Genomic DNA, 143852 nt, shown 5'->3' on the forward strand with positions numbered 1-143852 from the left:
GTCCCAGATCCATATCGGGGCAGCACCAGACACATACTGGGGCACTGTGATAGGAACAGGTCCTAAATGGCAGCTTTATTGCCCACTGCCCAATTCCAGGTGATGGATCCAAAGTGGATTGAGGAGATGTATCTGTGTATGGGGTTGGTGTTTCCAAATAGGGAGGTTTGGGGAGATATACAAAAAACAAAAAACAAAACAAAAAGACAAAGCTCACAAGCCAGCAACAACAGTGGAATGGCTCATACCTCCCTCCACCCCTTTCCCCCCGAAACCCCAGGGCATAGAACAGAGTCTCATTTCTAGAATCTAGCCCAGTCTTCAGAGAAATAACCAGGGCAGAAATCTCAGACCAAGGCAAGCCCACAATTCTGCAACTCTGAACCAATGAAGCTTTCCAGCTAATGGATAGGGGCATAGTCTAGGAGTAGGCTTTTATTACTCAGGCCCAAACCCAGGTCAGAAATTTTCAGAGCTCAGAGAGGAGTACAGCCATCAGACTTTGTCCTGACCACTTTCGGAGCACTGAAAGTCCCCCAGTTTGTCCCTAAGATTCTAGAATAACACAGTATTTGATACCCAAAGGAAACAGCAATAGGAGTAGGCCAGACCTTCCCTCAGAAATGCCTCAGAGGCCAACATTCACATCAGATCCAAAAGCAGGAAGTAGGCTGGAAGAATGAGCAAATAAAAAAGAATCCTACCACAAAGATCTATTACGGTAGCAGCAAAGCACAAGCTATAAACCCAGAAGAAAAGAATGATTCCAAAATATCTATAAGCAATGCCTTAGAGAAAAACTTGGGTACAGATTCAGCTAGAATTCTTGGAAGAGATGAAGCAAGAGTTGAGTTGTTTTTTTTTTTCAAAGAGTTTAAAAATGTCTTTATAAATTAAATGAGAGCACTTTATTAAAAAATGAAAAAGAAATGAGAGTTATGGAAGAAACAATTGGAAGGTGAATTAAGGGCTTGGTGCAATAGGTACAAAACCTTACAACAAGCTCCCTGAAAATTCAAATTGTTGAAATAGAAGCCAATGACTCCATAAGGTAACATGTGACAAGCCAGCCAGGAGTTGATTAACCTAGTGAATTTCTGGTGTCATGTTAGTCCTGTACCTGTTTTAACTTAAATTAAACTTGGCTTTTTCACTCAGTCTGGTGGCATGGTCAGAATCCATTCACCTGAGGCCTAGCACAATTACTGGATGTCTACTGAACCACAAGATGTGGTATGGTAACCTTCCCATAATATTTTCAGGTGTTATCACAGACACATTACCAAATTGGCCTTGATCCAGACATATGGTGGTAAAAAGTGTTATTGGTGTCATAAATGCCTCAACTCTGTATTGCATATGGGTATAAGTATCCTTCAAAGGAGGGACTCTAATATGTTGTATGTATCAAGTTTGAATTTGTTTTGTATATTTTGAAGAACTTTCACTGTTTTTTGAAGAACTTTCATTATTTAATTTGAACATTTTGGACAATGCTATGCTAAAGATTAGTGAAAATTCAGCAGTTCAACAGTTCCAGCAATTCAACAGCTAAAGAGACAACCAGTATCCAGAGACAACCAGAAACCAGAGTCCAGACCAGAATCCGGATCCCCTGATGACATCTCAACCCTCCTTTGAAGACAAGATTTCAAGGACTCTAAATGAACATTTTTGGTTTTTGTTGTTCCTTCTATTACTATATACATCATCTGTAATGTGTATTTTCCCTTTCCTATATTGTTATTAGTATATTGTTTGTTAGCATAGGTTATGATACTCTGTTATTTTTTTTATTTATTGCTTATTAATTGTTCCATCAAGGAAACACCCCATGTTTCTTGACAAAACAAAGGGGGGAATGTAAAGAATTAATTGTTATTTGAGGTTTTTATGACCCCATCTTTTGGCTAGAATTTTTAAGAAACCTGGCACACACACTGGCCTGGGGCTCAAGTGCAGCACCTCCACAATGACCGGTGCTCCACCCACTGGTTGTAGCCGTCGCCATAGCATTGGCACCTCACATCATCACCACTCTCCGACCCCTACATGGGCCTGGCAAAATTATAACGACTGGAAGCCCAGTGAGGGCAGTTATGTGCCTGTCAGTCAGGGCTGCCAGTCAATTGGCTTGGGGCCGTGTGTGGTTAGACTGAGGTCTGCTGAGAAGGAGAAGGGAGGAGTTTCCCCATTCTAGATTGAAGCTGGAAAGCGACAGGATACAGCCGCGTGTTCTCAGCTGATCCCTGGGTGGTAGTGTTATTCAGGTCATATTGTTTCCCTTCTCCCATTTTTTTTCCTTTCCCTTAATTCTACTGATCTTGCTTGTGTTTTTAAGTTCGTTCTTGTTAATAAACCCTGTTCTGTTTTTTAGGGAGGCTGTTGGTCTCCTTCCTTGCCCCAGTATTGCAGTGAGCCACCTAGCTAACACTCCTCAATTAAAATTTGGCCCCTACAAATGGAATATTAAAACAATGTCAAAAGACTTTTAAAAAATAGAAGATGGGGCAGCTAGGTGGTGCAGTGGATAGAGCACTGGCCCTGGAGTCAGGAGGACCTGAGTTCAAATCTGGCCTCAGACACTTAACACTTACTAGCTGTGTGACCCTGGGCAAGTCACTTAACCCTAAATGCCTCACCAAAATAAAATAAATAAAAACAAATGTTGAATACTATCTCTACATGTAACTGGAAAATAATAAAATTTTTTTAAAAATAGAAGAAAGTACAAGGTATATTATAACAAAAACAATTGACCTGAAAAATAGATCATGGAGAAAAAATTCAAAAATTATTAAACTATATGAATATCATGACTAAAATATATATATATATATATATATCCTATTTCAAGAAATCTTTAAAGAAAATTGCCCAGAACTCTTAGAATCAGAGGGCAAAATGGAAATGGAAAGAGTCCACTAGTCACATCCTGAAAGAAACACCAAAATGGAGGGCAGCTAGGTGGCTCAGTGGATAAAGCACCAGTCTTGGATTCAGGAGGAACTGAGTTCAAATCTGGCCTCAGACACTTGACACTTACTAGCTGTGTGACCCTGGGCAAGTCACTTAACCCTCATTGCCCCACAAAAACAAAAAAACCAAAATGCCAAAATGAAACCTCCCAGGAACATCATAGCCAAAATCTATGGTTTCCAGCTCAAAGAAAAAAAATATTGCAAGCAGCCAGAAAGAAAGAATTCAAGTACCGAAGAGTCATAGTCAGGAACACACTCAATTTAGCAGCTACCACTTGAAAGGAGCAGAAAACTTATAACACAATATTCCAGAAGGCACAGGATATGCCAAGAATAATTTACCCACCAAAATTGAGTACAATGCTACAGAGAGAAAAATGAATTTTTAAAGAAATAGAGCACTTTCAAGCATTTCTAATGAAAAGATCAGCACTGCAGAGAAACTTTAAGGTTCAAACACAACAATGAAGAGAAAAACAGATAAATATGAATGAACAATGATAGGGGATTAAACAAGAATAAACTGCTTACATTCAAATATGGAGAGATGATAAATATATCTCCTCTGAATCCTATAATCATTGAGATTCATTCATATTAGGAGTCCAATTAGAAAAAGCCTGAGAATAGTTCTGTTATGTCTTGATGACCTTAAGAAAAGAATGAGGGGCAGCTAGGTGGTGCAGTGGATAGAGCACCAGCCCTGGAGTCAGGAGTACCTGAGTTCAAATCCAGCCTCAGACACTTGACACTTACTAGCTGTGTGACCCTGGGCAAGTCACTTAACCCCAATTGCCAAACTAAAAAACAAAAAAAGGAAAGAATGGAAAGAGAGGAGAAGAATACCTGCAGAGGTGGGGGAAAGTTTGGTTGGGGGGAAGGAAGAAAAGTTAGGAAAAATTATCTTACATAATCAGTAGACATCTGTACAAACAAGGAGGTGAGAGTGGGGGGAATGGCTGACACTTGAACCAAATTCTTATCCACACTGGTCAAAAGAAGGAGGAATACATATTCTTCACAGAATTGGGAATTCTGTGTGTACATTTTAATCTACCAGGAAATAGGAGAGGAAGAAAAAAAAAGAGGAGGGGGAATTAGAGGGTAGATTAAGGGAAGGATTAGTCCTAAACAAAATAAACTTTAAGGATGTCCAAAAAAAAATGTATAGCTCATTCTGAGGCATCTAAGAATGGGAATCTGAGAGTAAGCCCATAATTTAGGAAATAGCTGAACAAGTTACGGTATATAAATGTGACAGAGTACTATTGTGAACTCTTATCAGCATAATGACCAACCAGAATTCCAGAGGACTAATGGTGAAACATGCTTCCATTTTCTGATACAGAGATGAAAGATTCAGTATGCAGAATGAGACAAAAGTTTTTCTAGGACATTACCACTGTGGAAATTTGTTTTGATTGGCGTTACATGTAAGGTAATGGCTGTAGGCGTGTGGGTGTTCTAAATTGGGTGTGTGTGGGAGGTAGATTTTGACTGAGTAAAACAAATAATATTTGTTTAAACACTATAAACTCTGTTTAGTTTTTGAAACTCTTCCCAATTTAGCCCCATCCTACCTTTCCAACCTTGTTATACACTATTTTCCTTCCTGTACAGGTCTTCTTGCTATTTTTCAGATATCAAATCATCACCCATCTCTTTGCCTTTGCACTTGCCTAGTATCTGCTCTTTCCTCATTTCAGCCTCTTATAGTCCCTTGTTACCTTCAAAACTCAGCTAAAACCTCACCTTTTACAAGAAGTCTTTATTTATCTCCTCAGATATTCTTCCTCCAAATTACATTGTATTTATTTTGCACATATCTTATGTTTAATGTGATTGTACATATGTAACCTATATTAGATTGATTTCTGTCCTGGGGAGGAGGGAGGCAAGGAAGGGTAGGAGAAAAATTTGGAACTGAAAATCCTATGAAAACAAATGTTTGAAAACTATTTTGCACATATCTGAGTTTGACCACCAGGAATCTCACTTCTGGTAAAGGGCCTGATCCTCATTGAAGATGATGGCCAAGACCTATTATTTTATTTTTCTATTATTTTATTTTAGGTCTTTATCAGTAAGTGGGAAGGAACATTTTGCTTTTTGTTGAATAAACTTCTGGGATGTGCCATTAAATAGGTGAAACCAACCTGGAACAGGGCATTAAACAGTCTGAGGTCCTGGTTGGCTATAGATCATCAAGAATCTCAAGGCCAAATCTGCTCTGAAAAAAGCAGAGCCATCTCTGGTACTCTGAAACGCCAAGCAGAGTCCTTCAGCCCAAACAATTGGCAACCAAATGAGTTAATTCTTTGCCATCCAAAGAGCTCATTATGAATTTTACAGCAATTGTTAGGGGGGCCAAGATCTTTTAGATGTGCCGGCAGCATTCCTCTCTCAGTCTCCTTGCTGTGTTGGGGTTAGGGTCACTCCTAGTGTTTTTAGTTCTGTTTGCCCAGTTTTTGCTCCTCTCCCCAGCATGATTTCTGGTATCCTGTAGGGAGAATGGATCTGAACATCCAAGTTAATGTTATTTTTAGAAATAAGGATCATGCAAACCCAGCTTGCTGCATGGCCTGTTCAGGGAATGAAATCAGGGGGAAAACGACCACATTTTTCTTGAGTCCAAACTGGGGTAATATTGAGTGAAAGTACAATTCCTGAATCATTTCCCGACCTCTTCTGTCCATGTTGCCAAGATTGACCTTGGCTTGAATATAGGGATGGTAATTCCCTAATACATCTTCCCTTTGTCTGATGCTTCCCTACTTGTGCAATGATTAACTTGATTTCTGAATTTGCCTCATCCTCTGTTCTCTAGATCATCAAACAACGGAGATTGTATTTCTATAATTCATGCTGAGCTTACAGACCAGCTAGCAACAGGGTCATTTTTTAAAATGTGAACATTGGAAATAGACTATATGCAGGGTATATTTAAAATGTCACCTTGTAGCCGGTTGTACTAAATTTACTTCTGCAAAGGGAACTATCACAGCAGCAGGATCTACCCCATGCAAGGTGAGGCTAGTTTTTGGTTTTTTCCCCTTTGGCAACTTGGTCTAGAGAGTTGGACCTGGTATCCAGAAGATCTTATTTGAATCTTACCTCTGAGACTTACTGACTGTGTAACCCTGGGTAAGCAATTGAACATCTCTCAAATTCAATTTCCTCAAATGGATGGACAGCTAACCCTAACCCTAACCCTGGTTAGATATCTGGACCTGGACTCAGGAAGATCTGAGTTTAAGTCTCTCCTCAAATATTTCTAGCTATGTGAACTGAGCAAATAATTTAACCTCTTGGCTTCAGTTTTCTTATCCAAAAATTGTGAAAGTTGGGCTCAATGCCTTCTACAGCCCTTGCCAGCTCTATTCTTCTATGATCCTTAAAATAATATAACAATAATAGCTGTAATTTACTTGTTTTCAGTCCTGTCAGACTCTTCATGACCTCTTCCGGGAGAGGTTTCTTGGCAGAGATGTTGGAATGGTTTGCCATTTCATTCTCCAGGTCATTTAACAGATGAGGAAACTGAAGCAAATAGGGTTAAATGACTTGCCCAAGGTCACATAGCTATTAAGTGTCTGAGGCCAGATTTGAACTCATGAAGATGAGACTGATTTCTCTTTCCAAGCCTGGTGCTCTATCCTCTGTGCCACCTAACTATCTTTTGCTATGTGCCAGGAATTGTGCTAAGTGCTTTACAATTATTATCTTATTTGATCTTCATAACCTCTCAGGAGGTAAGTGCTATTATTATTCCCATTTTATACATGGGGAAACTGAAGCAAATTGAGGGGGGGGGGAGTTGTTTTGTTTTGTTTAAGTGATTTGCTCGCAGTTACACAGACAGCAAGTGTTTGGGTCTAAATTGGAACACAATTCTTCCAGACTCTAAGACCAGTGTACAATGGCACCACCTAGCTGTCCCAGAAGTACTGAAACCATCCCTGAGACTTCACTGGTAAAAAGGGCTAAGACTCGTAACTGATTGACATAGCTTCCTGGCAGCCACATTAGAGAGTCACTGGCTTCCCAGACCTGATCCTTGCCTCTGACTAATGCTACACCCAAGGCCAGTTCAGAGACAGAAAAGTTGCACTTGGCCAAATAAAGAGAGGTATTGTCACAAATATCCTTTCCATGCTATCTATCATTAAGTAAACCTCCTTTTGTTGACAGTTAATAGTGTACAAATGTCTTATTTTGTTCTATTCTCATGCCTGAATCCCTGGACTGGCCTGAATTAGGCCTGGCCCATAACAGAAATCAACATACCCGGATCCTTGAGCGTAAGCAAAATGTCTTATGATGTGAAATCAGGAAAGACTAGAGTGAATTAAGAGAAGTCAAAACTCACCAAAGCAAAAGTAGATTCTCTATGTAGGAGGTGGGGGCAACTCAGTGGCGCTACAGTGTATAGAGAGCCAGGCCTAGAATCAGGAAGACTCACCTTTATGAGTTCAAATCAAACCTCAGACAACTTATTAGTTGTATGACCCTGGGAAAGTCACTTAGCCCTGTTTGCCTCAGTTTCCTCATATGACACAGTTGAAACAACTAAACAACAATGTAGGAAGTGAGTCTTTGCATCTATTGATTAGGGTTGGATCAAATCACTGATGATCAAAGCTATTTCTTTGGGCTGACCTACATGTAAAACAATCTGGTTAATAAACCTAATCCTTACATATTAAATAAAGGAGGTCAATTGCAAAGGTAGCCTTTTCCTTTTTCTGAGGACAGACCCCAGAGCTGCGGAGCTCAGAATAAAACTAGGTCCCTCAGCGGACGGGATAGGATGTGGGTCCATAGACTCCCCCACACCAATTAGGAAGAGCTGCCAAGATTACCTTGTGGGTTGTATGCACTCTCATCCTCATGACCCAAGAGGACAGTTCCTGAACTCCAAATTTTGGAATCCATTGTTGTAGGATGAAGAGAGGGACCGACTTGAATAATCCCTCTTATCGACTCCAAGTTTAAGAGTTTATGGATAAAAAAAAAAAAAAGTAAGAGTTTATGGATCCATCTTTCTAAAGGGGATGGGGGCGGAGGAAGATCTGCTAATAGTATTAACAGTTTAAAAGAAGAGAATCACATATTTGGCCTTGTAACTGGAAGAGCTTCAAGGAACTAAATAATATAGAGAAGCAAAAGACTTGGCCTTCAACTCTTACAGTGAGTTTACTCAGACAACATAGATACAATGGGAAGGGAATGGTAGTGGTGGTGGTAGGACTGTTCTAACCACCCTGAGACTGTCTTCTTTTCAGTGGAGTCCCAGGCCCATGTTCACCCTAGAGTCCTGAGTCCTGTATGCATCCTTAGGGTGATGTTGAGGGCAAGAAGGATTGTTTTTCTAGGAATGTCAAATTGACTTCCCTTCCAAGAGGAGTATAAACCAAAGAATGGTGCTATAAGGTAAAGGTGGGACTTACTGGAGAGGGAGAATTACACTGATTGTTTACAGGTTCCCGTGAATCTTTTTTTTTCCCCACTGTGAATCTTTAATGTGTTTTCTACATTTCCTGTGGAGCCAAAGAAAGACTCTTCTGTACCCAATCACATCATGTGCCCTGTTGTCCTGAGGACTTGTGCAGTACAAGATCTGAGAATCCTTTTACCCACATTTGTAGAAGACCTTGACTGGCACTATATTCACTCAATAGAGATTTCTCAGAAGCTAACAAGCTAAAGAGATATCTGGTTATCCTCAAGATCAGGCCTGGTTGAGGGCAGCTGGGTGATGCCGTGGATAAATCACCAGCTCTGGATTCAGGAGGACCTGAGTTCAAATCTGACCTCAGATACTTGATACTAACTGTGTGACCATGGGCAAGTCACTTAACCCTCATTGCCCCCCCCCAAAAAAACATTAGGCCTAGTCCATGTGGCCCCCAAAACCAAAAGCCACCAGTTACAATGATTTTACAAAGTAAATATTGTACTTACTATTCTTGCTCTTAGACTATTGGAAATTCAAACCAGGAAGCCTTAGCAGACATAGAATTATAAAACCTGTAATATAAGGGAAATATGATAAAGTAGAAAAAGTCCAGACTGGGAATCAAAAGACCTGAATTCAAATTCTACTCTCTGCCAACAACTAGATTTCTCACCTTGAGCAAGTTGTTTTCTTGCCCATGGCTTCCATTGCCTTGGTAGTAAAATGAGGAAGTTGAACTACAAGTTCTCTGAATTCTAACATTTTATTACTGACCAAAACACTATGCCTTTGAGTGAACTTTCCATAGAGGACTTTCTTCTCTACAGTGCTTACCTATAGAAGATATCAATGAGTAATTTAAAAGTACCTAAAGTTAAGTATTTTGGATTTTGTTGAGACAGACAGACAGAGAATAATCATTTGGAATGTTTTCAAGAAATATGTTAAATTATATTTAAATACCATATTTTTATTAGAGTAGGGGGAAGAAAGAAAAAGTTAGAAAAGGGGGGTAAGGAATGGAGAGAGATAGAGGAGAAGAAAGAAAGCAGGTAAAAGAGGAAAAAGAAAGATGAATAAACTAAAAAATAATCACAGAGGAAGACATACATACAGGGCAGTGGAGAGGTAGAAGGAGGGAAGGAAGAAGGAGGGAGGCAGAGAGACCAGAATCTCAGACTAAGAAGAAGATATGGGGGCAGCTAGGTGGCCCAGTGGATAGAGGCTCTGGAGTCAAGAGGACCTGAGTTCAAATTCGGCCTCAGACACTTGACACTTACTAGCTGTGTGAGCCTGGGCAAGTCACTTAACCCCAATTGCCTCACCAAAAAAAAAAAAAAAAAGATATGGCTATTAGTTCTGGCTCTGTCACTTACAAGTCATGATACCTTAGGCAAATCACTTAACCAGCTTTGACTTTATTTTCCCTTTCTGCAAAATGACCATCTTATTTGATCAGCATATTATCTCCTTTCTAACTCTAATATCTAGGATGCTATAACATATGCTATAATATGGAACCCTTGGGAGTGTATACATCAGTAGATTTCACTGTCTCTATTAAGGCATTCTCGATGCCAAACAGAAATGCTGCAGCTAAATTTAACATCTGCTCTGAGGACCTGATTCCTCTTCTGGCTGCATTGAGAAGTAATAGTGCATCTGCAAAGCTTCCCCATCACCTTGCAATGTTCTTTTCTGCACTGCTGCTTGAGTGGAGATGGGGGAGGAGGAGACTTTGAGGGAGATGCTTTGGGGAACAGTGACAATAGTTCCCATTTTTATAACATTTTTAGATTTTAAAAAAGTATTTTTAAAAATTTAGCATTTAACCATATATGTAATCCCTGATGTAGAGTTATAAGTTGACTGGGTTGAATTTGGGGAGCTTTTTATAAGTCATATCCTTGGTTCATGCCTCTACCCCAAATTCCAGAAGCCTCAGAATTTATATCATTCTGTTCCTACCCAGTTTTGCTCTGAAAATATCAAATGCTTGTTAATTGATATTACAATTTAATTCCAGGTGAACTCTTGAATTAACTATACATATCAGATATGGGACAGCCTTTATTTTACCCCTTCATTAAGAAAGCCAAAAAACCTACAAATGACTGACAGGAGCCCAATAAACACATAAAACATCCCTTTCTGAAGGGGATCTACCATTACCCTGTGATCAAAAATCCCCTGGAAGAGAAATGGACTTGGGATTGCCAAAGAAACAACCCTTTCCCATCAGACATGTACCATCTGAATAATTTATAGCTGTTGAAGCCTTAACGCAGTACTTTGCTTTAGCAACTTAACCAAGACAGTCTTTATTACTTATAGCTGCAAGGGAGGAAGCATTTAAAACACAGACTTTTGAAGAGGGAAGTCCTCCTTCAGAGTTAGAGCAGAGCTGAACTTTCATAATCTTTGAGAAGATTTTTAAAAATAAAATTAGAGGGGCAACTAGTTGGCACAGTGGATAAAGCACCAGCCCTGGATTCAGGAGGACCTGAGTTCAAATCCGGCCTCAGACACTTGACACTTACTAGCTGTGTGACCCTGGGCAAGTCACTTAACCCCCACTGCCCTGCAAAAAAAATTAAATAAATAAAATAAAATTAGAGTGGCATAAAGCTAGCTTGAAGACAGAGGTACAAAATTAGGGGATTGATATGATACTAGGTCAGTCAATGAGACTTTGCTGCTAAGTGGGGATGTAACAACCCCTGAAGCTGCTCCCCAAATTTGTACTCACAGTCTCAGGTTGGGTCAGGGTAGTAACTACTCTTGGGTTCTTTAGGTAACCCTATGGGTAGCTACTCCTAATAATACAGCTCCTGAGCCCCCACTGCTGTGTTTACCATTGATAGTCAACCAATGGGGGCAGCTAGGTGGCATAGTGGATAAAACACTGGCCCTGGATTCAGGAGGACCTGAGTTCAAATCTGGCCTCAGACACTTGACACTTACTAGCTGTGTGACTCTGGGCAAATCACTTAACCCCAATTGCCTCACCAAAAAAAAAAAAATAATAATAATAAAATAAAAGATAGTCAACCAATAACTGATATAGTGAAACGAGCAGAATCAGGACAATTTATACAATAATAACAATGTAAAAAGAAAAACAACTTTGAAAGACTTGAGAACTTAAAGACTTCAGAATTCTGATCAATGCAGTGAATGAATTGTGATTCCAGAGTACCAATGAGGTTCTACCAACAACCTCCTGGCATAAAAGGGATGTTCTCAAGTTACAGAATAAGACATACATTTCTGGACATGGTCAATGTGGGAATTTGTTTTGTTTGATAATACATATTTGTCAAAAGTTTTGGTTTTCTTTTTTTCTTTTTCTTTTCCAGTGCAGATGGTAGGTGGTGATAGTGAGAAGAGGGTCTAGGGATATGGTTGGCTAAGAAAGAAGGAGGAGGAGGAAGAAGAGAAGAAGAAAATAGTGTCATTAAAACATTTTTTTAATTACAGAAGATCACACCCCCAAAAGGAACTTTCCATTGTCAGGAAGGCCATAAGGAATCATGGACAAGCAGTACAGCTTTGAAAGTTATGTATTGGGGCAGCTAGGTGGTGTAGTGGATAGAGTAGTGGCCCTGGAGTCAGGCAGACCTGAGTTCAAATCCAGCCTCAGACACTTGACACTTACTAGCTGTGTGACCCTGGGCAAGTCACTTAACCCCAATTGCCTCACCAAAAAAAAAAAAAAAAAAGAAAGAAAGAAAGTTATGTACTGAATTTATTATGTACTTAAAGAGAAAAGCAAATTCTACATGATGGTGAGTCTCAGCTTCATATAAGATCTTCTGTTCTGTTGATCATTTTTCAGTAGTGGCAGACTATAACCCTGTTTGAGGTTTTATTGGCAAAAATACTGGGGTGGTTTGCTATTTCCTTCTCCAGCTCATTTTACACATGAGGAAACTGAGTCAAGCAGGGTTAAATGACTTGCCCAGAGTTACACAGTAAGTGTGTGAGGCCAGATTTGAACTCAAATCTTCCTGATTTCAGGCCTGGGGCTCTATTCATTGTACCCCCTAGCCACCCCTTTTCCTGTTCTATTATATATAAATAAATACTCATTTTATTTGGCATTTGTTTGGTTCAAAAATTTTAAAATAAAAACAAGCAAAAAAACTACTAATCAGCTTCTAGACAACTTTTAGCAAAGATATTTATTAAGATAGTATAGTAAGAACAGTTGGTATTGTCACGGGGTCCTTAGGTATTCCTCTGTAAAGAATTACACTCTCACACACAATGCAATTAGAATAAAATAGTTTTTTATTTGGGTACTGGAGAAAATGACTGAGAGCGAAGTCAAAGACTTCCCTTCAGGGGAAGGACATAGCTTAGAAACATTCTCCTCCTAGAATGGAAGAAAGGACAAAGCTTTTATAGAAGATAGATGTGGTAACCACCTGACAATGGAAAGTTCCTTTTGGGGGTGGGATGGGAAAAACTTCAATGAGGGGTGGGGTAGGAAAGGCTTCTGGAATTATCTCTGTTCCCTGGATCTGCTCCAGGTCTATAGAATATTATCTCCCCTTACTTCTTAGGTGTGTCCCTTCTGCTATCTAGTTGGCCAAGCTAAACTTCAATAGTCCCTTAATTTCTTTATTTATCTTAACCCCCATGTCAGTATGAAACATTCAATTCATGGGAAAAGTGAGTTAAAACTTATAGTATAGAACTTATAGTCTGATAGTGAGACACAGATATAATGAACATGTGTGGTGAGGGGTAACTCACAACTTCTGGTATTGGAAGTACCTTCTCCCTTCATAGAATCATTACACAGCTCTCCTGGGGTGTATCTCTGTGCTAGATGGGCCATTGGATATGCTTCTTTTTTGAGGCTATAGTTAACACTTCTCTCTACCATGAGGGATAACAATCACTAAAGCTCCTCCTTCCTCTAATGATTGTCATTCTGTATCCTGACCTGTCACTCCAGATGCTTCTGATGTAGGAAGTGTGAGGAAATGGGGATTGGTCTCCTCTCAATCCAGACCTGTTTGAGGAAAAAGGTATCCTTCTCCTCCCTGCCCCCCCACCCCCAACAAAATCACATGGTTCAGCGAAACCCTGGGCTGGTTGCAATTAAGTCTGCTCCTGAGCTGTGTCCATATAAGGGAGGAATTGAAGAATTGTTCCCTGTATCACCTCCCCCATTGGCTAAGAAATATTGTGTTCTGATTAGCTAGTTTTTGTGTGTGTATTGTAACCCTTGAATAATCAGACAAATGATGAAAAAACATGTACGGTCTAAAATTCTAGCTGTGATGTCTAAAATATAATGAGTGGTTGCCTTAAATTAGAAGCTTTAGCAAGAGTTTAAGTCTTTTAAGTATTTATTAATGTATATTAGAAGTTAGTGAAGAGAGAGAGAGAGAGAGAGAGAGAGAGAGGTAAAACAACCTTCATCTAGCTAAGAACCAGCATCCATCCTCCCACCAAGTTCCAAGTCCAGAACTGAAAGACCCTCACTTCTCCCCAGCTTCTCCCAGAAGCCTCCTGTGAAACAGAAAACAGGACCATCCACACACACAGCTCCAAGCTAATTGGCTGGTAGTTCTGATTGACATGACCCACAGGCAGCAGACATCACTTCATGATGCCAATCTGACCTTTGAAACCTCCAGAGTTCAACTCACACTTTCTCCTCATGGTGGAGCTTCCCTGCAATATCTTTCTCAGCAGGTTGGTAGTGCTCTGATTCTCACAAAGGGGAGGGTCCATTTGCATTAGGGAGTAGGGGATAAAACAGGCCTGTGAGTCTCCATTTTTGGTCACCCACCAGCTGCACACTGGGTGGCCCATTCTCACGAAAATGACAATAAATGAGACTTTGACACATCACCACCACTGAATTCCAGAAAATTATTGTTGGAGTAATTTGCCTCACAATTTGGAGGCCCCACCAAGATTTACTATGATTTGAAAGGAGCTTCTGGCTTCTGGGTCCTAGCACTCTTTCGACAGGACGTCTCGCTGAACTATTTTCAGTAGTCATATGGACGCGGGAGCTTGGAGGCCAGTAACACAACTCCTGATGAACAGGGGAGGAACTACAGTGGGTGGAGATGTCGCAAACTTATAAGGATTAAGTGAGCTCAAGGGGTAAGAATTTCAGGGAGGAATTTCAAGCCACTTAAGTCTGTGTGCACAGATCCCACAGGAGGAAAGGGCTGTTGAGTACTTCCTGGATGGTTAAGAAAACAGGGGAGCAGGGAGATTGAGGCAAAACCCTGGTGAGGTCAAGCAGTTCACGTCTGTAGGCCTGTAGGCTCTTTGTAATAGCCAAGCAGTTTGAGTCTGTAGACTGGGTGGTTAAGAAAGCCAGGTTTCTAGGTAAAACTCTGGCTGGGGACAGTCAGTTCAAGTCCAAAGCCCAGGTTTATATTATAGGGACCCCCCCCCTCCCAAATTAGAAAAGTCACTAAGGACGGTATTGAAGGAACTGAGTAAGAGTGGCCTCTTAAGAAATCCCTTGGGGCAGTTAGATGGCACAGTGGATAGAGCACTGGCCCTGGAATCAGGAGTACCTGAGTTCAAATCTGGCTTCAGATGCTTGACACTTACTAGCTGTGTGACCCTGGGCAAGTCACTTAACCCCAATTGCTTCACCAAAAAAAAAAGAAATCCCTAAAAAGGACAAGCCCATTTTAGGGAGCAGATCAAGTGAGCAGAAAGAAATTGAACCCTTTTTGTACTGACAGTAAAATGTGTTCTGTGCTTTAAGTGTTTGTCTGCAATTGTCAGGGAAGAACCAGAAAGTGATTGAAATGGGATAAAATATTTTGGGATAAATGAATTTTTAATTTGGGTATAATACTCTGGTGTGGGTGGGGTTGCCTGCGCCTATGGAGGGGCTCTGGAGTGCATTGGGCACTGTCACAAACTGTCGGAGTTGGGAGTGTTTGTGTCTCATGTGTATTTTGATGTGTTCAAGTTTCTGTCAAAAATGTAAGTTTGTACTTGGAATTTAGAAGCCCATGCTGTGGCTAGATTGAGGAAGTGGGAGAGGGGAAGAAAGAAATTTGTTGCTCTAGCATTGTCTTACAAACTAATTAGAAAACTGAATGTAGCATTAGTTATTAACTTAAACCAACAAAAGAAAAGAAATCATTCAAAAACGTCAGTGAATTTGATTTCGCCATCTAGTTAAGAAATTTGGGGATTCCTACAAACTAAAGTCAAGTAAAATCTGTTAAAATATAAAATGCTTGGAATAAATAGTTCTTGAGTGAATTAATACTAAGATGAAATTATCAATTGAGATTCTGTAGGAATTGAATCAATTCTGGTCTCATTTTAAAGTTAAAATTATTATTATGATGCTCTATCAGGAAATTTGAATTTGTAACATGTAAAAGAAAAGTGCCTAACAGTTAATAGTTCATTGTATTAGAGATATTATCAGAACGTAGGTAATAGTGGTTTTCTGTGAAGTGGGCAAGTGCCAAGGGTGGAGAGAGAGGGTGCTGTTGAGAAGGCAGTCCCCAGATGGGTAGAACTGAGCACCACGTGAAGCCACTGAGTGACGCTCATAATGAATTTTGTTCATTAGAGGCAGGATTTGACTTTAGGTATGTGATATTTAAAATCTAAATGTGTGGTTGCCTTAAATTAGAAGCTTTAGCACCAATCTTTGTGCATTGAGCATTTATTAAAGCATACCAGGTATTCATGTGGAGTTCAGAAAGTTAAGAAAAGGCCTATGTATCCCAGAGTTCCAGCCTGGTCGGGTTCTTCCTCAAGTCCTCTGCCACGAGCCTGCTTCAACCATGAACTCTCCTCAAACTGAATGTGGAAGCTTTTTATCGGTCCAGAGCATAGGAGGTCCTTTACACACCGCTTCAGGCTGATTGGTTAACATCATCCAAATCCATTGGTTCACTGGACTTGAAGGTGGTCTCAAGTTAAGTTCAAAGTCTTTAGCTCCTGAGAACAATACCTTCTTAAGGGCTAGCCAGGTGTGCATACAATCTAGTTAACTTGAAGTAGGCTAATCAGCAGTCAATCACTTTCACTTAATTCAATAAGTTTAGATTAATCTCCAGGTGGGCCTTTGAATATCTGCTAAATCCCATTATTTTATCACAGGTATTCCCATGTATCCTGTTCCCTGCCCTATTCCCACTTACAAAGTTGTACCTGGCAAAGTGTTCTATTTATAGGGGAGATTCTGAGTGGGTATCATGGCCCCAGGAACTAAGAGAATTAGGGAAACCTTTGGCCCCTTGGCTCAGGAAATGGACTGGAAAGGTCTCAGCCCCCCATTCAGAAGGACTGAAAGGTTATGGAGAGTGGGGGCACCATTCCCCTGCCCAAAGGCCCTGCTCTTGCTGCCAGGAGCAGACTTGGCAATCTGGGCCATTGGGCTAGAGTTTTGGATGATGAGCTGGAGGCTGAGTAAACCAAATACAATTTTTTTTTAACTTCTTGAGCTCCTTCAAGAGGGTTTCAATGGGGCAGCTAGATGGCGCAGCGGATAGAGCACAGGCCCTGGAGTCAGGAGTACCTGAGTTCAAATCCGGCCTCAGACACTTAACACTTACTAGCTGTGTGACCCTGGGCAAGTCACTTAACCCCAATTGCCTCACTAAAAAAAAAAAAAAAAAAGAGGGCTTCAATATATTCAGCAAAAAAACAAAACAAAAAAAACCCAAATCAATGTATTCAGCAATGACAGCAGCTACAAGTTTTTTTTAATAAAATTACCACTCCAAAATGGGAAAAAGTCTCATAAAAGAATAGAAAATAGTGTCTCATCTCTTTTCCAAGTTAACCTCAAATGAAAAAAAATCAACGTGTAGAACTGGGTCTTTGGTTTTGTTTTGTGACTGTTCAATATAGTAACTGGTGTGGTTTTCTTGATATGTTGTAGAATCTTTAAGGATGTAGAACTTCAGTCAGTCAATCAAACAAGCAAGATGGCATTTATGCATCCATTATTTTCTGGATTGTTGGTAACCTTTCCATATTTTCCCCATATAACTTTGCCTCCTTGTGTCACAAGGCCCACCTCACTCACATTCACTTCAATGACAGTCCCTTTGGTAATAACACCCAAAGTTGTATATAGTGGGGAGGAAGAATTCTTCTTCATACCAAGTATGGGTAGGCAAAAAGTGGCTTTAAGTTCCGGATGAGTTACATGAGCCTTCTTAAAACCCAAACCCATTGGCCTAATAAATCTTTCATATTTTGGTGGTTTTCAAGTAAAGCCATCCCCAACAAAGCAGACTTTAGTAACCATTCTTTTCCAAGCCTTCTTCTTTCTCTTTCCTTTACAGATAACCTTTAACACTTCTGTTTCTCCCTGGGCAGGAACTTTTGGCAGGGGCACTTCCCATTTACCAGCTTTCTCTTTTGGTTTCTGTTTAATCATGTTGGAAAGGACTTTGGCATGGGATTGTCCCTCTCTGTCCAGCAGATATATAGGCACTGCTCCTTGAGGAGTTTTTTCATCATTCTTTTTTTTTTTTTTAGTGAGACAATTGGGGTTAAGTGACTTGCCCAGGGTCACACAGCTAGTAAGTGTTAAGTGCCTGAGGCCGGATTTGAACTCAGGTACTCCTGACTCCAGGGCCGGTGCTTTATCCACTGTGATACCTAGCTGCCCCTGCATGATGCTGCTTATAGTAGAGTTTGGCCTTTAGACCAATCTTTTTTTTTTTTTTTTGCTTTCTTTGAACATTCATGAGCCTCTCATCTTTCCTTCTTTCTCTTTTTCTCAAGGTAATCCAAGTGGTAGCCATACTGTTTTCAGTGTAACTCTATGTATTCATTCTGTGGCATGTTGACGGCTGGGGGCCCATTGAAGAGCCACAGAAAATGTTTTCAAACTTCAGACCTCCTGCCATTACTGACTGACTTCTCACAAGCTGGAAAAGAAAAAGCCAAATGCAATTATTTTTAAAGCGAGTGAAGGAGGCAGCTTCAGAGAAAACAGCCTTCCAGAGGCATGGGCTTTACCAGGGGCAGTTGGTCCCAGCTCTGTTTCCCTCCTGGGTTCCCTGGGAAGATGTATCATGTGATCTCAGTGATCTCCAGAGCAGCTGGTTTCTTTGCCCAACCTCTGCACCATTGTCCTTGGGTTTCTTTTTCCCTTCCAAACTATTCCTCCTCTCCTTGTCTGAAAGATTTGCTCCTGTCTCCCCTTCTGGATGCCAGGCCTTGTTGGAGCCTAGGATAGACTCTCCCCATCTTCTTGCTTTGTGCAAACATGTCTTATTTCTGGTGATTTCAACTCTTCTTTCCTCCTGAGCCATTAGGTCTTTTTCTTTTTTTTAAACATCTAGTATTCTTTTTTGTTTGTTTGTTTGATTGTTTTTTTTTGTTTTTTGTAAGGCAATTGGGGTTAAGTGACTTGCCCAGGGTCACACAGCTAGTAAGTGTCAAGTGTCTAAGGCTGGATTTGAACTCAGGTACTCCTGAATCCAGGGCTGGTGCTTTATCCACTGCACCACCTAGCCGCCCCCATTAGGTCTTTTTCATGGGACAACTTGTTTCCCTTTGAATGGGGTTTTGTCCACCACCAAGTAGTCAGTGTATTCTCAGTTCTCCAGGCAGCAAGAGCTGGGGCTGGGGTGTGGGATTTGGAGCTAGTAAGAACCTTTTACTTTCTTTCTTTCTTTTATTTTTGGGTGAGGCAATTGGGGTTAAGTGACTTGCCCAGGGTCACACAGCTAGTAAGTGTTAAGTGTCTGAGGCTGGATTTGAACTCAGGTACTCCTGACTCCAGGGCCGGTGCTCTATCCACTGCACCATCTAGCTGCCCCTTCACAGTCAATTTTGACCCCTAATTTCAGCCCATATCAATATAAACTCAGGTCCTCCTGAATCCAGGGCTGGTGCTCTATCCACTGTGCCACCTAGCTGCCCTGAACATTTTACTTTCAAACTCTGTCTTTGGTTTCCTTACTTAGGGCTTAAGGGCTTAGCAAGGTTGGAAAATCATCTACTTGGTTGAGTCTGGCCACCTTTTGGGATAGATCTCTGGAGGGACATGAAATCTGGTGTTGTATGGGTGTTGGATATGGTGGAGATTAATTGTTGGTTGAAGTGTCTCCTTGTGCTGTCAGGGTTGAGAGTGAGCCACACCCTCTTGTCCTTCAGTCACATTCTTTGTGGGCCATGAGGGGCCTTGGGATGGAGGGGCTGCTGTGGGGAGGAGAGAAGGCCAGTGACTTGCTATCTGATGGGTGGAATGGGAGGTCCTGCCTCCTTGGAAAAGGGAAGGAGATGGATTTTTGCAGGGGTATTGTGGTGATGATATTTTGCAGAGTGTTACCATTGGTTGTTTTGGGTCCACAGTCAATTTTATTTGAACCAAGATGTGGTCTTGATGTAGGAGGCAAAAAGGGGTTAATAGAAAAACCTAAGATCCAAGCTCTAATTCAGATATTAGCTCCAAAAGGAAGTTAGATCCCAGTTAATGGATAACTTATGCTAGGTTCTCATATCCACATAATTCAGTGCCCATAATGGGAACAGAGCGAGAGAGGCCATGATGACCTTAGACTAAATGACAAGGGCATAAAAATTCTAATGAAAAATGGAGACATTTTGAAACTAGTCATAGGACCCAGAAAGAGACATGCGCAGAAAAGGCCAACTTTGTCCCCAGATTCACCTTATGACATGTAAACCCCCAAAACACACCTCCACTGACAAAGATACCCACCTAGGGGGTTGGCTTAGGACCCCAGGAACTCCAAATTAGGATAAGACCTCCCTTGTAACACCCCTAGGTGGAGAATATTATAATGAGAAGGACAGGCCCTCCCCTGTACCTCCCCAAAATGGAGATTATTATAATGAGACTGATAATCAATTTATCCATACTATAAATATGTCTTTCCTTTCCTTATTTGAGAGATACCTTTCCACTATTCTGGTTCTCTCTCTGTGGTCACCCACAGCATTGCAATAAAACTGGGAAACTGAGTCACTGAGTCTTGTAATTCTTTTGGGACAACTCACAATCAATCTGACCCCAAATTCTATTCTATCCGGATTATTGTGGTGGATTGGAACTTGACATCGGAGGGATTTGGCTTTGAGAGACCTGCTGGTTGTGTGACCTCAGGACGGTTCTATATGTTTCAGTTTACTTTTCTGTAATAAAGCTTACCTCCCAGGGTTGTGAGGATCACAGTGTAGACTGCTTAGCCAGGGCAAGTGATATATAAATGAAAGTATATGATATAGTGGGAAATGGGGTACGGGTTGGGGTTGGGGTTCTTGGGAATTCCTCTTTAAAGAATTACACCCTCTTGCACACAAAACATAGTTAGAACAAGGTGATAGTTTATTTAGGAGCAAGGGAAGGGAAGGGTGGGGGGAGGGAAACCATGAAAGAAATCCTTAGACTTTCCATGGGGAGATTTGGCATAAAGCACATGGCTCAGAGGTACCAAATCTCCTCGAACAGGAGACCGGAAGGTACTTTTATAGAGGACTGATGGGGGTGGACCATCTGCCCATGAAAAGTTCCTTTAGTGAGAGAGGACCATCCCCCACTGGTGGTAGCTGGGGGAATTGGGTGAGCAGTGGAGGACCATTCCCCACTGGTAGTGACTAAAGGAATTGGGTGAGGGGTGGCTACGGATCCCTCTTCAGGACACAAAGGCCGAAGCCACACCCAAACTTATCTCCCCAGGATAAGGGAGACCGGAATGAAGGGTAGGAATCCCAAGCTAGCTCAGTCCGATTTGGTTCCTCTAGGCCTTATCCGTCCTCTGGTTTAGTTTCTCAAGGAGAAGATTCCTCGGTGTGCCCCAGAGAAATTCTGGGGTGCTCTGCGCCCCATGACATTCCCCACTTCTCTATATATAAGGAAAGGGGACGAAGATTCTTCTGAAACTGCTTCATGCTGACCGGGGGTCGAAGAAATCACGGCGCAAGGGAGGGGGAGGGGAGAGAAGTGGAGAAGGCCTGGAGTGCGTGGAGTTGTGTGGGGCCCAGAGAGTCCAGAGGCAACACATAGGCACAGTGTCACGAATCCTTGAGCCTAGACGGAACAGACTTAAACAAAAAATTAAAACTGACCAGAGCAAAAGGAAAAGGAACTTTATCAGATCAGGAGTCAAGTGGGACCTTTTTGCAGGACAGGGTGTGGCCTGCTTTACAGGAGGGAGTTCAAGCCTAATTCTGTGATAGGCAGTGTCTGTCTACATTAAGGGTCCTTTTATCCCATCCCCACTTTGTGCCTTGATTGTATGCTAGGACCTGAACCAGAGAGTAAGACAGAGGTCGCCCCAAAACCATTCCTAGGCTTGCCTCCTATATCCAGCTTGGCCATAGGCCTGACACGATGCTGGTCAGGAGAGCAAGCTGCAGAGCCCTGGATTTTTGCTAAGCCGATCTCTCGGGTGCTGCCCTGGGGACAAAGAGGTAGGAGAGCTGACCTCACCTTCGTGCGGCGTCCCCCACTTCTGTGTTCCGGTTTACTGCAGCTGCCAGAATCTCGGCCAGCCAGAGTTCTGCTGGTAGCAGATGTGGTGATGGCTGCTGCTATTATATGAGCTTGGTCTATGGAGCAGGCACGAGCCATCTTTTCTCTCTCTTTGGCTACTGCAAGGTCCCTGTTATTAAAAATCTTAAAAGCAATGTCAAGGAGTTGTGAGGATGGGATCTGGGGACCCCAGTCTAACTTCTGGAGCTCTCTCCTAATGTCAGGAGCAGACTGGCTGATAAAATGAATATTGAGGACAGTAATTCCTACATCTCTTTGGGGGTCTAGGTTAGTATATTTCTTCAGAGAGTCTGCTAAGCGGCTCATGAAGACAGCAGGATTTTCATCAGACCCCTGTGTTATCTCCCTCACCTTTCCATAATTGACTTGTTTCTTAACCCCCCTTCTCATTCCCTCAACTAGGCAGGTGATCATGTGATTTCTACGAGCTCTGTCTTCCCTGTTATCATAGTTCCATCTCGGTTCTATGACCGGGACAGCTGTAAAACCAGGGACCCCAACCCAATTTCCAACCTGCGAGTGTTCATCCCCAACTTGTACCGCCAGGTCCCAAATCTGTTTTTTTTCGTCAGGGGTACAACAGCTGGCAAGAATAATTTGCAAATCGGTCCAGGAAAGGTCAAACTCCAGTGTCACAGACTTAAAGCCATCTATGAACTTTGTGGGGTTCTCTGAGTAACTCCCCAATTTCTCTTTAATCTGAGATAACCTGCTTATAGAAAAAGGGGCACGCCTTAATGTTGTGCCCTTCCCAATGGGAAATTCCCTTAATGGAAGCAGGGAAGCAGTGGGAGACACTGGTAAAGACCTGGGTTGGGGAGATAGCTCAGGTGGAGACAGAGGATTGGGCGCAGGGCCCAGTGGGGGAGGGGTGACAGCCTTTGGCTGTGGAGTAGGTGGGGGAGGGGAAACAATCTTTGGCTGCAGCATGGGTGGAGATGGGGAAAGGGAGATAGCCGTAGGTGACTGCAGATTAAGTAAAGCAGATGGGGTCGGCTGAATGGAAAAAACAGGAGAAATGGGAACATATTGGAGTTCCCCCCGATTGTAAATGGGGTAGAGCAGGATAGAGGGAGACTGATATCCACTCCCCGTGTGGCACAGGGAATTGGTTCTGAGATCAGCCGATGGGCAAGGAGAGGTCTCAGTCATAGAGTGATATGACTGTGGTTGACCCATAGGTACGGAAGCAGGCGGAGAAGGAGTGGAATGAGAAACAGGTAGGGAATGAGTTTGAGGAGGAGGGGAGGCTGAGGTCTCAGAGTAGGTGCCTGAAGGGTTAGCTAATTGCTTGGGCTTTTGGTGATTCTCAACCGGCAAGGAGACCTCATCCTTCCCCTTTGACTTCTGGCTCAAACTCATAAAAGCCGATACGTATGGAATCTCTGTCCATCTCCCTTCACGCTTGCAAAACTTGTCCAATTGCAAGATGGTATTATAATTAAGGGTGCCGTGTACAGGCCAATTTCCTTCACTTCCTAGAGGATAATGTGGCCATAAATTGTTACAAAAATGTATCATACATCTCTTTCTTAGGTTTTTAAGTTCCAGTCTAGTCCAATCTCTTAGGATGCACCCCAGAGGTGAATTTTTCGGAACACTCCCTTTCTGTCCCATAACTACTGTCTAAGGAGAATAGTCTGAACCAAGAGCAGAGAGCTGGTAAGGGATAGACACATAAGCATAAATGTTCTTACCCAGAAACGTGTAGTCTGAGAGTCCGAGCGTGGTTTGGACATCTAGGAGTCCCAGGCTGCTCTCTGCTATCCTGCAGACACCGACCGTCTCTACCTCTCTGTGACTCAAACGGGAGGTTGAGTCCGGTGGGAGAGGGAGAAGAGAAACCCAGAAGGTAGGGCCTTACCTCCAGGTTCTGTGCCAAGTGTGGTCCAGACGTCTGTTTGAGCTTTCAGCGAGGGAGGGAGACTCAGGCTGCCCTCCACTGTCGCGTGCGAAAGCTGACCCTCTCTCTACCTCTCTGTGACTCAAACGGGAAGTTGAGTCAGGCGGGAGAGGGAGAAAGGAAACCCAGAAGGGAGGTTCCCACCCCCCAGTTTTATGTGCTAAGAGGAAAGAGGAAAATCCCACGTCCCTACAACGTTCGGGCGCCAGATGATATAGTGGGAAATGGGGTACGGGTTGGGGTTGGGGTTCTTGGGAATTCCTCTTTAAAGAATTACACCCTCTTGCACACAAAACATAGTTAGAACAAGGTGATAGTTTATTTAGGAGCAAGGGAAGGGAAGGGTGGGGGGAGGGAAACCATGAAAGAAATCCTTAGACTTTCCATGGGGAGATTTGGCATAAAGCACATGGCTCAGAGGTACCAAATCTCCTCGAACAGGAGACCGGAAGGTACTTTTATAGAGGACTGATGGGGGTGGACCATCTGCCCATGAAAAGTTCCTTTAGTGAGAGAGGACCATCCCCCACTGGTGGTAGCTGGGGGAATTGGGTGAGCAGTGGAGGACCATCCCCCACTGGTAGTGACTAAAGGAATTGGGTGAGGGGTGGCTACGGATCCCTCTTCAGGACACAAAGGCCGAAGCCACACCCAAACTTATCTCCCCAGGATAAGGGAGACCGGAATGAAGGGTAGGAATCCCAAGCTAGCTCAGTCCGATTTGGTTCCTCTAGGCCTTATCCGTCCTCTGGTTTAGTTTCTCAAGGAGAAGATTCCTCGGTGTGCCCCAGAGAAATTCTGGGGTGCTCTGCGCCCCATGACATATAGAACAAAATGTTATGGGGAAGATTGATGGGAAAATTGGTATAGAAGTTCTTAGGAATCCCTCTTTGAAGAATTGCACCCTCTTGCATACAAATCCAATTGGAGTGAAATAATGGTTTATTGGGGGGGGGGGGAGCCAGGAGAGGTCCCTGATCTTCTCCTCATGAGGAGAGAGCATGGTGAGGAGGCATGGCTCTCTGGGATGCCTTTCTCTCTGAGTGGAAGATGAGCAGGTAATTTTTTTTGTAGATGGTGGTGGTCTAGTGGGGTCATCATCTGACTGTGAAGGGTTCGCTTGTTGGGGGAGGACGATCCCCCACTGGTGGTGGCTGAGGGAGGTTGGGTGAGGGGCAGCTCCAGATCTCTCAAGCCACCTCTCTCCCCCTCACACCACAAAGACTGCAGCCACATCTAATCTTATTTCCAGGTGGAGCGGGGGAGAGTGGAGTGAAGAGTGTTGGTCTTGGAATTAACTCAGTCAGGATCTGGTGCAGCTTATTTCTTTGGGTGTGTCTGTCCTTTGGTTTGGTTTCTCGGGGAGAGAAACTTTTGATTTGCCCCAGGGAACTTCTGGAGTACACTAGATCCATTCAAAACAAAACAAAACAAAAAAACATGCAACTGAATTGAAAATTGATGGGTTTTGTTTCTTATAAGGTATACATTGGTAAACAATGGTATGTAAATGAACCTTTTACAAAAGAAACAATAGAAACTTCTCAAGAGTTAAGTATAGATGCTACTTAACTCTAAATAGAAACTACTTAATGTAGGTAGACCTTTTTACATAATAACATAAAGTCCAGGGAGTAAGGTGGGGAAACATTGGGAGGGGATAGTTTGCTTGGGGGATGGTAGGGGAGATCCATAAGTCTATCAAGAGTCTAGAATTAAAATAAATAAACAAACAAACAAATAAATAAGGGGAAGCTGTGGATAAAGCACCGTCCCTGGAGTCCAGAGGACCTGAGTTCAGATACTTGATACTTACTAGTTGTGTGACCCTGGGCAAGTCACCCTCATTGCCCCACAGAAAAAAACAAACAAGAGTCTGGGATTGACAAAGATCATCAGTCCCAGGCAATTCACCTCTCTGGGTAGGAGGACTGGGTAGGGAATCAGTAAGTTCTCAGTAAATTTGTAGTTATCAGAAGATATGAGCAGAATGCAAGTGTGTAAGATTTTGCTGTTTTTAATCTAATGGTGTTGATATGGGGGGAAATGGGGTATGGGTTTGGGTTAGGGGTTGGGGTTCTTAGGAATTCCTCTTTAAAGAATTACACCCTCTTGCACACAAAAGCAGTTAGAATAAGATGGTAGTTTATTTAGGGACAAGGGAAAGGAAGGGTGGGGGGAGGGAAACCATGAAAGAAATCCTTGGACTTCTCATGAGGAGATAGGCACAAAGCACATGGCTCAGAGGTACCAGTCTCCTTGAGCAGGAGACCGGCAGGTACTTTTATAGGGGGCTGATGGGGGTGGACCATCTGCCTGTGGAAAGTTCCTTTAGTGAGGGAGGACCATCCCCCACTGGTGGTGGCTAGAGGAGTTGGGTGAGGGGTGGCTATGGATCTCTCAAACCATCTCTCTCTTCAGGACACAAAGGCCGCAGCCACACCCAAACTTATCTCCCCAGGGGTAAAGGAGACCAGAATGAAGGGTGGAGATCTGAAGCTAGCTCAGTCTGATTTGGTTCCCCTTATCTCTCTAGGTGTATCTGTCCTCTGGTTTAATTTCTCAAGGAGAGGATTCTTCAATGTGCCCCAGAAAACTTCTGGGGGACTTTGGGCCCACAACAGTGTGATTATGTTTTAGGAAAAAGGAGAGAGAGATTTAGCATGTTAAGAGCATTTTATCTCATGAAGGTTTGGTGAATATTCCTTTTTTTTTCCATATCTTGTTTTGGTTTTTTTGGGGGGGCAGGGCAGTGAGGGTTAAGTGACTTGCCCAGGGTCACACAGCTGGTAAGTGTCAAGTGTCTGAGGCCAGATTTGAACTCAGGGCCTTCTGAATCCAAGGCTGGTGCTTTATCCACTGCACCACCTAGCTGCCCCCCCCCCCCCCCCGTTTTTAACATTAGGACAAATTTTAAGCTGTTTCTTAAAAATATATATAAATATTTTTTTCAGGATATAATGTATGCGTGTTCAATTGACACTAGCATGATTTAGAAGGCCTGCTATCTTATTTGTAAGCTAATTTGTTGCAAAGATAATTTGATATTGATAAAGCTACTGTAATTTGTAAGATTTTATTAATTGATGGAAAAAGCTTTTCTGAGACCCTAAATATCTGAATATTTGAGTTTCATTTTTAGACCTGGTGTGTCCTTGTAACTTCATGGCATAATCAATTGGTTATTAACATACATTGGTAACTCATGAATTGTCTTATATCACTTTAATACCTTCCTATGATTATTATTTGGAATTAGAACATGTATAGGAACACATGTAGGGTAGTTGAGTCGTCTCAAAGATTTAAAGGAATTCTGAGGGGAGTACCCTCTGTGGTTGAGTGGGACATCTGAGTCTGTTCCCAGTATGCAATTTGGGATTGTTTATTATTGAGCATCTCAAGACAGATTCGTTTGTGTAGTATTAACTCAGGGATGAAAAGCATAAATTTAACATGGGTACAAGCATAAGTTAATGCTTGCTACATAGGATATATGATCTTGAGAAGTGAGTTCACTTTTAGTGCTGATTGTTGGAACTTGCTATTTAATATTAACTGAGTCTGACTCCAGTTATGACCCATGATACCAGAAACCCTATGGGATTTTTACATGTATGTACTGCCGGTGGAGTACTCTTGGGAAAGGCTGGGAGATCCACTTTTTGGCAAATGCTGAGGTAGGCATCTCCTGATTCAATTTCCCCAAATATTGCACACTCTCCCACCTGGCTGATTTTAAGTCTGGCACACTATAGTGACTGTTTGCAGAACTTCTGCCTGGAGTGAACATATGGAGTTTGGGGAAATATTGTTCCCTGAGAGCATTCCCTCTCTTCTTTTATGGCAAATTCCTATGATCATGTTACTTGATTAGCATGAACACAATATTGTCTCTTCATCCCTAGGTTAATACTGTAATATCTGGGTGAGATGCAGGTATATGATTCAAACTATTTGGCTTAGAAATTCTAGTCCCTTTCAGATTCTAAACTACTAGAATATATAAGCATTTAGCTTTGTCATCTGTCTGTTATTAGTTATGCATTTGTTTGTTTGTTTGGTTTTTGTTTTTTTAGTGAGGCAATTTTTTTCTTTTTTTTTCAGGGTAATGAGGGTTAAGTGACTTGTCCAGAGTCACACAGCTAGTAAGTGTTAAATGTCTGAGGCTGGATTTTAACTCAGGTCCTCTTGAATTCAGGGCCGGTGCTCTATCCACTGTGCCACCTAGCTGCCCCCTATTAGTTATACATTTTAAAACTGAATCAGGAACATCTCAAGTTTGTTTCAAGAAAAGTAGAGGAGGGTAACTTAGAATGTTTTGTTACACCTAATGAAAAGTCAATTCTATTTAAGGTTATTATAATGTGGAAATAACACCCGCTTGTAGAGCATTCCTATAATACAAACATAGTTTATTATGGACAACTTATTTGATATGCACTGTTTTGGAATTACTTGCATAAGTGCCATCCTAAGTCTTTTACTACAATTGAAGTTAACTTGGTAACTTTTATGTAAGTTCATTTGTGGTCATTTTCTTATAAAGGTATTCTTTATAAGCTAAATTTTTTCTGAGGATTAGGTCTTAAATAATTGAGTAAGAATTTTTGAAGAAATAAGGTCAAATTGATATGTATCCAATTTGGAAAGATTTAAGGTTCTGCTTTCTGTGGTATTCTGAAACATTTAAGTTATAGCCTGCAGGTATCATGGTAGTGGTAACCCATTGGCCTGTTGTGAATAATGTTTGTTAAAGATAGAATTGGATGAAGCTGTTTTGTTTTTTGTTTGTATGTTTGTTTTGCAGGGCAATGAGGGTTAAGTGACTTGCCCAGGGTCACACAGCTAGTAAGTATCAAGTGTCTGAGGCCGGATTTGAACTCAGGTCCTCCTGAATTCAGGGTTGGTGCTCTATCCACTGCGCCACCTAGCTGCCCCAAATTGGATGAAACTGTAAACAATGGGGGGGGGCACTCATGTTCAGATAAACTATGGGACCTTGATTTTGGTATTCATCTTACATTTTACTGAATGGAATAGTAATTGGGGGAGTAGAATTTGAGAGACTGTACCAAATTGTATTGAGATTTGTATTGTATTGAGATTTTAATAGGGACATTTGAGGAGTCTCTACATGCAATTTGTTTTGTTTTGTTTTTTCTTTTTTTTTTCAGGGCAATGAGGGTTAAGTGACTTGCCCAGGGTCACAGAGCTAGTAAGTATCAAGTATCTGAGGCTGCATTTGAACTCAGGTCCTCCTGAATCCAGGGCTGGTGCTTTATCCACTGTGCCACCTAGCTGCCCCCTCTACACGCAATTTGAAACTTGAGAAGTAAATCTACTGGAGAAATGTCCTGGAGACAAGATGTATTCCAGACTGCCCCAAGAAAAGTAGTTCCAGTGACCAGACTGTTATATGGGACATCTGAGATCCACTATGAAATTGCTAACTGAATGGACACTGGGAGTGTGTTAGTTACTGAAATTACAAAGAGACTTGATATTAGTTAATGCTGACTGACCATTGCTAGTCATTGAGAATTGTTCCTTCTGTTATATCTGGGGGTTGTTATAGAATTTTCTTTTTTTCTTTTTCTTTTTTTTTTTTGGTGAGGCAATTGGGTTTAAATGACTTGCCAAGGGTCACACAGCTAGTAAGTGTTAAGTATCTGAGGCCGGATTTGAACCCAGGTCCTCCTGACTCCAGGGCTGGTACTCTATCCATGTTGCCACCTAGCTGCCCCTAGAATTTTCCAAGGAACAAAACCAGTCCTGAGGGGATGCTGTACAGGGTATTTCTGAACAATTGGCTGTAACTGGCAAAATGACTTGGGAAAATAGGATGGGCCTTGATAATATGTTAGCAGAAAACTCAGGGTTAATACTACCTGGATGGGATGGATGGAATCCTGGTTTGGGAAATGGAAAGGTTTTGCTGCCTCTATTCCTCACCACTCTTGTCATAGTGGCAGGGGTTTTAACAGTGATAGGATGCTATATTATCCCTTTCCTTCCAGGGCTAATTCAGAGACAGAGGATGTATTCAATACATGGAATGAGAGGAGCTCAATAGTCAAAAATAAAGAAGAGGAATTGTGAGGAATGAGGATTGGTCTCCTCTCAATCCAGACTTTTTTAAGGAAAAAGGTCTCCTCCTCCCCTCCTCTCCAAACAAAATCATATGGTTCAGGGAAACCCTGGGCTGGTTGCAATTAGGTCTGCTCCTGAGCTATGTCCATATAAGGGAGAAATTGAAGAATTGTCCCTGTATCATCACCTCCCCCATTAGCTAAGAAATATTGTGTTCTGATTAGCTATTTTTTGTGTGTCACTTGTAACCCTTGAGTAATCAGACCAATGATGAAAAAGGGGAGGGTCCATTCACGTTAGGGACTAGGGGATAAAATGGGCCTGTGAGCCTCCATTTTTGGTCACACACTGGGTGGCCCATTCTCACAAGAATGACAATAAATGAGCCTTTTGACACATCACCAACGCTGAGTTCCAGAAAATTATTGTTGGAGTAATTTTCCTCACAGGAAGCAAAAAAGGTGATTAACAGAAAAAACCTAAGACCCAATCTGATTTAGATCTGAGCTTTAAGAGGGATTCAGACCCCAGTTAATGGATAACCTAAGACCTTGGGCCCTCATCAAAGACAGGGCCTAGATTCTTGTTAACTGGTACCTTCAGGTCTGGCTTCTATTAATTATCCCCATTAATCAACACACACACACACACACACACACACACACCAAAAACAAAAAGAAACAGGTCATGGAGACCCTATCTACAACAAAAACATAGGGACAATCTGACCTTGGCAAATTGAGGTAACATGTGCAGAAAAGGCCAAATTTGTCCCCAGATTCACCTTATAACATGTAAACCTCAAAAAAAACACCTCCACGGAAAAAGGTACCTGCCTTGGGGGTTGGCTTGGGACTCCAGGAAGTCCAAATTAGGAGAAGTCTTCCTCTGTACCTCCCTAAAATGGAGATTTTTATAATGAGACTGATAATCAGTTTATCCATACTATAAATATAATCGTCTTTTCTTTCCCTATTTGAGAGACACCTCCATGATACTCTCCCTGTGGTCACTCACAGTATTGCAATAAAACTTAGGAAACTTGAGTCACTGAGTCTTGCAATTCTTTTGGGATGTCTCATGATCCATCTGATTAATTAATTTGCCGTCCCACATCACTTCCTTTGCTGTGAGCCACTGTCTTAAAGACTTCCCAGGAACTTTGGACCCTTTGAAACACACAAAATCATTGCCAATCCTGGTAATCTGCCATGGGATACTTATTTGCCCCAAATCAAGAAAGAACAAATGTCAAAGTAGCAGAGCTAGTCATATGCTCATAGTTTCACGGAGGATAGGCAGGAGAAAGGGCTGCTAATCCCACCTGACTCTCAGAATCACTTGAAAATAGTCTACCTGCTTCTGGTCCATAGCCCCCAAAAAAGAGAACTACAAAATCCCAATAGCTAGCTTTTATAAAAACTCATTAGGGGCAGCTAGATGGCGCAGTGAATAGAGCACCGGCCCTGGAGTCAGGAGTACCTGAGTTCAAATTCGGCCTCAGACACTTAACACACACTTACTAGCTGTGTGACCCTGGGCAAGTCACTTAACCCCAATTGCCTCACTAAAAAAAATTTAAAAATTAAAAAAAACCAACTCATTAGTTCTGGGGACAGCTAGGTGGCACATTGGATAAAGCACTGGCCCTGGATTCAGGAGGACCTGAGTTCAAATTGGGCCTCAGACACTTGACACTTACTGGTGTGACCCTGGGCAAGTCACTTATCCCTCACTGCCCTGCAATAAAACAAAATAAAACAAAACAAAAAATAAATAAGAACTCATTAGTTCTTCTACCTTAAAAGTCTATTAAGGGACTTTTCATCATCACATATTGCAAACCCCTGTGCACAGTGGAAAGTATATTCACCCCTCCCCCCAAACTCTTAACTGGAAATAGGCAAGGAATATATGCAGGTATTCATGGGAAAGGCCCTGAAAGACTAGTTCCCTCATAATATGGAGGGTTTGGAATGTTATTAAAAAGGTGAAATGAGTGAAGATTACAAGGCACATTGAACAGATGTTTTTCCATTTTTCTGTTTACAGATGGCAAGGTTTCTCATGAGAAAGAAATTTTTCTCATCCCATAGTCTTTTTCAATAGCATTAAACTCTCTATAGGATTAGCATTTTGATTCCATAGAGGATTAGCAAAGGATTAGCATTTTGATTCCATAGAGTAGCCAAGGGGCAAATTAAGGCATTAATATTCATCATTGTTCTCCTTTTTTTGAAGAGGACTCCTGACATCAGGGGGGGGATGGCTTCACTTGTGATGACTAGTGTGTGAATTGGATTTAAATGAAGCAGAGTTGTGCAAAATCATCAGCCTCATTCTGCCAGTCATCAAAGTCTAGTGATAAGATAAAAGTCAATATTCCATATAACACAATTTATTCAGTCATTCCCCAATTGATGAGAACCTTTTCCCTCTTAGATTATAGTTCTTTTTATTTCATTTCAATCCCTCACCCCCACCCCTCATTTAAGGATTAGGAAAGTTTTTTATTTTGAGGTTATCCCTTCCCTTCTATTATTCTCCTTCACCCCCTCCTCCCTCTCTGGCAAAGGCAAAAGGAAGGATATACTAGAATATATGACCACTTGTTTGCCTGTTGTTTTATGTATTTCTGATGTGGGATGGAATTTGGGGTCAAATTGATCGTGAGTTGTCCCAAAAGAATTATAAGACTCAGTGACTCAGTTTCCCAAGTTTTATTGCAATACTGTGGGTGACCACAGGGAGAGAACCATAAAAGTGGAAAGGTATCTCTCGGATAGCGAAAGAAAAAGACAGTTATATTTATAGTATGGATAAATTGATTATCAGTTTCATTATAATAATCACCTTAGGGAGGTACAGGGGAGGGCTTATCCTAATTTGGAGTTCCTGGGGTCCTAAGTCAACCCCCAAGGCAGGTACCTTTTTCTGTGGAGGTATGTTTTGGGGGTTTACACATAATAAGGTGAATCTGGGGACAAATTTGGCCTTTTCTACACATCTCTTTCCGGTTCCCATGACTAGTTTCAAAACATCTTCATTTTTCATTAGAATTTCTAGACCCTGTCTTGTGTCTCATTGTTATATGACCTGCCCGTTATGGGTACTGATTACTGTGGGTACTGATGTAGGAGGTAAAAAAAAAGGTTAACATGGGACAGCTAGGTGGCGCAGTGGATAGAGCACTGGCCCTGGAGTCAGGAGTACCTGAGTTCAAATCTGGCCTCAGACACTTAACACTTACTAGCTGTGTGACCCTGGGCAAGTCACTTAACCCCAATTGCCTCACTTAAAAAAAAAAAAAGGTTAACAGAAAAAAACATAAGACCCAAGTTTTAATTCAAATATTAGCTCCAAAAGGGAGTTAGACCCCAGTTAATGGATTTAACTTACAAGTCAGGATGCTAGGTTTTCTTACCCACAGAAATCAGTGCCCATAACAGAACAGAGGGAGCTAGGCCGTGAAGCCCTGAATCTATAACAATAAAGGAATTGACAGACTATAGAAACTTAGACTAGAAATAAATGAAAAATGAAGATATTTTGAAACTAGCCAACTTTCTCTAAGTGCCCAAATAAAAGACCACTTTATTCTAATTGGATTGTGCAGGAGAGTTGTAATTCTTTAAAGAGGATTACCTAAGAATCCCTACACCACCTATTTCCCCCATGGACAGTAATGGCAGTTGTTTTTATATTATCATTTGCTTAATATAGCAGTAAAGAAGGGAATAGGTTTTCTGAGACATAAATGGTGAGTAAGGAAGCCTGAAAAGCAGCACAGTAGAGTTCTTGGTGCTTTGTTTTTGCTACTGAAAGGGAAGGTTGATTGTAATCTACATCAACACAATTTAGAAGTGTCTAAAACAATATGGTTTCAGGCAGCTAGGTGGTACAGTGAATAGAGCGCCGGCCCTGGATTCAGGAGGACCTGAGTTTAAATCCAGGATCAGACACTTGATACTTCCTGTGAGGGGAAAAAAATCCTCTTCTCAATAATTCTCAGGAACTCAGCAGCAATGTGACAAAGGCTCTTTTATTTCCTTCTCATGAGAAGGAGGCACCCTAGTGTGCAGCTAATGGCTGCAAAGAAAGGGGGCTCACAGGCCCTGTTTTATACCCTAGTCCCTAACGCAAATGGACCCTCCCCCTTTTCATCATTGGTCTGATTACTCAATCTACACGCAAAAACTAGCTAACTGGAAGGCAGTATTCCCACCCCTCTTCCTTGTCTGGACACAACTCCAGAGTGAACCTTATAGAGACTAGGGCTCCTTGAACCATGTGATTTTGTTAGCCTGAGGGGGAGGAGGGGATCTGAGACCTTTGTCCTACAAACAGGTCTGGAGGAGTATGGTTGAATGTTATATCCTTATTGGGAGGAGACAACTACCCATTTTCTCATACTTACTAGCTGTGTGACCCTGAGCAAGTTACTTAACCCTCATTGCCCTGCAAGAAAAAGAAGCAGTCATCAAAAACCATTTGGTATTGATTAAAAAAAAATAGGAAGCTAGATCAGTGGAACAGATCAGACAAGAGAGATTCAGAAACAATAGAACTCAATTATCCAGTACTTGATAAAGTAGAAAATAGAAATTACCTAGGAAAACTCTTTTCCTGACAAAAACTACTGGAAAAACTTGAAAGCAGTCTGGTAGAAATAAGATTTAGACCAACACCTTATGCCATATTCCATAATACATTAATAATAAAGAATATATTATTTTTTAAATTGGGAGGGCAGCTAAATGGCATAGTGGATAAAGCACTGGCCCTGGATTCAGGAATACCTGAGTTCATATCTGTCCTCAGACACTTGGCACTTACTAGCTGTGTGACCCTGGGCAAGTCACTTAACCCTCATTGCCCCCCCCCTCCCAAATTGGGGCATATGGATTGCTAAGGGAGGACTAGCACCTCTGGTGCTACTCATTATAGTATTCTCCACCTTGGGGAGGTACAGGGAAGACAACCTCCAAGGTGGGTACCTTTTTCCCTAGAGGTGTTTTTTGGGGGTTTACATATCATATGGTGAACCTAAGGACACATTTGGTCTTTTCTGCACATGTTCCTAAAGACATGCTTAAATTTGTCAGACCCAGAGGGTCTCTTTGTTGATGGTATCTCTTTACTTAAGATCTGGTTTCTAGGTGTCCTGTCATCTAGGAATATTAATGGCTATTAATGGTTAATGGTCTCTAGTTACTTCCTCGTGATGGTGAGGGTTGATAGGGACAATCCCACTTGGTTACTATAAGGACACAAACCTTAGTTTCTCTGTTAGCCCTCATGTGGAATGGAATTTAGGGTCAAATTGATTGTGAGTCTTCCCAAAAGAATTACAAGACTCAGTGACTCAGTTTCCCAAGTTTTATTGCAATACTGTGGGTGACCACAGGGAGAGAACCAGAATAGTGGAAAAGTATGATATAGTGGAAAAATGGGGTATGGTTTGGGGTTCTTGGGAATTCCTCTTTAAAGAATTACACCCTCTTGCACACAAAACTTAGTTGGAATAAGGTGATAGTTTATTTAGGGCCAAGGGAAGGGAAGGGTGGGGGGAGGGAAACCATGAAAGAAATCCTTGGACTTTTCATGGGGAGATTTGGCATAAAGCACATGGCTCAGAGGTACCAAATCTCCTCGAACAGGAGACTGGAAGGTACTTTTATAGAGGCCTGATGGGGGTGGACCATCTGCCTGTGGAAAGTTCCTTTAGTGAAGGTGGACCATCCCCCACTGGTGGTAGCTGGGGGAATTGGGTGAGGAGTGGAGGACCATCCCCCACTGGTAGTGACTAGAGGAATTGGGTGAGGGGTGGCTACGGATCCCTCTTCAGGACACAAAGGCCGCAGCCACACCCAAATTTATCTCCCCAGGGTAAGGGAGACCAGAATGAAGGGTAGGAATCCCAAGCTAGCTCAGTCCGATTTGGTTCAGCTTATCTCTCTAGGCGTTATCTGTCCTCTGGTTTAGTTTCTCAAGGAGAAGATTCCTTGGTGTGCCCCAGAGAACTTCTGGGGTGCTCTGCACCCCATGACAGGTATCTCTCAAATAAGGAAAGGAAAGACATTTATAGTCTGGATAAATTGATTATCAGTCTCATTATAATAATCTCCACCTTGGGGAGGTACAGGGGAGGGCCTATCTCATTATAATATTCTCCTCCTAGGGGTGTTACAAGGGAGGGCTTATCCTAATTTGGAGTTCCTGGGGTCCTAAACCAACCCCCGAGGTGGGTACCTTTGTCAGTGGAGGTGTGTTTTTGGGGTTTACACATCATAAGGTGAATCTGGGGATAAATTTGGCCTTTTCTGCGCATGTCTCTTTCTGATTCCCATGGCTAGTTTCAAAATATAATCATTTTTCTTTAGAATTTCTATAGCCTTGTCATTTTAGTCTAAGGTCATCATGGCCTCTGTTCCCGTTATGGACACTGATTTCTGTGGGTACAAGAACCTAGTATAAGTTATCCATTAATTGGGGTCTGACTCCATTTTAGAGCTAATATCTGAATGGGTCTTGGGTTTTTCTATTAACCCTTTTTTGCCTCCTACATCCGTTATTACCTCTTATTGTCCAGGCTACAGCTCACTGAGCAGCCACTAGTAAAGTACTGAGATTTCCTCACACTGCCTCATGCCTCCCCAAGAAGGGCAGGGTCCCAGCATGTGTCCTTGCTTGTAAGCCATTTTCCTCACTTTGAAAATTAAACTTCTCTTTGATGCCTGACTCCCCTGTCTCTAGCCTGCTCTGTTCTGCTCCAGCCCTTCACAGGTTAGAGGCAGGTTTTGTACTGTTGCCACCTCTAATCCACCATCTTTATACAGAATATATTCAAAATAAATGTAAGGTGGTTTGGGGTGGGGGTGCCCTAGTAGCTGTGGAGATCAGAAAGGGCTTCATGAGGAAGGTGGCACTTAAGGTGAATTTTGAAGGTGAAGGTGGTAAGAGTTGGAGTCAGTCAGTCAATAAACATTTATTAATAACTTTCTATGTGCCAGGTAGTATGCTAAGCACTGAGATAGAAAAGAGGTCCCTGCCCTCCCAAGAGCTCACAATCTAATGAGGGACATAAACAAATGTGTACAAACAAGCTAACTAGGAAGTAAATAAGAGGGGGAAGACACTAGAGTAAAGAGGGGTTGAGAAAGGCTTCCTCTAGAAGAATGGAGTTTCAGGTGAGGAGAGAAGTATATTGCAGTCATGAGAGATGAGCATGGCAAAAAAGTGCAATGAATTTGGGGTCAGAAGACTTGGATTCAATTCTCTGGTCCAATACTGGCAAGCTGTGTGACCTAAGGGCAAATCATTTCAATTTTCTGTGTCAGTTTCGTAATCTGTGGAGTTGGGACAATATTTAGCTGTTATGATGAAATCAGTTTCTAAACCTCAACGGGCTTTTTAAACCTAAGTTTTAATTTTGCTTGTGAAAGAACAGCCCCGAGGGAACTCTTGGACTGGCTTTAAAGGAGTGGAAAACCAAGTCGAGGGGTTGTGTTGGTATGGACTTGTGTCACCTGGAGTCCACACTTTTGTAATCTTTTTGCAAATCACTTAACCTCCTGGGGCCCCAATTTCCTCATCTATTAAATAGGGGTTGGGCTTGGTTACAACTGCAGAAGTATGTTGGAGCCAGCTCAAAGTGGAGGCTAATGTTAAATTTCCAGGGTGAGCATTTGAACCTCGGGAATCAGGAAATGCTATAAATCGGGGCTTGATTTATTATTTTGCTGATTGGATGGAGAAAATATTAATGATGCAGATTAAACTTAAAAGTGCATACATTTCCTCCCTCCTCCCCAGCCGGATGTTACACATTTACCAGCATACCTCTGCTCTAAGGTCCCCTGGAACTCTAAATGTATGTTCCTATGAACATATGACAACACTTATGTTAGTGTAGGATTGGAACTTCAGCCTTCCCAGTGGCCTTTTGTCTATTAAAGCAGGTTCAACACGAACGATAGGATGCTCAGCCAATCAGCTTACCCCTTCTCCCCCCCCCCCGCAGAAATGCGCGTGCGCGGTAACCATAGCAGTATAAGGCTACCCCGTAGAACCAGTATCCTTTAGCCATAGATGCCCTGTCTTGAAGAAAGTTCCTGGATCTACTCTCCCTCCAGATACCTCTAAATAACTAGTGTCCCAAGCTAGACTCTAAGAACTTTAATCTTTTTGGAACTCGGCTCCTGCAGTTTTTTAAATACAATGCCCCTCGGCGTCGGCCATCTTGGATCCGGGCAGAAGCGTTAACCATGGGACCGCCCAGAATGGCGCCACCCGGGGCTGCGAGAAGGAAAGAGTCCTCCTGGTGGCCGGAAGTGGAAACGATAAGTTCCTTGCTATTTTCCATTGAGAAAGGGCCTCGGAAGGACAGTCGGAGGAGGAAACGGAGGCGAGGGAGGAAGACGCTCTAGCCAATCCTCTCAGATAACAAGATGGGGCGGAGCCTAGCTCCTTCCGAGTAGTCGGAACCTGCGGGGCAGACGGTTATTAGGGCCACGAAGGCTGCGGGGGAGGTCCGAGATTTGCTGGGGGGGTACGGACGAAGACCTCCGTCTCCTCCCTTCCTGTTCCGACCTCGCGCCCTTCCCTTCACTGCGTTAGTTCTTCGGGCGGATGCGGCCTCGGTCTCGGCCTCAGTAGTGCTTGCCGCCTCCCCGCGCAGTGTGCGCCGGGCCGGACGATGCCCAAGAAGTTGTTACTGGTGCCTCCGCTGTCCGTGTCCTCAACCTTTCGCGCCTTAAGAGCCCGACCTGCTGCCTTCCCAACCATGAACGCCGCCCGTACGGGATACCGGGTCTTCTCGGCCAACTCCACCGCCGCCTGCACCGAGCTGGCCAAGCGCATCACCGAGTAAGCGGGAGGGGGGGGTGCGCATGCGCGGCGACGGGGTGGCTAGGGCTGGTACAGGAAATCTGAAGAGGGGTTCGAATCTTGAGTGAGGTTTTTTTTTTCCCCTGGCTGTGGGCCTCAGTTTCCCCATCAGTAAAAGAGAGGGAAATACACTCACTAAAGGGTGTCAGAGATACTTTCCAGCTCTTAAGTTCTGTATTCCCGTTTTGCATTTGGGCCTGAGAGGGAGGAAGCAGGTTTGCACAAGGAGGAAGAACAGGAGCAAAGCCTTGGGTGTTTGTTTCTCCTTTAGGAGTGGTGAGGCTGGGCCGTTAATCAGTCTGGATGTAATTTTTCACACCAGAGCAAGAGGAAAAACCCGAGCACAGTGCTTGTCTTCCTACTTTGCACGGACTCCCCGCGGAGGGTCTGGCCTTGTGTCTTTATCAGTTTTGCGTTATGACCTTTGAGGAAAGACTCCCAGTGTTTCCTCCTTGGTAAAAAACAGGACTAAGAGGAAACGGGGATCAGGGTATCCCGTCGTTCCCTTTTCAGCGCTCTGTTGCTCCTTACAGACTCCCGATTAATAAATACCAACCTTCAGCCGTCTCTTCTCCTTAGAGGTGAGTGGGATTCGAATCAATCAAGCTGATCCTGATCCCAGTGACTGTGATTCCCAGACAGCTCTGCTATTTCCCTCATTTCTCAGTGTTATTACTCTAAATTTTCAGTGAGGCCAGTGCTCTCAAGCTTACGATTCAAGGAGTTAAAGCTGGTCTGTAACTTAAGTAATTTAATCAACCCGCTCCTTTTAAAGTTGAGGTAACTCGGGAGATAAGTTCTTTTATTCCTCTCTAATCCTCTGGGCAGTTAGGTGATGCAGTGGTTAGAACACTAACCCTGGAATTCATATCCAGTCTCAGACGCTTGCAAGGTATGTGACCTTGTGCAAGTTTCTTAACCCTTATTTGCCTCAGCTTCTAGTCTATATAATGGGGACACACTGGAGAAGGATGTGGCAAACTGTTATCTTTATCAAGAAAACCCCATGGACAAAAGCTTATGAGGTTACATAGTTAGATACAGCTGAACAACAACAAAATTTATTATCTATCCCTTTCCTCCCGAGGCTGTTTCAAATCTTTTCCCCTTCTCTAGTCTCCTCCACTACCACCTCCCACTAGTCTTCTGTTGAGGCCCTCACCATCATACTTGACCCCCCCCCCAAAAAAAAAGAGACTTTTAACATTTTTTTTTCTCTGCTCCTTATCTCACAAGCTGAGACTTTATCCCCTGTCATTTTCTTTGTAACTCCATTTTATCTCTGATAAAGAGATGGTCCTTCTTTTATCCAAGAATCCTTGATTTCACTCTTTTTCAAGCAGATTGCCCCTCCTAGCATCCTCTCTCTAATCTTCGATCTTTCTCTCTCTCTCTCTCTCTCTACTGGTTTCTTCCCTGCTGCTTAAAAACACACCTGAATCTTCCTTAGATACCACCATCTCTGCTGTCATCTCATCTGGTGTCTCCACTTTATCTCCTCACTCTCCCCTTAAACCCCTGCAGTCTTTCAACATCCTCACTCACCTGGGACTACTCTCCAAAGTTACCAGTTGCCTCTTGACCTTTTCTCAGTTAATGTCTTTGATCTCTGCAACATTTGAGGTCATTGACCACTTTCTTTTTTCTGTGTGCTCATATCTTTGGGGTTTTGTTAACACTACTCTCCTGATTCCCCTCCTCCCTCTCTGGCCAGTCCCAATTCTCCTTTGATGATTTGTCATCCATGTCACATTCCTTAATTGTGGGTGTGTATCAAGGCACTGTTGGGTGACCTCTCTCTAAATGTAGTCCCTCACTTGGTGATCTCATCAACTTCCAGCAGTTCTCTCCTGTCTGTGCCAGTGACTCCCAAGGCTATGTATCCCTCCTGAGTCTTTGTCCTTAGCTCAGTCACCTGTAACACACTGCCAGGACAGTTCCATCTGAATATCCCATAGGTACCTGAGTATCATGTAGCGTAGAATCAGACTCCTGTTTGATTTTTAAATCCTTTTACAACCTGGTCCCTTCTTGCTTTGCCGGTTTGTAAATCCAGCTTGTAATTGGCATTCAGGACACTATCTCCCATCTCTTGGCATTGGCATCCTCTATATGGACAGCACAAATTCCACCTTCTACACGAAGCCTTTCTTTATCCAACTCCATCTTAATACCTTCTCTCTCATAATCTTGTATTTCATTTTATGTTTGTTATGTAGTATACTTGTGTTCCACATTAAAAGTAAGCTCCTTAATGTCAGTGATTTCACTTTTTTTGGTATCCATCCCAGTGCATAGCCCTTTGCCTGGCACATACAAGCTTAATGCTTTTTGTTGGTTGATTGTTGAATTGAATTGGAATAGTTAATGATTTGCAGAACATCAGAACTATAAAAGGCACCTTAGAAATAATCTAGCTTGGTCCTTTCATTTTACAGAAAGGAAACTGAAGCTAATGTAAGTTCATTTATCTAGGTAGGTTCCAGCCCATGTCTTCAGACTCCCATTTAGTTCAACAAACATTTTGTTTAGCCTGTTACGTGAAGGACATTCCATTTAGGTGCTGGGCAATACAGAGGTGAATAAGATAAGCTCTTGCCTTCTTGGAAGACCTGTCTGTACAAAAATAGAGCATAAATGCTTAAAGAAGCACACACTTCTGAGGCAGTAAAGATAGTTTTTGCTTAATGCCATCATGGACTGCAGATTCTCTTAATTTTAGAACTGAAATGGACCTTAGAGCCTAATTTATTTGTTTTTTGTTTTGTTTTTGTGAGGCAGTTGGTGTTAAGTGACTTGCCCAGGGTCACACAGCTAGTGTCAAGTGTCTGAGGCCGCATTTGAACTCACGTCCTCCTGACTCCAGGGCTGGTGCTCTATCCACTGCACCACCTAACTGCCCCATTAGTGCCTAATAGTCTAGCTTTTATTTTACTTGATCAGGGAAGTACTGACTTCCCTGCTACTGACCCTTTCTGTCCTTTATTTTCTATTTCTTAAATTTTTCAAAATTAAATTTTATTTTCAAACAAAATCAGACTTCTCCCTTTTCCCAACCTGCCTAGAGAAAGCAAAATAAACAAAACCCCTATTATAAACAGGTCAAGCAAAATAAATTTTTGTATTGTCCATAGCTTTTAAAAAAAAGTCATAATCTGCACCTTGAATCCCAGCAACTCTGTCAGGAATTGGTCATCTTGTTTCATCATGAGCCCTTAAGAATTGTGATTGTTGTGGGGCAGCTGGGTGGCACAGTGGATAAAAGCACCTGCTTTGGATTCAGGAGGACCTGAGTTCAAATGCGGCTTTAGACACTTTACACTAGCTGTGTGACCCTGAGCAAGTCACTTAACCCTCATTGTCCCTCAAAAAAAATTTTTTTTAATAAAAAAAAAAGAATTGTGATTGTTAATTGTATTGGTCAGAATTGTTTTTTTTTTTTTTTAAGTGAGGCAATTGGGGTTAAGTGACTTGCCCAGGGTCACACAGCTAGTAAGTGTTAAGTGTCTGAGGCTGGATTTGAACTCAGGTCCTCCTGACTTCAGGGCCAGTGCTCTATCAACTGCGCCACCTAGCTGCCCCAGTATATTTTATTTTAATCAGCCAAGGTCTGCCTTTTCATTTTACCCTTTCCCCGCCATTGATAAGACAAAAATAAAAGTCATTACAAAACACATATAATCGATCAAAACAAATTTCCATATGGATCATGTCCAAAAAATATATTTGTCTTATTATGAATCCTTCTGTGAGAAATAATTCATTTCGACCCCCCCCTTCTCTATTCCAATGAGTACAGTGGTACCTCAGCAGTCATCAGCTTCAAAACTTATTGAATTCAGTATTCAGTGCATTTCCACAAGAAAAAAAATGCTTCAGCACTTGCATCTAGTCTCTCTGGACAAAACAAAGATCGACCCATTGGTCTTACAGTAGCTCGTGCTGAGTGCAGAATCCCGTATATTTTGCGTGTATTTTCTTTTTTTTTTTTTTTTGGTGTGTTCTTTCTTGTGCTTCCCCCCCCCCCCATCCCCCGCCCCCAATTTTTCCAGAACTGGGAAAATTCATGATCACAACACTAAATCCCAGGAATATAATCATCCCCTTCCTTCCCTCTTGGGCTTGGATTTGCTTCAGAACAGACCCTTTTCACTTTAGATGTTCATTGAATCACGGTGGGAAAATCAAGTTTACTCCATCGGCAGTTGGAGACAAAGACTTCTGAGTTGTCAGATGCTGTGGTTAAAAACTCTCCTCCAGCCCTGGAGTACTCTGGTATGGTGCTTCTCTTGCCTGAGGAGTGTGGAATTTCTGGGATTTGTGTTAGTGTCTTTTAGTGTGCTAGCAGTAACAAAACATTGGATTGAAAGTGGAGCCCAACTGGGCTCATGGAGAACTGATCCCAGAGGAAACAGGGTCTGCAGAGCCCAAACCGAGAACAGACTGGTAAGCTGGCATCAGGAGCAGAGGGGGCAGGATCCCCCATACTGCCCTGAAGGCCTGACTCCCCACCTGTCAAGTTGGGTGGGGTGGAGGAAGGGTCAGAAAACAAGTGGTCTAGCCACGGTAGAGGTTCCACTTTCCCTGAGAAGAAACAAGAGCCAACAGATAAAGCTTATGCTGCTGTCAGCCACCCAGGGGGCTTTCTGAAATCCTCCTCCTCCTCTGTATACAACCCCATGGCATCCCCAAGTTCCTGAAGGAAATGGATATCTGTACTTAAATCTGATTTGAGATACCTCTGCATATCCCATGATGAATGGTACTGGTGGCTACGGAGGTGTGATTGGGAGGGGAATGCAGGAGGGGATGAGAGGATGGAGAGGCAGAATTTGAGGGCCAGGGAAATGAAGCAACTAATTTTTTTAACAGTTGACTTGTTAGGCTTTTTCCTTCTTTATTTTTAAAAATATCAATGTATAAATTGCCAAGTAAAATGTGAAATTTCTAGGGTTCATAAATGGATTATTTCAATTTACATTACTCCTTATGAGAAAAATTTGTTCAGTACTCGTTTTTGCCATTCGTGGTGCCTTCTGGAACCAATTAATGGCAAGTAACAAAGTACCACTGTATTAATCAATTTGATATGATTCCATAGGGAAAGTGATTAGAAGTTCTGTATATTAGGCCTCAGACCTGTGAGCTGCAGACTGTAAGTTCATTTGCTTAATCAAAGGAAGCTAATTAGAGGCCTTCCACCCTTGTTTTTCCTTGTCATGGTGACCTAACCCAGTGTGGCAGAGATGACTCAATGACATGGAAAATCCTCCAACTTTTTTTTTTAGTGAGGCAATTGGGGTTAAGTGACTTGCCCAGGGTCACATGGCTAGTAAGTGTTAAGTGTCTGAGGCCAGATTTGAACTCAGTTACTCCTGACTCCAGGGCCGGTGCTCTATCCACTGCGCCATCTAGCTGCCCCCTTCCAACTTATTTTTGTACCTCCAGACCACTCTCTCATCCAACATGAGCAAGTGACCATATCATGATTATTTAGTGTAGGTGTCCCATTCTTTGGCCAACCTGAGGTGCCAGTCCCCCCTTACTCCCCTATCCCCGACACACCATTTTTAACTGCATCATTTTTGGCCCACAAAGCAAGATCTATTAACCAATGGGACTCTATATTATATAGCCTCTTTAGAATGTGTTCAGGTATCAAACCTGGTGTCAAAACATAAAGATAAGGCCCTGGAAGAAGGGGGCATCAGATCTTTTGGGGGGGGGGGCAATGAGGGTTAAGTGACTTGCCCCAAGGTCACACAGCTAGTTAAGTGTCAAGTGTCTAAGACCAGATTTGAACTCAGGTCCTCCTGAATCCAGGGCTGGTGCTTTATCCACTGCGATACCTACCTGCCTAGGGGACATCAAATCTTGAGGAAGATCTGGGGTCCACTTCATTAGAGGGGACCATGGACCCTTTAATAAAATGCCATTAGCTCAGAGCTCTGCCTCAATCTCCTTTTGTAGGTTGGACAATTTTAATCTCCACAGTCTGTTTTCCAGGTCAGTTGTTTTGTCAACAAACTCCTAAAAATCTAAATAGACTAAATAGAAGCCATACAAGATTATGCTGTAGCTGTTAATAACAGGGAAAGTCTTGGAATACAGTAGTCCAAAAATGTAGAATATGAAGGTTGACAACCAAGAATAATGGCCTACAAAACTAAGCATAACCCTACATGGGGGAAAAATTGGCCCTTAATAAAAGAGGCTTTCTAGTAGTCCTTTTTTTTGGGGGGGGGAGCAGGGCAATGAGGGTTAAGTTACTTTTGCCCAGGATCACACAGTTAGTGTCAATTGTCTGAGGCCGGATTTGAACTCAGGTCCTCCTGAATACAGGGCCAGTCTAGTATTCTTTTTTTTTTTTTTTAAAGTGAGGCAGTTGGGGTTAAGTGACTTGCCCAGGATCACACAGCTAGTACCTAGTAAGTGTCAAGTGTCTGAGGCCGGATTTGAACTCAGGTCCTCCTGACTCCAGGGCCGGTGCTCTATCCACTGCGCCACCTAGACCCACAGTCTAGTATTCTTGATTAAGAGCTGAGAAGAAATTCTGAAATGAAAACACAGGAGTCAAAAGAAACTAAATAGAAGCCAACCAACCACTCTGAGGCAACAAGAAATATTAAATCGAAGTTGGAAGTTCAGAAATTCTTCAAAGCTTTGTGTGCAAATGTTTTAAAATCACTATCTTCTCTTGCATTTATGTCCTGAACCTTGTTACCATAATGGTTTTTTATCGTAGGATTTTTATTTTTTTTTTTAATTTACTCACACTTCTAGTCTACTTCCTATTTTTGGGCTTGATGCTAAGATGACTCTGGAACACTTCTGGCAGGAGGGTCTGCCCTGGTCCTGTTGCTTTTTGCTGGAGACAGTGTCGTTTTAGAATCTGTGGGACCTGTTGGGGACTTCAAAGCTTTTGGTACTCAGAGTTAACCAGTTGGTCCTAGTGCCCTTGTATAGGTCTGAGACTGCCTCTTTCCCTGGTGCACAACCTCTCTTGCCCTGGAATGCTCTCTGTGCAGCATGTTCAGCACTCTTGATCAGACCCTTTCTCCAGGGTCTACAGGTATTTGTTTTCTTGTGCCAGAAAAATAACTCCCATGACTTTCTTGGATTGCCCCATCAGGATTCATTCTAGTGCATTTTTTTTGCGGTGTGTGTGGGGCAATTGGGGTTAAGTGATTTGCCCAGGGTCACACAGCTAGTAAGTGTTAAGTGTCTAAGGCCAGATTTGAACTCAGGTCCTCCTGAATCCAGGGTGGGTGCTTTATCCACTGCGCCACCTAGCTGCCCCTGTGTTTCATTTTGTATTTTTGTTTGGTTTTAGTTTTTCAGGGAGTTTGATGGTTCTTAAATTCTCTTTGGCCATTCTCCTCATCTTCTAAAAGAACTTGATTTCTATTGCTGGGATCCTGGGCTCTGATAAGTGAACTTTGTTTTAATATTTTTTGCTTTTTTATTTGAGTTTTTATTGCTCCATTCTTATTTTTCAGGATGTCTTCTATTTGGATAAGGCTTTCCACTTTCTATTTATTCTCTGTCCAGTTTTTCTCCATCATTTCATTTTTATATCATTTATTCCTGGCACTCTTAAAGTCTTCTTTTTTTTTTGGCAGAGCAATGAGGGTTAAGTGAACATTCCCTTGATTCCCAATTCTTAGCCACCACAAAGTGTTGCTATATTTTTTGTACAATTTTTCCTCCTTTTCTCTTTTTCACAATTACTTATTGTTAACTGTTTCCCTCCATCCTATTCCCTTCCCCATGATATTTACTCTATTATCTATCTGCTTTCACCCTATCTCTCTTCAAAAGGGATTTGCTTCTGTCTGTCCCCTCCTCCAATCTGCCCTCCCTTCTTTTGCCCCTCTTTATCCCCTTCCCTTCCTATTTTCCTGCAGGGTTAGATAGATTTTTCAACCCAATTGAGTGTGTATTCCCTCCTTGAGCCAATTCTGATGAGTGTAAAGTTCATTTACTGGTCATTTACTGCCCAGATTAAATAGATTACTCCCAATTTGGGTGTGTGTATGTTAATCCCTCCTTGAGGCAACTCTGAGATTAAGGTCTTTGAGCCTATTCTGATGAGTGTAAAGTTCATTTACTGCCCTGCTCCTCCCCCATCTCTTCCCCCACTTCATAAGACCTTTCCTGTTTCTTTCATGTGGGATTTCACCCCCATGATACCTCTGCCCTCCCCCCTCCCCCAGTGCATTCCTCTCACCCCTCAGTTTTACCCTAAAGATGTCATCATGGGGCAGCTAGGTGACACAGTGGACAAGGCATCCACCCTGGACCCAGGGGGACCCCAGCCAAAACCTGGCCTCAGACATAAGACAGTCACCCACTGAACAACCCCAGCTATGTGCCCCAACTCCCAACTTTTTATGGTTCTCTAGGGTCTTGTATTTGAAAGTCAAATTTGCCATTCAGTTCAGGTCTTTTCATCATGAATACCTGAAAGTCCTCCAAGATCATACTTAGTTTTGCTGGATACATGATTCTTGGTTGTAATCCCAGTTCCTTTGCTCTCTGGAATATCATATTCCATGCCCTCTGCTCCTTTAATGTACAAGCTGTTAGATCTTGTGCTATCCTGACTGGGGCTCCACAGTACTTGAATTCTTTCTTTTTGGTAGCTTGCAATATTTTCCCCTTGACCTGAGAGCTCTGGAATTTGGCTATAACATTCCTGGGAGTTTTCCTTTTGGGATCTTTCAGGAGATGATTGGTGGATTCTTTCAATTTCTGTTTTCCCTCCTGCTTCTAGAATATCAGGGCAATTTTCCCTGACGGTTTCTCGGAAAATGATGTAGACCAATAATTTTCAGATTATCTCTCCTGGATCTATTTTCCAGGTCAGCAGTTTTCCCAAAAAGATATTTCCCATTGCCCTATATTTTTTTATTCATTTGGATTTTCTTTATTGTGTCTTAGTTTCTCATAAAGTCACTAGCTTCCATGTGTTCAATCCTAATTCTTAGGCAATTATTTTTGTCAGAGCTTTTCCATTTGGCTTTTCAAGTTGTTGACTTTTTTCTCATGTCTTTCCTGCATCACCCTCATTTCTCTTTCCATTTTTTCCTCTACCTCTCTAATTTTATCTTGAAAGTCCTTTTTGGGGGCCTCTATGGCCTGAGACCAATTCATATTTTTCTTGGAAGCTTTAGATATAGGGGCCCTGACATTGACATTTTTCTTTGAAGGTGCACCTCGATCTTGTCACTAAAGAAACTTTCTGTGGTCCTTACCTTTCTCTGACTGCTCCTCTTGCCTTTCTTTTACTTGACTTTTAGCTCCTTAAAGTGGGGCACTGTTTCCCAAGCTTCAGAAGTCCCAGGTGGTATGATTTAAGGAAGATCAGGTTCTTCACTCACCTGGCTTGTTCCCTGGTCCATAGATGACCTCAGACCAACTTTCTAATCAACCAGCTTTGTGTGTTGTGGTTGTCAGCTCCAATGAGCCTGTGCGGGGGGGACTGCTACTCAAGCCTACCTCCTGGTTCCCAGCAGGGATGAAAAAAACAAGTTCTGCCTCAGCACCAGCATAGACCCCTGTAGTCTCCCCCCTGCCAAGGGCTCAGCCCTCTCACCAGACTGTGAGCTTAGTTCCAGACGACACTGGTGCTTCAGCTGATTCAGAGGCTCTGGGGGTCTCCTTCTCTGGTGAGGCCTTCCTGGGACTGGATCTGTGTCAGGGTGACTTTTGGGTTGGGCTCCACTCCTATCTCAGCACAGCAGCTCCCTCCTTCTGACCTTCCAAGCCATTCTTGGTTTCCAGAGAAAGAGGGAAAAAAAGAAAAAGAGGCCTTCCTGGGACTGGATCTGTGTCAGGGTGACTGAGGGGTTGGGCTCCACTCCTGACTTCTACCTCAGAATCCACATACCAGTTGAAATCACAGGTCTGATTCCATGATCCTTCTTTCCCTTCCAAAAAACCAAAATCAAACAGTCCCCAGATAAAAAAGTCTGTCATGTTTAAGATTGAAGGGCAGACTTGTGATTGTGAGTGATAGGATAGTGCTGAAGATCAGGTCTGTAGCATTGGACATGATTTGTGGCCCTTAGCCATACCCTTTCCTTTCCTCACTTGAAAAACATGGGCTTGAACTCTCTCATTCCTCTCTTCTCTCACTATGAGACTTTTACAATATTGTAAAGCTGAGGTCCTGACAAAGACTTTTTTTTTTCTTTCAACAAACATTTATTTTATTTCCATTTACATGTAAGGGTAGTTTTCAACATTTATTTTCATAAGATTTAGAATTCTAAATTTTTCTCCCTCTCTCCCTCCCTTTCCTCCCCCCTCCATAAGATCGCAATCAGGTTATATATGTACAATCCACAAGTGTTCTTTTTATCAGTTCTTTCTATAGGGGTGCATAGTAAGCTTCCTCATTAGTTCCTTGGGATTGTCTTGGATCATTGCACTGCTGAGAGTAGTTAAGTCATTCACAATTACTCGTTGAACAATACTGCTGTCACTACACACAGTGTCCTTTCAGCTCTGCTCACTTCACTATACATCCATGTTCATTAGTCTTTCAAGGTTTTTCGGGGATCATCCTGTTTGTCATTTCCTGTAGCACAAGTCCATTCCACTACAATCATATAACACAGCTTTTCCCATCATTTCTCAATTGATGGACATTCCCTTGATTCTCAATTCTTAGCCTCCAAAGACTTCTTTCTGGCACATGGGCTACAGAAATTGGTGACCATTATGCCACTCATCAGGGTGCTGGTGGTAGAGCTGAAGAGAACATGTGTTGGATAGTGCTTCTATGCCATCCAGACCCTCATGGCTGTCTTTGAGAATGGCCTGTGTCCACTCCACTAATGGCAGTAGTTCTTCTGTATCCACTTTTGTGGAGTAGTAGAAGAACCACTTCACTGAGCCATTAAAATAAAAACCAAACCATAGCTGCCAACCACAGCTGTAGTTAATGAGGTCAGGCTCTGCAGTGAAGTAGTCAATCTTCATCTATCCATTGGAGGCCCCTGGTAAATAGAATTAGTTATAGAATCCATACATGAAATATATTCAGTTTCTATCTATAAAGATGTGTGTATGTATGCATTGTAGTGCGGCACCTCTGATATAATACTGTCAAAATAAAATAAATAATAATATGATATAATAAATATAAAAATAAATAATAAATAATATAATACTGTCAAAATAAATAATTTTCAAAACAGTTGTAAACATAACCAATCATGTGAAAGATTGCTTCAGATTATTAATAGAAGAATATTCATCAAAACAACCATGTGGTTTTACCTCAAAACCCCACAAATTGGTAAAAATGGTGTTGAATGGACTCCAAAGAAAGGCATACTGGCAGTGTAGATGTGAATTCATTCAACCTTATTTGGAAATACGCTTTCTTTAAAAAGTGTCTAAATGTTTATATGCTTTGACCCAGAAATAGCACTGTAGGCACATACCTCAAGGAAGTTAAAAACTCAACATATATGCCTAAAATACTCATACAGCTCTTCAATGATAGCAAAGAACTAGAAACAAAGTAGATACTTATTGACTGGGGATTGGTGTAACAAAATTGTGGTGCAAAAATATAATGGAATATTATGGGGGGGTTCTGCATCACTTTAAGCCTTATTTATTTGTAATCATAAAAGTATTTTATTATTATTTTCTCTTTACATTTAAAGATAGTTGTCAACATTTGTTTTCATAAGATTTGTAGTTTCAAATTTTTCTACCTCTCTCTTCTCTCCCCAAGACAAAGCAATCTGATATGGGTTTTTTTCACGAACATTTCTGCATTAGTCATGTTGTGGAAGAATCAGAACACAAGGGAGAAATCTCAAAAAAAAAAAAAAAAACCCAAAAAAGTAGAAACAGTATGGTTCAATCTTCATTCAGAATCTACAGTTCTTTTTTCTGGATGTGGAGAACATTTTACATCATGAGTTCTTTGGGGTTGTCTTGGATCATTGTATTTGCTGAGAAAGCCAAGTCTATCACAATTGATCATCACACAGTGTTGCTTTTACTGTGTACAATGTTCTCCTGATTCTGCTCACTTCACTCAGCATCAGTCCACTTAAGTCTTTTGTTTTTTCTGAAATCTGCCAGCTCATCATTTCTTACAGCACAGTAGTATTCCTTTACATTCATATACCACAACTTGTTCAGCTATTCCCCAATTGATGGGCATCCCCTCAGTTTCCAATTATTTGCCACCACAAAGAGAGCTGCTATAAATATTTTTGCACATGTGGGTCCTTTTCCCTTTTTTATGATCTCTTTGGGATACAGACCTAGCAGTGGTATTGCTGGGTTAAAGGGTATGCATAGCCCCATAGCCCTTAGGGCATAGTAATGGAATATTATTGTGCCATACTAAATCGGTTGTTTTTTTTTTTTGCCGGGCAATTGGGGTTAAGTGACTTGCCCAGGGTCACACAGCTAGTAAGTGTTAAGTGTCTGAGGCTGGATTTGAACTCAGGTACTCCTGACTCCAGGGCCGGTGCTCTATCCACTGCGCCATCTAGCTGCCCCATACTAAATCTTAAATATGAAAAATTCAGAGAAGCATGGGAGCATATGAATTAAAGTAAAGTAATTGGGGAAGCAATACCTCAGTAAGTAACAGTGTAAATGGAAACAACAAAAAAAGAAATGTATGTCGTGCAATTATAATGACCATTGCCATTTTTTCCCCTTGTAGGCGTCTTGGTGCTGAGTTGGGAAAGTCTGTTGTGTACCAGGAGACAAATGGAGGTGAGAATTTTGCCTTTATTCACTAACTCAGCTTGGTTTGGAAATAAGTTTGTTTATCCAACATTTTTAAGAAGCTGTTCAGAGTCTCTTGGAATACAAAGAAGTTTATTCTTTGACACTAGGGATAAACAGAATCCTAGATTTAGAGCTAGAAGAGACTTTCTAGGCCGGTCCCTCCTGATTTTACAGATCAGGAAACGGTCTAGAGAGGGAAGTCTCTTCTCCAAGTTCATAGACATGGTAAGTGGCAGAGCCTGGATTCCAGGTCCATGCTTGCCTCCTGTCCTTTATGTTCTTCTCTTTTTCTCAGTGTACATCACTATCCATTATCCAGGGTCCCAGAAATATTTCCATTTAGAAAATGTTACCTTTTTAGCATTAATTCAACAAGCAATTAAAATCTATGGACAGAAATAGTAAAAAATACAGCCCATGGCTCTCTTTTTTTCTTTTCTGTATTTTTTGTTTTGTTTTGTTTTTTTGAGGGGCAGTGAAGGTTAAGTGACTTGCCCAGGGTCACACAGCTAGTAAATGTCAAGTGTCTGAGGTCAGATTTGAACTCCAGTCTTCCTGAATCCAGGGCCCGTGCTTTATCCACTTCGCCACCTAGCTGCCCTGCCCTTGGCCCTCAAAGAGCCTTCAGTGTACTAGTAAAAACAGTCTTGGGCACATGAGAGGAGGTTGTTTCAATGTTACTGACTTTTTTTTTTTTTGTATTACTGGATATTTCCAATGTAAGAGAAGTACTTTTTTTTTAACCTCAGTAGAAGAAAAGCAAGCTATCAATAACCATAGGGAAAAAATATAACTTCAAGGTTATACTAACCATCAAATAGGCAAAGATGACAAAGGAATACAGCAGTGAAGTTATGTTTGTTATCTTTTTATTTTTACATCACCCACATTTCCCAATGCATTTCTCTCTCATCCTATGAGAGCAATCCCTGATAACAAAGCCATCAAGACTAACCAACATATAAAAAAAGTCTGCCTTGGTAAATCTATACTGTCCACTTCCCCTAGACAAAGAAGTGGGAGGAGATGCCTTTTCATTTCCCCTGACTCACTGTAATTTCACAGTATTCATTTTCAATTTCTTGTTCCAATTGATGTTTTAATTGTGGATATTGTTTTCCTGGTCTAGTTACTTTATTGGAGTCTTTCTATTGAAGGCTTCTCTGTATTCATCATATTCATTGCTTTTTAAAGTATAGTAATAATCCATTACATTCATTTACCACAGTTTGTTTAGCCATTCCTCAACAAATGGATAGACTTTGTTTCTAGTTTTTTGATATTACAGAAAGTGTCGCTGTAAAGAAACACTAGCCATTTTGTCAGTTTTGGGAGAAGAGATATGATGGAGCGACAAATTTAATCATTCTGGAAAAGTTTGGAACGATGTCCCCAAAAAGTTGATAAACACCACATGGCCTTTGAACTAGGGATACTAACTATGATCAGTTACAAACCCCCAGTATGTCAAGGACAGGTAGAAAAACAACTATGTTAAAAAATAGAAGCAATTTTTGCCAAAACAAAAGGTTTGTGTTGTTTGGAGAACAGCTGAACAAGTTGTATTGTGATTTTATCAGAATTACATTAAAAATCATGGGTAGGGGCAGCTAGGTAGCACAGTGGATAAGAGCACTGGCCCTGGAGTCAAGAGGACCTGAGTTCAAATGCGGCCTCAGACACCTGACACTTGACCCTGGGCAAGTCACTTAACCCTCATTGTCTCATCAAAAAAAAAAAAAGTTTTAGAGCACTGGCCCTGGAGTCAGGAGTACCTGAGTTCAAAGCCAGCCTCAGGCACTTAAAACACTTACTAGCTGTGTGACCCTGGGCAAGTCACTTAACCCCAATTGCCTCACTAAAACAAAACAAAACAAAAAAACAAAAAAAAAGTTATGGAAGGGTTGAGAAGGATGAAGATTGAGAAAAATGAAAATAAATATGTATTTTTAAAAAAAAAACTGTTGGTAAAACACATTTCCTGCTTCTTGGCAGAGAAGTGATAGGCTAGGGATTTTGAATGCAGTGCCTCCTCTGTGGCCAGTGAATTGATTTGTTTTATGAAACTCTACAAACGTTACAAGTGAGGGTTTCTAGTAGTTAGTAGTGATAGACTACAGAAAAAGCATCAATGAAACATAAACAGCAACTTATTTCTACCTTTTTAATTAAAAAAAGGAGCAGCTGGGTGGCACAATGGATAAAGCACCAGCACTGGATTCAGGAGGACCTGAGTTCAAATCTGGCCTCAGACACGACACTTACTTTCTGTGTGACCCTGGGCAAGTCATTTAACCCTCATTGCCCCACCAAAAACAAAAAAAAGTTAAAAAAAAATTTTTTTAAGTGTTTAAAACCATGTAACAAGTTCAGTGTTTTATTCGGTCCTTTGTATATTGAAACTTTTGTATTTGTTGATAATTGAGTACACACTAAGAAGAAAATTAAAAACAAAAAGGGAATTAAAAAGATTTCTAGCTGCTCACCTTCCCTATTACTGTAGCAGCAACACCATCTTCCCAATCCATCAGCTTCACCACCTAGAAGTCATCCTGGATTCCTTGCTCTCTCTCTCATCCCCCATATCCAAGCTGTTGCAAAGGCCTAGTAATTTCATCTTCGTAGCCTGTCTCAAATACATCCCCTTTTCTCCTCTGGCACTGCCACCACTCTAGTGCAGCCATGCCTTCCTGTCACCTCACACCTGGACTTCGTCCGCCTGTGTCAAGTCTCCCTACTCCAATCAATCCATTCAGCCCTTAAAGTGATTTTCCTAAAGTACAGGTCTGATCATGTAAACCTGAATGACTTCCCCTTGCCTCCAAGAATAAACACACAAAGCCCTTTCTTTATAACCTATGCCCCTCCTACCTTTCCAGTCTTCTTAACCTTACTCCCTAATATGGACTCTTCAGCCCAGTGACACTGTTTTTGTGGCTGTTGCAGAAATAAGAAACTTCATCTCTCAGCCCTGGGCGTTTTCTCTGGCCGTCCTCCATGCTCAGAATGAATGCTCTCCTTCCTCTTCTAATTACTGACCTCTTTGGCTTTCTTTAAGTTCCAGCTAAAATCCTCATCTTCTAGAGGAGGCCTTTCACAATCCTTCTTAGTTCTACTGCCTTCTCTGTTAATTATTTCCTATTCATCCTGTACATAGCTTGCTTTTTATATATTTGTTTGCTTGTTGTCTTCCCCATTAGATTGTAAGATCCTTTTTATATCCTCAGCACTTAAGCACAGAGCTTGACACATAGTAGGTACTTTATAAATGTTTATTGATTGATAAGAAAACTACTTTTTTATAATATACTTTCAGCTATATTATTTGAGCTATAAACTATTTGTTTAAAATCTTTTCTCTTTTCAGAAACAAGAGTTGAAATAAAAGAATCTGTCCGTGGTCAAGATATCTTCATTATACAGACAATACCAAGGTTAGAGCTCACTTATATATGTCTCTTTCCTTTCAAGGAACTTATGTAGTATTATATACTTTTTCCAAAATATAATTTTTAGGTTCATGCAACTATGTGCTCATTAGAGCAAAATCTACTTCCTTGAGCAGTTCTTCCTGTTTATAGGATTTCTGTGACTGAGGCAAACAGCAGTCAAGTGACTTGCCCAGGGTCATACAGCCATTATCTGGGGCTGGATTTGAATTTAGGTCTTCCTGACTCCAGCCCCAGTGCTCTTCTCTCTGCTATACTACCATTTATTTAGCCATTCTCCACTTGGCTGTTTTACAGGTTTTTGTTTTCTGTCACATATAGAGCAGTTATGAATATTTTTGTATTTATAAGTTTTTTTAAGTTACCAGAAGGGAATAAATTCAAATCAATTTGGGGGTTATGTTACTTTCCAATTAATAAGATCATTGTGCTAGGCCCTGGTGGAGATATACAAGGAAAACACAGTTTCATAGATCTCAGTCTCTAGAGACCTTTTTTCTCTAAATGGCCTTGATCAACATTGCAGGGATATTTAATTTCTCCTCTGTCTTCTGAATGTTGAAATTATCAACATGGCAAAGGCCTGCACTTTGGTACATTCTTTCACCGGACTACGTTCCTCTGGTGGTTGAATTTGAGCAAAATGGAATTAATGCAGCAGGAGGTTTCTTTACCTAGTTGACGGCCTTCCTGCCCCCTCTCCCCCCAAACTGTTTGGTGTTCAAAGCATCAGTTGTTTTTGGTTTGATTTGACTTGGTTTAAATAAACTTGAGGAACTTTAATGTACCCACCTCAATAGCACATTTGCTACTAGGTTTTTTTGTTAACGCTTTTATTGTTGAAATTAGCATATACAAACCTGGTAACCAACTTCTTTCCAAGGACCAACCTCCCCTAAATACAAGAGAAGCTCATCATCTGGTCATTTGGTGATGAATTCTTGAGCCTCTACAAACCAGGAAACAAAGAACATACAAACATTTCAGGGGAGGGGAAAAAGGGTTGGAAGTGTGCCAAGAATTACACCGTTTTTAGACAGTCTATAAACATTCACATAGCCGTTGATGGTCTGAATAGGAGATTCTTGTTCAGTGACCATTAGGGCAGTAAAGTAACTCAGCCATCTTGACATTCTTGTTGTGAAGCACGCTGATGTAAGAAATGATACAAAAGATGTCATCAATTGTCATCAAAGAAATGTATGACCAGAAAGAAAGAGAAGCCTTTTCTGTTAGTGAGAACATGGGATAACTATTGGATAGACCATATGCTCTTCATCAAGTACCTGTGAAATAAGAAGAAAATCCAAGGAAAGACTTGGTTACATGAGGTATTCCATCATGTTAACATGTCTTACTTTGCTTAGCCACTCCCCTATTTAATTATGTGTGACTTGTTTCCAAGTTTTCCAGTGTTATAAGCATTACTGGGAATAGGAATGTCTTTATATAAATTCCTTTTTTCTTTTAGCACCTGAAATTGAGAGTCATTTCAACAAAGTACTTAGCACTCACTTTAAGTGTAACAGATTCTGTATGTAGGGGATTCAAAAGCTATTCGTCCTTTGAAATTTCTTCATCTGAATTAAAAGGGGCAGTTAGGTGGCTCAGTGGATAGAACACTGGACCTGGAGTCACTTAACTAGCTGTGTGACTCTGGGCAAATCCCTTAACCTCTGTTTGCCTTAATCTTACTGGAGAAGGAAATAGAAAACCACTCCAGTAACTCTTTGCCAAGAAAACCTCATAATGGGGTCTCAAAGAGTCAAACACGACTCAACAAACCCTGAAAGGTTCCCAAGACAGATCATTTAGTTGTAATTTCACTAATATCTTGCTATTCCTGAAGTGATTTGGGTAGTTGGGAAAATAAGTTATGTTGCAGTTGATGTGTGCCTATGAGAGCTCTAGAAATAATAACCATTATGGGGCAGCTAGGTGGCACAGTGGATAAAGCACTGACCTTGGATTCAGGAGTACCTGAGTTCAAATCCGGCCTCAGACACTTGACATTTAATAGCTGTGTGACTCTAGGCAAGTCACTTAACCCTTATTGCCCTGCAAAAGAAAAAAAAGAAATAATAACCATTACAAACAAGTCAGTATTTGCAGTAATCTTAATTTTAAAATAATAAGAGTCGGTAAGCAGAACGAATTTCTCTTGAGTAAAACTGGGACAGCATCAATCATGATTTTTAAGGGTGAATGCCATGGGGCATTAATTTAAATTTAATCACTCTATACTTTCTGTCTCTTGACAAGCCTCTATATAGAGCACCAAAGAAGAACCTTGATGATTAAATGTCCGACAAAATCTGTCAGTGTCATTCATGATGGGTTATAATTGGTTGTCAGTGTTTTAATGCCTTCTTTATTGTGCTATAATTGAACTTGATGACCTCATGTCATTGTTATAGGATTTTTGTCTTTTATAACATTTTAGATTTTAATCTTTTCTTCATAGACTAAACTGGTATCGTGAATTATTTATTTTTAACAAACATTTACATGTTTGTTACATGTGAGTCACAGAAAATGCTGTAAACTATACCAGTAACTAGCTGAGTTACCTTGGGCAATTATTAACTCAATTTCTTTACTTTGATAATAGCTTGATAATTTCATAGTCCTTTTCACCTCTGAAATTCTATGAAATTCATACAACCGCTCACTTTTATATACTAAATGGTCCTAAATTGCTACAATTTTGCGATTCTTAGTCTGGGCTTTTCTTCGAAGTTGATGGATGCCTTTTGTCTTTACATCACAGTTCTTTGCCTTTTTAGATTGAACTTTGTTCTTGTGGGAAAAAAAAAACCAAAATAAGCAACATCTAAAATAGTAATTGCTTTCCACATAGAATGTGAACTTTCTGTTGAAGGCAGGACTTTTTTCTTTTGTCTTTGTAAGTCTAGCAAACAGGTGATTAATAAATGTTTATTGATTCCTACTGATGAACCTTCCTTGCTCTCCTAGTATGAACCCAACTTTGTTATGCTGAACTGTTTTCCTAGATATTTCTCTAGGCTCCCTTTGAGGATTTCAATTTTTTTTTCCTTAGTTCATTAGTGGATTATGTAATTCTTTCTTTGTTTCTCCTTGGTCTGAATAACAAGACTATATTTGCCTCAAAAGAATTTGGTAGAATGCCTTCTATTTGAAAATATTTGAAAAAATTCACTTGTTGAATTCTTTTTTTCAGCAATTCATTTATAGCTTGATCTTTTTTTCCCCTTGAGATTGAGCTATTTAAGGTCTCTTTTTGTTTTTTAGTTTTAGGTTTTCAAATTTATTGGGGGGGGGCGGGCAATGAGGATTAAGTGACTTGCCCAGGGTCACACAGTGTCAAGTGTCTGAGGCTGGATTTGAATTCGGGTTCTCCTGAATCCAGGGCCGGTGCTTTATCCACTGTGCCACCTAGTTGCCCCCAAAATCCACTTGCTCATCATTTCTTTCTTTCTTTCTTTCTTTCTTTTTTAAGGTTTTCAAATTTTTATAGATACTAATCATTTCCCTTTGACTTCTGTTTTGCTGGCACATAATTTGTCTACTTGTGTCTGGTCATTCCTCCCCCCCTTTGGGGGGGGGGCTTGTGTTTATTTTTTTTTAATTTTTATACTTTAATAATAATACTAACTAACATCCTTGTCTTCTCCATTAGAATATGTTCCTTTTTTTTTTTTTTTTTAGTGAGGCAATTGGGGTTAAGTGACTTGCCCAGGGTCACACAGCTAGTAAGTGTCAAGAGTCTGAGGCCAGATTTGAACTCAGGTACTCCTGACTCCAGGGCCGGTGCTCTATCCACTGTGCCATCTAGCTGCCCCATAAATTCCTTTCTAGTAGGGATTGTTTCATTCTTTGAATTTTTAACTCCAATGTCTGTTTTCCCTTCCTTCTTTGTTCATACTATTCCCTTGCCTGAAATGTTTTCTTTCCCTCTCTACCACATGAATTCATACCCATCCATTAAAGCCCAACATAAGACTTCCTCTGGTCTTCCCGCTGTGGTTACAACTCCTCCTCTTGAGTTTTACATAGCACTTTGTTTTATACCTCTCTAATGTACTTTGTTGTTTGGTCTTTTTGGTTGTGTAACTCTTACAGACCCCATTTGAGGTTTTCTTGGTAAAGACACTGGAAAGGTTTGCTATTTCCCGCTCCAACTCATTTTACAGTTGAGGAAACTGAGGTATGGGAGGTTAAGTGACTTGCCCAGGGTTACACAGCTAGTAAGTATCTAAAACTGGATTTGAACTCAGGTCTTCCTGACTCCCAGGCTCTACCCACTGGGCTACCTTGATTCTTCAATGCACTTACCTTGTAATATTATCTGTGTTTGGGTCTTATTGTTCTCCTATTACTTGAGTAATTCCATGACTACAAGGACTCATCTAAACTTAGATCCTCTCCTACTCCTTCCCCAGTAATCTATATACAGGAGGAAAAGATAATAGATATTTGTTAAATCTTGAATTCTCTGGAGAGGGAGAGTCTCATACCAACTAACAAGATAAGGCAGCATCTGAAGGAAAAGGCAAAAATACATGAACTGTAGAGAAGAGCAACATGCTGAAGGGTCCCCGATGTTTCTCCCCTTTGAACATGGAACCAGTGACAGTTGTGTTCAGCTCAGGCAGAGAGGAGCAATCCAGAATCACTGTAACAGGATATAAATTTCTCTGTTATCTTTGCTCTATGTTTTCCTTTTGATAAAAGATCCAAATGTATGATGAAGTGGGGAGGGCAGGTCTGAGAACTTTCTTATTCAGGACTACAGTGCAATGAGGGCTGGTTTCCCTCTGGTGGAAGTTCTGGTGCTGGCAGCTAAATTACATCACTGGCTGGAGAGTGACTAAACAAGGTGGAACACATTCACATGTATAAAGAAGTAACAGTTGGCCTGTCACTGTTGTTAATGAAAACATTCATATATGGCAGCTGAATTCTGATTCATTGGAATGTTCAATCTTCCTTCCAGAGAACAAATGATAAGACACATTTCCCTCTCAATAAAGAGGTGGGGGACTGTGGGCACAGAATATCATGTGCTATCTGGTCTCTGCCGCATCTGGTTTAGCTTTTTCCCCCAAGTAGATCAACTTTTATTCTCCACTTTATGGTTGGAATCAGTTTTGGAAATGCTTTTCACTCTCAGAAAACCAGCTGTTAGAGTACTTAGTCATTTCCTGAAAATATAATGTTGTAGTAGGACATGCCTAGACCATATAGATTATAGAATATTAGAGTGATTGTTATGCATTGTCTTTTTTGGGGGGAATGGCAGTGAGGGTTAAGTGACTTTCCTAGAGCCACACAGCTAGTAAGTGTCAAGTGTCTGAGGTCTGATTTGAACTCAGGTCCTCCTGAATCCAGGGCCAGTGCTTTATCCACTGCGCCACCTAGCTGCCCCCACATTATGTCTTTATAGTTATATTTTGTTATAATTCAGAATTAGAAAGGTAGGTAGTATAAATAGCTCTAAATATACCATTAAGCTCCCCTTTTTTTGGGGGGGGTTAAAAATTGGAGTGTGTATCAAATGAAAGATGTATAAAAAATAGACAAGCAGATTTTTTTTTTCTTGGATTCAGAAAAAAATGAGATGCTAGTATATGAAAATGGTATGAAAAGTGAGAGTAGTGGCTTGACCCCAGTGAATGTATGTGATCAACCAGTTGGAGGTTGACTATTCCCTCGTTGTTTTGATAACCAATCATTGCTCTCAACTCCAACACAACCATACCTACCCTTATCCCCAGCACTCCCCAATTCTGTAACCCACTTCTTAGCTGAATATATACAGGTATTGTTGGAAAATTCGTCCCTACCTCCTGTCCCTCATATTATAATCTTTGTGGCTGAAGAGGGTAGATTCTGTACTTGATGACAGTGAATGAGGACCCTTCTATTCTCTTTACATTTGAGGTAGAACAGGATGTCATATGGATTATGGTCTGGATCACACATATAATTATATTCTTCTCCCCCTCCCCCAAAAAAAACAAAACCAACCCCAAAACACCCCATTTCCAGACCTCCCTGTTAGTGTTTATGGTACTGCCAGTCACAGTGATTCTCACAATCTCTTTTCTGACTCCTTACTTTACTCTTTTTTTTTTTTTAGTGAGGCAATTGGGGTTAAGTGACTTGCCCAGGGTCACACAGCTAGTAAGTGTTAAGTGTCTGAGGCCGGATTTGAACTCAGGTACTCCTGACTCCAGGGCCAGTGCTTTAACCACTGCACCACCTAGCTGCCCCCTTACTTTACTCTTACTCCAAAACCACATATCCAGTCAGTTGCCAGATGATGTTCTACCTTCACACCACTTACATCCTACCACTTCTCTTTTCTTCCAGCAGCCCAGACTGGGAGGTTGGAAATAAAAAATAAAGCTTATTCCTTAGAGAGAACAGATCTTTGAGTTCAACTGCAATAGTATTTTCCTTTTTCTTTTTGGTGATTAGTTTTTTGTCCTTGGTAAAGATAGTTCAGGTGCCGTAAGACCTGAGAATTGTACAAGCAGGTGGCTGTTGATGTCACATCATGGTGCCTTGCACGGAATCTGGTGACCAGTGGTTGGGGTCTGAAATGATCCCCACAGTTACAAATATGCCAGCATTCCCAAAAAACTTGGCATAGGGTCCAAGTGCCAGAGGTTGGCTGGAATTGGAATAATTTTCAGGATTAAAAAATGAAAATAATTCTAATGGTTAGATTTTAATGTTTTAGAGATGTGAACACGGCTGTTATGGAGTTACTGATCATGGCCTACGCGCTGAAGACTGCCTGTGCCAGAAATATTATTGGAGTCATCCCTTACTTTCCCTACAGCAAACAAAGCAAAATGAGAAAGAGAGGTTCCATTGTGTGCAAGCTCCTAGCTTCTATGTTAGCCAAAGCAGGTAAGTGCAACCAAAAATAGAAGAATTGTATATTCCATCACTTTTGGCATTATTGAAGGTGGATCAGAGCCAAATATCCAGATGTGAACCTTTGAACGCTCCTCACTAACCCTCCTCCAGAATATTTTTTTCTTTCTATACACACATATACATTATATCTACATCCACATATATATGTGTGTGAATGTGTTATGAATGAGTAAATAAAAGAATGAATAGATGAATAAAGAGAATAAAAGCAAGTGTGAATTTTGCTGGTCATTTGCACGGTTTCAGTCCTTTGGTTTCTGTAGAATTTTAATAGATCTCTAGTGTTAATTTTGGCATAGACTCTTCTCTTTTTTCTCTGCCAACCTCTTGCATTTCTTTAGTCTGTAGATATTAGTCTTGTCATCCTACTAGTCTTTTTACCTTTTGGCCTGGCTTCACGTATTTGTGTTTCTTAATCTGCTAATTCTGTTCCTGTCCATTTGTTTTTCATTTAATAGTTATATGACAGCTTTAAAAAAATAAAACCAAATCTCTTCGTTCCATATACCATCTTTTTCTGGTGTTTCTGATTTTTTTACTAAGGTAGCTTATTTTCCCACCATTATTTTGCTTTCACGCCTGTCAATTGGCTTTTCTTCTACATCAAATAAGCAGGAATAACAATTTATGGTTAAATCTATAAATCATTTTGCTTTTGATATTTTCACTTTGCTATTTTATTTTCCCAGTTTGCTACTCGTTCCAGCACTGCTTCACATTCTTTCTATAAGTATCTTAGTCAAACTATTGTCATCTACATCTCTTAGTGTTTCAGTATATATTGACCTATTATTTACATTTCTTCTTTTATCTTCTCTGTTCTTTGCTGAGTTTTCAGGATCAAGTTCAAACAAACTCTAAGTAGGAACAAACTTATTTTGTTTCTCAGTTCGGCCTGGTGCATCCTTTGTGTCAGTAATTCTCTTTGAGGTGTGATGTTAAAAGGACCCGTGTGTAACTGACTTGTTGAAGCCACGTTTGTTGAGCTGCCAGCATCACTCGCCACTCTTTCTCTCAGGGATCCTTAGTTAGACCACAAGATGTTGTCCAGTGTATCGCTATTTGTAGGTGAGAACATTTTAATTTTTTGTTTTAAAATTTCAGGTTTAACACACATTATAACTATGGACCTTCATCAAAAGGAAATACAAGGCTTTTTCAGCTTTCCTGTGGACAACCTTAGAGCATCACCTTTCCTACTTCAGTATATCCAAGAAGAAGTGAGAAAACTCTTCTCTTATGCCAACTAGCAAAAACATAGTAGTCCTCTTTAAAAATATTGTGTTACTTTGTTCTTTTTCTGGTGTAGGATTTGAACATCTAAAAGGCAGAACAGATAATGTTTCTCACAGAGGTCTATTCTAATTAGAGTAAGCATAAGCTAACTCAGCCTTCCCATCAACAAGCCACGTGTGCTGCATCATGTTATTTGTAGGATGAAAAAAAGATTGCCGTTTCCAGTCCTTTTGGTGATCTGTTTACTCTTTCCAAGCATGAAGATTCAGAATTTAATTATTTCTATCCCGAGTGATAATAGCTGTAGTGGTTTTTTCTTTGTTTTTTGCTGATTTTAAATGACCAATATGTTTTAATGGTTCTTCTCTAGTTGTCCTAGTATGTTGCTCTTTCATTTCCTGATTTTTACATCTGATTTTTTATCAAATTGTGTGAGTAGTAATATCAAGTGATGTTTTTGTTTCTTTTTTTCTTCCCATTCTAGATTCCAAATTACAGAAATGCAGTCATTGTAGCCAAATCTCCTGATGCTGCAAAAAGGTAAATAAGTCAAACATGTAGGAAGTTATTTCCTACATTTGCTCCTTTATCAGAATGTTACTTTAATAGCTCTCTGTGGCTCTTGTACTACAGTCAGGTTTTGTTGATATAAGTAGGCTCTTTTCAAATTGGTACCTGCTATTTCCACCCTTTAAAGATATCATTATTTGTATTCTTTTGAGAGAACGTTAAGTTCTTGTTCAAAATTCTTAGGAAAAGGAAAGCAGCTGGAACAATGAGCATTTTTCTGACTTTGGTTTTCAGGACACTTCTGGTTGTGCACCTCTTTCCCATGGTGGGGGTTATTGTGTCATAATATTGAACATAGGACATTAAAATTTGTTTAAGCAGACCTTACTGAACCCATAACACTGGTGTAAATATGTTTTTCCTATTTAGTACCAAAAGAATCCACCATCTTCACAAGATATATATTCAAATTGAGGGTCAGACCATACTTTTTTACTAAATACTGAGTGTGTTGGTACTTAATGGAATGGTTGTAAATACTGATGAAGTGATTCTTAGGGTTCTTTTTCATGAATATTATTGGGTTTTCTCCTAGGGCCCAATCATATGCTGAGAGACTTCGCCTGGGTTTAGCTGTAATACATGGAGAAGCACAGTGTACAGAGCTCGACATGGATGATGGGCGTCATTCTCCTCCAATGGTCAAAAATGCCACTGTACACCCTGGTCTTGAGTTGCCTTGTAAGATTATCTTTGTTTTTATACCCTTCTTTTGAAGAACAGTATTTATATAAAGGGCACTGAGCCAAGACATCAGGAGACTTTAGTTGTTACTTTTCCCTTGCTGGGCCTCAGTTTCCTCTTCAGTGATTTGAGAGGCTTATATAAGTTCTTTGTGGTCCTTTCCAGATGTGTGGTTTTATCACTATGAATAGCCCTAGTGGGAAAAGTAACCCTTTGTTAATATAAATCCAGCCTAAGTTTTGCCACCATTATTTAATATACATTAGAAGGAGGTATAAGGACAGATAAAACAGTATAGACAGCATTTAGCACTTTAAGGATCAGATATTTAAAACTTTAAAATGAAATAATATAAGGGAAGATTAGAATTCTAAGTTTTTCATTTTAGTAAAATGGGCAGGTTTTTTTTTTAAATGGGAATAATCCATTAAATGGAAACTGGAGCCTGGTGATCAGGTGACTTTTTTCTACTCATATTTTAGTCTGAAAATTAGAGAACAGGCTTAGCCTATTGCATGGTGTCCAAATCTCCTAATATCAGTCAGCAAGTAATGCCTTTGTTTTCACAGCTAGTTCCTAATTCTACTAAGACTAAGCAATCCCTTGGAGTGGTCATTATCATTCAAGTTCACACTACTCAAAATTATAATTATTTACATGTCATTGGTTTCAACCCAATGGAAATTTACAGTAACATCAAATGATAAGAAAAATGTGTTTTTGCTTCAGATTTATTACAAAGCATTAGTTATAGAAAGCAACTTTTTAAAAACTACTCAGTATTGTACTAAAGGATAAGTCTACATTGGTGATGTAAAGAAAACACCATTCTGTGAAATATTTAGCAGCCACATCTTGGCAATTTGTTCTCATGTTCTTACAAGATGAACCAAGTGTAATTGGATGACCCAGGGCATTATCTAAAATCAGGAATGCTTTTCACCAATAACTAGCTGGAACCAGTGGTTACAGCCACTGAGAGTGCATGGATTTCCAGATGGATAAGCATTCATTTTAATTTAAAATCCCCTTCTACATTACTTCTCAATAAAAATGTTGGGAAATCCTTAGGCACTTTAAATCCAGGTCGAGCTTTTTCTTTCTTAGAAATATAAGTTCTGGAAGGCATCTGTTCTCAGAATAAGCCTGTTTTATTCACATTAAAAATGTGTTGGGGGGGGCAGTTAGGTGGCGCAGTGGATAGAGCGAAGGCCCTGGAGTCAGGAGTACCTGAGTTTAAATCCAGTCTCAGACACTTAACACTTACTAGCTGTGTGACCCTGGGCAAGTCACTTAACCCCAATTGCCTCACTTAAAAAAAAATGTGTTGATTAGTGTATCCACTTTAAATTATTCTGCTGCTGTGTCATCTGTGTTGGTTGCCTCTAGTAATTTTAGCATTATTTAATCAAAATCCATTTTTAAATCATTTGAACTGACCAAAATTTTTAAAGTTTCTTCACCATCCTCTTCATTTCCATTTTCTTTCACTGATTTAAGTAAATTTGAAGATTTGTCTGAAGGCTTGCACACTAAGATGCTTTTTTTAAAATTGCAACCTTCAGTTATAGCTGACTCTGTCCTTGTTATACTTTTAGTCCTTATAGTTGTTTGAAAACCAACAAAAAAACCTGAATGCATCTTTGCCCTTTTCTTTTATTTCTCCTTAATGTTTTATAATATTCCATGCTATAGATGTGGGCATTTTGATATCTTGTCTCTTTTTTTTTTTTTTGCGGGGCAGTGAGGGCCAAGTGACTTGCCCAGGGTCACACAGCTAGTAAGTGTCAAGTGTCTGAGGCCAGATTTGAACTCAGGTCCTCCTGAATCCAGGGCCAGTGCTTTATCCACTGTGCCACCTAGCTGCCCTTCCATCTTGTCTCATTTTAAAGTTACTGTGACCACATTCATTCCATTTGTTTAAATCAAATTTTTGTTCTAGTATAATTTGTCCATCTGAAGTGTTTTTCCTTTTGTCCATTTTTTTTTTTTTAGTGAGGCAATTGGGGTTAAGTGACTTGCCCAGGGTCACACAGCTAGTAAGTGTTAAGTGTCTGAGGCCAGATTTGAACTCAGGTACTCCTGACTCCAGGGCCGGTGCTCTATCCACTGCGTCACCTAGCCGCCCCCTCCTTTTGTCCATTTTGATAGGGGCTCCTCTTTAAAAGAATTTAACATAATTGTTGTAATTATGATCCACAGCAGCATATTACATCTAGACAAGACTGTAGGCAGGTGCAGGCAACACATTAGTCATGGCCTAGCTATAATCTTTGCTTGGAGAAGGCGTAAAGGTAGTTCAAATGTCGGGCCTACAATATACATGTTTTACTAAGTACTAACCCAAAACCCCCTACCAAAAAACCAACCAAACAAAAAACCCAGCAGCTTTTCATTCTAAATGATACTATGTTGAAAGCAAAATTAGGTCTTCAGAGGCTCTTCGTCGTTTTTTTGTTTGTTTTTTTATTCCATGTTGCTCCTGTGCTTCTAGGCTTTGCAGACTACCTTTTAGCCACTGACCTCAATGTAAAAAGGGAGGGAAATAGGAAAGTAGCCACACCCAAGGGGGGGTGGGCTGCACAGAATTCAAGGACAGTATAAACCTATATAGAAGGGCTACACAGGACAGGTAGGCAGAGGAGTCTCTCCCAGGAAGTCTCCAGCCAAACCCCAGTCCAGATCCATCTCTCTGTTCTTCTGCTTTCACTTTGTTTTTGTTTTGTTTTGTTTTTGCGGGGCGGTGGGATTAAGTGACTTGCCCAGGGTCACACAGCTGGTAAGTGTCAAGTGTCTGAGGTCAGATTTGAACTCAGGTCCTCCTGACTCCAGGGCTGGTGCTTTATCCACTGAGCCACCTAGCCGCCCTGTCTGCTTTCACTTTGAAGGGATTTTTTTTGGGTTTGTTTGTAGTACTTTTTCAGAATGAGGATTTCTCTCAGAATTTTTTATGTGAAGTCAGGTTTGCCTAATGCAACTTCATGTAAATCAAAGAACTGTCTGGATAGACTTTTTAGTTAAGTCTGCTTAAGATAGTTGAGTAACTAATCAGGAAAAATGGGAACATAAGGAATACCCACCATTCTGATATTTTCGCCATGTAAACATTGCTTTGTCTCCACACATTCTCAGCATGGGAGAAATCTTTCATGGAAGTAAAACAAATTCATTTACAGGAAGCAAAGTAATAACTTTCTCCTTTAATACCTGGTTATTACACATAATGGAATTCTATTTTGATTTGGTTATTCTGGTACCAGCTTGTCAGAGCTTATCATAGCTTAAAGATGATATTTCTTTACACATTTGCACAAGTTGAAAAAGTTCCAAAAAACAACTTTGCAACATGGAATTATGCTTTCCAAAATTAAGTGCCCTTCAATACCAGTTAGTTATTGGGGTGTTTCAGTGAGATGAGGATACACTATGTTAACCAATGTATTTGTTATGAAACTGTACTCCTTTCAAGAAGACGGATGTTTGAAATAGCATGTGTGACATTTAGTAACAGTTTAGTGTTCTTGTCACACAATAGTTTATCACATCTCTTTCAACACATGTAAGACCTATAGGAGATCACTGTAGAAAGAAGAGTATTTTATTTGGACTTAGAATGTGCATTCGAATCCAGAAACCCTTATTTTAAATCCCATTTCATATATTTTTGATTATTGAAATATTGTATTAAAGGCTCTGAGTCTGTCAGAATTATCACCTATGGAAAGATAGTTCAACTAAGGGCTTTGTGATAACCTTTATCTTTCTCCCATATTCCCGTTCTTTTTTTTTTTTTTTTTTTGGTGAGGCAATTGGGGTTAAGTGACTTGCCTGGGGGTCACACAGCTAGTAAATGTTAAGTGTCTTAGGCTAGATTTGAACTCAGGTCCTCCTGACTCCAGGTCCGGTGCTCTATACACTGCACCACCCAGCTGCCCCCCATTCTTAACAAAATCTATATTCATAATGTAATCAGCCATTAATTTGGTTCTAGAGAGGCTTTTGAGTTAGTATTGAATAAATTCACCTGAATATTTCTTCCCTCTCCTCCTTCATTCTCTTTTCCCCTTCTCTTCCCCCTGCCCCTCTTAGGTTTTTATCTTAAAAGATTCTTTAAAATGATGATTTAAAATTTTTAAAAGGTGGTTCTTTTGCTTTTCAAGCTATAAACCCACTGTGACCTTTTATTCTCTTAAAGAGTTAGTTGCCCCAAACTATGCTATAGTAAAAAGACTTCCAGTCTTTGTTATTTGATGTATATATGGTCACTGGAAAAGAAAAGGTAATGTTCTTGTCCTTTAGATGGGTTATATGATAGACTGTTCTCATCCTAAAAAAAAAACTGTTCCAAAATCTGCTTCACAGATATTGTTGTGCCCTCTTGCCATCATGACTCCCAATTTTGTATGCCCCATATACTGGTACTGTGAGAAAATAATGATTAATAAGGGATTTCTTGGGGGATCCAGGGATCAGTTTCTTGAAAGCAAATTCTTCAGAAACTTCAGCTAATCTTATTTGGGACCAATGCAAGGGAACAAAAGAAATGGAGATAGACTCTTATCTAGCTCAGAGGAGGGTTGATGGTATCAAACCACACCTAAGTAATAGACTTTGCTTTAAGCAAAGTTTGCCTGGGTTAATTTTAATGTGGACCACCTCCAGATCATGTCAATGAATGGAATTGAATGATGCTAACCAATTACTTTGATCAATGTATAATGACCCACATCTATCTAAAGAGGATAAAAACCCTGGCAAGAAGCCAGGACCTGCCCTTGGCTTGGCAAGCATCTTGGCTCTCTGGCTTGTAGGTCTTATGAACTTTGTTGGGTCTCCTTGAGACCACATGCTGTCTCTCTGGAGGATAGCGTGGGTCTTTTGAGTGCTTTTCTCCTGCTCATGCTAACTGCTGTGCTGGAGCTCTCTCCCTGTTTTCTCTACCACGAGGCCTGAGCATGAGAAGTTAGGAAGACACGTCGTCAGTTCTTTACTGGTATATAATATTAGTAAGTTAAATGCTTACCCAAAACTGTTGTCTATAGCAATACTAATTATTTTCAAAAAACAGTACAAAATTAGGTTGGAATATTGTACTTTATAGCAGTCTAAACAATGCAACTGGGGCAGCTAGATGGAGCAGTGGTTAAAGCGCTGGCCCTGGATTCAGAAGGACCTGAGTTCAAATCCGGCCTCAGACACTTGATACTTACTAGCTGTGTGACCCTGGGCAAGTCACTTAACCCCCATTGCCCTGCCAAAAAACCCCAAAAAACAAACAAACAATGCAACCACTGCTTACATGTAAAGATATTTCCCATAAGAGAGGGAGAATAAGAAATGCTAGCACTTCACCATTAATATTGCCATATATGAGATAGACCATCATTGATTAGAAAGGCTCTGGACATTGTTTAGTTCAAAAAAAGTTGCTATCATTTTCTAGTACTGTTTAAAGAATGAATTTTTTACATAATGTATTTGTTTATAAAAAGAGTGTCACCTCCACTTACCCAACTTGCTTTATCCTACCATTACAGCCTTAAAATTTTTTTTTTTTGAGCATAACTGAGACTAGAGCTCATTTCTAATTAGAAATACATCTGTGGGGGCAGCTAGGTGGCGCAATGGATAAAGCACCGGCCCTGGATTCACGAGTTCCTGAGTTCAAATCTGGCCTCAGACACGTGACACTTACTGGCTGTGTGACCTTGGGCAAGTCACTTAACCCCCATTGCCCCACAAAAACAAAACAAAACAAAACAAAAAAGAAATACATCTGTGGGCTGGCCTAGCTCATTATACACACACATACAAAGTAGTCAGTTTGAGTGTGAGTTTACAGAAGGGATGACAACTTATCATGGGGCCCACACTTTCTGGCTTCTTTTTATTGTACCTTTTTTGCCTGACATTGTGACAGGCTTTGGGTTACATTTTAACTGAGTGTCTGTTCTTGACCTGTCTGTGTTTTCTCTATCTTAAATATTTAGCATCCAACTTGTGTTGAGTACCCTTTTCTATTAAGCTATAAAGACACCAGCTGAGATGGATGAGGAATGAAGAAACTTCTCTTCCTCCATCTTCTCTTAGTATGTTAGCAAGGCAGGTATTTCCTTCACTCAAGTCCATTCTAATCCAACAAGCATTTATTTGGCTGTAATGAAGTAGTTGTGATAGGGTTGTTAGTTCTTGATCCTCTGGGTTAGCTACAGACCCAGCAGTGACTGTCATGGCTGGCTTACAAGGGCTACCTTAAAAAAACTCTTTAGGGGAAGGTAGGTGGCGCAGTGGATAAATCACCAGCCCTGGAGTCAGGAGTACCTGAGTTCAAATCCGGCCTCAGACACTTAACACTTACTAGCTGTGTGACCTTGGGCAAGTCACTTAACCCCAATTGCCTCACCAAAAACAAACCAAAAAAAAGACCCTTTAAAAGAATGTTGTAGAGGGCAACTAGGTGGTGCAGTGGATAAATCACCAGCCCTGGATTCAGGAGGACCTGAGTTCAAATCTGCTCTCAGATACTTGATACTTACTGTATGACCCTGGGCAAGTCACTTAACCCCCATTGCCCTAGTAAAAAAAAAAGATTGTTGTAACTACTTCTGCTTGTTGACTTAGTTTTAAACAGTAGGTTTTGACCAAAATTAGCCTCCAGGATTAGCTTTGTTCTTTAAAAAGGTTTTTCTTGATGAAATGGCAGAACATAAGAAAGCTTAAAAGAACAGCTTCTGGTGGTTTAGTGTTTTGTGGGGGGTTTTTGTCTGTTTTTTACTCATGGCATTTCTTTAATCCTATATCACACATCATTTAAAAAAACAACTATTATGTGTTTCAGTTATTAGGGAGAATTGCTTTTTAATGTAAAATGCCTTTCGGTTCTCTCTACCCTTTTGTCTTTTGGTTTTCTTGGTGCCTTTTGTATATAATACTTAATACTTCCACCCTTTCCTAAAGGTTTTTAATAATTTTTGGAATTGTCTTAACAAGTTTTGTCCAGTTTTCTTTAAAAACACAGATAAAAAATTCTGCTTTTAGAAGGAAACCATTTGGTCACAGACATTTTTCTGTATTTTGCTTCCCACTCTGTTTTTGAATTGGGGTGTGGGGGGAATAAAAGGTTTTGGGTGGAGGGAAGGGGAAAGATTTTTTTTTAGTAGGAAACTGACCACGAAGTTGACTGTCATGTTTTCTCCATTAAGTGGAACAAAGTTTGACTACTTCTGGTGTGGTTATGGGTAGATGTTGGCCTGCCATTTTTTTCTCTTTTTACAGAAGAAAAAAAATTATCAAGAAAAGGGATCACATGTCAAGAAGTGGGTAGGTCATTATAACTACCCACCTGTGTGGTTCATCTTAAAAACAGAATTAAAGAAGAGACAGTTTAATTGCTCCCATTGGTAGCATTTCCCTTTTTAAAATAACATTGATGTACAGGAGCTTTGGGGCTTCTTAGCCTCCAAAATGCAGGAAATAAAATTGCTATTGGTAATTTTTTTTCTTAAATAGGAAGTTAGGAAATAAACATTTTAAATTTGCCAATAAAAGTCATTTCTTTTCAGCTCATTACCAACTGAGTTCAATGAACTTCTGTTCACTGAGCTTTAGAGTAAAATAGGATTGGATATATTCCCTTTGGTAGTAAGTGAAGAAATCCCCAAAGTTCAATGACTTGTGTCAATATACTCAAAATATTTCCCTTAGTTCATTCATTTTGAAAGAAAATGAATTTTTCAGTCTTAAGCTTTACTTTCTTTTATACAAGGTTAGAGCTTGTTCTAAGTTTCTACACCCTAATTTCTATCCCAGGTTTTTTTAGCCTAAGTGGAACTAATTCTTGAGAACTTCCAAATTCTGTTACTTAGCCCTTATGAAAAACTTTTTTTTTTAAAGAATTCTAGTGTAGTTCTTGTGGGATGTGGCTGTGTGATTTGGAGTATGGTCATTGCCTCTCAGATAAGATCAGGGATAACCCCACCAATCCTTCTCCTAGCTTGTCTCCTTGGGGTAGAGATGTAAACTCTGGGGGAAAGGATAGTGACTGGTCTTTTCATTCTCACCAACAGTCAGGTTGGCCTGGTCTCTGCTCCATCTACTCTTTCCATTCTCCTTGTCCTCTTGCCTCTTGCTCTTTGGTCTGCACTCATAATCCATTCATGTCTTGACCCAAGCCTCAGCCTCCATAGCACCACAAAATTTAGACAACTCCTTTCCTTAAAGCATCACAACCTCCTGGAGGCTGTAGACAGGATTCTTTTTCATCCTGGGAAGTCTTCCCGAGCCTCTGATCCCAGGGAGGTCCTTCTGAGTTGTTCTGGTTCTTGGCAGCCTGGGGCCACATTAGATTAGATGATGGAGAAGCTTTGAGAACCTTATTCAGTGGCAAAACCATTTTATGAAATGAATGAAATATGTATGTGTGCATGTATGTATATTCCTCTTCTGATATATCAATGCTAAGTTTTGTGTGTTTTTTTCTAGTGATGATGGCCAAAGAAAAACCACCAATCACTGTAGTCGGAGATGTTGGAGGGCGGATTGCCATCATTGTGGTATGGAAGGAATCTTCCTTATTCAAAGCAAAAATGTTACAAACACTTAAAGGTTAAAATGTAGTTGCTGGTGTAAGATGACACCACCACAATACATGCACACAGGCACATATATCATTAGGGTTCATGCCTTTGATCTTTTTCATGACCAGTAGAACAATTTCTAAGATAATTGTTAGGGCTAAAAGGTGAACTGTACTCATGAAATGAGGCAAAAATAATAAATATCTCAAAGTGACATTCAAACCCAAGGTTTGTCACAGTGTCTTAATTACCTGAACTACGGGCCAGAACTATCAGCAGCATGGTACTTCGTAACAGTTGTTGCTTTTATCACAAAGGCAAGCCAGTGTGCCAAGTTCAGATTCATCTTCGCCTTCGGAAAAATGTGTTTATTTCAAGGGTGCATTTACCTACAGTTCTACTTTGAATTTCTCTGCTGGAGAACAAAGTCTTAGTTTTCTTACTGAGGATTTCTTCTGGTGGTATTCTAATGAACTTGTTCTCTAAAAAAGCAATTTCTAAAAAAGTGAAACAATCAACTATGTTTTCTGTCCAAAGCTTGGGTGAGAGAGGTGATGCTACAGATATTTATATACACTAAAATCCTGCTGCTGCTTGGGTTGGTAAGACAGCCCCATACAAGCCTGTACCACCATTGTTTCTATTTCTTCACGTTCACTCTTGGCTTAGGGTTGTCTTTAATTGGAATAGCCAGAAGTTGTAACACACGCTGTGAAACAGCCTACAGAGAGAGGTAAAAGATGTATTTTATTCCTTTAATATTCGTATTTTACTCCCTTAGGGAAAAAGAGAAAGGCAACCAATAGGAGCAGTTCAATTCTTTCCTTGAGTTCTTTGTTAAAGGTAAACTACACAAGTAGGTTAAGATAATGGGCAGCTGCTCTCTAATTCTGTTCTGCTCTCTCCCCAGGATGACATCATTGATGATGTGGAAAGTTTTGTTGCTGCTGCTGAGATACTCAAGGAGCGAGGTGCCTACAAGATTTATGTCATGGCCACTCATGGCATCTTGTCTGCAGATGCGCCCCGCCTGATTGAGGAATCATCCATTGATGAAGTATGTCTGTTCTTAGAGGTTGGGGCACCTTTCTTTACTTCTTAGCTGGCTCAAGTCATTGCTCATTGCTATGAACAGTAAAAGCAGAAACCAACCCCAAATCCACAAACCTCCTCCTTAAGCATATAGAATTAGAGACTAGAGCTAGAAAAAAAACATTACAGGTTCAGCCCCATGGTTTTGCAGGTGAGGAAACCAGATCCCACAGAAGTGAAGTGATTTGCTCAAGTCCTGGAGTACAGTGTGGTCTGTTTATAAGATGACTACGTAGGTATATTTATATAGTAATGTACAGTGCAAAATCCACAAGAACCCTGCATACATGAAACTGTGAAATATCCCCCGTTTCACAGATTAGGGAAAGATTAGGGTTAGGGAGGTGAAAGTTTGCCCAAGGTCAGACAGTAAGAGATTCACAGCCAGGTCTTATGATCCTTTCTAGGACACTAAACAGGTGGCTTTTTCTTGCTAACATTAATGTCAGGAAACTGTATTTTGGAATAATTGAATGATCATGGAGATAATTTGAAAATATCAGCATAAAATAAAAGCTTATTCTCTTAGCTTTGTGGCTTTGCCGACACACCTCCAGGTGTTTTACTTATACATCCTTGGGAAGGTGGCTTTTAGGATTCAAGTTCAAGTCCAACACAAAATCAAAACCTTTATCTAGCAGAATGTTAATTAATTAGGCAGTTCATGTCAGTATCCCAGTGCTCAGACTCAACAGTTTGTACTTATTTAGAAATGACTTAAATACACGAAAACAGCAGAATGCACTTTAAATCTGAATACCTTCTCCTTCCCCACCATCTTTTGTTTTTTAAATTGCCATCCAGCAATTAGTGTTCTCATTTCTGTTGTTGAAGCCAAAAATCTTTAAAATGAGGTTTCTTTGAAGGGGACTGTGGGGAATGACTTCAAAATCTGATACTCTTTTCTGTTACCCTGTGGCTCTAGGTGGTGGTGACCAACACAGTTCCTCATGAAGTACAGAAGCTGCAGTGTCCCAAGATAAAGACTGTCGATATCAGTTTGATTCTTTCAGAAGCAATACGGAGAATCCACAATGGGGAATCTATGGCTTACCTATTTAGAAACATTACTGTAGATGACTAGAATCCAAACTTGCTTTTGTTCTGGGGATTTGGAGGGAAAAAGGCTTGGCCATCAGTTATGTACATCAAATGTTTCTTTGTGGGGAGGAGAGTGCTGGAGGTTTCTTGGGGTGATGGTGGAGAAGCAAAAGAAAATTAAATTGAGCAGTGTTTATACCAGAAACTTTCTTTTGCCATATGGAGAAGCATTGTGACAGAGATGGTGTAAAAGGAATGAGCAGGCTGAAGGCTCTCCTACCAATCCAGTTCTTTTTTTTATCAAAACCATCGTGCTCATTGTAAATGAATCCATTTCAAAGACTTACCAGGAACTGTTTCATAACCCAACTAATTCATTTCTTGGAAAATGGATTTGTTACATTGTAACTGCTTCTGTAAATGGAATGCTTACCTGTAGTGTTTACCAAACACTACAAATATGTTTCCTCAAGAAAGGAGTAAACATTCTGTCATTTAAGCAAGAATGTGATATTTCGTGGGGCCAAATATAGTTTAATTATGGGGTAAGAAATAGTAGTGGTATCAGGAGTGGGCTATCCATACATACTATGTATCTGGCCACCTATGTGTACAGGTTTTTTTTAAGTTGCAGATTAAATAACTTGATCTTTAACCCCGCTCTGCCTTACACCGCAGAAGCATGTCTTGCACCCCCTTTGCCCCTCCCTCTCCTTTTTACATCTGCCCTTCCCATCCTACTATATGAATGAGGTTGTTGTGTGTATGATGAGTAGTTGGGACTAAAAGAAATTGCAAATTACATGACAGTTTCAACTTAAAATCTCTTAGCTCACAATGACTGGGTGGTACAGTGTAAAAAGAATATTCATGCTTTTGCCTGTCCTAACTGATCTCATCCCTTCCATTCGTCTGTTGGGAGGTGAGTGTGGCCTTACTCCTAAGCAGCCACTGACCTAGAATTCATTGTTTCATTCATATTTAAGGGTTAAAAAGCATAAATGGATTACTGTGCAGATGAATTTCTTCTTGAAGGTTTTCTATCTTCAAGTTTCCAACCCCCCAGATAAAACTTTTTAGCCAGTTTCATTTAGTTCTTCCGCAGTTGCCTTATACTGCTGATCCGGATTGTCTTGGAAATAGAATTTTGGTTGGAAAGACCCTAAGGATTTAGGAAAAGCAATATAGTTTAAATGGAGCCAAGCCCTAGGTCAGGTAGCCCTTTAGAGGGCAACTATTTGTGTAACATTGACGATGATATTTTACCCCCTGAACGAATCCATTTCCTCCACTGTAGGACAGGAATGTATGGCCCGAGGTCTGTTCAGCTTCTAGAATCTATTGGCCTCTTGACCAGTTATGAAATTTTTCATTTGATTCTTATACTTTGTGGTAAACATTCTTCATTGGAAGTTTCTTTGTGGCCAAAATGTATTATTTCTCCACTTTTGTCAGTTTGATGTCTGGAAGGCTGGCTTCAGTAATTCTGGAGAATAATTCTCTGAACTGAATGAACTGGTTTAGCGATGCTCTGTCCTAGGAATCTGCTAGGGTGTAGAGAGGGGTTTTTTATGTTAAAATAAAATTTTAAAACTGCAATGGAGCATGATCCCTCAGTTTTCTTTGACTTTTCAATTCAAGCCAATCAGAAGCTGCTCCCATTTTAATATTAATGAAGTCAGCTATGTTGAATGATGAGAATTATTAGTCTTTGAGTTGACATGTTCTGGCTCACCAAAGTAGTGCAAAGTTCCTTTAAATAATGAGCTCCAGCTGCATTTTAAGTAGATTGGGTTTTCTCTTTCTGCAATAGGTTTTAGCAATACAGTATACAATTGGATTGGGAGGAAAAAACGGTTCTACTCCCACCTACCACTTAATACCTTTTTGACCTTCCAGCAAGTCACAACTTTACCTTGAGTTTTCTCATTTGCAAAGTGAAGGGATTGGACTAGATTTTTAAGGGCCTTTCCAACTATGGTCCAATTGAACTGTGAATGGTCAGGCCAGGAATGCCAAGTTTTATCTTTCTAATTAGCACAATTGGAACTTGACTAAATTGCATCTTTGATTTTAGAGAAATGGGTCAATGTAGCGGGGGAAAAAAAGCTTGCCAGATAGAGCGCTTTCAAGATTGTAGGTATTTACTACTTCTCTACCTCCATAGTGAAACACACTCCACGTAGCTGCCGTGCCCCCCCCCCCAAAAAAAAGCAGGGGCTATGGGCCCCTCTTGCAGTCTGATGAAGTCGGGGATGGAGTGGAGGGAGCTTTAGAATAATGTTTCTAAATGCATAAAACAAAAACAAAATTACAAAATAAAACAATTATGAGATGCAGTTGTCAAAAGTCTTAATTTTTTAAAATAGTGGACCCCGGATTAAGAACTAGCAAGGTGCTACAGCGGGCATAGCTCTGAACTTAGAGTCAGACCCGAGCTAAAATCTGACCCTATGTACCAGCCTTGCGACCCTGCCGCATGTCTGGGTGTAAAACATTCTGACCTCGGTGTAGGGCGTCTGTAAACATACCCCATCTTCCTCCAGGTAGGCCACCTGAGGAGCATTTCTGGCAGCGGCCCAGGAATCTGGAGATGAGTTCTAATCCTAACCACAAACTACCTCTGACCTCGGCCCTCCAGATCCTTGGTTCATTACTGTAAAGGATAAATTCCTGCAGTCTCAGGCAATCACAGGTCAGGCTTTGCTTGTTGTTTATGCATCGATAGAAAATGTTTGCACTGCCCTGGAAGCCAGCAGCTCGCTCCCCTCTATGGACCTCGCCGTCCTCAACCGTAATGCCCTAAATTGCAGGGGGCTCCCGGGTTTTACTCCTAATGGCGCATTCTTACAATGGAACTCGTAGCAAGCTGTGGTGCTGCTTTTGTGACTGTTACCGAGCAACCGCAAATAACTGAAGGAATAAAATCCCGCTTCGAAGAAAACAAATGGCACGCCAAGCATTTCGAACGTCCGAGAGAACGAGCCGAATTGGCGGAGAACCAATGGGAGAGAGGGTGGAACGCCCGGTCTGGGAGACTTGGAGATTAGACTAGGTAGCGCGAGGAGGTCTATAAGGCAACCTAGGAATAAGCTTTGAGGTTCACTGGTAATCGACGGTGGGAGGTGGGAGGTGGGAGGGAGGGAGGGAGGGAGGTCTACACGGGGCAGGGCTTCCAAGAGAAGGGGGAGTAGTCCTTTGTTTGGACAGCTTGCTCCCTAGGCACACATACCTGAACTGTGTACTTAGATTCCTGATAGCGTTGTCCCCCGGCAAGTGGGACATCTATCTGTCGGGTGGTAGTTACCTGGCAGGGCTGGATAAGGGCACCAAGACAGCCGGTAGAAATTGGCAGGGGTTCGCCAAAGCTGCCCTTCCGGACTCAAAAGGGGGGCGAAGAGCTGGCCTGTTCTTTCGATTGAGGGAGCCCATCCCGAGCCTGACCCGTTTGAATGTTGAGCCGATCTAAGTGGATTAATCATGCCTACCAAAATCACCCTAGGGGAGCTGGTAGACCTTGCAATTGGCACGCCGGAGATTGGGGCTGTCAACTTCAATGCTCTCTACACCTTGCTCGTTGCTATGCTCAAGCAGCTGAACCTGCAGGATGTCAAAACTGAGTTGCCTCCCCAGGTCACCGAGCAGAGCCGGAGCATAGAGTCTATCCGGGGGTCCGCAGGTGTGACCCCGACCCCGAGCAAGGAAAAGAAAAGGGTCAGCATCTCCAAGCAGCCTTCTTCAGGGAGAGCCGCACCCCATGTAATAGAGGCTCAGGTGAAGGACCTGGGGGGACAGGTACAGGATTTAGGCAAACAAGTTCAGGCCATTGGGAGCCAGGTGCAAGGAATTGAGAGCCATGTACAAGACATCGGCTCCCAGGTTGATCTGTTCGGGGAGCAAATAGCTGCACTGGACAAGCTGCCATCCGGCACCGAGCTGCTAGAGAAGACTCCAAGCGGCTCCCGGGTGTCAGACATGTGGCAAATGATGCAGATAAAAAAGAAAGTGGAAGCCAATGAGGATGGCATTTCCAAGGTGAGCCAGCTTCGTTGTGGAGGGGGCATCGGGGATGGGGTTGAGGTGAGGTGGGTGGAGGACTGATTGTCTTCCGCCGGACTTTAAGAGTTCCCCACGGAGTGCTCATTCAGGTTTGGTTTAGTAAAGTGTCTCCTACAGAAGACAACAGGCACATTCTGAGCGAGCAGAGATTCTGGGTTCATAGAGGAAGGAGCCAGCCCTCGGTGGGAGCTGTATCCCTTAGTTCTAACTTGAAGGGACAAGGGGCATGGGTCAAGACTGAGCTTCGTGCTTCCATTCGGAGACATCGATGTTCACGTGTAACAAGTAGAAACTTAAGGCCCTCGAAAAAGCAGGAGGTGCGACCACACGGGAAAGTAATGGAGGGTAAGGATCCTGGGTGGCCAGGGAGACGGTTAGACGTTCCATCGTTTAGGAACAAACACTCTGGTATTGGGGAGGTATGATGGTTGAACCAATCCAGGAGACGTTGGAAAAATACCTTAGAGATCAAATCCAATCCAAACCACCTCATTTTACTGATAGGGAAACCGGGGCAAAAAGTGGAGAAGTCACTTGCCCCAAATCACATAGCTACAGTTATTGGCATAGCTGGTACTAAAACCTCACCTCCTGATTTTTAAGCCAGTACTCTTTCCAATACTTAGCTATAATCGTTGCAAGGAAATCTCCAATATCATTTTTTTGAAATTTTGGTACTTCGAACATGATATTGACAAAAACTGCGTTTTTTAAAAACAGCAATTATAGCTACAAGAACTCAAAAGAACTTTTAGGTAGTTGTGGTAAATATTAAATGTTGACCATTCCAATAGTAAGAGCAGTGTGATATCTTTCAATAAGTGAACTGCACACACACAAACACACACACCTGGTAAGTGGAACATCAGGCTGGCAGTGCTGAGATCCCTGTGAACTCTCAGGTGCCAGGTATCAGCCCCGAGGCTGAGAGCTTTCTTCCTGCCAACCGAAGGACCAGATGAAAGAGGTGATGCTAGGAATTAGGCATCCCTCACTGACCATATAGCTACTCACTCTTCTAGGTACAGGGGGAATAAGGCTAAGGCCACCTAGACAACAGAGGTTTTTCCCCAGCCTGGGTGCCAGGTAGGAGTCTACTTGTAAATGTCTAACAGTTGGCAAAACAAAAAATGTACTCATGACACTTTTTTAAAAACTTAAGTCTAATCTACAACATTAACATTTTCCCATCACTTTCTTATATTTAGACAATCAGCAAAAACCCCGATTTGTACTATCTGTTGATTTCCGGATTTTAACAGTCAACTCCAGCGGGGTCAAGCTGGCTCCAGGTATATCATCCTAGTTTCTGTTGGTTCCTCCTGCAGGCCATGGGACTGATTCAGGATGTCATGAATGAAGTCAAAGACTTGAAGGCAGATCAAGATAAGGGATTTCTTCGGAAGGAGGTTCCCCAGGTGAGAAGAAGGCTTCTCTAATATCTTCCATGTCCCAAGGAAGCCAAGTGTCTCCAGTGTCCCTTCCTCCAGCACCCCAGCTGAAGCCACCGCAGACCTCCAAATCTCAGCACTGGGAGGCAGGGCTCAGGCTGGTCTGATTCTCAAAAATCAGAGGACCATTTGGGTCCTTACTCCCAAGAGCAAATGGATTCCTAGACCTTCAGAACTCTGCCCCCCTCCTGTCCTATATTGCTTAGCTGGTAGCTACAGAAGTCCCCTGAGGTTGGTGGGCTACAGAGACACAGCCCAAGTTTTAAGATTGACTCTGGTTTTGAAAACTCCATACTAGTAGGGAAAATGGAGAAATTCTCTAAGATTAATTTGAACAAATTAATTTTGAAATAAAAATTCCAGGAATAAGTACATTTTGGAGGGCAGAGGGCAACATCAAGAAAAAAAATCTGAAATGACTTGAGGCCTGAGATGGGATTCATTTGGCACATTCAGCCCATACCCCACTTCCATAGACACATCCTTTGGGAACACAAGGGGGCAGTAGAGAGCAAGGGTTAGACCAGAAAGGAAGAGGGGAACTTTTTTTTTTTTGCTTGTTCAACAAAAGCTACTTATCCCTTTAAAAAAAGATCACTGTCGAAACACAGAGGAAAAGCAATTTTTAATCTGGTTTGGATTTGTTTGCTTTTTTCTGTTTGAAGAGAGAAGTTTATATTGCTCCCATCCACTTTTTAAATGAAAAGAGGGACATAAAATAATCATCAGTTGCATGTTTTGCCCAAGGGACAAGGGTAACTAAGTTAAGGGGACAAAGAAACACAGAAAGAAAGAGATGGAGGAAAGGTAGGTAAGGAAATCCAAGGAGAGTAGGAGAAAGAGAAGCACAGAGAGGCTGGGAGATGACTATGTCTTTGGCACCTTCATCAAAATTGACCATTTATGAGGGCATAAAAACCTTACAAATGCTGAAAAGTAGAAATATTAGATTGACCTTTTCTGGACCATAATGGAATAAAAGTTATATTCAATAAAAGGCATAAATTTAAAATTAATTGAAAACTAATCTAATTCTAAAGAATGAGTCGGTAAAAGAACAAATCATAGAAACAATAATTTCATTAAAGATAATGACAACAATGAGACAATATACTAAAATTTGTGGGATGCAACCAAAGCAGTACTTAGGGGAAATTTCATATCTCTAAATTCTTGCATCAATAAAAAAAAGATAAAGAACAGATCGATGAATTGGGCATGAAACTTAAAAAAGCAGAAAAAAAGCAAATTTAAAATCCCCAATTAATCACCAAAATAGAAATCCTGAAAATCAAAGGAGAGATGAACAAAACTGAAAGTTTTTAAAAATTGAACTAATGAATAAAACTAAAAGCTTGTTTTATGGGAGGATATAGACCATTGGTTAATTTGATTTAAAAAAAAAAAGAAGATAATGGCTATGTCTCCTTACATCCTACTGTTTACCTGTTATTAGACAGTTTACCTAAGACTCAGAGAAGTTATAACTTGCCCATGGTCACATAGAAAGTGAATGTCAGAGACAGGATGTGACCTCAGGGCCTTCAAACATCTGCTGGTTTTGAATTGTGCCAAGGGCATATTGAGAAATTCTCCAATTATTCGCAAGATTAATCTCAACAGTTTTTTTCTTTTTTTTGTTTTGCATAAAGAGTTTATTTTCAACATTTGTTTTCATAAGATTTTGAATTCCAAATTTTTCTCCCTCCCTCCCTTCCCTTCCCACTTCCTCAAGACAAAAAGCAATCTGATATAGGTTATATATGTACAATCACATTAAACATATTTCCACATTAGTCGTATTATAAAAGAAGAATCAGAACAAAAGAGAAAAACCTCAAAAAAAAAACACCCCAAAACCCCAAAAAGAGTAGAAATAGTATGGTTCAATCTTCATTTAGACTCCACAGTTCTTTTTCTGGAGAACATTTTCCATCATGAGTCCTTTGGAATTGTCTTGGTTCATTGTATTACTGAGAAGAACCAACTCTATCACAGTTGATCATCATACAATGTTGCTGTTACTGTGTACAATGTTCTCTGGGTTCTGCTCATTTCACTCAGCATCCATTCATGTAGGTGTTTCTAGTTTTTTTTGAAGTCGGCCTGGTCATCGTTTCTTACAGCACAATAGTATTCCATTACAACCGTACACCACAACTTGTTCAGCCATTCCCCAATTGATGGGCATCCCCTCAGTTTCCAATTCTTTGCTACCACAGAGAACTGATATAAATATTTTTGTACATGTGGGTTCAACAGCCATTTTAATTCCAAAAAATAAAATTCCAGACATAAGCACCTTAAAAAAACACCCTCAAATGGCTGAGGCACTCAATCCACTATACTGTGTGCTTCCAAACCTCAAAATATATATTTAAAATGTTATTTTCGCTGAGGAATTCTGAAGGTTTTGCACAAGGGAAGGAATGACTTCAACTTAAATATTTATTAAGCATTGGTCATGTAGCATTGGATGTTAGGCACTAAAGATAAAAATACAAAAACAAACATCTCTTGCCCTCAAGGAAGTTTTAATCTAATGTCAGAAAACAACAAAAACTCAATGCACACAAATCAGTAAACACACAATATATAAAAAGTAGCTAGGCAGTGAAATGGATAGAATTCATCTTCTTGAGTTAAAAGCTGTCTTCAGACACTTAGTGGCTGTATGATCCTGGGCAAGTAACTTAACCTGTGTTTGCCTCAGTTTCCTCATCTGTAAAATGATCTAGAGAAGGAAATGAGAAGCCACTCCAGTATCTTTGCCAAGAAAACCTCAAATTGGGTCAGAAAGAGTGGGAGACAACTGAACAATGAAATTTGGTGGGAGGAGATAATGTTTTTCCTTTGGATTCATAGAGATGTGTATCCATTTAAACACTTGAGTTATCAACTAGAAAGAACATTTGGTAGCACAAAACTCTTAATTGTCCTGTCCAAGTTCCTGGAGAGGGATTAGAGTCCTCTCATTCCAAGAGGCTTTGAAAGGGTGGGTGGGTTGGTTGGTTGGTTGGTTGGATGGTTGGTTGGTTTTGAGATCTGTATGAAGCCAAGGCCAGGTTGAAGGCAATACACTGAAAAGAAGTTCTGGATTTGCCCTTGCCTCTGAATGCTCTCCTAGACACCTCTCTATCTCTAAAATGAATTTCCCTTTTCCTGGACTATGAGAAAAGAGTAACAATTGGAACTTGATTGTCGTTTTTCTGTTAGCTAGGAAACTTCTCCTCTCATTTCTCTCTCACTTTTCCTCTAGAGGGATCTCAACATACTTCCCCAGTTTTTTTGTCCCTGATGTAGAGATAGGAGAGGGGGAGCTTGACTCAGGGTATGCATCTTATGGGTTTGTTAGTTGTCATTTTTTTGTTTTTTGTTTTTTGCAGGCATTGAAAGACTACAGATCAGTGGTTACAGATCTGGAAGAACGGGTTACAGATTTAGAGAAGATAGTCAATAGTCAAGAAAATAATCTGGTAACATTCTACCCAGTGCAGGGAAAGGAGACCCTTGAATTGGGGACAGGATTATCCATCGTTTAGCCCTCCCTGTAATGGGCTACTCAGGTTCCTTTCAGCATGCACCTAACTCATCACAACAGGGCTAGAAGTGCCCTGTGCATTCTGGGTCTTTATCCCAGGATCCAAAGGAATGGGATGCTTTCTAAGATGTCCCTCCTTACTCCAATCTCCTTCCAATTCAAGGTGGGGGATTAAGAGTTCTGCCTGCTACAAGTGTGGTCTGCAGTGGAACAAAGAAAGAAGCTGTCAGAATCATGCTTGACATTTGCAGGAGGTGGGGTGGGTTTCAGGGCAAGGCAAGAGCAGTTTGTGGGAAAACAAGATTCCCAAACTTATACGGATATGACCATTTCCTCACCAGAAAGTTGTAACTCGGAGGATGAGTTCGTACCCAGAAGACAACTCAATAGTTACCTGGGAGGATTTGGAGCAGGCATTAGTTTCTGGTCGAAGAAACACCCCGGTGATTGAGGAAATTGGGAAAGGACTTAGGGTGGGATCCCCTCAAAGCCAATGGAATAATGCAACATGCTCCTATGCTTTTTTTTGAGGGGGGGAGGGTCCATTTCTGAAGGGATCCAAGTGTATTTATGGTATTACTGGATAATTTACCTAGTGGCCTGGCATGACAGGGGTTTAATTCTTCTGGGGTTTTTTGTTTGTGTGGTTTTGTTTTTTGTTTGTTGTTTTTTTTTTTGGCGGGGCAATGAGGGTTAAGTCACATTACCCAGGGTCACACAGCTAGTTAAGTGTCAAGTGTCTGAGGCTGGATTTGAACTCAGGTCCTCCTGAATCCAGGGCCTGTGCTTTATCCACTGTGCCACCTAGCTGTCCCAATTCTTCTGTTTTATTAGATATTATATTCTGCCCTGGAAATTTCCATTAATTCCTACCTTGGGGACCCACTGAGATTTGTTCCCAGAGATTCTCTCTTGACCCATGCCCTAATTTGATCTAATTAGATCTCTAACACAAAACCTGGGGTCAGTGTAGCTGACTTTGACCACATGCTTCTGTCTTCCTCCCTATCTCCTCTAATTAGCCAAGCTTAGAGGATATACCTGGAGAAAGCATGCTAACCACTGAAGATAAGGAAGCGTTGAAGAAATTAAGTTTACAGAAGATGCCATCTATCACGGAGATTACCCCCACACCTCAGGAAGCTGTTGGACCAAGGAAGATTCTCACAGAACAGCATGGCCCACAGCCCTCTGGCATTCCACAACCACCCCCTATAACCTCAGTCAGCGGCATACCCCCTTCTGCACCCCCAGGCACTTCCCAGCTTCCTCCAGTAGCTCCAGGCATAGGTCAGCCAACCCCTAGGGTTGGTCAGCCATCCCCTGTGTCTTCAGGAATAGGTCAGCCAGCCGCTGTAACCTCAGGAACAGATCAGCAAATACAGACAACTCTAGGCCCAGGTCAACCAGCTCCTGGAGCCCCACCCACCTATCCACCAGTTTCTGGAACACCACCTACCTATCCTCTAGTACCTGGAACCCCTCCTAGCTATCCTCTAGTACCTGGAACCCCACCCACACCTCAGACTGTTCCTGGAACCCCACCTACCTATCAGCCAGGAACCAGCACCCCAGTTGCCTACCCCAGCACCCCAGGCACCTACCCCGGAGCCCCTGGTACCTACCCAGGAGCCCCTGGTGCCTATCCTGGAGCCCCAGGTGCCTACTCTGGAGGCCCTGGTGCCTATCCTAGAGCCCCTAGTACCTATTCAGGAGCCCCAGGTCCCTACTCTGGAGGCCCTGGTGCCTACCCCGGAGCCCCAGGTGCCTACCGAGGAGCCCCTGGTGCCTACCCCGGAGCCCCTGGTGCCTACCCTGGAGCCCCTGGTGCCTACCCCGGAGCCCCTGGTGCCTATCCCGGAGCCCCTGGTGCCTACTCTGGAGCCCAGCCTGCACCTGGAGCCCAGCCTGCACCTGGAGCCCAGCCTGCACCTGGAGCCCAGCCTGCACCTGGAGCTCAGCCTGCACCTGGAGCTCAGCCTGCACCTGGAACCCCACCCACCTACCCACAAGTTCCTGGAACCCCACCCACCTACCCACAAATTCCTGGAACCCCACCCATCTATCAACCCGTCCCTGGAGCACCACCTCCTTATGTGCCAGGTCCCGGAGCCCCTGGTGCAGATCAGCCAATCCCTATTGATCCAGCCACTGGTCAGCCAATGTTTGTAGTCCCAAGTACAGGCCAGCCTCCCCCTACAGGGCCAGGTATGCCAGGTATGCCAATCTATGGAGCCCCACCCACATATCAGCCAGGGCCTGGAGCCCCACCCATGTACTATCCATTCCCTGGAGCCCCAGTCCAGTATCCACCAAGCCCCATGCCCCCCCCCATGTATCAAGCGGGCCCCTCGCCGCTTCCTGAAGGCCCAGAAACAGGCTCTCCAGCTCCTATAAGCCCAACAGCTGTTCCTGGCCAGGATCAAAGATCCTCCTCATTGCAGCCCGGAGATGTACCCTCAGCCCCAGCTCAACAGGCTTCTGCAGTGCCAGCTGCTGATCAGCCTGGCTCTGTTGCCCCAGACACCACCCCGGGTGGTGAACAACATTTAAGCCAGACTGGCACTCAGACTGCGTTGCCTCCTGATGCCCAGCCTGGTTTTGTGCCACCCTATCCTTCCCACGCACCGCCTCAGCCTTCCTACATGCCACCTCAGCCTTCCTACATGCCACCTCAGCCTTCCTACATGCCACCTCAGCCTTCCTACATGCCGTCTTATCCTCCCTACATGCCATCCCACACTCCCTACATGACACCACAGCCTTCCATGGGACCACAGGCACCATGGTCCAGTCCATCATCGTCCATGCCGTATATGTATTCTGTCCCTCCGTACCAGTATCGTCGGACACCAAGCCACCGAGAGAAAAGCTCATTAGAAAGAGAGAGTTTCAGCTTCCCCTTCGCCTTAGAGACCCTTCGTTTGATGGGGGAGCTTACCAACTACTACCTGATTCTGAAGGAGCAGATGGGGGCGCTGGATGAAGACGCTGGCCACTCTGAGCTGGAGAAGTTACAATTCCTGATAGGGAAATTAAGTAGGTATTGTCTGCCCTTGCCGAGGTCCAAACCTAAGTGAATTTCTTACCTCTCTGCCTTCTGCTTTCCAGTCTCACTTTCTAGGCCTTGAACCTTGGCATCCAACCTCCCCTTAATGTCACTCACGTGCTCTCTCACACACACCTGACGAAACCATCTTCCTCACTCCTGGAAACTGGGTCTCCCTCTTTCCCCTTTCCCCTTATCCTTTGGGAGTATCTTCCTCCAGGGTTCTCAAATTGTAAGTTGTAGCTCTGGTGCTGGAGATAGGTATAATGAAAGGCCGGGGAGGCAGCCACCAGGGGAAATAGCAGGCTCTAGGCACGGGGTGGAGCTGGTCTGTCCTTTGGTAGCTTCCCACATATTTTTAAATTTGTTTTGGTAGTTTCCAGTTGTAGCATTTCTTGCTAACTAGGTAATAAGCTCAGTTTCTATCTGGTAAAGAAATGGAAGAGCTTTTGGTGCGCTCTAAATTTTAGCATCCTAGGATATAGTTCCTATCACCCTACCCTAGTTATAGCTCTATGGGGCCTGAGTGATTAGGTGAATAGACTGTGAGAATCAGCAAGATTTGCATCTGATTTTAGGGTTGGGACCAATGACCCAGAGGGCAGTGAGAAGTTTATCTGCCATTGTCAAGCCCCCAGGTTAAGGAGCTTGAGAAGGAAATTGAGGAGGGAAAAAAAAAGATAGTATGGAGTTGGAGTGAGGGAGATTTAGTCTTCCTTCATCCATGGCTTAGGGTCTTGGGGCCTAAGATTCGAGGTGAGTGGGATGGCCACCTCCCCAAAGCAAGCCAGGAAAATTCTCATGAGAACTATTTTTTTTTTGTGAGGCAATGGGGGTTAAGTGACTTGCCCAGGGTCACACAGCTAGTAAGTGTTAAGTGTCTGAGGTCGGATTTGAACTCAGGTCCCCCTGACTCCAGGGCCGGTGCTCTATCCACTGCGCCACCTAGCTGCCCCCTCATAAGAACTATTTAGGAAGAGTTTATGGAGATTTAGAACAGTGTAGTTCTCTCAACACCAAGGAAAGTAGAGTTTTTCACTTGGTTAAGATGGGATTGTGGGAACAGGTGGGCAAGAAGAATTTATTAAGCTCTTGCCAGCCTCTGTGCTAAGTGCCAGGGGTAGAAATATAAACAAAGATAGTCCCTGACTTCAAGAAACTTACATTCTACTTGGGAAAGATAACAAACGGGAGTTGAAAAAGGTGTGGGGGGAAGGGAGCTTCACGTGCCTGTGGTAGGGAAGGTTGGAGAATCAGCAGCAAAGGGCAACGAAGGATGGCTAGCCTGGGCCCCTCACCAAAATAGAGGCCCTAGGAGGAGCTCACCAATAGGAGAAGAGAGAGATGTGAAGAACTTGACAATTCTGACTTGCCTTCTTCCATAGCCAATAAGACCATTCCCGATGACATGCTGGAACAGCTACGTGGTCTTAAAGCCTTAACCAAAGAAATTCAAGAGGAGAGGGAAAAAGTGAGTGGGAAAAGGGGCACCTAATTTGTCCTGAAATCCAAGGAGACCCTACCATTCTAAGGGGACAGTCAAAAGCGTTTAAGAACAAAGCCCTTGGGCTAGGTTCCTCCTAAGTAGATAGAGACCCCAGTAGGACTGAGGGGATGGGATTCTATAGTAGAAGCTTTTTTGAAAAATTCACTATATCAGGGACATCTAGGTGGCACAGTGGATAAAGCATCAGGCCTGGATTCAGGAGGACCTGAGTTCAAATCTGACACTTACCAGTTGTGTGACCCTGAGCAAGTCACTTAACCCTCATTGTCCCTCAAAAAGAAAAAAGGGGGAAAAAAAAAAAGAAAAATTCACTATATCCCTCGGTGCCCACTAAGGTAGCCAAGAACTCGGCTTCATCTCTGGAGACAGGAGGGAGGAGAGGTAGGCAGCTCCAGGACACTGGGCCATTCTGCCTTAGACACTCACTAGCTGTCAAATCACTTAGCCTCAGTTTCCCCACTTATAAAACTGACACTTAACCTTCCGACTTACTGTCATCATCAAGTGAGAAGCCTGGGCCAGGCTTCCAAGAGGGGGAGACTGTTGAACCATTGATATTGCAGATGAAGTTAATGCAGCGAATCCTGGAAGGGGAGGAGGAAGATGCTGAAGAGGAGAGGGAAAGGTCTGGCCAGCTGAGTCTGCAGCTAAGCATCCTCAGGTAAAAGCTAGGACCCACCCAGAGCTCAAGATCATTTGGGTGTTTGGATACATAGGAAAAGGGAAGATGGAGAGTCAGGGGGTGGGGAAGAGAAGACTGGTCTCCTCCCTATGAGCCAAGGAGATGAGAATGATGAATGGGGCCATCCATGACTGACCTTGTCCTCCCCATCTTGAGCTTGGCTGTGGGGTCTATCTCATGCCTTGGGGGGTTGCCACAGCTAACCCAGAAGGCAGAGGGACTTCAGAACAACCCCAAATACATCCACCAGGTCCCCTAGAAGCCAGTGCCCAGGGGAAATGAGAGGAAAGCCTCTCAGCCTGTGGGTGGCCATTACTCCACAGGCTTTGTGTCTTCCCTGCCCAGTCCTAGCAGGCTGGAGGGTTCACAGGCTGGCTGTGCAGGCATCAGAATGCCCAACTGAGGAGAGAGCTTGATTTTCTCCACAAACACACCAGAACTGGAACTGGATTTGTTTTTTAGAGGAGAGAGAAAATTAAAGACCCATCTCGCCCAACCCTCAATTCCCCTTGCTAGTTTTTGAGGGTTAATGCCCAGTGCTCATCCCTTGGGTGCTGCCTCACTCCCAATTGCCTCACTAAAAAAGCCTCACTAAGCACCTTGGTTCTGTGGTCCAGAGTGAATGTGAGTGACATAGAGAAGGAGCTGGCGCTACTGAGGGAACGGCAGGAGCAGGGCAAGGCCATTGTGGAGCAGTCAGTGACTGAAGCCACCATTTATCTCCAGGAACAGGTGAGGGACCTGGGCCTCAGGAGCTGAGCAGAGAGGGGAGGAACAAGCCTCCCTCCTGCTAAGCACCAGAGACCAAGTCTCCACTTTCTCTGCTGTCCTTCCTGGGGGAGCCACAGCTTGGGTGACGACCATAGAACTCACAGAAACGTTTGTCCAGTGGGGAGAGACCTTATAGAAAAAGAGAAACTCTTGTGTAGCCCTCCCTCTGGAACCGTGAGGAGAAGCTGCTGAGTGAAAGGAAGCAATGCCCTGTTTACTGTCTCTCTGATACTTCCCACCTCGACTGAGGCTAATAGCCCAGACCCCCTGTCAGTCTATTCCCTGCCTGCAATTGCCATTCATTCCCCAGTAGGATCATGGACATCTGTATGCCCTATAGAATCTGGTGCAATCTGCTAGTCTACTTCACAATTTAGAGATGTGTTAGTGCCACAGATTGGGCACAAGACAGTGACATGTGGCAGGAAAGCCAGTGTCTGAGCCTAACTGAAGGAAACCTTGCCTTGGAACCCATGAGCCAGCAGAGAAGGCCTAGAGGTCGCCTTGATGCAAAGAGCTCTCCTGATCTGTTTGCTCCCCCCCCCCCCACTAGTAACCCACGCTGAACTCGCCCCAACCTGACTTTCTTTGCTATCTAGTTAGATAAGCTCAGGATGATCATAGAAAGCATGCTGACTTCATCATCCACGCTGCTGTCTATGAGCATGGCACCGCCGAAGACTCCAGCCCCCTTGGACCCTGGTAAAGTTGACCCACATACCACCTGTCCAGCTTGCAGCCTGGACCTGAGCCAGCAAGTCAGCAGGTTAGTGCAGCGCTATGAGCAACTCCAAGATATGGTCAATAGCCTGATGGTGACTCGGCCCTCTAGAAAGAATCAACTCCAAAACCAGGTAAGTCTGGCAGGGACAGCCGCTGGACTGGGATAGGCCAGAGAGTCAATCCCCAAGTCTAAACTTCACAAAGCTCTACCTCACCCCCTAGTGGGGACCAAGAGTAATTGCACCTAGATACCAACGACTCTTGGTCCCCTCTACTCCCCAGAGGACAGGGACTGCTATTTTGTTGGAAAGGTAGCAGGCGTTTGGGACAGGGCCCTAAGATCCAGTCTCATATCCCAACTGCCAATCGGAGAATACCAATGGGAGTAGGTATCTCAAACTCAATATGGGATGTAGTTTAGGTGGAATACTGGCCCCAGAGTCAGGAAGACATGGGTTCAAATCTGGCATCAGACACTAACCATGTGATCCTGGACAAGTCACTTAATCCCAATTGCCTCAAAAACAAAAAAAGTCAAACTCAATCTGAGTGAAACAGAACTCCTTATCTCCCTCCCCTAAAACACCCTCCTCCTAAATTCCCTATAATCTGTCATCCTTTTAATCACCCAGCTTCAAAACCTGCAATATAGCCTCAACTCTTCAATCACATTTCTGCCTCCATATTTCTTGTGTCTGTACCTCCATCCAAATGGCCACCACCCTAGTTCAGACCCTCATTGTTTTCATCCCTGGACTACTGCCCTAGCTTCCCAATTGTTCCTCCTGTGTCCAGTCTTTCCCCTGGCAATGCATCCTCAACACAAATGCCAAATTGACATTTTTCAAGCACAGGCCTGACCATGTCACTACTCTGCTCAAGAAGGCCTTAGGGCGGGGCAGCTAGGTGGCGCAGTGGATAGAGCACCGGCCCTGGAGTCAGGAGTACCTGAGTTCAAATCCGGCCTCAGACACTTAACACTTACTAGCTGTGTGACCCTGGGCAAGTCACTTAACCCCAATTGCCTCACTTAAAAAAAAAAAAAAAAAAGAAGGCCTTAGGGCTCCCCATGGTCTCTAGGATAAAATTACAAACTCCTTTGCTTGATACTTAAATCCCTCCATGATCTGGATCTAGACCATTTCCAGGCTTATTACACATTCCTCCCTTTTATATACTCCATAGTCCAGCTAAACTGACCTTTTTGCTGGTCCTCACACATGCCATCTCCCCTCTCTATGCCTTTGGGCTATCCCTCATGCCTAAAATTTAGTTCTTCACCTATGCCTTTAGAATCACTGCTTCCAAAGACACAGGATGATAGACTTAAAGCTGAAAGGGACCTTAGAGAACATCTGGTCCCACCGCTTCATTTTACAAATTTGGAAACTGAGACCCATTTGGGTTCTGTGACTTGCTTAAGGTCACACGGGTAATATATATTAGAAAGGGAGGATTTGTGGGGCAGCCAGGTGGCACAGTGGATAGAGCACTGGCCCTGAAGTCAGGAGGACCTGAATTCAAATCCAGCCTCAGACACTTAACACTTACTAGCTGTGTGACCCTAGGCAAGTCACTTAACCCCAATTGCCTCACACACAAAAAAATTAGAAAGGGAGGATTTGAACCCAGGTCTTCTGCCTAAAAAGCTAGTGTTCTTTCCACTGTACCTCCACATTATCTCACTTTAAGGATCCTAGAAGAGGCCTATCCTGATCCCTTCAGTTGTTATGGCAACCCCCCCCCATTACTCCATATCTACTTTACCTATATGTTGCAACACTTATCTAACAAATTGTTTCCACTTACTGTAGAAAGTAAGCTTCCTGAGGCAGGGGCTGTTTAATGAATGCTTGTTAAATGAATTCATGAATTAAACGAATGAATGCATGAATGAATAGACACTTCCCACACCTCCCCTATCTCATTATCTGCTCTGATTATTCAGAAACCTGAGATTCCATGCAATTAAAAAACAGGGCTGGTGGGGACCTACCCTCCCACCTGTGGGACAGCCATTTCCATAGTGCTGAGTCATTAGATGGAGATTCTGCCTTCCTGGGGGAACCCTAGATGGGGAGGTGGGGGTGCTGAGGAAGAATAAGATTCATCCCCCAAATTACACCAGTACTGTACAACTACCCGGTGTTTCTTCAGTACATCCCATGGGGTCACTCAGTTCTTTACTAAGTGGTTCATTTTACATGACTTAGCTCGGGATTTTGACATGTCCTGGAAGAAAGGCCTATGAGTTTGTGGGGAGGGAAAGGGTCATGCCAACCAACCTCAAAATGGCTTCCTTTTGTCCTTCCTTTCCTCCCCCTCCTCCTCCTCTTATTTCAGGATGAAGAGCTACTGGGTCATATCCAGGCCACTATACTTCAGGTGCAAGGTGACTGTGAGAAACTTAACATCACCACGGGCAATCTCATTGAGGATCACAGGCAAAAGCAGAAAGACATTGATGTGAGGTTTGGGCTGGGCTAGGCTGTGCTGGGAGGAAGGGGCAGGAATGAGGAGGGGGAAAGGCTAGAAATGCATGATGTTGGGGCAGCTAGGTGGCAGTGCAGTGGGTAAAGCACTGGCCCTGGATTCAGGAGGACCTGAGTTCAAATGTGACCTCAGACACTTGACACTTACTAGTTGTGTGACCCTGGGCAAGTCACTTAGCCCTCATTGCCCTGTCCCCCCTCAAATAAATAAATACAATAAAATAAATAAAAAGAAATGCATGATGTCTTCAAACCCCAAATCTGGCCCATCTGCTTCCTGGTGAGGTGTGAGGAGGTATCATGTTTTGTTTTTGTTTTTGTTTTTTTTTAGTGAGGCAATTGGGGTTAAGTGACTTTCCCAGGGTCACACAGCTAGTAAGTGTTAAGTGTCTGAGGCCGGATTTGAACTCAGGTACTCCTGACTCCAGGGCCGTGCTCTATCCACTGCGCCACCTAGCTGCCCCGAGGAGGTATCATGTTAACCAGCTTCAAAAAAAAACACACCCCTGCTTCAGAATCAGACAGCGCTATCTTGGCCTGTAGGAATGGAGGTCTTTGTCCTGGGCCCAAACTTATCTCTACTCTTGAAAGAGCCTCCCCTCCCAAGCCCATTCCACTAGGTCTGACACTTTTATTTCCATCTCTGTCCTTCTCAACCTTGTACTCAGGTCCTGTACCAGTCCCTGGAGAAGCTAGAGAAGGAGAAAGCCAACAGGGAACACCTGGAAATGGAGATTGATGTGGTGAGAGGGCATGCACACATAAGATACGTTTGTATAACAGGCATTTTGTACTAGCTAATTCTATGAAATGCATTCACTGTTTGCGGGGTAGGGGGACACATGGGAGAGAAATAGATCAAAGAGATGTTGGTTGGTGGCTGAGGTGGATATCAGGTGGGCAGTTGGGATGAAGGATGTCCCCAGAGAGACGGACTCACTGAGGGGTGCTTCCATTGCCCTTACCCGATGTGGGCCCCTCTCTCATGTCTCCTGAGACAGAAAGCAGATAAGACTGCCCTTGCTGCCAAAGTGAGCCGAATCCAGTTTGATGCCACCACAGAACAGCTGAACCAAATGATGCAGGATCTGCTGACAAAGATGACTGGTCAAGAGAAGGATTGGAAGAAAGTTCTGGACAAGCTCCTGGTAGAAATGGATACCAAGGTGAGGTGCCCTACTTTGGGGCTGGCATACTTGGGTACCTACTCCCTGAGGGTATCCGGGGAACTCAAAAAGATGGTGAGGCCTCAGAAGTCTATCCAATGCCAAGGGGCTTCTACTATTCTCATGAGGTGGGACCGGCCTTGGTATTACTGTTCCCCTTTCCCTTTCCCTTTCCTTCAAGGCTAGACACCCGTTTCTCTTTTCCTTGGACATTCACACCCTCCTAAACACGAATGCTTATTTTTCCCCGAGTAAGCTGGATCGCCTAGAGTTAGATCCTGTAAAGAAGCTGCTGGAGGAGAGGTGGAAGGCCTTGCGCAAGCAGCTGAAGGAACAGTCCCCACTCTATCAGTCTGACGAAGCTGCTACCATGCGGAGGTGAACCGGGCGGGCAGACACTGTGAGATCACACTTGGGTGGGGGTGGGGTGGGGAGGACAGTTGGAATGGCCAGGCACAAATGAAGATAAAGAGGCCCCGGAAGAACACCCAGCCAGGGGCAAGACCACAAGATGGAACAGCCAACCCTGAGAGGTTAGTGGATGCCCTTGCCCTGGGGGAGAGGAGGGAGGCGATCCAATGCCGCTTCCCAGACTCCTTCCACTGTGCCTCCTCTGTAAGGGCTCATAAGAGGGCTGGACACGTGTGTGGGCTTTTGCTCTTTCCGTAATCACCTGTATTGTAAGAGTGGGAGGTTTAAGAATCCAGAAACATCAAAGGCATGGTGATAATGGGGCATGGCTCTACTTTTCTGCATAAGTACCCTAGCCTGAGAGACTAGCATCTTTTGAAATCATATAAAGGTAGCAGAGCTCAGGTGCCAGCTCTTCCACATTGGGCCACTAGAGGGCACTAGCAAGCTACCTGTGAATCACTCTAGGACTAGGTAACCACAGTTTCCAAGTATTCCGAAGGCACATCAAGGCTCATTTGGGATGAGCTGGGGCAGACCTCTCCTTTATCAGTCTGCTTTTCCTCCTGGGAGAGCAGATGTGTCAAGGAGAAGTAATTTTTAATATCATATTTAACATCATATTTCATGGCTTTTTTTTGGCAGGACAATGAGGGTTAAGTGACTTGCCCAGGGTCACAGCTAGTAAGTGTCAAGTGTCTGAGGCCGGATTTAAACTCTGGTTCTCCTGAATCCAAGGCCAGTGCTTTATCCCCTGCACCACCTAGCTGCCCCTAGACATCATATTTCAAGAAATTATAAAGGAAAATAGCCCCAATATCCTAGAACCAGAAGGTAAAATAGAATTTGAAAGAATCCACTAATCACCACCTGAAAGAGATCCCCCAAATGAGAAAGAAGATGTGGCACCTACAGAGAGAAATCTTACTGATGTGTGTACATATGTGAACATGAATTTGCTGGAGAGTGTAGTTGTTTATGGGTATGAGAGAAATGATCATCTCTCTCTTCTATTAATAATTAATTATTGAATCAGGACCAAGGTTTTCCCCCTTTTCTACTTCCTTATCCAGAAATCAACCAGTGTGGGAAATCTTTCTCAAAGACAGTAAAAGAAATTCTAACTTTGGGCAACTGGGAGGATTTCTGCTCATTGTATTTACACTGACAGGTCTGGGGAAATGTGGATTCTCTCCTTTGTCAGACAGGTGATATGGAAATTGATGTCTCGGGGCAGCTAGGTGGTGCAGTGGATAGAGCACTGGCCCTGAATTCAGGAGGACCTGAGTTAAAATCTGGCCTCAGACACTTGACACTTAACTAGCTGTGTGACCCTGGGCAAGTCACTTAACCCCAATTGCCTCACCAAAAAACAACAACAGCAACAACAACAACAAAGAAATTGATGTCTCTTTGACCAAGGCTTGATCCGAGTCACATACCCCAAGACCCTAATTTTAATATAGACCACTTCCCACTATAATATTCACTTTCTCATAAATTGTTAACCAATCAGAGTTGATTGCCACCCTAAGGAACACCCATTCTTCCAAGGGCATATAAACTGTAAGCCCATCACCATAAAAAGGGTCTTTGGCACTGACCTTGTTTTGTTAATCAACATGTTAGCTTAATTACTAAAATGATTACCCCAAAACTATGTCTCTCAAACTTCTTAAATGTCACAGAAGTGTGTGTATGCACTTGCGTATGTGACTATATTGTGCATGAGCAAATGCCACCTCCTTTGATCCCTAGCAAGTCCTCCACGGCTGTGATCAGGGTTATTCTACAGGCTTTGTTTCCAACTTGTCTGCTCCCTGCTTTCTTGTCACAGGTTTCAGTGCTGTTCTTGGATTAAGGCTAGAGAATCCCTCCAGTGCTTTTTGACTTGCACATAATGGGATGTGAGGGAGATTTACCCTCTGCTTCTTTCCCAACAGGCAGCTTTTGGCACATTTCCATTGTCTTTCATGCGACCGGCCCTTGGAAACAGCTGTACCTGGACCGTAAGTGCCCATATACCACCAAGCCAGTCCCGTTTAAGCACCTCATTTGTGGGAAGGAGGCAGTGTCTTTCTGAATTCTGAACTCTCCCCTACCTCTCTTCACTCTCTCTCTCTCGGCTCCCCTTCCAATTCTCATGTTGAGATAAATATTTGTAAAGTGCTTTGTAGACTAAAGCACTATATAAATTATTATCATTATTATTTACCCATTTGTACCTAGCATGAAGACCATCTCCTTCCCTGGGTCTGGGAAGGTGCATTAAGCAGATGGATGAGGGATATAGGGACAGAATGATCTATTAGGCCAGGGCTTCTTAAACTTTTTCCTCTCGTGACCCCTTTTTGCCCAAGAAATTTTTATGTGATTCTGGGTATATAGGCATATAAAAAAGGTATAGATAACTTTTTTTCCCTTTTTTCCCTTTTTTTTTTTTTTGGCAGGGCAATGAGGGTTAAGTGACTTGCCCAGGGTCACACAGCTAGTAAGTGTCAAGTGTCTGAGGCCAGATTTGAACTCAGGTCCTCCTGAATCCAAGGCCACTTTATCCACTGTGCCACCTAGTTGCCCCAATAACTTTTTACTGTTGCCAAATTTTTCACAACCCTCACATTCAGTTATCTGACCCTATATGGGATTTAAATCCACAGTTTAAGAAGCTAGGCTCTAGTGGATACTAGGGGATGCACTTTTTTCTTTTTTGGTGAAATAGGAGTTTTATTGGATTCAAGTTCTTAGGCAAGATCCAGTCCATAAGTAACATCTCTGGGTTGGGTTATATAGTCACTCACACCACGATAAAATAGGCAGGACAGAGGGGACCAGAAGGAGAAAGGCCAACTGTGCCATGATCCAAGATGGCTCTCAAGGCAGAGATTGTACCCTATTGTAGATCAGATTTCAGTCCCCTGCTCAATAAAGACTCGGCCTCTACCCATCACTACAGCATACAAATTGTCTAGAAGAATAGATGGATAATATGAGAGAGGAGAGAGCTCTTGTCACTACCCCCCTAAGTGAACTCGCAGGGGTTGTGGGAACCATAAGTGGATTTCAGGTAATCTGGATTTCTCATGTTGCTCCTCCTCCCTGTGGACAGGATCATTCCCTCAGTGCCTAGTGGCCCAGGACTGCCAGCACATCGTTCTAACCGTCCCTACACCATCTATGAATTGGAGCAAGTCCGGCAGCAAAGCCGCAAGTATGGGATGGCTCTGCCCAGAGAAGGGGCTTTGGATGGGGGTATCAGAGGCAGTTGTTTTTAGAGGGCTGGAGGAGAGACTCAAGAGAAATATTTTGGAGCCGGGTCAAAGGATTTGTTGCTTTCTGGGGATGAGGCCCCGAGCTAGAAATGATTGGATCATTATGGAAGATGAAAGCTTCCCCAGCCCAGCCCCTCCCCAGGGTTCTAGCTCCAGGTCCTTCCTAGTCTTGACCTCTCTTTATGGTCCATTCTCTGCTAAGGTTGAGTCCTACCCAGGATTCTCCTGCTTATTCATCTTATTTATACCCTTCATACAACTCACCTTGAGTTATAGAGCAAGGAATAAAACCCATCATTTGGGGCAATGGAGTTAACTGTGTGGGAAGTAGGGGAAGAGAGGTTGGGGGTGGGGTGGGAGGGCGGAACAGGTCAACAACCATTTATCTATAGGGATCAGTCAATTAAAAGCATTGACTGAGGATTTACTATGTGCCTGGCACTGTGCTAAGTGGTGGGTTGACAAAGAAAAGCAAAACATGGTTCTTGCCCCCAAGGAACTCACATTCTTTTGTTGGGGGGCAGGGAAGTGAGGGTTAAGTGACTTGCCCAGGGTCACACAGCCAGTACGTGTCAAGCCTCTGAGGTCAAATTTGAACACAGCTCCTTCTGAATTCAGGGCCGGTACTCTATCCACTGCGCCACCTAGCTGCCTCTTGGAACAGCCATATCTTGAAGATGGGATTTGAGCTGAATCTTGAAGAAAGCCAGAGAAACCAGGGAAGAAGGGAGAGAGCTTTCTAGGACTAGAAAAAGGCCTGGAGCCCACTGGGAGATGAGATGCCACATGTCACTGGGTCACATTTATTGTTTCGTGTCCTACTCTTTGTGACTCCACTTGGAATTTTCTTGGCAAAGATGCTGCAGTGGTTTAGCATTTCCTTTTTTTTTTTTTTTTTTTAGTGAGGCAATTGGGGTTAAGTGACTTGCCCAGGGTCACACAGCTAGTAAGTGTTAAGTGTCTGAGGCTAGATTTGAACTCAGGTCCTCCTGACTCCAGGGCTGGTGCTCTATCCACTGCACCGCCTGGCTGCCCCTTTGCCATTTCCTTTTCCAGATCATTTGACAGATGAGGAAACTGAGGCTAACAGGTTTAAGGGACTTGCCCAGGGTCATCAAACTAATAAGTGTCCAAAGAGGGATTTGAACTCAGGAAGCTGAGCCTGGCGCTCTATCCACATCAACCGACCCTATTGGATCACAGAGGTCCTTAGAGACCTTCCTACCTAGAGAGGTAGGAAGTGACCAGATTATGAAAGGCTTTAAAAGTCAGAGGATTTTATATTTGATTTTGGAGGGAATGGGGAGCTACCATCCCCTGTGTGGGGCCTCTGGGACTCTGCTAGGAGGCATTTTCGTGTCAGGGCTTATAAATTGGTTCCTACAACCTCTATAAGTTATCACTGGCTTGGGAGTCAATAGGCTTAGTGACAAGTTCTCAGTTCACAGTTTAGAATTAAAATCCTGATTAACAGTCAGAGTCACTCAGATTAGCTAGTGAGAAGTTGAAACAGGCCTATCCTGAGGTATGTGGAATATGACCATAGTCATAGGCTTGGGTTTTTTTGTTTTTAAAGTGAGGCAATTGGGGTTAAGTGACTTGCCCAGGGTCACACAGCTAGTAAGTGTTAAGTGTCTGAGGCCAGATTTGAACTCAGGTACTCCTGATTCCAGGGCCGGTGCTCTAACCACTGCGTCACCTAGCTGCCCCCCATAGGCTTGTTTTTGTTGTTTGTCCTTTGTTACCAAAGAGGAACAGCTGTCATGACTTGTACTAAATTGGATTTAAACGAAGGAGGGCTGTGCAAGGTGTCACCCACTTCATTCTCTCCTCCAGAGCCATCTGGGTCTAGTGGCAAGATGTGTTATCAGGATGATTGGGGATGGCCCCGGAAGTTTTTTTTTTTAAGGCAATTGGGGTTAAATGACTTGCCCAGGGTCACATAGCTAGTAAGTATTTGAGGTAAGATTTTAACTCAGATCCTTCCAACATCAGGGCCAGTGCTCTATCCACTGTACCACCTTGCTGCCCCAATCATTGGCTAAATAGAGGCAAAGCAAAGGGGACAGAAGCTTGCTAGCTACAACTAAGGCTGAAGGCTTTAAAAGATAGAGTGGCTAGAGTACCAGCCCTGGTGTCCAGAGGATCCGAGTTCAAGTCTTGGTCAAGTCACTTAAGCCCGATGGCCTCCAAAAGGGAAAAAAAAAATCAATTTAGTTCACTGAACAAGTATCAAGTTCCTTTAAGCTCATTCCATCAGCACTGTGCTAGTTAGGTAGCGTGGTTCATCACTGATCTTATGTTAAATGTAACTATGCCCTATTTCTTTTGATGACAACCAAAGTGGCACGTTGATTCCTCCCCCTCCCCTCAAAAAAATTAAAAGAACACAAGACCAACCTCTAGGACAATGGGTGGCTCTCCGACCTAATGGGTTGATGGGGAAATGAAGACAAGAAATGTCCGGGAAGCCAAGTCACAGGGGGTGGATCGGAGGAGGATTGTCACTGAGGCAATAACCAATCTTTCCATCTTTGAATATGTATCAGTACCCAGGTGTTTTCTTGCATGTCTTGCCTTCCCCAACAGAGAATATTTGAATAGTGCTATTGCACTGTGTTCTCAGATATAAGTATAAGATATCATCTCTGTCCTCAAGTCAACTTCTGATCAATTTGGGAAAACAAGGTAGGCACACACACACACACACACACACACACACACAAATAACAATTTTGGGTAGGATCTGATTGTGTGTGCCATTGGGTGGTACAGAGTACTAGAGAACAAAGGGGGTCATCCCTTTTGGCCGGTTATCAGGGAAGGCTTCATGGAAGAGGTGAACCTATATCAGGACCCTAAAAAAGGAGGAGTTAGACAAACTGAAGGGGGAAGGCACACTCAGGTGAGATAGCACAAACAAAGGAAAGGAAGCTAGACATATTGAGGATGAGGAGGAGACAATTCTGGCTTGAGCACAAAGTTGCTGTTGGGAAATCCCTGTAGCACCAACCAACACCAATCTCTCTCTCTCTCTTTCTAGACTCCCCATAGCATTAATTATTTAAAAAAAATTTTTTTTTTTTTTTTGGTGAGGCAATTGGGGTTAAGTGACTTGCCCAGGGTCACACAGCTAGTAAGTGTCAAGGGTCTGAGCCTGGATTTGAACTCAGGTACTCCTGAATCCAGGGCCGGTGCGCTATCCACTGTGCCACCTAGCTGCCCCCATAGCATTAATTATTAATCATTATGCCTTACTTCATCTGTTTTAAGTAGGTGAGAGGAAGGGGTGGAATTTGGACTAGGGCATCTCTGAAGTTCCTTTCAGATCTAACAATCGATGAAGGTACATTAACTCATCTGACTTCCCACAAGAACCCTATGTGAAAAAAGCAGACCAGGTATTATCTCCACTTCACAGATGAGGAAACTGAGGCCCACAAAGGTAATAGTAGTAGTAATAGGCCTCCACTAGTCTCGGACGACCATGGATCAGCGCCTTGAAGAGCCACAGGCCACAGTGTGGCTGTGCAGTCTGATATGGGAGCCGCAGCTCCTGAGTGACTTATAACCAGTAACAGCCGTGTTGTATCTACCCCATGAGGAGTAGCTGGAGTGTCCTCTCCAGGGCGCTGGCCTGGGGAGATAAATATGGAAAACAAGCTGTTGCCCATGCAGCAGGTTTTCCCTCTCTGCGACATTGGTGGATCCAAAGGAGAGGCAGAGCCAATACAGTTTGGCACCAGTGCTAAAGGTCACATAACTGTTTAAGTAGTTGAGCTGAGATTCAAATCCAGGTCTCCTGACTGCATGACCAATGTTTGTGTTTTTGTGGGGTTGGGGTTTTTTTTTTGACCAATGCTTTTTTTGCAGAATATACACAGGACCTCAGTGTATTGCTTTCTATTCTGTCTAAATCATCGTACATCTTGTCAGTTTGTTCACTCACAAAACTTTGTAGAATATTCCCTATCTCCTGTGGTACCCCCATGATATTAATTTTTTTAATTAAATTAAACTGTTTTCAATGACCAAAAAAACCCAGTTTTCTCTCCCTCCTACCTCCATTTCCCTATTGGGGAAAAAAGAAAGAAAATAAAAGAAAAACATGTAACAAAAACCATAGTCAAGCAAAACAAATTCCTGCATTGGCTGTGTCCAAAAAAACCCTTTGTTTCTTTGCATCTTGAGTCCATGGCCTCTTTCTTAGCAGGTAGGTAATGTGCTTCACTGCGGATCTTCTGGACCAATTATATTAAATGTAACTGTGCCCTATTTCTTTTGATGATAGCCAACGTGGTACATTGATTCCTTCACCCTCCACCCCCTCCCCCCCAAAATTAGGAGAACACAAGACTGACCTCTAGAACAGTGGGTGGGTCTCCTAAAGAGGGCTGATGGAGAAATGAGGACAAGAAATGTCTGGGAAGCCAAGTCACAGGGGTTGGAGTGGAGGAGGATTATCACTGAAGCAATAACAGATCTTTCTATCTTTGAATATGTATTAGTTTCCAGGTGTTTCTTGTGTGTCTTGCCTTCTCCGACAGAGAATATTTGAATAGTGGACTAATAACCACAACAACCCAATTTCTCTTGCATTTTAGAAAACAAAATTCTTTCCTGCATTAGCTTATCTGATCTTCACAACCCCAACCTGTAAGGTAGGCCCGGAAAGAGGAGGAACTACCTCCTGCATTGTTGTAAGGAGGACACTTGTAAGTAGAACCTTAAAACAGTGGAGAAACGTGAGCTATTATTTTCCCTTTGCAGATGAAAAAGTAGGCCCAGAGGAAGTAAGTTAAAAAGCTTTGTCCAAGATCACACAACTGGGATGAGAATCTTCTGCCCTTGCAGGCAAAGCTCTTTCTAGTCTACCATATTGACTTTTTTTTTTTTGGCACGGGGAAATGAAGGTTAAGTGACTTGTCCAGGGTCACTCAGCTAGTAAGTATCAAGTGTCTGAGGCCACATTTGAACTCAGGTCCTCCTGACTCTAGGGCTGGTGCTTTATCCACTGCGCCACTTAGCTGCCCCTGCCATATTGACTTTTTTTTTTAAACATTTATTTTATTTTCCATTTATATGTAAGGGTAGTTTTCAACATTCATTTTCATAAGATTTAGAGTTCTAAATTTTTCTCCCTCCCTCCCTCCCTTTCCTCCCCCCTCCAAAAGATCGCAATCAGGTTATATATGTACAATCCACAAGTGTTCTTTTTATCAGTTCTTTCTATAGGGGTGCATAGTAAGCTTCCTCATTAGTTCCTTGGGATTGTCTTGGATCATTGTACTGCTGAGAGTAGTTAAGTCATTCACAATTACTCATTGAACAATACTGCTGTCACTACACGATGTCTTTGCTTCACTATACATCGATGTTCATTAGTCTTTCAAGGTTATTCGGGGATCATCCTGTTTGTCATTTCCTGTAGCACAAGTCCATTCCACTACAATCATATAACACAGCTTTTTCCATCATTCCTCAATTGATGGACATTCCCTTGATTCTCAATTCTTAGCCTCTACCAAGAGTTGCTATAAATATTTTTTGTACAATTTTTCCCCCTTTTCTCTTTTTCATGATTACTATTGTTAACTGTTTCCCTTCCATCCTATTCCCTTCCCCATGATATTTATTCTATTATCCATCTTCTTTCATCCTATCACTCTTTTTGTTTTTGTTTGTGGGGCAACGGGGGTTAAGTGACTTGCCCAGGGTCACACAGCTAGTAAGTGTCAAGTGTCTGAGGCCACATTTGAACTCAGGTACTCCTGAATCCAGGGCCAGTGCTTTATCCACTGCACCACTGGCCGCCCCCCATCCTATCACTCTTCAAAAGGGATTTGCTTCTGTCTGTCCCCTCCCCCACTCTGCCCTCCCTTCTTTTGCCCCTCTCTCTTTATCCCTTTCCCCACATATTTTCCCGCTGGGTTATAGAGATTACTCCACCCAATTGAGTATTCCCTCCCTGAGCCAATTCTAATGAGATTGAGGTCTTTGAGCCAATTTTGATGAGTGTTAGGCTCATTTACTGCCCAGATTAAATAGATTACTCCACCCAGTTGAGTGTGTCTGTTAGTCCCTCCTTGAGGCAGCTCTGATGAGTTTAAGATCTTTGAACTTTTTCTGATGAGTGTAAAATTCATTTACTGCCCTGTTCCTCTCCCATCTCTTCCCCTACTCCATAAGCCTTTTCCTGTTACTTTCATGTAGGATTTTGCTTCTGCCCTTCCCCCTCCCCCAATGAATTCCCTTCACCCCTCAATTTAACCCTAAAGATGTTATCATCTAGCTAAGTGACACAGTGGACAAATCATCACCCCTGGACCCAGGGGGATCCCAGCCAAAACCCAGCCTCAGACACAAGACAGTCGCCCACTGTACAACCCCAGGTATGTCCCCCAGCTCCAAATTTTTTTTTTTTTATGGTTCTCTAGGGTCTTGTATTTGAAAGTCAAATTCGCCATTCAGTTCAGGTCTTTTCATCACAAAGATCTGAAAGTCTTCTTTTTCATTAAAGTCCCATTTTTTCTGCTGAAAGATAATGCTGAGTTTTTCTGGGTAGGTGATTCTTGGTTGTAATCCCATTTCCTTTGCCCTTTGGAATATCATATTCCATGCCCTCCAGTTCCTTAATGTAGAAGCTGCTAGATCTTGTGATATCCTGACTGGGGCTCCACAGTACTTGAATTCTTTCTTTTTGGCAGCTTGCAATATTTTCTTCTTGACCTGAGAGTTCTGGAATTTGGCTATAATATTCCTAGGAGTTTTCCTTTTGGAATCTCTTTCTGGAGGTGATCGGTGGATTCTTTCAATTTCTATTTTAGCTTCTTCTTCTAGAATTTCAGGGCAGTTTTCCCTGAGAATATCTTGGAAGATGATGTGTAAGCTCTTTCCTTGATCATGGTTTTCAGGTAGACCAATAATTTTCAAATGATCTCTCCTGGACCTATTTTCCAGGTCAGCAGTTTTTCCAAGAAGATATTTCACATTGCCCTCTATTTTTTTATTCATTTGGATTTGCTTTATTGTGTCTTGGTTTCTCATAAAGTCGCTGGCTTCCATTTGTTCAATCCTAATTCTTAGGCAATTATTTTCATCAGAGAGCTTTTGTACCTCCTTTTCCATTTGACTTTTCAAGCTAATTTTATCTTCAAAGTCCTTTTTGAGCACCTCTATGGCCTGAGACCAATTCATATTTTTCTTGGAAGCTTTAGATATAGGGGCCCTGATGTTGACATCTTCCTCTGAGGGTGGTCCTTGGTCTTCCTTGTTACTGAAGAAACTTTCTATGGTCCTCACCTTTCTCTGTCAGCTCATCTTGCCTTTCTTTTACTAGACTTTTAGCTCCTTAAAGTGAGGCACTGTTTCCAGGCTGCAGTATCCCAAGCTTCAGAAGTCCCAGGTGGTATGATTTAAGGAGAATCAGGTTCTTCCCTCACCAGGCCTGTTTCCTGGTCCTAGATGACCCCAGACCAACTTGCCAATCAACCAGCTTTGTGTGTTGTGGTTGTTAGCTCCCACAAGCCTGTTCCCCTCCCCAACCTGGGCCACTTCTACCCAAGCCTACCTCCTGGTTCTCAGCAGGGGTGTAAAATCCAAGTTCTGCCTTAGTACCAGCATAGACCCCTGTAGTCTCTCCCCTGCCCAGGGCTCAGCCCACTCACCAGACTGTGAGCTTAGTTCCAGGTGACCATATTGACTTTTTTTTTTTTTGGTGAGGCAATTGGGGTTAAGTGACTTGCCCAGGGTCACACAGCTAGTAAGTGTCAAGAGTCTGAGGTCAGATTTGAACTCAGGTACTCCTGAATCCAGGGCTGGTGCTCTATCCACTGCGCCACCTAGCTGCCCCAGACCATATTGACTTTTAAGGCATATGCTACTTGTATTTCTTTTGTCTCTCCCATACTGCCAACTACAGTGTCGGGCACACAGTAGGTATCCAATAAAGACGAGAATGCAATAGAATTGAATAGAGGGTTTCTGACAGAGGCTTCTATTGTTTAGGAAAGTGAAGTTGTATCCAGGAATGCAACCCTAACCTGGTCTCAGAAATAACCAGCCTGGTTCCAATTTAGGGTTAGGGACAGGGTGAAGGGGTTGGACCACATCCCATAGTTTGCTTTAGGGCGAAGTCTAATATCCCCTCTCTCTACTCCCCAGCATGAGGTTGGGCACCGCTTTCCAACGAATGGAGCTGGGACAGCTGGAACGGAGTGTGGGCCGCCTGCACTCCATGCACTCCAAGATGCTCATGGACATAGAAAAGGTCCAGATTCACTTTGGAGGCTCGGTCAAGAGCAGCAGCCAGATGATCAGGGAGCTGATCCAGGCCCAGTGTCTCGGTTCCTCCTACTACAAACGGTAGGATGGATGACAGGAGGGCAGGGTCCCTCCCCACCCCAAACCCTTTACCGTGAGGAGCTAGGTTTAAGAGGAGGGTGCTTAGACATGAAACAGAAGTCCTGGGATAACCCTTGCCATCCTGATAAAGGATCTGGAATGTTGCAGCACACCGCCCCCCCCATCCCACAGGGTTCTGTATGCCCTACTCCCTCCCCCACTGCTGGGGAAAAAATTGAAGTTTCTGTGTCTATCCAAATAAACAGAGAGGATGAGAGGGATGGAATGCAGTCACCTTTCTTTGCTCATTTTTTCCCCATATACTCTGTGTGTGTGAGAGAGAGATTTGTGTTGATGATGCATTTTTTTGTTTGGGGGTATATCAGTCACCCAGTAGTTAATGTTAAGGACCTACTATGTTCCAAGCACTGTACTAAGCATTGAGGAGACAAAGAAAGGAAAAAAAGGAAACAAAAACTTCAAAACAACAAAACCAGTGTGTGTGTCCCGGTTCACAACACCCCTTGACGACAGCTCTCCTGACTGGGATATGGCCCTTTTTGTGCTATTTATTTTTATGCTATTTTATGCTAAAAAGTATTTTTGTGCCTCCTGCCAATCCATGAGCCTCCCCCTTCTCTCTTCTGTGGGCAGGGGATGATAGAGTAGCCATCAGCCTCTGACTCCCTAAAGAGAGCTGTTCAACTGTCTCCTACCATCCCTGCAGGGTGAGTGTTACATCCTGCTCCATCACCCCAGTTTTGGTTCCCTCATGACCCCGTGGGCTGTTGTCTCTTGTAGGATTCAAGATATGCCAGATTACTCCTACATGTCAGTACCTCGTCGTTGTGGTGGAAGCCATACGCTTACCTTCCCCTACCGACGCTATGCCCGCCTACAGCACCTGGCTCAGTGTGTCTACCCTACAGAAGATGTACAGGCCTCCTTGAAGGTATGGGGAGGATCAGCTGGAGCCAGAACTGCATGGGAAGGGGGCATGGGAAGACAGGACTTGCCTGCCTTAGAACCATAGACCTTAAGGTGAAGAAAGCACTTGTGTCTCTCAAGCTTCACTCACAGGAAGTTCTCACTTCCCTCGACATTCTAGCATGTCTTCTTGAAGCCATAGGGATGGCTATGTTCATGGAGTGGGTGGAAGGGGCTAGCAGAGAGTTGTAGTCCCCCTACCTTTCTTCTAGTCCACGAGTTCTTTTGTTTGTTTGGTTGATTTTTTTGTACTTTGTTGTTGTTGTTGTTGTTTTGCAGGGCAATGAGGGTTAAGTGACTTGCCCAGGGTCACACAGTTAACATAGTCCAGGAGTTCTTAACCTGGGGTCCATGACTTTAAAAACAATTTTAAAAATATAAGTATGTATATATATATATATATATATATATATATATATGTCACTATAATCGATTTCCTTTGTACTCCTGTATATTTTGTTTTTTGCATTTGAGAACAGGAGTCCATAGAGTTTTTTGTCTATGACACAAAAAGGGTTAAGAACTCCTGATGTAGATATGGGTGGCTGATGCAAGTTGGCAGTTTGAGGATGGGAGGTCTTGGGCACCAGCGTGGTGATGTGGAGGTGTGTGTTTGCAGCATGAGGTGGATATCTTGGGCCTGGATGGACATATCTACAAAGGACGGTTAGAGACAAGGCTGCCTGGAATCCCAAATAAGGAAGGTGAGTATCCAGGTAGCACAGAATCACCTGTGGTCCTACACTGTGGGGTGGGCGGTCAAGCCCTGGGGCTAGGTTAAGCTAACTTTTCCAGGCAGGTGAGGCAGCACTAAAGAACACTAGATCTCTGGGCAATCAATCAATAAACATTTATTAAGCACCTACTGTTTGCTGGGCACTGTGCTAAGCACTGAGGCTATAAAAAAAGGCAAAAGACAGTTCCTGTCCTCAAGGAGCTGACAATCTAACAGGAGAGACAACATACAGACAAATATATGTGTGTGTGTGTATGTATGTGTGTATACACACATATATATGTGTGTATAGATGTATCTACACATACATATGTACATGCATATGTATATATGTATGTACACATGTACATATGCATTGTGTTTGTGCATATGTATGTGTTTGTATATATGTATATAGGTGTGTGTGTATATATATGCTAAAAACGGGATAAATAGGAAGTAACAGAGAGAAGGCACTGGAATTAAAAGGGGTTGGGGAAGACACCTATAGAAAGCAGAAGTTTATTGGGACTTAAAGAAAGCCAGGGAGATCAGTAGTTGGAACAGAGGGAGGGAGGGAGAATGTTGCAGGCAATGGAGACAGCCAGAGAAAATGCCTAGAGCTGAGAAATAGAGGGTCTTGTTCGTGGAACAGCCAGAAGGCTGGTGTCAGGGAGTAGTAGGGTGTAAGAAGATTGGAAAGGTGGGAAGATTTAGGAAGGGCTTTGAATGCCAAGCAGAGAGGTTTGTGTTTGATACTGGAGGGGAGAGGGAGCCACTGGAGTTGACTGAATGGGGGGTGGGGAAGTGTGACAGGAACAGGTCTGCTTTTAGAAAAATCAGTTTTATGACCGAGTGAAGAATGGATTGGAGTGAGGAGGTAAACTTGAGGCGGGCCGATCCACCAGCAGGCTCTTGCAAAAATCCAGGCCAGCACTAGAGTAGTGGCACCATCAGAGGAGTGAAGGCTGTGTATTGCAGAGATGAAACTGAAAGGCCTCGGCTTTGTTTCCTACTACCAGCATCACCCTCTCTCTATTACAACATGCAAAAAATGCATCCTACGGATGGTCCTACGGACCACATGCCCAAGCACAGAGATTACTTAAGAGGGATAGATCCTGCAACCTCTGCTCCTCAGCAAGTACACTAGTGTCCTCATAGGGGGAGGATCCCCATGTGCTGGTTCTCCAGCATATAACATTTAGACAGTATTATGTAGTAGAAGAGTTAGGACTTTGAGTTGGGGGCTCAAACCCCAATTCTGTTACTTACTACCTGGGTCAATGTAGGCAGTCATTTCCTTGCTCAGCCTTGGTTTCCTTTTCTGTAAAAGGAAGTAATTGGACTAGAGCTTCCTAAGAACCCTTTCAGCCCTAAACCTTTGATCCCAAGAGCCACACTCTTTGCCCCTTGGGCTTACAGTATAACGGGGCAGGTAGGTGGCACAGTGGATAGAGTGCTGGATCCTGAAGTCAGGAAGATTCATCTTTAAGAGTTCAAAGCTGGCCTCAGACACTTACTAGCTGTGTGACCCTGAGCAAGTTACTTAACCCCATTTGCCTCAGTTTCCTCATCTGTAAAATGATCTAGAGAAAGAAATGGCAAACGACTCCAGTATCTCTGCCAAGAAAACCCCAAATGGAGTCACAAAGAGTCCTACATGACTGAAAAATGACTGAAAAAACAATTACTAACAGGAAACAAGACAGCAGGTCCTTAATCATCAGCTTCACAGCTGTCGCTTTTGCCCATGGACCCCTACAAGTGACCATGTCTGACCTTCTGCTTGGCACTGACCTCTTTCCCTACTGCTCATCTTTTTCATACCTTTCCTGCTACTACATCCAGGTCCTATGAAGAACAAACCAAAGAATATCTGTCCTGTTGGACAAAGCAGGCAATCCCCCTCAAGACCGCAGAGTGCTCAGATGATGGTGGCCTCTATGGCGGGTAATTATTGGGCTACTTCTCCTGAGTTCCCTCCCCTTCTTACCCCCAATTCTGGGCCCCTTGGCTCAGGCTCCTGCCCTGGACTCTGGCACCTCAAGGAGGGAGGGCTATGAGTACTGCAGAAAGAGCATTCAAGGGTTGGCAAAGATGGGGTGGAGGGTCAAGACTGGGCTTGTCTGAGGTACTTCTTGGTCCTGGCTTCTGCAGACTGATGTGCGGGATTTTGCCTCAGGACAGGTTGTTCTGGGAGATTGGTTGGTACTAGTTTTAAGTGGTGGCTGAGGGGTGGGTCTGGATGTATGGGTAGATGGGCGGTGGGAGTCAGTAGTTAAGGTTCATTCCACAGGCCCCAGAACAACCAGGCACTTCCTTGTCCACAGAATGGTTTCCTCCCCCAGGCTCCCCAAGAAGCAGTGTTGTCTAGAGAGCAGAGCTAAGAGTAATGGGTGGGGGAATTACAGAAAGGCAAAGTGAGGCTTGATGAAAGGTAAAACTTCCTAACCAGGCTCTACCAAAGTGGTCTGAGCTGTAAAAGAATTTGTCGGGTGTGTTACCAGAAGATTCATTATAATTATTACTATTTTTGGTGAGGCAATTAGGGTTAAGTGACTTGCCCAAGGTCACACAGCTATTAAGTGTCAAGTGTCTGAGGCCAGATTTGAACTCAGGTCCTCCTGAATCCAGGGCTGGTGCTCTATCTACTGTGCCACCTAGCTGTCCTTACCAGGAAGATTCTTGCTCATTTATGGGCTGGTTGAGATGGTTTCTGAAGTCCCTTTGAGCTCTAAGGTTCTGGGACTCTGTGACTCTGTGACTCTGTGACTGAGCCCTATCTCCTGGGTCCTCATGGCCTGGGTGGTCATTAAAGGAGGCTCTTACAGAAATATGGGGAGTAGTGAAAAGAACACTGGACAGCAGTGAAAAGAACAGGGTCTCTGTACCTGCTCTGATACCAGTTAACCACCGTGTGTCCTTAGACAAGTTAATTCTCTTCTAGGTGAATTGAGAATCTTGGCCTAGAGGAGGAAAAATGTCCCGTGGCTAGAAGTTAGGCCCACTGGGGTCTGCCTGGGACTCCTTGAGAAAGGAAATAGTAACTGACTCCTATTTCCCAGGCCTCTAACACAATTTCAGACTGTTCCCTTCTTCCCTAAGGTCCTAGGGCATGTATATTTAAGAAGGAAACTTAGTCTTAGCCCTGTCATCTTCACTCCCACAGGAGTTGTAAACAACATTTAGTGGGATGTGTAAAAATATGGGGGGGGGGCCCACAGTTAGGTGGCACAGTGGATAAAGCCCTGGATTCAAGCGGACCTGAGTTCAAATCCGGCCTCAGAGACTTGATACTTACTAGCTGTGTGACCCTGGGCAAGTCACTTAACCCTCATTGCCCTGCACTAAAAGAAAAAAAGATACATGGGAGGCTGAGCTTAGAAGAAATTCCTATACCAACAAGCGGTGTGAATTTTATCCAAAAAGGGTCCCTAAAAGAATTTTGGGGGGCTATTTATTTTGTATTCCCCAAGGAATAAAGGAGATCCTTTTTTTTTTTTTGCTTAAATTAAGGGGTGGAGGCTCAGAATTTACAACTTGTACCGCCCAAAACACTGACTTTACCCTAAACTTGAGGTTTGCCCTACAACTCTGTGCTCATTTTTGTGGCCAGTATGTCCCCCTGCCCTGTTGGGCCTACTAAGCAGGGAAAATTACTTAGCATGTTTCTAAGTGTCATTTTCCCGGACTCTGCCCCCTCTCAGAGATTAACTAGGTAGTATAGAGAAGGCGCCAGCAATCTTAACCCCCTGTTGTTTGTTGTCTCTCCAGCCCAGCAAACGAAGGGCAGACCTGTCTCCTCTCAGGGGCGCCTCACGCAGCTTAATGCCACGCACCCACCAAGCCCCACAACTGTTAACCCCAGTAACCTCCCCTAACAGATTAGAGGATGTTTATTGAGGTGTACATGGATCTCCTCTACTCCGCCCTGGATAAAGACCAAGCAGGGATACCTCAGGCCTCAGAAAAACCTACCTTCATGCATAGTACTTGCCAATAAATGTTTGCAAAGAAGATGACTGAGTGTTTAAGTTCAGCCACGGAGGGTGGGGGGTGGATGAATATATGGTAACAGTCAAGATGGTACTCCTTAATTCAAATAACACAAAACTATCCTGTAGCCACCAGAAACCACAGACCAGAATGGAATCATGTATTCTGAAGAGCAAAGGAGTGGAAGATGCAGCCCAAAGAGATGTAGTCTGCAAATCTGAGTCAAATTAGCAATAAAAAAAAGGGTGGGCATTCATTGAGAGAGATATTTAGGGGCAACTAGGTGGCACAGTGGATAAAGCACTGGCCCTGGATTCAGGAGGATCTGAGTTCAAATCTGACCTCAGACACTTGACACTAGCTGTGTGACTCTGGGCAAGGCACTTAACCCTCACTGCCCCAGCAAAAAAAAAAAAAGAGAGAGAAAGAGATTTGAAGCATTCCTACAAAAGAAAACAAAGAAATGAGCAGATTATTTGCTTTGCAAATACATCAAAAACAGAAACTTTAAAAAAATGAGCAAACAAATGCAGCAACCAAAGGAAATGCAAGTAGTAAAATAAATTACCCGGGAAAAAGAAAGAGGGAAAAATAGAAAAAGACACCTATAAGATTAAAAACCACAACCCCCTCCCATGCCCCCCACAGTAACAAAAGAACCATTAAGAGATTTCTTTCTTTTTTTGATGACAATCTGGGTTAAATGACTTGCCCAGGGTCACATAGCTGGTAAGTGTCTGAGGCAAGATTTGAATTTGGATCTTCTAGACTCCTAGGCTAGTACTCTATCCACTGCACCACCTAGCTGCCCTTCTTTCTTTCTTTCTTTTTTTTGAGGCAATAGTGGTTGAGTGACTTGCCCAAGATCACACAGGTAGTGAGTATCTAAGGCCAGATTTGAACTCGTCTACCTGATTTTAGGGCCAGTGCTTTATCCACTATAACACCTCCTTGCCCCTCTTTCTGTTTTTGTTTTTTCCAGGGCAATGAGGGTTAAATGACTTGCCCAGGGTCACACACCTAGTAAGTGTCAAGTGTCTGAGGCCACATTTGAACTCAGGTCCTCCTGAATCCAGGGCCAGTACTTTATCCACTGCTTCACCTAGCTGCTTCCCTTCTTTCTTTCAAAAAAAAGAAAAGATGCAAAGGAGAAAAGGATGAAAGTAGATCTTAAATAGAAGTGATGGTGAAGGAAGAGGAATCAAACACCATGGGTTAAATCTCACATCACCTTCCACCACACTCAACAAAAAGAAAGCGCTTCCTTGCTGCTTACTCTAGTCTTATAGTTGTAAATTGATAGTCTCTCTTTGAGATAGACCATCCATCCCTGACACACATACCTAGTCAAATGCAGGGTGAGGCTTCTCAGAACGATGGTGGTGAGGCTTGTGCCCAACCCAATTTGCCCATTTCCATGTTATGGTGACCTAAATCATGCTGCCTAATGACCTAACATGATAGGAACTTGCGTGGTCTATGGCGTGGAAATTCTTCCAATGTGCTCAGGATTCCTTATCTGGGAATCTTTGGGTCATAGTCACAGTTCCAGGGCTGGAATGGACCTCAGAAACCATCCCAACCCTGGGTTATCTGCCCTACTTCTAATCCTCCCTTTCCAGTGTGGCTGCTGCCTTGCTCAGGTTGAGTGGGATGGCCCAGGCCAGGCCCAGTGTTGTGCTGCTCTGAGTAAAAGGGAAGGAGGGTATCTGCTGGGTGCTTTACTAACCATCAGCCTGGGGTCACTCAAGGCATGTGTTCATTTCCAAATTCCAAAAGCAGCCCCTGCTAATGGTTGAGAATATCTGGGAAGGCTTTTTCACCCTCAACTATCTCCTGCCCTGCTGCCTCTAGAGCTAGCCCGGGGGCAGCTAGGTGGCACAGTGGAAAGATTCCCAGACCTGCAGTCAGGAGGACCTGAGTTCAAATTCAACCTCAGACATTTAGTAGCTGTGTGACCTTGGGCAAGTCACTCAATTTTGTTTGCCTTGGTTTCCTCATATGGAAAATGAGCTGTAGAAAGAAATGGCAAGCCACTCTGGCATCTTATGAAGCTGCTCTTTTTTTTCTTTCTTTCTTTTTTCATCTTAAAAGTATTTGGGGGCAGCTAGGTGGCACAGTGGATAAAGCATTGGCCCTGGATTCAGGAGGACCTGAGTTCAAATTTGACTTCAGACACTCGACACTTACTAGTTGTGTGACCCTGGGCAAGTCACTTAACCCTCATTGCCCCACCAAAAAAAAAAGTATTTTGTTATCCAGTTACATGTAAAAATAGTTCTTAACCTTTGTTTTCACAAGATTTTTAGTTCCAAATTTTTCTTCCACACTCTCTTCCCTCTCCCCTCCCCAAGACATAAAGCAATCTAATATAGGCTATATATGTACAACACAATCACATTAATCATATTTCTGCATTAGTCATGTTGTGAAAGAAGAATCAGAGCACAAGGGAAAAACTTCAAAAAAAAAAAAAGTAGAAACAGTATGGTTCAATCTGCATTCAGAATCCACAGTTCTTTTTTTCTGGATGTGGAGAACATTTTCCATCATGAGTTCTTTGGAACATTGCATTGCTGAGAAGAGCCAAGTCTATCACAGTTGATCATCATAAAATGTTGTTGTTAGTGTGTACAATGTTCTTCTGGTTCTGCTCACTTCACTTAGCATCAGTTCACTTAAATCTTTCCAGGTTTTTCTGAAATCTGCTTGCTCATCATTTCTTATAGCACAATAATATTCCATTACATTCATATACCACAACTTGTTCAGCCATTCCCCAGTTGATGGGCATCCCCTCGATTTCCAATTCTTTGTCACCACAAAAAGAGCAGCCATAAATATTTTTGTACATCATGTGGATCCTTTTCCCTCTTCTATGATCTCTTTGGGGTATGCACAGTCCCATAGCCTTTGGACAAAGTTCCAAATTGCTCTCCAGAATGGTTGAATCAGTTCATAAGTCCACCAACATTGCATTAGTGTTACAATTTTTCCACAGCTTCTGCAACATTTATTATTTTCATTTTTTTTTGTCATATTAGCCAATCTGATAGGTGTGAGGTAGTGGTACCTCAGAGTTGTTTTAATTTGCATTTCTCCAATCAATAATGATTTAGAGCATTTTTTCATATGGCAACAGATTTCTTCATCAGAAAACTGCCTGTTCATATCCTTTGACCATTTCTCAATTGGGGAATGACTTGCATTCTTATAAATTTGATTTAGTTCCTTATCTATTTTAGAAATGAGGCCTTTGGGGGTGGCTAGGTGGCGCTGTGGATAAAGCACTGGCCTTGGATTCAGGAGTTCCTGAGTTCAAATCCGACCTCAGACACTTGACACTTACTAGCTGTGTGACTTTGGGCAAGTCACTTAAACCCCACTGCCCCGCAAAAAAAAAAAAAAAGAGAGAGAAAAAAAAAAGAAATGAGGCCTTTATCAGAAACACAGGCTGTAAAAATTGTTTCCCAGTTTTCTGCCTCCCTTCTAATTTTGGTTGCTATCTCTTGTTTGTTGTCCTCTCCATAGATCTGAGAGGCAAACTATTCCTTCCTCTCCTCATTTCCCTATGCTATCACCCTTTATGTCTAAATCATGTACTTATTTTGACCTTATTTTGGTATATAGTATAAGATGTTGGTCTATGCCTAGTTTGTGCCATACTATCTCCTAGTTTTTGAGGCTCCTCCTACTCTCTGTCCTTAAGTACTCTGCTCAGAGGTATAGCTTACTCTATGAGGGTATCTGGAAGGGTGTTGGTCTATCTCCCTGACATCCCCAGCAGAGGTGCTGTAGTCCTAGTTTTTTAGCCCACCCTTGCTGCATTCATTTTCCCTTCCTCCTCTCCACGAGGCATGGAGTTAGCTTTCCTCCTGAGCAGAGCAGAGCTATGTTCAGAATGAGGAAATTTGGGGTGTGGGGGGGCAGGGGGACTGGCATTTGGAAGCACTTGTCTCAGTTCCTCTGCAATGGCACAAATGGGAAGGCCCTTGCCCTCCTCACTGTTCTATTGACCCAGAGAGGCCAGTACTGGGTCAGAAGGGAATACCTGAGAAGTCAGCATTCCTGTTCTGACACTGCTTCCCTTACCTCCTCCCCAGAGCTCCTTCACTGGGAGAGTGGCAGGGAGGGGTACACAGAACTCATCTGACATTCATGTTCCTTGGGCTGACTTGGGCCATCTCCAGCCCTCAGAGATAACTACCTAATAGCCCTTCCCTACGAGGCTTGAGGAACCACCTGGGTTGGGGGTGGGGGCACTATGATGAGGATGTATAAGACTAAAACAAAATACCCTCAAGGAATTTACCATGGGGGAGAAAACGTGCAGAGATGCTCATCCAACACATCCAAATTACTATAAAAAGTAATTTAAGGAACGAGAACATCTAGAAAGGCTTTTCCACCCTCAACTATCTCCTGCCCTCATGCCTCTAGAGTAGCCCAGGAGCAACTAGGTGACACAGTGGAAAGATTGCTGGCTCTGCAGTCAGGAGGAACTGAGTTCAAATCCAGCCTCAGACACTTAGTAGTTGTGTGACCCTAGGCAAGTCACTCAACCCTGTTTGCCTCAGTTTCCTCCTCTGTAAAACAAGCTGGAGAAGGAAATGACAAGCCACTCCAATATCTTTGCCGTGAAAACCCTAAATGGGGTCACAAAGAGTCAGACAAAACTGACTAGAGTGTATTCCACCCTATCCAGCTCTTGCTATGAGGTGTCATCAAATCAACACTACTGCCCTTGTTTCTGCAAAGGTCAAGTCAATATGGCAATATTGAGCTCTATGGCTCCACTCACTATTTCTTGGACTTCCAGACCAAAACACTCTTCCCTGGCTACCACAACTCTGTTCGATGTCTCCTATTAGAAAGGAAGCTCTCTGAGGATAGACAGGATCACTTTTTTATTTGTATCCCTAGTGCTTAGCATGTAGTAAACGCTTTGTTGTTGTTCGGTATTTTCAGTAGTGTCTGACTCTTCAAGACCCCATTTGGGATTTTCTTGGCAAAGATAAGAGAGTGGTTTGCCATTTCCTTCTCCAGCTCATTTTTACAGATAAAGAAACTGAGGCAAACTTGCTCAGGGTCATACATCTAGTAAGTGTCTGAGGTCAGATTGGAACTCAGGTCTTCCTGACTCCAGGCCCATTCGCTCTATCCACTGTGCCGCTTAGCTGTAAGTGCTTAATAAATGCTCTTCATCCATTAATTAATTTATTTGTGCATGGAAGAAATGGGGATCTAGACTTGGAATCAGGAAGACCTGAGTTCAAATCCAGACTCAGACTCCTACTAGCTATGTGACCTTGGGTAAGTCACAAACTCTATCTGCCTCCACTTCCTCACTGGGTTGTTTTGAAGACCAAATGAAGCAGCCCATGTAAAGCATTTTGCAAAGCTTAAGGAGCTATATTAATGCTAGCTATCATTTTTCTTTTCAACTGATGTGGTCCCTGAATTAAGCATTAAGAGAAGACAAGGATTGGAGAAGCAGATATGAATTCCAGTCACAGGAATGTCCTATGCCAACATGTGGCAGTAGGAGACATGGTAGAGACCCCAGGAAACTGCTAGTAGTTCGGTTTGGTTGACACAGAGTTTGTGAAGGATAGTTAGGAACCAGATGAGTAAGGGCCTTAAACTCCAAGCTGAGGAGTTTGTAGTTTATCCTAGAGACATTGGAAGCAAAAGAATGACACTGTCAGACCTGTTCTCTTAGGAAGAGTGTTATGGCAGTGGTTCAGAGGTTGAATTAGAAAAGGGAGACATTGGCTACAGAGATATTCACTAGGAGAGTCCTGCAATACTTCAAGTGAAACATGAGCATCTGAATTAAGGGAATAACCCCATTAAATGGAGACAAGGGGACAGATATGAGAGACATGGAAGTATCATCATCAAGACTTGACAATTGGGGGCAGCTAGGTGGCACAGTGGATAGAGCACCGGCCCTGGATTCAGGAGTTCCTGAGTTCAAATCCGGCCTCAGATACTTGCCACTTACTAGCTGTGTGACCCTGGGCAAGTCATTTAACCCCAACCGCCTCACCAAAAAAAAAAAAGACTTGACAATTGGTTGAGGTTGGAGGAAGTGAGAAAGAAGGGAGAAGGAAGATTAGGATGACTCAGGGGTTATGAAGCTGGATAAATGGAAGGATGGTGAAGCCTCAACAGAAATAGGGAAGTCTGGAGAAGGGGAATTGATTATTCTTTTTGAAGCATACTGACTTTGAATTGCTGACAGGAAGTAATGATCAGGAGCAGCTAGGTGGTGTAGTAGAAAAATCATTGACCCTAGAGTAAGGAAGACCTGAGTTCAAATCTAGCCTTAGACACTTACTAGCTGTGTGACCCTGGGCAAGTCACTTAACCCCGAATGTCTCCCAAAACAAACAAAAAAGAAGTAGATGTTTGGAATCAGGAAGACTCATCTTCGTGAGTTCAAATCTGGACTCAGACACTTACTATGTGACCCTGGGCAAGTCACTTAACCCTGTTTGCCTTAGGGTTTAAAAAAAAAATTCTCAGCTTAAGAAATAAAACATACATTTCCATAACAAAGCAGGAGAGATGGGGGGGGGTGTGGAGTGGATTTCACAGGAAACTGTAAATCTATTATGTTGAACTTGTTTTTCCTTTTAAATATCTTTGCCAAGAAAACCCCAAATGGGATCACATCCAGTGGGCCACGACTGAACAGCAAAAAGGGTGGGCTATATGGATAGGAGAATGGGGCAGCTAGATGGCGCAGTGGATAGAGCATCGGCCCTGGAGTCAGGAGTACCTGAGTTCAAATCCAGCCTCAGACACTTAATACTTAACTAGCTGTGTGACCCTGGGCAAGTCACTTAACCCCAATTGCCTCACTAAAAAAAAAAAAAAAATTTTAAAAATTAGATAGGAGAATCATCTCCAAAGAACTGACCACTGACTCCATGGGGATTTAGAAATTAGCATGGGAAAGGCACATATAGAGGAAAAGGAGACCCCACAACACCCATACCAAGGGGATGGATGATGAGTAATGAAGGGAATGAAATGGAGCAGAGGGACAGATGGGGAGAGAGCAATGCCATGGAAGCCAAGGGAGGGAGGGTGGCCGAGACCTTCCCGGGAGAAGGCAAACAGCGGTATTGGAAGCTGCAGACAGGCCGAGGAAGACAGGGCCGAGAAAAGGTCATCAGATTTAGCAGGATCATCGGTTCCCTTGAAGAGAGCCCTCAGTGGAGGGCTGGATCAGAAGCCAGATTGCAATAGACTGAGAAGTGAGTGGGAGATGAAGTGGAGCCAATGAGAGCCAAGAGGATTCTCTCTGTCCCAGACTCCTCTCCTCGGGCCTCCCACGATTTCCCTTCCTCACACCCTCCTCAGCCAGGACCTTACTTCGAACTTTCCCGAGAAAACTGGGGCCATTGTCCGGTCAGCTTCTCCTCCAAACTCTGTGACATCATCCCTCATGCTCTCCTCTTTTTTCCAGTCTTTGACAATGAGAGGGCCCTTCATCTTGCCAAAGCTAATACTTCTGCCTTGCCCTTGACCCCTTTCTCTCTGGCAGATTCCATCTTTAATCATCTTTCTTCCTCTCTCATCTTCAATCTCTATAATTTCCTTCCATGTTGCCTATAAGGGCAGGGGACAATCACCTGCTGGGGCCCAGCCACTGTGCTAAATACTTTAAAAATATGATCTCATTTGATTCTCACAACCACTCTGGGAGGGACATGCTACTGTCATTCTTACTTTACAGTTAAGGAAACTGGGCAGCTAGGTGGCACAGTGGATAAGGCACCAGCCCTGGATTCAGGAGGACCTGAGCTCAAATCCAGCCTCAGACACTTGACACTTACTATCTGTGTGACTCTGGGCAAGTCACTTAACACTTATTGCCCCGCCCCCCCCCAAAGTAGTATACAGTTAAGGAAACTGAGGTTAAGTCACTTGCCCAGGATCACACAGTCAAATGTCACGGGTCAGATTTGAATTCATGTCTTCCTGACTTCCTGCTCTATCCCCTGGGCCAACTAGCTGAGCAAAACAAATCTTTCCCATCTTTAAAAAAAAAAAAACCTTCATTTTTTTTTTATTAAGCAACAAATATTTGTTTTGTTTTTTCCAGTTACATGTAAGGGTAGTTTTCAACATTCATTTTCATAAGATTTAGAGTTCCAAATTTTTCTCCCTCCCTCTCTCTTTCCTCTCCCCTCCACAAGACAGCAACCAGGTTTATACATGTACACTCCACAATTGCTCTTTTTATCAGTTCTTTCTATGGGGGTGGATAGTAAGCTTTGTCATTAGTCCCTTGGGATTGTCTTGGATCATTGCATTGCTGAGAGTAGTTAAGTCATTCGCAATTGCTCATTGAACAATACTGCTGTCACTACGCACAATGTCCTCCCAGCTCTGCTCACTTCACTATACATCAGTACATGAGTCTTTCCAGGTTAAAAAAAACCAACCTTTATGAGCAGACAGCTAGGTGGTGCAGTGGCTAGAGCACTGACCCTGGAGTCGAGAGGACCTAAGTTTCCATCCAGTGTCAGATACTTGACACTTACTAGCTGTGTGAGCCTAGACAAGTTACTTAACCCTGATTGCCTTGCAAACAAACAAAACAAAACAAAACAAAAAAAAACCCTTCACTAGACTGCTCATGGGAAGATAGCTTCCTATATCTCTGGTCTCTCTTTCAGCCAAACTCCTAGAAAGAAGCTGCTTAGTCATCCCTTCCACATCTTGATTTTCCCCATCAAGGTTTGCATATAGCGAGGGTCGGCATAAGAAATGAAATGGAAATTTTGGGGGAGTTTTGTGGAAGCCGCAGATGACACACAAAGGCCAGCAGCGACACAGAGTTGATGACCAAATATTTAATGCAAATTTTACAATTAGGTCCTATAAACACCCCACAAAAGAAAAAGAATAGATTCGTATTTCTCCTCTGGTATGAAGGGAAGGCCAAAACAATTCTCCGAGGAGTCCGCAGATCTCAGGGGCTCTGGGCCCCTGCCTGCAATGATTTGAAAGGGATAACGGTACTTTCATTGGCCCTACTTCCTTTCTTCACTCACTTCTCAGCCCTTTGTATGCTGCCTTCCCACCTCTTCACTCATCTGAAACAGCTCTCTCCAAGGTTACCAACAACAATCCCTTAATTGTTCGATCTGTTAGTCTTTCATCAGTTTCATCTTTCCATGCTTCAATCCTTCCACATTGTTGACCACCCTCCATTCCTGGATACTCATGTTTTATCTCATTTGCTGACCTCATCAGCTCACGTGGGTTTAATTATTGTCTCTAAGCAGATAATACCCACATCTATATATTCAACGCCAGTATCTCTCCTGAGCTCCAATCTTACATTTATTGTTGTTGGACTTTGTGTGACCTTATTTGGGATTTTCTTGACAAAGGTACTGGACTGGTTCACCATTTCCTTCTCTGGCTCATTTTACAGATGAGGAAACTGACGCAAACAGGGTGAAGTGACTTGCCCATGGTCCCAAAGTAATTGTCTGCAGTCACATTTGTTTTTGTTTTTGTTTTTTTTTGTGAGGCAATTGGGGTTAAGTGACTTGCCCAGGGTCACACAGCTAGTAAGTGTTAAGTGTCTGAGGTTGGATTTGAACTCAGGTCTTTCTGAATCCAGAACTGGTGCTCTATCCACTGCGCCACCTAGCTGCCCATTACATATTTTGGGGGACCCAGGGTCACACAGCTAGTAAGTGTCAAGTGTCTGAGATCACATTTGAACTCAGGTCCTCCTGAATCCAGAGCCGGTGTTCTATCCACTGTGCCACCTAGCGGCCCCTACCCATTACATTACCTTACAAGTCTCATTTAGCTTTAGACATCTCGGTCTCAACACATCTAAAACACAACTCATTTCCTTTCATACCCATCCCTCTATTGAACTTTGCTATTTCTGTCAAGGGTGCCATCATCCTTCCAAGTCTCCCAGGTTCGTAACCTTAGGGTAATCCTTACCTTACCTGCTCATGCCCTTGCCAAGTCTTGCTATTTCTACCACCACAACATCTCTGGCATCTCTCTCCTCACTACTCATATGGCTGTCACATTAGTCTAGGTTCCCAACCCCTCTCACCTGGACTGCTGCAATAGCTTCCTAGATAGATGGTCTCCATCCTCCATCCTTTCCCCATTCTAATCTATCCTTCATGCAACTGCCAAAGTGATTCTCCTAAAGCAGGAGTTTGATCATTTTATACCCACTCCCTGTCCAGAACACATCCAATAAATTCTAATGGCTCCCTATCACCTAAGATTAAATATTGGTTCTTCCTTTTGGATTTTAAAGATTTTCACAACTTACCCCTAATCTATCTTTCCAGACTCATTATATGTTATTCTTCCCCTGCCCCACCTTCCCCAACACCCCAGGCATGGTCCAGACAAAATGAGCTTCTTTTTCCATTCTTCAAATATGGCATTTCAACACTTTGGTGCCTTTTCACCAGCTGCCCCTCAGCACTCCCTCTGATGTATAAAATCCCTCCCTTCCTTTAAGATGCAGGCCTAGTACCACCTCTTAACAGGAAGCTTTCCTTACAGCTCCCTAACTACCTTACATTTGTTGTTATTGTTCAGTCATTTCAGTCATATCTGATTCTTTGTGACCCCTTTTGGGGTTTTCTTGGCAAACATACTGGAGTGGTTTACTATTTCTTTCTCCACCTCATTCCCCCCCCCCCCCCCCCCGGGCAATGGGGGTTAAGTGACTTGCCCAAGGTCACACAGCTAGTAAGTGTCAAGTGTCTGAGGCCGTATTTGAACTCAGGTCCTTCTGAATCCAAGGCCGGTGTTTTATCCACTTCGCCACCTAGCTGCCCTCCACCTCATTTTACAGATGAGGAAACTGAGACCCAGGAAAGATAAGTAACTTGACTAAGATTTCCCAGTTAGGGAAGCAAAGGCAGAATTCAAACCCACATCCTCAGATGCTATATGCAACAATACTCCTTTCGCTGTCCCAACTTCCTGCAAGTTGTTGGCCTCAGGGAAGAAGTCAATAAAGAGGGAAAGACTAAAGGAGAAAGGGTATGATCCCAGAGCAAGATTTTAGAGGAGAAAAGGGTTGGGAGAGTATGGAGACTGGCCTTTGTAAGGAAGAAAGACCATAACTTGATCAGACAAGAAGGGTGAAGTTTAAATGAAGGGTTTTGAGTTAGAAAGTAAGATGGAAGCATCTGAGAATGTACAGTCTTGGTTTTGTGGCAAAGTGATGAAGTAGAATGCTGGACTTGAGTTCAGGAAGAACTCAAATTCTGCTGTGTGACCCTAGACAGGTCACTTAACCTGTTTTCCTTATCTATAAATTTTGTGCAACTCTGCCTCACTTATATCAAATTCATGTGCAACTCTGCCTCACTTGAATTCACAGGCAAGTTAAGACATCACCCCATGATGTCACTGGTCCTCTTCTAAAACAAAGGAGGAACAACAACAAAAACAACAGCAGCATCTACTTCCCAGGGTTTTTGCAAAATGAACTGACGTGTGCAAAGTGCTTTGTTTTAAATATCATGATATTTATTTGAACTTCATTTTTAAAATACAGTACAATCCTGTTAAACATATTTCCACATTAGTCATGTTGTGAGAGAAGAATCAGAACAAAATGGAAAAACCATAAGAAACAACAAACAAAAAACAACAAAAGCGAAACTAGTATGCTTCGATCTGCATTCAGAAGCCATAGTTCTTTATCTGGATGTGGAGAGCATTTTCCATCATGAGTCTTCTGGAATTGTCTTGGATCATTGTATTGCTGAGAAGATCCAAGTCTATCACAGCTGATCATCACACAACATTGCTGTTACTGTATACAATGTTCTTCTGGTTCTGCTAACTTCACTCAGCATCAGTCCACTTAAGTCTTTCCAGGTTTTTCTGAAATCTGCCTGTTTATCATTTCTTACAGCACAACAGTATTCCATTACATTCATATACCACAACTTGTTCAACCATTCCCCAATTGATGGGCATCCCATGCTTTTCCAATTCTTTGCCACCACAAAAAGAGCAGCTATAAATATTTTTGGACATATAGGTCCTTTTTCTTTTCTTTTCTTTTTTTTTTAATCTCCTAGGGTACAAATTTAGTAGTGGTATTGCTGGGTCAAAGGGTATGCAGTTTTATAGCCCTTTGGGCATAGTTCCAAATTGCTTTCCAGAATGGTTGGATCAGTTCACAACTCCACCAACAGTGCATTAGTGTTACAATTTCCCACATCCCCTCCAACATTTGTCATTTTTGTTTTTCATCATATTAGCCAAATCTGATAGGTGTGAGGTGGTACCTCAAAGTTTTAATTTGCATTTCTCTAATCAATAGTGATTGAGAACATTTTAAAATATGGCTATAGATAGCTTTAATTTCTTCATCTGAAAACTGCTTATTCATATCCTTTGACCATTTCTCAATTGGGAAATGACTTGTATTCTTATAAATTTGATTCAGTTCTCAGTATATTTGAAAAATGAAGCCTTTATCAGAAACATTCCCAGTAAAAATTCCCCAGCTTTCCAGTGTAAAGTGCTTTATAAACTTTAAAGCTATATAAGTGCTTGCTGCTATTATTATTGTCATTTGCATAGTGAATGAGAATAGCCTTGGAGGAGAGGGTTGGAATAATCTGAAGAATATGAGTCAGAATAAATGTTGTAGCAAGTGAGAATAGGTAAAAATTCACATGGTTGCCTGACTTTCTCCAATAATTAGGAGTAAAAGCAGTTGATAATGGTAATGATCCTGGATTGAGAATTGAGCTAAAGAGTCAAAAGGTGAAGGCCCTTGTATGGTTGAACTAGTTAACCACAGGGTCCAGGGAGGAAAGTGAGACCCACTATAAGAAATGAATGAGGGCCACATGATCTCACCCTATTTGGAAGCTGAGCATGGACCCCACCACCTTGGTGACCTTTATTCAAGGAAGAACCACATCAGTCAGGAAGCAGTGAAGGAAATCAAAACCTTGGGTTTTTCTGATCTAATTCTCACCATTCTCTGCTCTAAGAGACAGGTGCCTGGAACCTAAGATAGGGAGGCCCCCACCCACTCTCAGTCCCACACATTCTGGTGGGGCTACCTTACCCCACATTTGGTGGGGCAAGAGGCCCGGGGACAAAAGTGAAGTTCCTAAAAGGGAAATGAGGCAGGCAATGGTTACTAGAAGTCTTTTTTCCCTCCTACCACTCAGTGTGGGTGTTGGGAAAGGATCGGGGTACACTACATTATGGGTGGGCAACGGATAGAGTACTGGGCCTGGAGTCAAGAAGACTCATCTTCCTGAGTTCATATCTGGCCTCAGACCCTCACTAGCTATGACCCTGGGCAGCTCACTTAACCCTGTTTGCCTCAGTTTCCTCAACTGTAAAAATGAGCTGGAGAAGGAAATGGCCAATCACCCTAGCATCTTTGCCAAGAAAATTCCAAATGGGGTCATAAAGAGTCAGATTCAACTGAAAATGACTGAACAACAAAAACACAATGGGCGATAATGTGGAGGGGAAGTGTCTAGTTAAGTTTATCTTGATGGGTCTTCTGGGAAGTGTGTAGTTCCAGGGTGTGGCCACAGAAGCAGGGATGCAGCTAGGTGGCACAGTGGATAAAGTGCTGGGCCTGGAGTGAGGAAGACACCATCCTGAATTCAAAACTGGCCTCAGGTACTTACTAGCTGTGAGTTCCTGGGTAAGTCACTTTACCCTGTTTGCCTCAGTTTCTTCATCTGTAAAATAAGCTAGAGAAGAAAATGGCAAATCACTCCTGATTCCTGGCCAAGAATACCCCAAATGGGGCCTGGACAGCAAGGGGAAGCAGGAGTTGGGTTTTTTCCCATACACATAACCACCCACTCAGAGTAATAGCCACTCCCAAGGCTGAGTGGATTCCCGGTGACTAGAATCTAGGGATTCAGGCAGCTGCCTTCTACCTTCATCGCCCAGAAAAACAGCAGAGCTGGGGGTTACCCCAAACAGTATTGTCCTCTGGAGGCGGTTCAGCAATCCCACTCGTATATCTGACCTGGTTAGTTTTCACTGCAGTGATCCAGTCTTTTCTCACACAAAAGGGACTCTCCCTTGCACCCAAGGGGAAAGAAAAGTACGTGGGAGGAGGCACGGGGCTTGGTTTCTTAGTTCCAAAAGGGCCCAACCCCTTCATTTTACAGACGAGGGCACAGCAGGGTGAGTGATTTAACTCGGGTCCTACAGGCTGTACACACATTAGAGATGAGGTTTGGACAAGGTCCATTGGCCGCGGAGGTAACATTTGCTCCACCACACCGTACTTTGGTGCCTCTTTATTAGGTATCTGGCTATCCACAGAAGTCTCAAGAAACAAAACTGAAAGGGGAAAGTAGCTTGTGAAATGTGTGTGGGAGGAGTCACATTTTCTACTCCATTTAGATAGGGGTTGCCCCTCATGTAAATACCTCTGAGGAAACTCACAGGTGACAAAGAAGTTGTGGCAGGGGAAAATACTTCAATGACCTCCAGGCTCAGAAATTGAAACAGGGAAGACCTCACCTACCTGGCTTACGTTTTTCACAGCTGCCTTTAACAGAGGCCCCTCTGTCATTTTCCAGCAAGCTTCCCCTTACCCAGAATTTTGCTTCAAGGGTTGATTTCATTTTAGAGGCAGTTTAGGGTGATGCCGTACACAGGGTGCTAGACCTGGAGTTAGTAAGACCTGAGTACAAATCTCATTGCTTAGCAGCTGTGTGACCCTGGGCAGGTCACTTAACTTGTCTGCCTCAGTTTCCTCATCTGTAAAATGGGGATAATAGCACCTACCTCCCTGGGCTGTGTCCTGAGGATAAAATGAGATTTGCAAAGCACCCTGCAAACCTTAAAGCGTTAGACAAAGGCTAGTGTTGTTCTGCCTATTTTAGCTCTCTGCGGACTTTTAAACAGAAGCTTCTGGAGATCCAGGGATTAAGTTTTGCTCATTTCAAATTCCTGTCAACACTTAGCATAGAGTGCCTCAGCAGAATTGGGTTTAAACAGGCTAAAAAGTTCTACCAATGAGATTCCAGAGGGAGGGAGGGGAAGAACAGGAGTTACGGAGAAGTAGAAGACACAATATGCTTGTCTAGAGCAGTTCTTCCTCAGCTCTCTAGACCCTGTGTGTATATGGTAGCTACCTGGTACAGTGGATAGAGTGCTGGACCTGGAGTCAAGACTCGTCTTCCTTCAAATTTGGCCTGAAATAATACTAGCTTTGTGAGCCTGGATAAGTCCTTTAACCCTGTTTGCCTCAGTTTCCTCATCTGTAAAATGAGCTGGAGAAGGAAATGGCAAAACCATTCCAGTATATTCACAAAGAAAACCCCAAATGAGGTCACAGTTGGACATGACTGAAAATGACATGTATGCATGTATGATCTCTCTTCTGGGGCTCTGCACTGTGAACTCTATTAAGAACATTTAATTGGCTCAATACTAAAACTCTGACCCAATCAAGCCAGGACTCCTTGGAGGTCCTCATACATGACCATCCATCTCCAGTCCCCCATGCCTGGAACATCTTCCCTCCTCAGCTCCACCTTTCAGAAAAATGGGAGTCTCAAAGCTCGGCTCAGGAACTGTCTCTTTCCTTAAGGCCCTTCCTTGATCTTTCCCGTCCCACCCCTACCAAATCAACCAGTATTTACTTTGCATCTGGCACGAAGGAGATGCTTAACAAATGTTCGTCAACTGCTTTATTAAGCCACTCCACATCCACCTTACCAACTGAGGACTTGTCTCTTCTTTAGGAAACATAGGTTCCAATCGGTCAGCTCCCCATAGGTATCCCTAAGGACAACAGGGGCTCTCAAAGAGAATTCAGTGAGCGGAATTGACTCATTCTAAGATGGCTTTTGTTAATACCAGGTCCTCCCGTGCTCACTGATATACACAGCCGCCCCACCCCCCCCGCCCCGCCCCATTCCCTTCTTAGGGGAGCCCTGTCTTAACTTGTGCACGTTATTCCTGGGATACTGGGCTGGGGAGGGCTTTAAATAAGCCTTGACTTTACCGATGAAACTCCCAGAAAAGCCTGGCTAGCCCCTAGGAGAAAGATGCCACTTCAATTTGACGGTACCAGAGCTAGATGGCAGGGAAAGTTGGGGTGGGACCTTGGGCAGGTACGGGAAGAGGAAGCATCTAACCAAGGAACTAGGCCTTTATAGTAAGAGCACATGACTTCTTCAAGTCTATCTCCCCCGCCCAGCACTCAGTCTGACCAGGAGCTTGCCCTCCCCTCCCCCTTGAGCCTAAAGACTATAATCTGAAGGGACAAAGAGCAAGACGGGACAGGTGGGGAAGAGCAGGATAAACAGTTAAGGCTTCAACCTTGATTTCATCCCACCCCCTTCACCTACTAACCACAGAGGAAAAAATATCCATTAGGTCACTTAATTAAGGGGAAAGGGGGTAACAAAGAAGCTAGATGAGTAACTGTGTGACCCCAACAAGTCCCTTCTCAGCTCTGCAAACCCATGACTCAGGATCCCTCACTTTTCCCAACCCAACTCCTCCTCCTGATTCAACTCAGCCCCTTCCAGCCCCACCCCGGTGTCTGAGGACACCGGAGCGCGGGCAGGTTTACCTATAAATAGGAAAGAGCAGTACCACAAGACACGGGAGGTTAGAAAATTCATTTTTTAAAAAAATTTTAAATTAATTAAAAAAACCTCAACCTGGCACGAGCAAGATTCTGATTTGGGAACTAAACCAAAAGTCCTTGGTTGCAAACTCGTCCTGTCCAGCTCGACTGAGCGTGCCACCCCCACCACTTGTGGCTCAGGCAGAGAGGCTAAGGTCCTCCCCAACCCCATCCCTCCTGTACAACACAGTACAGGGCCCCAGCCCGGGAAGGGGGAGGAGAGAAATCTTATCGGGAGGTGGGCTGCTCCACCCCTCTCCACCCCACCAGGGTGGAGACCCTGGGAGAGGCAGCAGTAAGAGCAGCACTGCCTCCAGGGTCTAAGCAGCAGTGATTGGGGGGGAGGGGAGATGGAGATGGATCCAGTCTGAGGTCAGAGGAACCAACAGTGGGAGCTGGGATCAGCACTTCGGAGTCCGGATTGAGAGGGTACACAAAGTCCTCATTGCCCCTCAAATCCATTTCTCTGTTGTCGCTATTCCTGGGGAGTCCCGAGGAGAGAGCTGGGCTTCTTCTGTGGCCGCTGTCACCATCCAGGTTCACAGCCTCAGCAATGCAGAGAATGGGGGTGCACTCCTTCAACCTATCCTCCACTGTCACAGCTGTTCTAGTTATTGGCAACACCCCAACACCGCCCCCCCCCCCCCCCGCCCCAGGTCACCAGAGATCTGTTATGAGCCAAGCACTCCACTCTGGGCCAAGTGAAGTGGGGGAGAGGGGCCAAAAGAAGCGTTCTCCATCTTCCCCCTTCTCTCTCCAAGGCTGGCTCCATTCTCCTATACATTAGATATATCTGCATATTTATATATATTATAGTTATATATTAAAAAGAGAAAAGACCAGTTATTGACTTTCCTGAAGAGAAATCCCCCCCTGAAGGCCTCGGGTGGCTCAGGAAGTTAAAAAAAATTATAAAATTTTCCAGTGCAATCTTCAGGAAACAGCCCACCCCATCCCGCCCCCCTTTCCTTAACCTGTCCTTCTCTGCACCCACCCCTACCCCAAGCACTTGTAAGCCCCTGCACCCCAAGCCCGGGCCCCAGCGGCACAAAGTCTTATCTCTGCCCATCCATGGCAGCCACAGCTTTCTGCTGGGAGCCCCCCTGTTGTGCCCCAGGATGGTGGAGATGGTGGAGGCTGTGAGCAGTAGGGGACGAAGGGGGGATCCAGGCTGCCTGATGGCTGGGCGGAGAAGAGGCCCAGAAGGGGCTGAAGTTTGCAGGTGGGGAGCAAGCCATGGCCGTCATGGGACCGTTAGCGCTCTGCAGGGTCTCCGAGGCCCGCAGCTTGGAGAACATAGCCAAGGCGTCCGGGAAATTGGGTGGCGTAGCAGGCGTGTTGCTAGGTGTGCACATCTGTAGAAAGAAAAAAAAAAATAGGGTGTCCAGGCAGTTCCTACCCCAGAGTGCTCTGCAAACACCTCCCCCTTCTCCCCACATATCTGGGGCCTTGTGCTTCTAAGAGTTAGCTCAAAGCTTTCCCAGATCATCTTCCCAACCCTGGATCACTCCCTGCCCTCCAGGACTCATAAGATGATTTCACCAGAATTCCAGCAGCGCTACTTTGGAAGGAATTATTTTCACCTGATGCCCTGTGGGTATTTCACCCATTTCACAGGTGAGAAAATGGAGGCCCCAGGAGGTGATTCAGGGACTTCCCAAGGTCCCATCTGACTTGACTGTACCACACCATCTCAATGTTCCTTAATCCATCTTCTCCTTTGCTGAATTCCCTGTCTCTGCTTGGGAAGGATCCCAGGAGTAAGTGACTGACCAATTCAGGCAAAACCAGAACAAGCCATTGTCAGATGCACGTAAGGAAAACACCATGTGGAAACCTCGAACCCGGTGTCAGGCCCAGGTTGCTGTTTGCTAGCTAGCTGTGAGTCTCTGGACAGGTTAATAAGCTCACCTCTCTAGGTCTTACCCTCCACAATCACAGATATCTCAATGTTGAAAGAACCTTTAACATCTGGCCTCAGATTGGTTCTGAAGGAATTAGGAGGTGCCTGGCACCCAGGAGGGGAGGAGGGAACAGGAATGGTTACCTGGGATGGGGGGGTGGCCAGGGTTGTCAAGGAACAAGAAAACTGGCTCTTCCATTCCTATGGTGTTTTTAGTTACAAAGGGCTTTCATAACCATTCTTATTACATCCTCATAATGATCCCACGCGGTATAGAAATTAAATCCCCATTTTACAGAAAAAGAAAATTGAGGCTGGGGGGGGTTAATTGACTTTGCCCTAGAGTCACGGAACTACCTGAATGTAGAATAGTTAAGTAGGAGGGGACTCCTGTCTTCTGACTCAATCTCTTTCTATTACCCTGAATTCAGTGGGGTTTAGTGGAGAGAATGCTAGATTTCAACTCCAGGGACCTGGGTTCAAATTTTGCTCCAGTTACTTACTACCTGTGACCTTGTGCAAGTCACTTAACTCCAGAGGAGGTTTAGATTAGACCCAAAGGTCCCCTTCTAGCTCCAAGTCTATGAGTATGTGATCCAGGAAAAAGTCAAACAATCACACTCTAGATGGCTCCCAGCCCAAGGGCTCTTTTTTATCTCTGCCAGACACCAAATATCCTAAATGAGCTGTTTCAGGGCCCCCGGGGGTCTTCTGGCCCTTTCCTGGGGCCAGAAAAAGGTTCCACAAAGGGAATGAGGGAGCAAAGAGGAGAAACCCTGCCAGGCAGATGCAATTTGGGTACATTAGCAGCTCCTATCTTTTCTCCTGGAGCCATAGATCATTCAGTCTCCTCATTTTAGCCATAGCAATGGTCCCTCCCTAGAACTCAGTCCAGGAAGGTAGGGGAGGGGGAAAGAACATGGTTCTAGGAATCTATGCCTGATTTAGCTTTTCATAGTTCCCCAGCTAACCTCTAGCTGGAGCCTAAGTGGAGTAGGGCCTGGCCTGAGAATAATTTTCCCCTCCCCTTTCCAGAGACCTCTGAAAGTGCTATTTAGTGCAAAGAAAGCTGAATTTGGAGGGGAAAGATCTGGGTTCGAATGCTGACTCTGCTACTTGTGTGACAGGGAGCAGTCACTGAACTTCTCTGAGACTCAGTTTCCTCAACTGTATAAATAAGGAGAGTTGGGACTCAAAGATCTCAGAGGTTCCTTCCATCTCTAAATCTATGATCTGAAGAACACTCTCCCCAACAGGAGAGGAAGCAGCATCCCTGGGATTTCAAACTGCACCCCTACTTGCATACCCTACCCAGATGAAGGCACATCGCTGGCCTCCCCAACCCAGTACCTCTCCTCCCACCCCCACTGATCAACTCACAAGGACCAACTTCACCAACAGCAAGAAATAATGAACTGGGGGAGGAATGGGAGGGCCAGTGAATCCTTTCAACAAGCATCAAACTGAGCCTTTCAGTTCAACAAAGTCATCCCAGTCTGGCTCCTTCAGAAGCAATCTGGTTTAAAAGCTATTTCTACAAATCCCCTATCCACTGAAGCACCGTGGTCCCTGCATTCAATCACTCACTCCATCAATGGGCAGCCTATCCAGCACTGGGCCCAGAGTCAGGAAAACCCGAGTTCAAATCTGGCCGTAGACTCTTACTGTGTGACCCTGGGCAAGTCACTTCACCACTATTTGCCTCAGTTTCTTCAACTGTAAAATGGGGATGAGAGTACCTACCTCCCAGAGTTGTTGTGAGGATCAAATAAGATAATAATTATACCTATATATGCTTATTCCCTTATTCCCCGACTTGGAGCGTCAGTCTCCTTATCTGCAATGAGGGAGTTGAACCGGGTGAGATGATCGCTGCTAGTTCTGACAGTCTGAGAAACAGGAGAAATAACAGGAGGACTCTATATTTACATAGTTTATATATTAACTGCAATTATCTTAATTTGTCCACTCACTATCCTTCTGACATAGTAACAGCAGGTGACATTTAATGCAGTCCTTTAAGGTTTGCAAAGTACTTTACAGGAATGATTTTCACCTGATGCTCACAAAAGGCAGCCCACTGCACAAGTGAGAAAATGGAGGCTCCAGAGGTTCAGCTGCACCATACCATCTCAGTGTTCCTCAAGCCATCTTCTCTTTGCCTGAATTCCTCCTCTTTGCTCACATACCCTCTTTACTTTTCTTCTCTCTCTGACTATTAAAGCCATCCTTCAATGGCTCAACTCATGAATCCTTCCCTGCCTACTGCCAACCTAGTGAATTTCCTCTCCTCTGAAGTCTTGCAGCATTTATTTATACTAATGGCTCTCCAACCTTTTGGTCTCAGGACTCCTAATTACTGTGGACTAGATCTATCAATATTTGCCTTATCAGAAATTAAAATGTGTTAGTATTATGAAAAAATGTCAAGTGACCATTATGTGCTAGGTACCGGAAATATAAAAATGAAAAGCACAGTCTTTACCCTCAAAGAGCCTGCAGTTTAATATGGGGCAAGGAGATATAATACATGCAAAGAAATATATCACAACATAAACTGTGATAAGACAAAGGATAGATTCTCTAGATAAAATGCCAAAGAAAACTTCAGGAAGGACAGACATTTTTCAGATGGAGTAATCAAGGAAGACTGCCTAGAGGAAGGGGCATTTGAGATGGGCCTTGACTGAAAGATGATTTTCCCCACACAGAGAGATGTGAAGGGGGTATGTTTTACACAAAGGAAGCAGAGGGCAGCAGGATACAACTGGGAAACAGCTGGTAGTCCATTGTGCCTGAAATAGGTGAAGGAAAACAAGACTGGAAGGGTGGGTCACAGGAGGAAGGCTGAGGAGTTTCCATTTTATCCCACTGGCCAGCAGTTTCCCAAATGGGTTGGGAGGTACAAAGGACACTCCACTGGGAAGTGGGAAGATATCAAGACTTATACATGTTCTTTTTTTTTTTTTCACTTAAAAACAAAAGTAAGCTTAGCTAACATTGGCTATATTAGATAGACTCTGGGAATATTCTTATTCACTATGGGCAGAAGGGGAAATGTACCGAGCAGAGAGCTCAAGATGGAGCTCAAGCTAAGATGGCCATCATTCAACATGCTTGGCTAATTGGATTTTACAGATCTCAACTAGTTTGAACTAAACTAACCAGCCCAAAATGGACAAGCGATAGAACAAAGTATAGTCCTCTGAAGAAACCTCAGGATGAATGAATACTAGTAACGTGACCAGGAGAGAATAAGAAAGTGACCAAGATGACTGTTCTCCTACTAGGAGCTCTACCATAACCCAAGCTACAGGGTAAAAACAGGGCTCTAATTAGACCTGACAAATTGGCCCAAAACATTTTAGAAACTTTCAAGAGCATCTGAAATACAGATTTCCATCCACCATCATTAACAAAGAACCTCATCTTAAATAAATATCTTACCTTGAGATATTAGCTAATGATAGTATCAAGCCATCACTTATAGCCAGACACTACACTCTTGGAAAACTTAGAAATTCTCAAATGCATTTTAAAAATTCTCCTAAACAGGAGTGTTGGTGGGTTTTGAATCCATTTATCAAAAATATATTAAAATCTTAACTAACACCTGTGATTAGTGTGTAAGAACAAATGATTGGTGTCAGAAGATGGAATTATACTAGTTGAATTTCTTTTTTTCTTTTTTTTTGGCTGGGCAATGAGGGTTAAGTGACTTGCCCATGGTCACACAGTTAGTAAGTGTCAAGTGTCTGAAGCCAAATTTGAATTCAGGTCCTCCTGAATCCAGGGCTAGTGCTTTAACCACTGAGCCACCTAGCTGTCCCTACTAGTTGAATTTCAACAAAACCTTTTTGTCATGACTGGTGGATGGAACTGAAAAATGAATATTGTGATTCAGCAGGCTCAACCAATGAAGTACTTCCATTTGGACCCAGTCAACTTTCTATCATTTCAAGACATGAAATCATTAAAAATCATTATCAGAAGAAAGTGAATTTCAATCAAGACCTTTAAACTGCTATATCACACAGGCTAAGACCAACATTTAAAAAAATAAAGTATTTTCTATCACATCAATAATTTTGAGCAGGAGCAAAAAAAGGTTTTGTGTACTGTGTTATTTTATAAAGACCTGAGTTCAAATCTGTCCTCAGACACGTACTAGCTGTGTGACCCTGTTTATCTCAGTTTCCTCATCTGTAAAATGAGCTGAAGGAAATAGCAAACCACTTTAATATCTTTGCCATAAAAACCCCAAATAAGGTCACAAAGAGTTGTACACAACTGAAAAAATCATTTTTACTGACCACAACCTAAAGCCCAAGGTCAAAGGGATATTAAATAGCAGCACTGGCTTTGAACTCCAGGTCTTCTGGCTCGAAATCTAGCACTTTCCCCATTGTCAACATTGTTCTGGTGGTGTCTCATCTCTTCTACCACTAGACTTAAAATGGTTAGGGATCTCTTGGGACTCACTTCATGTATTTGGTTTTTATTTCCTCAACATTTTAAAACTCCGAGGACAAGGAATTAGCCTCGCCCTCCTTTACATCAGCTTGTTGGATGAGATCTCCCAAAATGTGCATCAGTCTCTGGATTTGCATAGTCTGTCCCTTTGTTGGGATCACCCTATGCCTCCTTTCAAAAGCCACGTTTTGTGACCCACCCCTCTGCTATCATTGCACTCCTTCCTCGAAGTTTACTGCATATACTTAACTGTGTAACTGTCTATCCCCCCCCTCTCCCCAAGTAGAGTACAAACTGATTGAAGGCAGGGGGTGTTAGAACAATGCCATGCACAAATGGCATTAATCAAATGGATTAGCCAGAGGAGTCCCCCAAAGCAGCACAAGGTTATGTATGTAATTGGAACTGCCAAGAAGGGTGACCACTTCTCATTTATGGTGACTGGCACCTAGGAGGATTCATTTCATCTAAAACTTGGTATCCCCTAATGTTAGCACACCCTAGGCTTATAATGTTCACTAAATTGAAATCAGCCACCTGACTGATAAGAGCTTTTATAGGGGATCTTATGTATATTATTTCAATGATTTTTGCCTGAAGGGAAAACTTGGAAAATGTTATTTACAATGCCAAAGGGTACAGTCACTAAGCAAGGGGTCAAGCTCTCAGTCTGTCCTATCTTACCTCATGGGACAAGAAATCTGGCTGCTAACAGAGGCACAGACCTGCCCTCCTCCCCTTCCCTAATTAGGACACTACCCCCTCTCTAGATGGGTGCACAGTAGGATTAAAAATGTACCTGGGGCTGCTGTGGCAAGATGTGGGTTCCACCGAGGTGAATAAGACTAGCTAGCATTTAAATGGGGGATTTCCGCTTTGCACGTTTATCTCATTTGATCCTTGCAGCAATGCAGAGAAGTTATTATTAGTCCCATTAGTAAGGAAACTGAGGCCAAGAGTCTAATAGTGACTGATGGCCAGTACAGATGGGTCAGAGGTGAGATCTGAATTCCTGTCTTTCTGGCTGAGGCCAGCTGAACATTCATCATTACCACCTAGCTGCCTTAGACAATGTTTAGGAGAGAGAAGGGCAAGATAAAAACAGGAACAGGTCAATTTACAGTTCCTTTCTGAAGACACACCTCCCTTGTTTGATTCCAGCACACTTGCTGTACTGACAAGGCCATGTAAGGAGTCTCAGAATGGACACACGGGGAGACTGAATCAAAGAGGAAGGAGTTCTCAGACCCATTCTTGCTGGGCTCTAGCTTGGCGGTGGGGGAGGGGAAAAGAATGCAATGCTATCTTTTCCTGAGGACCCCACCAAAGATTACAGGGAACAACAGTAAACACCAAAGTGGTGTTTCTTTGAAATGGGTCAAGAGGGGAAAGGCAGGTCCCCAGGCTAGGGAGGGTACTGGTGAGGAAGGAGGCAGATTAATTCCATCTTCCAGATGCCAGCATTTTTAATTTTCAGATTACAAAAGAAACAACTACACTGAAATATAGCTATCAAAATAGTTTTTTAGGGGGCGGCTAGGTGGCACAGTGGATAAAGCACCGGCCCTGGATTCAGGAGGACCTGAGTTCAAATCCGGCCTCAGACACTTGACACTAGCTGTGTGACCCTGGGCAAGTCACTTAACCCCCCATGGCCCCACAAAACCAACCAACCAAACAAAATATATTTTTTTAAAGCATGTTCATGGATCCCCGCTTAAGAATCCATCCATCTCTTTTAAAGGAAACTTTCAGAAGGATTTTTGAGTTCACAATGGGCAAAATTAAAGGGATGGAGGCAGGAACTTCTTAGGAGCTTGGGATGACTGGAACATTATCCACTTCCCCTTAGCTCCCCAATCTCTCCACCATGTGGGGCCTATCTGAAGGTTTCTCCTAGAAGGCAAGCAGACAGGCTCAACAGACTGTTCTGCTAATTTAAACACCCAACACCTGGTCTGTAAACCTGGGGTAGGTGTTGCTGTCAGCAGCTTGTCCATTTTATTCTGAATTACTGTTATTATTATTTTTTAAAAGTCTCAGCACTTGTAAGAGAGAAGGGCTTCCATTTTGTGAAGTACAACTTAAAGAAATTGCCCTATTTCTTCTCTATGACTAGATGGAATAGGAGAGCAAAGCAGATTAAGGAGATTGAATACAAAGTATTTCTTTCAGCAAACAATTTTGTACAATGCAGGGGGAAGGGAAGGCCAAGGACGAAGGTACTTGTCAAAAACTTACTCCAGGAGCTGGTCAGAGTAGATATTCAGAATAATATTTGACGAGGTGGGGTCACTAGGGCATTCCCAACAACCTACACCCCCCCACACACTCTCTCTCTCTCTCTCCCTTCCTTACCTCCCCAGCTAATAGGTAACTAGCTAGAAAAACAAGGATAGGTATTTGGTGCTGGAACTGTATAACAACCAAGCAAGGCTCCAGAGAAAGAATGAAAAAAATGTACCTCCTTCCTTTCACCACACAAGGGGTGGACTATGGGTGTAGAATGTTGCATATGCTATCATACAAGGACAACATGTGTTTGGTTATGCTAAATTATTTTCTCTCTCAGAAGTCTGTTTTAGGAGAAGGCTCACTAGGAAAGGGAGAGCTGATCAAAGGGAGTACACAATGAAATGAATATGATGTAAAAATGGAGAGGTATCAATAAAAAACAAAGGCAGTCAAGTCAGACTTTGAAGGAATTTTTCTGTCTGGATAGGGTAGAGGTATCCCTTAACCAAGAAAACAAAGGGGTCTAGGATGAGGCAGGGGCTCAAGAGGGAAGCTTTAGGGGATGTTATCCTGGGTCCATTATAAATGCTAACAGCCACTGTTGCAGAGAGGAAAAATTAAGTGAGATTCTATACCTCTTACCCCAACCAGAGTCCAACCTGCTGTTTTCAACACTAACAGGGCTGGGTGAGAGGGACCCACACACACTGAAGGATGTCACTCAATTTTCCCAATTAAGACAAATGTTTCCCCTTCCTTCTATGCCCACTAGCTCTTGCCTAAGGGTCAGAAGAGTGGATTATTCTAACCACCACCCCTTTCCTTCTCCGACTGTTCACCGCTTCCCCCAGAGCAGCTTCAACAAGAGACTGGGAGGCTCAGGTCTCTTCCACTTTCAGCAACCCTCAACCCTCCATTATCTCCAACTTCTTGCACCCCTCTGTCCTCCCTCCCCAGAGTCCTAGCCAAGGGGAGGGGGGGGGAAGGAATCATGCCCTAGGTCATGGTCAAGCGGCTCAGGGTCCAGGGTCACAAAGTTTGCTCTGGGCCTGTCTGAGCAGCTCTTTCCTGGAAGACATTTTGGCTTTGTTTACATTTGCAGGCGCGGCGCTCGCTCCAAGGCAACATGGCTGTCACTGGCCTCGCTGGCTGACAGCGAGCCCCCAACCTTCAGCCCTGCTGGCACCACCTGCACCCGGGCCTGAATGAAGCCCCCACCAAGTGGCTGTCTGCTTGGGGGTGGGGGGGTAGGGAGGGGAGGCTCTGGCTCTTCCCGCCACACCAGGGGCCCCACTTCCGCACTGGAGGGCTTGCATAAGTCTAAGATCTTGGGGGATGGGGAGGAGGCGTAGGATTAGGTCTCTCAACCACCCAACCTTCCCACCCCTCACAATAACTTACCATCTGGTGGTGATGGCCGCTGGGAATGTTTGATTCTTGGAAAAAGGCGCTCAGGGCGGTCTGTGGGCAAACAGAGTGTGGCAGTTAGCCAAGTCGGGGTGGGAGGGGAGTAGACCCCCAACAGAAGCTCCCGGCCGGCCGGGATTCCCACCACTCCCTCTGCACCGCGGCCCCAGCCTAAATCTAAAGTCGGTTATCAGGTTAGTATATGACTCCAACAATGCCCCTCGCTCCCCTCCCCAATCCCGGCCTTGCAAGGCCAAGCTAGGGCAGTCCACCCCCACCCCCCTTTTCTTCCTATCCCCAAATCACCCTACCCATCCTGCACCGAGCCCGGTGTCACTCGAGCTAAAAGTCGCCGCCGGTTCCCACGTGGAGAAACAAGCAGCAGGGCCACGGGGGGAGCGAAGGAGGGGGGAGAATCTAGACACTTCCGCACCCCCCATCCCCCAAGCATCTCCCTTACAACCACTTTCCCCTGGACCACTCCCCCTACCACCAGGAGAGGAACCACGTCCCTTTACTGCCGCCGCCACCAGCCACCCCCTTCAGGAAAAGAGAGGCCCCAGCTCCCAGTGAGCTCCATGAGCCACCGCGATCCTCGGATGGCCACAGGCTCTCTTTCCTCAGGCCCTGACATCCACAGCCCACCCCTCCCCCGTCACCTCGAAGCGGAAGGAGAAGGAGGGGGGTAGAAATTCACGCGCCCTTCTTTCCCTGGGGCCTGAGAACTCCTGGGTCAGTACCCCCCCTCAGGCGAATAAGTTTGGGGGGGAGACGAAGGGGGAAGAGAGAGGGGTAGGGGTGTGTGTGTATGTGTCTGTGTGCGCTGAACTCGCCGCTACCCACTCGTGGCCTGGTCTGGCCCCGTGGGTTATTTAAAGACACACACAAACACACACAATTCTTGGATTGGGTCTGGCAGGGATAGAAATAGAAGAGGCAGCGGCGGCGTGCTGGGGAGGAGGGTGCCCGCCCGAGGCATAACGGGAAGCTCAAGCCAAGCCCCAGGCGCCCGCCCGTCCGTCCGTCCGTCCGTCCGTCCGTCCTCCCGGGGGCTGGAAAAGCACGCACGCACCTCGAACTGCCAGTGGGCCGCCTGCAGCATCTGCTTCGCCTGGTCGGCCGCGCAGCCCGCGGCCAGCACGAACTGGTTGATCATGACCTGGTGCCTGAGCTCTTCCATATTCACCGACATAGCGAGAAGAAGCGAAGCCGGCACAGGCTGCCCAGCGGAGAAGAAGAGAGTCCGACGTCCGAGAGGGCTAAGGGAAGCGGCGGGGCGCCTAACGCAGCTGGCTTCTTCCTCTCTCCGGCCTGTGTGCCCGCCTGCCTCCTGCGCCTCCTCTTCTTCTTCCCAGCCCCCAGCAATCGTCGCCTGAGCTCCCTCCCCTCCCTCTAGTCCAAGCAGCCTGCTTCTGTCGGCCTCGACCGGACGAATGTTGTGGTTCGCCCGCTCTCCCTCCTCCCGGGGATAACACCACAAACAACAGCGAGGGGCGGGGCCTGGGAGTGTCCCAACGTTCGAGGCCTCGCGTTCCTCGGCCGCTGATTGGACGACACGCCTCTCCGCCAGAGCCCCGAAGCCTGTATGGACGTTCGATTCGAATCCCCTAGTCTCTGAGGCTGTTACTGTTGCTCTTTTTTTTTTTTTCTTGCCCCTCCCCGTCCCTCCCGGCCTAGTCCATTGGAGGAGGCTTGAGCTGTCGGGCTCCGCAGGTATTGGCTGTTCGCTGTGTTTTGGCTTCTGGGGCCCGTGGTTGGCTGCAGCCTGGCAGTTGGGGAGGAACCGCCGGTGCTGATTGGCCATTCGTGCTCCTGTTTGAACTCAACTTGAAAACCTTGAGTGTTTGCTGATTGGCTGAGGCCCCTCTGTTTTCTGTTGTAGGAATGGGGCTGGTGTAGCCAAGTTCATTCATTACTTCATTGAAACTGAACATGCTCAGCTGGAAAAGCAAGCCTGAGTGGGTTTGACTCATTTCCTCTCAAAGATGTGGTCATCTCAAGAAACAGAATTATCAAAATAGAAAACAGACAGAGTTGTTGCAGCTGCTCAAATCACAGTCAACTTTCAGACTCCACTTTTTTTCTCTTTGAAAAATTTTAGAACTTTGATCTCTGTAAGTGTAAAACAATAAGAATTTACAATGAATATTGTAAGCATTCTACTGGCGCACAAAGAGAAAAAAATTTTTTTTCCAGTTTTTGGAGCTGAAGTCTGTTTTGTTTATGTTTTCCTGGACAAACTGAAGCTTTAATTTCCTTTGCATTTTTTTTTAAGCACTAGGCTCTTATATCCTGGGCCCATTAAATAAACAAACAAAAATCCCCATGAAATCAATTTGATCTTAAGAACTTTGTGTTTGGAAGTTTCAGGGTTGTGAGGAAAAGGAATAGAATAGAAATGAGATTGTATATGTTTATCTGGGCCATGGTGGGAATGGGCGTGGGGGAGAAGATCCTTTCCTACAAGAAACCCCAGCTTTAGGCACACACAGAACTGGATTTGATCTTGCAGGAGGCTGATTTCTAAAAAGAGGAGATGAGGTTATTCTAGCTCTCTTTGGTTCATTACGGCTCCGGCCCCAAGACTTCTGGAGAAAATTTCTCAAAGTTTACATTTGGCTCATTTCCAGGGTCTCCTTAAAGAGATAATACTCACTGTATGAAATAGCAGATATCAAGTATAGGATAGGTATTTATTTTCTGTCACTAAAGAAATGCTTAAAACACAAAAGATTCATAAGCTTGAACTGACAAATACTTAAAGCATGAAACTGTAGCCCCAGTGTAACTCAGATACTTTCCATTGAGGTAAGAAAGACTGAATGGGACAGTTAAAGGTACAGAGGACTCAAGGAAGCAGATACAAAGATATAGAAACATATATTACCTATTTTAATTTCCTAGGAAGTAAAAACTCCTGGCAAACTTATGTGATCGCTGAACAGATTTGATCTTCCTCTCTTTTTGTATTGTCTGAGCAATTCAAAGTCTAGATCTTCTGGCCAGCCTCTAATACATGGGTCATCTTTAAGAAGGTTGTAGTTGTAGAAAGCTCCTGCTAATCCTCTTCCAGGAATTCCCAGCCTCCTGTTCTGATGAAATAGTGGCCGAGGCTAGAAACATCTCAGTTACCCATGCTCAGGAAAAGAAATATAAATCAGAAGAGGCAGCTAAAAACTCAGACTCACCCAGGCAAACATATGTGAAGTAAGTCACTGTTATGTAGATATAGCTGCTAGAGTGAGGAAGAGAGAAATCCTTCTATCAGATGGTCCAAGGAAGAGCTTGTTGGAATCCTAAGACACAAGTTCAAAATAGAAAAGAGAACAAGGATGGAAAACTGTTTCTCTTTTTAAAGCCCACTGAGTGGGAAACTCTGCTTAATCATCTTCAACATTAGCCCCAGTGATGAGGACCAACGGAGTTGGGGGCAGGAAGGTGGACCTCCAGTCATTGTCTCCTTTTTACATGGATCTGAGTATAGGGCCAGAATACAGGCTCAACTCCATGAAAATGCCCAAATCTAGCCAAAGAGAGGGACTCCTCTGATTACCTCCATTTTGTATGGAGAAAGGGACCTGGAGTGTTGTAGAATATGAAGACAGGGAAGGAGGTGGGGATGAATATACAGTATAGGGAAAAGCAGGCCTAGAGAAGAGACTATTATTGAAAGAGTTTCCTTCTAGTTCTAAGTAGAAGGGAACTCAGGTCGTTTTAGTCTAGCTCTTTTGTTTTACAGATAAGAAAAGTGAGTCCCAGAGAAGTTTGGTGACTTTTCTCCAGGTAAGGGTTCTTAACCTGGAGTTTGCGAACTTGTGTGTGTGTGTTTTTGTTTGTTTTTGCTGGGCAATGAGGGTAAAGTGACTTGCCCATGGTCATACAGCTAGTAAGTTTCAAGTGTCTGAGGTCGGATTTGAACTCAGGTACTCCTGAATCCACTGTGCCACCTAGCTGCCCGTTGTGTGTGGTTTAAAAAAATGTTTTGCTAGCTGTTAACAATCCCAGCTCCCAGTAAATGGCCGAGCCTCCATTTGAACCCAGGTCTTCTGATTCCAAACCCAGGGTGCTTTCTATTACATCCTGCAGCACTGCTACTTACAATATATGTTCTAGCTAGTCAGAGCGGTAGGGAGGGAACATGGGGTTAGTGGAGGGACCTAGGTTCTAATCTGATACACTGACTAGGTGTATGATTTTTGGGAAGCCACTTAACTTTTGAGTTTCCGTTTCCTCATCTGTAAATCAGGATAATAATCCCTTTGGTAACAAGTGAGATAGATGTAAAGTGCTTTTCTGACCTTGGAGTGCTATATAAATGCCATTATTATAATGAGAGAGAAAGCCATAGTCTTCTTTTGGTTCTGTCCATACACTCTGGGTGGAAATACAGACTGATAAACTGATCATGGTGGACAGGATTTTTGTTGTTCTGTGGTTCTTTTGTTTGGGATAGGGATGGGACCTGCGATTTCATTGGCACTGGGAACTTACTGCTTGCTTCCTTGCTTTCTGTCATGTATGATCTTAGAGAGCTCCTGGCAGTCTTAGGGCTGAAAGATTGAATGATTTGCTCAGGGGTTACACACCCAATACCTATGAGACACAACACTTGAAACCAGGTGCTCCTTCCCATGATTCAGGTCGGCTCTTCATCCACCACCACCTCGTGGTGTCTGCACTTCTTTTTAAAGGAATTGAATCTGGCATTTTACTTGCTGAAACTTGTGTTTCTCTGGCAGCAAACAGATTTCAGAAGCCCCAAGACACCACAGTGGGCAGGAGCACCCAAAACATAGCTGTCCACTTCCTGTAATTGCAGG

The 143852-nt window shown here is 43.1% G+C and overlaps 3 protein-coding genes and 1 pseudogene across 4 annotated transcripts; 2 read left to right on the forward strand and 2 right to left on the reverse strand.

Moving 5' to 3' along the window:
• Positions 1-17374: 17374 nt before the first annotated feature.
• LOC122725928 lies at positions 17375-18255 on the reverse strand (annotated as a pseudogene).
• A 20082-nt stretch (positions 18256-38337) lies between these two features.
• Positions 38338-77519, forward strand: PRPSAP1 (phosphoribosyl pyrophosphate synthetase associated protein 1). Its single transcript, XM_043962496.1, has 10 exons — positions 38338-38801; positions 51529-51581; positions 54964-55030; positions 61776-61948; positions 63083-63198; positions 63699-63754; positions 64320-64465; positions 72950-73020; positions 73955-74101; positions 75062-77519. Exons 1-10 carry the CDS (start codon positions 38632-38634, stop codon positions 75218-75220), a joined length of 1158 nt encoding a protein of 385 aa, XP_043818431.1. The 5' UTR covers positions 38338-38631; the 3' UTR covers positions 75221-77519.
• A 1138-nt stretch (positions 77520-78657) lies between these two features.
• QRICH2 (glutamine rich 2) lies at positions 78658-112227 on the forward strand. The gene is made up of 21 exons (XM_044003287.1): positions 78658-79257; positions 80565-80654; positions 84074-84163; positions 84570-84701; positions 85251-85518; positions 85817-86382; positions 86481-87267; positions 88663-88748; positions 89348-89445; positions 90084-90198; positions 90837-91091; positions 93304-93426; positions 94121-94195; positions 94454-94618; positions 94875-94996; positions 96973-97038; positions 98136-98237; positions 106462-106662; positions 107443-107593; positions 108248-108332; positions 112121-112227. The coding sequence occupies exons 1-21, from the start codon at positions 78658-78660 to the stop codon at positions 112225-112227; spliced, it is 4284 nt and encodes a 1427-aa protein (XP_043859222.1).
• Positions 112228-128286: 16059 nt separating this feature from the next.
• UBALD2 (UBA like domain containing 2) lies at positions 128287-140607 on the reverse strand. Of its 2 annotated transcripts, none has more exons than XM_043962620.1 (3): positions 140105-140607; positions 139027-139086; positions 128287-130369 (listed from the first exon to the last, which is right to left on the reverse strand). In XM_043962620.1, the coding sequence occupies exons 1-3, from the start codon at positions 140222-140224 to the stop codon at positions 130070-130072; spliced, it is 480 nt and encodes a 159-aa protein (XP_043818555.1). In that variant the 5' UTR covers positions 140225-140607; the 3' UTR covers positions 128287-130069. The 2 variants fall into 2 exon arrangements, with proteins under 2 accessions (XP_043818555.1, XP_043818554.1); XM_043962619.1 differs by lacking the exon at positions 140105-140607 and adding an exon at positions 139344-139673.
• Between the last annotated feature and the right edge of the window lie 3245 nt (positions 140608-143852).

This window comes from Dromiciops gliroides, chromosome 4 (genome assembly GCF_019393635.1).
Source record: "Dromiciops gliroides isolate mDroGli1 chromosome 4, mDroGli1.pri, whole genome shotgun sequence".
Classification (NCBI taxonomy): domain Eukaryota; kingdom Metazoa; phylum Chordata; class Mammalia; order Microbiotheria; family Microbiotheriidae; genus Dromiciops; species Dromiciops gliroides.

Excerpts from the sequence above, each read along its gene's own strand:
- PRPSAP1 (XM_043962496.1), top strand. The coding sequence starts at position 38,632 with ATGCCCAAGAAGTTGTTACTGGTGCCTCCGCTGTCCGTGTCCTCAACC. Across the intron at positions 38,802-51,528 it reads CTGGCCAAGCGCATCACCGA|GCGTCTTGGTGCTGAGTTGG; the intron begins GTAAGCGGGAGG and ends TTCCCCTTGTAG. Across the intron at positions 51,582-54,963 it reads GTACCAGGAGACAAATGGAG|AAACAAGAGTTGAAATAAAA; the intron begins GTGAGAATTTTG and ends TTCTCTTTTCAG.
- QRICH2 (XM_044003287.1), top strand. The coding sequence starts at position 78,658 with ATGCCTACCAAAATCACCCTAGGGGAGCTGGTAGACCTTGCAATTGGC. Across the intron at positions 79,258-80,564 it reads GCATCGGGGATGGGGTTGAG|GCCATGGGACTGATTCAGGA; the intron begins GTGAGGTGGGTG and ends TTCCTCCTGCAG. Across the intron at positions 93,427-94,120 it reads AAAAGCAGAAAGACATTGAT|GTCCTGTACCAGTCCCTGGA; the intron begins GTGAGGTTTGGG and ends CCTTGTACTCAG.
- UBALD2 (XM_043962619.1), bottom strand. The coding sequence starts at position 139,472 with ATGGGGGGTGCGGAAGTGTCTAGATTCTCCCCCCTCCTTCGCTCCCCC. Across the intron at positions 139,087-139,343 it reads CCGGGCTCGGTGCAGGATGG|ACCGCCCTGAGCGCCTTTTT; the intron begins GTAGGGTGATTT and ends GTTTGCCCACAG. Across the intron at positions 130,370-139,026 it reads GCGGCCATCACCACCAGATG|ATGTGCACACCTAGCAACAC; the intron begins GTAAGTTATTGT and ends TTCTTTCTACAG.